We start from the raw sequence: 124,637 nt of genomic DNA on the forward strand, positions 1-124,637 counted from the left end.
GCTGGGGACATGTCTTGGGGTGCCAGAAATACCATAGAAGCTGTTTAACTCTTCCTTGAAGGCTGCATCCCAGAATGAACCCCTGCCTTCAGGAGAACGGTGCCAACCCATTATTCACTGCTGTTGAGGAAGATTGTAGCTCGTTAAGATGCAGTGAGTAATATGTTTGAGAATGTAATTAAAAAGTTTTTTGATCATTAATGGAAACTCTTTTAATGCAGAATAAAGCTTGATAATGTCTGTGATTGTACTTTGACCTGATGAAAGCTCTGAATGGAAACTTGTACAGTAGGTAATATTTATTCTGGCAGTGTGTCAGTAGGCAATGTCTACTGCTTTTATTGCTCTGTGGAATAAAAGTTTTGAATTTTGCTCTGTACTGAACCATTTATTGTCTTGAAATTGGCACCAGTAACACCCAGCTGGATGCCGGTATGTTTTGTGTTTGCGAACAGACTGATCCATGGGAAACAATCTAGCAGACAAATCAACCTCGTTATGAATTAAACAAAATCTTTACTTGGGTATGAGACATTTGAGCCTGAGGGAGCTATTATTTTGGAAAAGGCCCATAAAAGGACTTTTAAGACATGGACTTTGTGAGTCTTAAGTGTGATACTCTTAGATTGCCTTTAGTTATGCCTTGCTTTGCACAATGCAGCGGACTTTTATAAAACAAGAACTTCTATGTAAATGGTGCTGCGACCCCAAGCTCTGAGTTGAAAGTCAGAACAGAGCTTGGTGTCTTGCCAAGCCAGTGAGATGCTTAAATTCTTCTTCTTCTGCCTCCTACCTTTTTTTTCTGCCTGTCCCTGGGACAGGAACTGCCACTTCCTATCTGTACCTCTATTGCAGACCACTGAAAAATTCCTTAGTATAAGCAAAGAGAGAGGTAGAAAGTTTACCCAGAAATAACTGAGTGTTCAGTACCAAAAATAAGCATAGCATGAAGAGATAATTCTGTGTGCTTAGAGCCGGTCCTATCAACTCTCACAGTCTTGTGGATGTCATGGGATCTGATGTTTTCTTAATTCCCCGGCTGATGGTAATCAAGGAACCACATGATAACCTTGATTTCATTAACACTATGAAAAAAGTCACATGTAAATTTCTTACTTTGTGGTTGTTGAGAAAATATGAAGCCAGTCTTAAATTTCAAAGGTAAATAAAATCACCTGATGGTCATTCTGACCCTTTTTTTCACTCTTTCTCTGTTAACATGCCTAATGTTTCTAAGCTTCTTCTTAGACAGGGCCACACAAAACATTAGGTCATCATGAAATATCCTGTAACAGTCTTTGCATTCACTCCAAGTCAGTCATCTTTATGATTTTTTTTTCTCCTTCACTGGTCCAAAAGTGTGTGCTGACAATCAACCCACACCAGTATATGTTGGATATTCTCACAACTCACACATGGCTTGTTCTTGCTGTAGCTTTAACAAAGGCCTCATGTGGTCTTTTTCTTCCTAAAATGCTGTATACTCAGGCTAATACTCATTGGAAATAGTTTCCATTCTCACAGACTTCCCACATGACTTTGGGAAAGCCACCGTAACAGTTCCATTATTTTTTCTATATGAAATGAGGAAAATTGTATTTCTGTCCCTAATCTGTTTGGGACAGATCGTTTCTTAACACAGGTATGTACAGGGCAGTACCCAGCCAGGTTTTATAATTAATCTCTGTTTACTTTATAATCAATCTCTGTTTACTTTATATGTTCTTTGAAGCAGGGACTGGGATTCAACTTTCCCCCCTGTCAGGCTGGGCCAGAGGAGATGTGACAAAGGGAGGAAGCAGACCAAACTTCCCCACAGCTGTGCACAGGCCATGTGCCAGTGATCCACAGCCTGGACACTCAGAGGTGAGCAACCTTGCACTGGGTTCCATAAAACACAAATCAGAAGAGTTTAAGGTTGTTAATGCTGCTGTGAATTGAGGTGAGCATGACTAACCATCCATGGGCATTTTTAAATTCCAAAAAAACAATCAGGTTCAGTCTTTAATCCATGTCAAAGAATATGCCCTGAGCAGGACTTTTCCCAGTGATTGGGATGATACTGTTTGCTTTCTTGTTGCATAGCTTTCAGAGATGGGCAGGCAGGTTTTTGTCACGTGACTTTTTTCTGGACTATGACAAGCTTCAAAGGTAGACTAAGTTTCCTTATTCTTTCCTTGAATTCATATAGCTTTAAGATATTGCCTTTAGCCATGTTTCACAGTTTGAATGCTTGATATTTTCAGGAAGAAATGTGAGAAAGAAAGAAAAACATAATAGTTTCCGATCATCAAATATTTTGGGTGAGTCATTCGCCTGCATCGCCAGATAAATGCAACAGGACATCCTGTAACCGTTGGGCAGTTTCTTTAACTTCTCCTTTTTTATCCCTACAACATAAATAGTGAAGTAGGGAAGACAGTGGTGGTGGAGTCCTGTCCAGACACTCCCCTTTGCTTGGATTCTTTCCCAGTAGAGGGGGAAAGAATCAGTAGAGGGAAGTCAGTCACCTCTGGTGGTACTACCTACCTTGGTACTCGGATGTACAGATGTATTGTGGTTTGCTCCCAGTCGGCAGCAGGGAATTCAAAGGCAAAGCCTCCTGAGGGAGTTATGAGAAGCTGATGTTATTTTCCTGAGCATTTTGCCTTGTGGAGCAGTTTCTGCCATCAGAGGGAGAGCAAAGCTATGAGTCTTCACTGGAGCTTTCCTGGAAAAGACCTGGAAGGAGGATTTCCATGCCACCAGTCCCTTCTCTCACCCATAATCTTGAGACTAATCTCCCCCAGTCATTTTTTACCTTTTGTATGCCAGCAGAATTTCTAAGAGATTTCTCTTCTTTCTTTTGGATGCTGATAAAAGGATACAGTTGATCAGAATACCAATAAGAGTGATATAACTGAAGTCAAGCAAATGCTGCTTCCAAAACAAGAAAGAAATAAATCAGAAGACCAAAATTCTGGTCATAGACTTGACATATTTAAAGGTAACAGAGACAGAAGGAAAAGTTGAAAACCTGGCAAAATAAAATATATTTTCTTCTTTCTACTCCATCTGCAAGTACAAACAAAGCTTTGAAACTTAGACCTATCAAAAGCCAATCTGATCTTACCCAAAAGCTTTGGAAAAAAAAATCTGATCTGTGGAAGATATATATCTAGTTGGAAATCTTAGAGCAAACCTGAGAAACAGTTTGCATATGTGTGAGTATACATATATAATCACCAAAAATTAAACAGACAACTTTATGTTGACAGATCAAGTGAAAGGGAATTAGTGGAGAGATAGCAAATTAATAAAGCAAAACTTTCAGCAATAATTCTTGACAGAACTTTGGAGGCATGACTTCACATGAAATAACTGGAATCTCCTGAAACTCATCTCCATCCTCAAAATCCCTTTTCAAGACTTGTCCCTACTGTGACACTTAAAAGTGATGAAACTGGAATGGTCATGTATTACAGAGGATTTTCTTTCATTTTTCATTGTCAGTTCTTATATATTCCCTTTACTTCATGTCAGTAAATGCCTTTCTGTGTTTACAAAGCACATAGTACAGTGGTCTTCGGTTGTGGAAATGGTTTCAAGTAACCTCACTAATAAGTACCAGGAGACAATTCTGTCAATAATAAGTCTCATAACTTCATGATCTGACAGTCAAACAGGGAAGTCAATGTCCAGCTGCTATCATATGTGTTTAATTGTGGCACTCTTCTTCCCCTCTTTCCCATATGCACACAGCCTCAGCAGACAGAACAATAAAGATGAGGTTCCTTGGTTTCATTAGTTACTTACATCAGAATTTTCTTCAGGGTGAGAAGTTCCCAGTAGTTCTTTTGAACACATCTCATCTGCACTTCTCCCACTCCCTCATTCTTTGAGTCTTTTCCTGATCTGATCACAGGTACATTGGCAGCAGGCATTTTAGCTTTTGTATTGGCAATTTTTTTTTTCCCATTTTTCAATCACTGATTCTCCTGTCCTCTTCAAGTGGAAGATTCACAACAGGTTTTGTCAACAAAGCATCTTCCACTCCCTATCTGCTCTTCACATCAGATTCATGCCTGAAGTCAAGACTGGGAAGTCTGTGGGACAGGGACTGTCTCTAGGCTAGCATGTATGTATGTTTACTTATTCTCAAAAAGCCCCAGCCCCAAACCTCAGAGTCCTGTTAGAGTAACTAATATTGGTGTGGGTGAAAAAGCTTTAGTCTATTTATTCCAGGAACCACTCTAAACACTCTTTTCTGGCCTTAACCAAAAGGCAAAGGTTACTATCCACTTCTTCATTGCCCTCCTAACCCTTGAGCTCTTCTTTCAACCAGCTTCAGGCTGTTTGACAATAGTAATACAGAGCCTTTCCTTTTCTCCCCTTTTATATTGTCTTCCTGAATAATTTGGGCTTTCCCTGCTTTTTTTCAAATACTACCTAAATCATATCTACCTCTCCTAGTCATTCTTACACTATTGTTTTCTAAAACTTTTGATTTAGTTGGTTTAGTAATATATGCTATGAAAAAATGCCACAGGAAAGAAAGTGTTGCTTTGTTCTAGGTGGTATTTTTATTTCTGTAATAACTGAAAACACTTTACAATTTATCCATTAACCTGCTTTCAGTGTTTGTTGTTGTTGATTGTGGTATCCCTTTTCTTTTATGTTCTTATCACCTAGTCTGGTGTAATCACTGCAATCCTTTACTACTCTTTGTACTTCAGAGTACAACTAACACACCAGTTTAGAGTTGTTCTTATTTCCTTTATCTTTGATGACTGACACAGTTGAGTCAGTTCACAAAAATAGACTTTTCTGAGCAGTTAATTGAAATTAACAATTTGTTTAAATTGTCACAGAAAATAAATAGTGAGGGTGGGAAGGGAAAGAGAGTTTTTGTTATGCTGCTGTTAGATCTTTACATTGGTCATTGTGTGTATTTATTTTTGTAAAGCCTGTTTCAACATAACCTACATACTGGATAATGTCAAGAAGCATAACACTCACAAAGCATATGCAGCAGCGTGTTAAGAAGCAACGTGCTTGTTTTCACATGAGGTAATTCTCTGCCCACTGTCCGTATCTAGCCTGCTTCATCTGGCCAAAATACTTCTCTGTCAGAGGACTGCTGTATGGTTTATATGGAGGTCACCACTGTCCCTTTCCTTTAGTACAGCACAAACCATCCTCAGGGTTCATGTTGTTGTTTGCAGGCAATGCAGGAGAATGATAAGGGAACAAAGGAAACTGCCCTTTCATGGCTTGGCTTTGCCCCAGTCTCCTGGGGCTGGACAGGCTGGGTGACGGAGCCTGCAGCTGAAGGCAGTGGTGTCCAGAGAAGGGAATACAGTTACTTCCCAGAAGCCATGACCTGTGCCTGCAGTTGCATGAGGCTCTGGCAAATGCTGCATGACTCCTCTGCACAGGAGTTTGATCCTAGCTGATGCACTCAGCCTCGAAGGACTGTACACAGCTGCTGTCAGAGGTAGGTGTGCAGTGTGGTGGTCTTGGACAGGTGCTTCCTGACTGTCTTGGAACTGAGGCTGGATTAAACACCCCTCCTCTGCATAGCCTTCCCTTCACCCACATAGCCAGATGAACAAGAACCATAAGACTATCCTGCAGACGTCTTTGTGGCTCACAAACTTCTGCTTCTGCCTCTCTTTGCCTTCATGTCTTGCCCCAGTACAGTGTGGCAGACATATTCCCACTCACAAAGGTGACACCCAGGAAAGCTGTCCTGGGATCCTGGCTGAAGCTCACCCCCATAGCTGGGGAATCTGGTTCCCACCAGACCTTGTTGCATTCACACACTCCCTATCTGAGGGTCCACACAGTTTTGGGATCTCCTTGTCAGCTCCTTCCTGGCACATGCCAGCAAAGTGTGGCTGCTCAGTGGAGAAGTCCTCTACACTACCGAGTCCCTCTTTCCTCCATCTGTGTCATTCAACCTGACAGTTTCTTTGAGCAGTGGGAGTCCCATGGGACTCCTTCACAGAGATTTTTGGTGTTTCTCTTTTTAAAGAAGTGGCTCATGCCTGTTCCTGTTTATCTTCATTTGTGTTCTCCACTGTGCAGTTGAGGGGGAAGCCACAAGATCAAAAGTAAATGGGCTGCTTAGTCCTTGAAGATTTTATCTGCTGTGCCTGGGGGATCTGTCATGTCAATGACATTTTTAAGTGCTAAAATTAAATATTTTTATCATTCTAAGCAGTTTGTGTTCTGCGCTAATTCTTTTAGGAAACTTCAGTGAGCTAGGTTTCTTTGTGTGTTTACAATGAGTGAGCAGCCTTAACTTTGCTCTGCATGCCATGATAAAAAGTTAATACCGTTGTCGGTAATCAGAACTAGACTCTTGCCAAAACTGGTATTCATAACTTGCCTTCCAAGAAATAATATACTACTGACTGCTGCTACCATACAGTTCTCAAGCATTTGCTACTTTGATTTTTGTTTATATTTAATTAAATATTAGGCTTTTTTTATACACTTTGCCTCAGTGATAAACTTGGAACAAATGTGTCTCAATATCTCTGTTATGTTTTTATGGTTTTTCATCAGGATTTTTCTATTCCTGTCATTACAGTAAATTGGATGTTAAAAACTGTATTTCTAAATCTGGTTTTTAAATATCAAGCAGGGAAACAACTGCGCACAGTGTAAGGAAGTGCTGTCCTATGCACTCACTGGATACAGCATCAGGATGCAGTCTGGATGGGTGAGCTCAACCTCATATGCAACAAGCTGGGTGTGACTCTTTCAGCAATTTTATTTTTGTTCAACAGACTTCTTCCAGTCACTACCTGCAGAGCAGTGAAGAGACAAAAGAACTTCTTCCAGTTTAAAGACAATCAGGTATGGGAGAGCATGATAAAAAATTGCAGCCTGGAGAGTGTTTACGTGAACAAATAGCATGATCTCGCTTTGGGGCCACTGTTGCTGATGGCGACCAGGTAGAGCAGAAGGCTTGAGTGGGGTGGGTTAAAATGAAGCTTATCTGAAAACAAAGCCTTAAGAAAACAGAGATTAGCAGACCAAGATAAAACCAGAGAACAATTTATGTTGGAGTTCAACTTCTCACTAATATCAGGGCTAGCTTCAAAGTTGTATTGGGTTGATGAGGGCCCTCTCTCAGAGTTTTGAGTATCTCCAAGAATGGAGATCCTCCAGGCTCTCTGGGCACTTGTACATTTAACCACTCTCATGAAGAAAATACTTTTCCTTAGATCCATCTGGAATTTCTACTTCTGTAACTTCAGCTATTGCATCTTATCATCTCATTCTGCACACCCAAGAATCTGGCACCTTCTCTATAACATGTCTTCAACTAGCTGAAGAGTATGATTAAAACTTCACTGAGCCATCTCTTCTTCATGATGAACACAGGTCTCAGATTTTCCTCATGCATCATGTGATCCAGTTCTCTAATCTTTGTGGCCCTCTGCTGAACCAGCTCCAGTTTGCAAATTGATCCCTGATGACAAGAGTTGAAAGATAACAGGATAGGAGAAAAGGCAGAAGAATAAAGAGAACAAGGAGGGAAACCTTCAAAAACCAAAACCGAGAGCAATTAGGATGCTGCATGCAAAAGAAAATGGAAGGTAGGAAGGTAAAAAAATAGTATGAGAAAAGTGGCCATGTAGTTCCACCTGTACTCTGTAGTAGCTCTTTGGCTAGAGCATCTTAAGAATTTGTTCCAAAAAGCTTTTATTGGAGAGAGCTGTTGTTCCACTGATTCATTTCAAAGGTTAGTGTTGATGTGGGTTTCTCTCAAAAATGGCTTACTAAAAATCTAATTAATTTTGCAGTGGTGTGCATAAATTATGGAGAGTATGAAATGGAAGGTTACTCACATAAGACACTTATCCAGAAAAGTGAGTGATTCCAGGTTTTGCACTAGGCTTATTCTCTCACAGACACAGATGTCTAAGACAGACAACTCTGAGACACAGATGTAGGGGTAGCAGATAGTGATGCCCAGGCTCCAATTCCTTAATATTCTTTAACATAAAAGGCATGTCCACTCACTTGCTGTGCAGTCACATTCCCATCTGTTTTGCAACATGCTCATCTTGTGGAATCCACTCTCATAAGAGTCACTTGACAGTTTTTGCTAAAAATGGTCATTAGGGCTGTGGCTATCACTAGTAGCAAGTTCCTCTACTTATTCAGGACTTCTGTGAACCATTCCTCTGATCATGAGCTTGACGGATCAACTGGCTGTTGCTCAGTGACCCTGTCACTGTAGCTGGCAGACATGGATTTGACACATCAGGGCACGCAGCTACTTTGGAGGCCAGGTAATGTCAGTCCCTGACAATGCACTACACTCATGCAGAGGTGATGGCAAAGCAGAGCAACATTTTGAGTAATGTTACCAAGCAATGGGACAGCAGCTACTGTGGTTAAAATGTGTGCACATTTCTGTTTCTAGAGAAATCATTCAGTGTATTACTCAGTCAAGAGATATTTTACATTTTCAGCAACATCTGCAAATTAAGAAGTATCTATGTCTGCTGTGAGTGGTTTTTTTCCATTTTTAAAAATATTTCTATGACTAATCGATCTCATTAAGCATCTAGGTAGATGTCAATAGTTATCCAAAACGGTGACCTGTTCTGCAATAATAATGTTATTGATAAAGAGCATTTGAAAATTTACAGAAAGAGATGAAATCTTCATAGTTCCTCTATATACTCTTATTAAGTCTAAATGCCAAATTGAAGAGGAAATCAGAAGTCAGAGAAGTAGGACAACATGCAATGTCAGATATGGTCATCTGTGTCCCATTTTAGCCCATTTAAGAGCCTGAAAACAATGCAATTTCACAAAGAGCAAGTCCTGTCTGTCCAACCTAGTGGCCTTCTATGATTGAGTGACTACATCAGTGGACAAGGGAATGGTTACAGATATCGTTTATCTGGACCACTGTAAAACCTTTGACACAGTCTCCCACAACATCCTTCTCTCTTAATTGGAGAGAAGTGGATTTAATGAGTGGACTGTTAGATGGATAAGAAATTGATGGGACTGTTGCATTCAAGGGTAGTGGTCAGTGGCTCAGACTCTCAGTGTACATCAGTGACAAGTGGTGCCCCTCAGGGGTCTGTATTGGGACCAGTGTTATTTCCTACTTTCATTAATGACATAGATCAAGGAATCGAGTGCACCCTCAGCAAATCTGCAAATTACACCAAGTTGAGTGGTGCAGTTGACCCACCTGAAGGACAGGATACCATCCAGAGGGACCTGGAAAAGCTAGAGAATGGACCCATGGGAATCTCATGAGGTTTAACAAGACCAAGTGCAAGGTTCTCTACCTGGGTTGGGCAAACCTCCTGTATCAACATAGGCTGGTGGATGAACAGATTGAGAGCAGCCCTGCCAAGAAGGATTTGGGGTGCTGGTGGATGAGAGGCTGGATGTGAGCTGGCAATATGTGCTCGCATCCACAAAGCCAATGGTATCCTGGGCTGCACCACAAGCAGTGTGGCCAGCAGGTCAAGGGAGGTGACTCTGCCCCTCTACTCCACTCTGGTGAGACCCCACGTAGAGTGCTCTGGGGTCCCCCCAACACAGGAAGGACACTGACCTACTGGAGCAAGTCCAAAAGAGTGTCACCAAGACAATTAAAGGGATGGAGCACTTCTCCTATGAGGAAAGGCTGAAAGCATTGGGTTGGTTCAGTCTGGAAAAGAAAAGACTTGAGGGTGACCTAATTATGACCTTCTGGTACCTGAAGGTAGCCTTGAAGAAAGATGGAGAGGGACTTTTTATGAGAGCATGTAGTAACAGGACAAGGGAGAATGGATTCAAACTGAAGGAGAGTAGGTTTAGGTTAGATATTAGGAAGAAATTCTTTACTGTGAGGGTGGTAAGGCCCTGGCACAGGTTGCCCAGAGAAGTTGTGGATGCCCCATCCCTGGTAGTGTTCAAGGCTAAGCTGGATAGAGCTCTGAGAAACCTGGTCTAGTAATAGGTGTCCCTGCCCATAGCAGGGGCTTGGAACTAGATGATCTTTAAGGTCCTTTCCAACCCAAACCATTCTATAATTCTATGAATCCAAGTGAGCTCTTTTAGTGACAATATCCAAGATGCTGGGAGACCCTTAGCAGCTACACATGTTCTGGACAGTTCTGATAACCAGCACTCTCCTTGTAGTTCCCTATTTGGTGGTCTTCCTGGGAGAAAAAAGACTTGGAAAAGACATATTATCCTTTTGATTTTTCAGGTCCGAAATAAGGGGTTTTTTTTCCTATTTACTTTCAACAGCTTTATTTAACATAAGTTGTAAAGGCTGGAAAAACTGTTGCTACAGTAATTTACACATTAGAATCAGATTAGAATCTGCTCTGTATCACATAGTTAAGAATGTTAAAGATTGGGTTCATTCAGTTTATCCCTGGGCTTGCACATTTCACAAGCCCCCTCACAGCTGCACCTGAAGAAATGCTGTTATAGACACACAAATAGCAAATTAGCCATACTTATCATTAAGCAATTTGCATGCCTAATGCAATGTATGCCTCTCTGTTGGTTTGGGGAGTACACAGTGCATGTCTGCATTTCCTTTTTCGAGCAAGGTTTATTTACTGCCGAGTACCAGAGTGCCTAAATTTAATCCTTTGTGAGCAAGAGGGTCGCCTCAGTGACAGCAGCATGTGCACATGTATGGAACCTAACTGCAGGTTGCACTGATAACCTTGCTTTGGTAGCGTGAACTGTTTTATTTGTTAATGGAAGTTGTTAAATAAAATTTAATGTTACAGTATGGACCACAGAAAATAATTTGTCCATATGCTTTTCAATTTACTTCATATGAATGTTACTTCATATGAAAATTAACTTAGCTAATCTGACATCTCTTAACAGGCATGACATCTACAGTAATAGCCTAATCCCTCCAGAGCTCAGTCTGAAATTGATTTTGACATTTGAGTTGTATTTATAGTGCCACCCTTGCCTCCAAGGCTGTTGTTCAACACAACAGTAAACCTCACTTTAAATAATAGTGGACCATCACTACAGTGGCTATCTAATACAAAACACTGCCCTGATACATACAGTAGAATATTTTTATGGATTAAATTTGTATCAATTAATTTTAAGCTGGCTTTGCTGCAGTATAAACTCAGTGGCTCTCTCACAGCTAGCACCACTTCAAGAGTCTGCTCCAATGCCCTCTTGGCTCCACTCTGTTCAAAGATAACTATCCTTGGATGTAACCTGCAAACGCCTCACCTTACATGCACGGCTGTCTCTACTGGACACTCACCAGTCAGACTTCATTTTCATAGATCTTACCCTAGATTCCTGCCTTGTCTCACATCTCTTCATCAGTTCTTTTCCTTAACCCTTCTCTTTGCCTCAGCATTCTCACAGTCTGCTAATACATCATTGTCATTGACTCAGAGCCAAACTAGCTAAAGTCAAGCCATAAATCTGTGCAAGCCATAAATATAGCTGGTGTTCCTCAGAAACCACCCCTTAGGCTGCACCACACTGCAGACCTTTGTAGGCAGTATATAGCAAGATACAGTTCATTTCCCACAGATGCTTCAGTGGGGACATCAAAGGGACTTGGGAAAGTTCAGGGCAGAAGACACACCTCTGAAAAAATCTGCAAGGTGCTTAGGGGCAACAGTGGAAAGGAAAGGATGGGTGCTGACAGCTTTATGGTGTCATTATGGACCATATCCTAAGCAGGGATGTACACATACTTTCAGAGAAGAAAAGGGATTCCATGTCATAGAATATAGGTATTCTTTTGTTATACTTAAGTATACCACTCACTTTAAGGTAGAGGACAAATCTGAGCACAAAACCTGCCCACATGGAAAAGACAGTCAAGGAGAAATTAAACAGTCTCGGTAGCCAAAAGGTCAATCTATTCACAAGTGCTCCAAGAAGGCTTTATTTTTTTCTCTTTTCCTGGGTTATCTTAGCAGTTTTTAGGCATTCACTCTGGTCCCAAGTACTAAACCAACAAACTAGCACACAAGGAATGCTGCTCCCTAACTCTTGCATGCCCCTAAGTCTATGCCAGAGGTTTCTGCCTTGGTTTGTCCCAGGCTTGTGCTCTGTGGTACCTCCCCATTACTACCCAGCGTGTTCCTGACCCCCACACCACCATAGCGTGTGTCAGGTTGATTTGCATGTCATATTTCTGCAAGCCTTCCAGGTCTGTGATTGCAGTGTGTCCCAGTATTGCTCTCTAGTCCCCAGAAGCCCCCTCCCTTGGACAGTGCCACTTACCACATTTTCAAGAGTTAGTCTTGTCTGTGAAGTAGAAGAGGTGTCACCAGTGAAGCAATCTGCCTTTGCTGCCATCCACCTTTTTGCAAGTCCACACTTATTTCTGTCTCCAAGGCAGTAGATCATGCCATGCATCCTTCAGAAATGTATATGCTTCCACTCATCCTAGGAGGTCTCATTTTCCCCAAAACACCAATATAGGTTTGTCATCCCTCACTCCAACCTGCAACCCTTCACAGCTAAGGACCCATCTATCCAAAGAATATGCTCACAGAAGCTGCCAACAGCTGAGCCGATCCAGGCAGGGCAGGAGCTGCTGGTGTACACTTTCAAATAACCTTTGGAAAATTTAATGGTTTGTTTAGATAAGGAAAGAAGAAGGATTACTTTTATTTACTTGCTAACTGTGGCAAAAAAAGAACAGCAAGCACAGGGTATGCATGGTAGCCAGTAAGCTCAACAGTTCTGTGGCAGCAAATGTGTGGATGCAATAAAGATGTGATGACAAGAAAGAACAGCCTTCATCCTGGACTAAACAAAATAACCTAGAACATCCAAAGAGTGGAGCCAGGTGACAAATACATCCTCTGGTGAGATCACATGTGCTAATATAGACTCAGAATAGGTTGGTTACACCATAATTAACATTAGTAACTCCTACTTCCTCAGAATCTCCTGCTACCTCAGACTTAGCCTTCCTGACCCCTTCATATCCTATCCTAAACGCTTCCACGCCAGATAACTTAGTCGAGGCTCAGTGGCTGCTAAGGAACAACTCCTACTAGAGCAGGCACTGCCCACAGGAGACACCGTATGAGATATTTGCTACAAGCTGATCCAGGACAAGAACTCTGGTAATGCCCATCTTCCACACTCCAAGTGTGTATGAAAATAGTTTCTGTTTCCAATTTTGTTCAAGATTTGATTTTCTTTTTGCCTTTGTTTTTCAATTACTTCCTACTTTTAATTTGTTTCCAGCTGAGATCATTATTTTGGGGGTCTCACAGCAGGGCTGGGTGGCATCAAAGGTGTTCAGGGTTGAAATTTCAAACATTTCAAAGCCTGGGGCAAAGACCATTGCAGAGCTGCAATGGATGGGACAGCACAGCTGGGATTCCAAAGTCAGCAGGGCCTGGCTCCAAGAATGGGATACAAAGGGCTTCAGGGTAAAACAACAACTGGAAACAGGAAAGTCAGAGAAGTTGATTTACTGCTCGTCCAACATACGCACGATTTCAAGTTACAGCAAACAGCTGTCAACCACTCAAGAGAAAATGATTAGTCAGGTTGTCCCTGACAATGTGACCCACCCAAATTTCACAGGAAATGATCAAGTTACAGCTGGTGGAGGGACTGGCTGTAGTTCCACTTGTTACACTCCTACCCCGCCACCATCTGCTCTTTTGGCTTTCTGGGTTTTTGTGAAGGACACAGCATGCAAACGAGAGCCTGGTTCAGAAGGGAAGTTCCAGCATCCTTTTAGACATGCTGGACAGACATTTCGAAGCCTGACCCTGAGGTGGTAAACAAGAGATTCTACCAACAGCTAAGTTGCTGCTAAGTGCAAGAAGAGATAAGCAGGCTCATCCAGTATGAGGGCAATTCAGCAACTCCATTGCTCCAAATGGGCTCAGCAGCAGGCTTGGCAAGGCTGCACAGCATCAGACGGGCAGGAGACATGAAAGACTTGACTGCCATATGCCTTGCCAGACCAGCCAGCCTGAGCTGACAACAGTAAAGTATCTGTAAAAATAATCCAAGATGGATCCTCTCAACATTCCTGATGATGGAAACTTGTGCCAGGCCAGGAGATAGGGAATAAAGAGATGTTGCCATTAGAGGTAGCATAGCTGCCTAATACATCCTCCCTGTCCACAGAGGATGCAGGATGAGAACTTTATGGGTTGCAGGTGTCACCTCCTAACCTGCACAGGGAGTTGTCATATTCCTAAGCCCAGGCTGATGGGTAATGTACCAGCAAAAGTTAGATGTTTCCAGGTTTTACATAACCAAGTGTGGTGGTTTGAAACTCCCAAGAATCTAATTTTTAAGTTCAAGCCCCCCTTCCCACAGTTTGCCTCTGTGAGAGGGTTTAGTGATGGTATGGACTTCATATCTTTTTCACCTCATGTAGAGAGTTTTCAGACAAAACACAACCATTCGTTATTGGGGGGAAGGGGAAATATTTACAAAGGTTTATTTACACCCACATATATATTTACATTAAATTAAATTTCTCCTTTTCTTCAGTAAAACTCCAAGAAGAAAAGTCTTTCTGTCACTCCTCAGGCCACAGTTCCTTCATTTCAGTTTTTTGTGGCACTGGTTAGTGTCCTTCATTTTCCTGAGGCAGCAGATTTAAGTATGGTAGTCAGGACTTTTATTCTTACTTTGTGGAAATTTCAACCCTGAGCCTGAGCCTTCGGGGGATTTCCTTGTAGATCTTCACTCCTCTTGGGTTAGAACATTTAAGGCAGCTTTCAGTTCAGTCTTACCAAAGCTCTTTTGCTCTGTCTAAGCTCGACAGCTTGATAGAAACAGCAACAGCTCCTTTCTCCCTCTCTCTAGCTGCTGCTGCATTTCGGGACTCCCTAAGGGTTTGGAAGTCCTCCACCCCTCCTCTTCAGAGAGTCTCTGGTTTTTGGGAAAATAATGCAGTCTTACCCCAAACCAGCTCTGTTGAGTTTTCCTCTGTTTTGTTGCCAGCTCTCCCTCCTGCAGGAACATCTCTGCATCTTTCAGCCGGCTTCATGTTATCTCGTTGCTACTGGCTATCTTTTGGCTTTTAGCCATCGTTGTCTCTGTTCAGGACTGCTCCACTGCTGCTTTCAGTGTCTTCTGCTGCTGCTGACAGTAAGGAAACTTTTCCAGCTCTTGATTACGGGACCCGGTCCAGCTTTGACACTATACTGGGTCTCCTGTAGCCTCGGCTGGGGGCTGGGGGCCCTTGGCCCCCAGAGGGGCTCACTGGCCCCCTGCCTCCTCGTGGCTTAGATCATGGCTACCTCCCTTCTAAACTATCTTTACTACCTTCTCTTCCGTTTCTGTGGGCATGTAATTTCCGTAGGGTGCACATGGACTATTGATTGGTCCAGTGTTATCAGTGGGGCAAACCATTAGTACCTCAGAGAAAAAGTTTTTCAAACCACCACACCAAGGCAGTCTTCTTCTTGATGCCCAGAGTTGCTCCAGTGATAACTATTTTCTGTCCCAGATACGAGCTACTTCTTACAAACTCTGTGCAACAAGGGGAGGGGTTTGGTAACTTTAACTGGTATCAATTTTTTTCCCTCAGTGCTGCCAGCTTTGAATTCATTAACTCAACATCAACGTATGTTGCCTGATGTTCTTCTCCCAGAGGAAAATAAAAGCTGCATGTGCTACATGGATGCTTCCTACTGCTGCGTGTCTGTGTCCAGGAATGGGACTACCTGCCTACTGCTACTGCAGCTGTTAAAGAGCAACTTGAGCACGGCAGCAATGCTAACGAGGGTCCAGTGCCTTTCCACGAGGAAATTTTCTGTAGCAAATGCCGAATCCTGGAAAAGGAAAGCTACTCTCCCACAGCAGACCACTGTGGAAGCTACCTCCAGAAATACCATGTTGTTTCTGAACTAACAATTCGTGTGGTACAGGACAGGCAAGATGCAGGCTGGATGCCTATCCAGGCTAGCGATACTAGGTGTAATGCCCTGAGTATAAGGCAGAAAACAAACAAGTAGACCAAAATATCACCACTGTGTGATCTCACTAATTTGAAATGATCACATACCTGCTTCTGAATTGGCTCAAATATGTTTGTTCAAGTAATTCAATATTAGTGATCACAGAACTATGTACTAAATTAATTTTCAATTAAACACATTCTTTAGTAGCCTCTTCAGACCAATAAGGGTATCTGCAAATGGCCACAAATCTTTGAAAGCAGAGGGCTCCTGTAACAGCTTGTTTCCAGCTCACCCTTCTCATTGCTTATCCAAATGAGTTGTGAAGAACCATCAGTCCAGCTGCTTTTCTTGGCTCTGTAAGATGATATTCATGAGAAACACAACAATCCTTTATTTGAGCTGCCATTTCTACAGAAAGGCAATTGGGATATTCTATAAAGTCCATGTAGACCATTTGCAGCCTCCATCAGGTTACTCAGGATACTGTCCCACCAACACAATCTAGTTCATTCCAGATTGTTCTCAAATTGGTTTCCAGTGTCGGATGCATTTTGATTCACTAAATAGCAATTTTTCTGCTCAGAGTCATGAAAGAAATGGGAACAAAATGGAAAAGATTCCTATGTATAAAAACAGGTAATAGCAGGTGAATAAAATATTTAAAATCAGCGAAGACAGAAGGAGCAGCATTTATTAACTTTCAGAATTAGAGTACCTCAAGACAAGCACTTTTTCTATGTGCTGTAATATTTTGAGTTGTTCATCGGAATTGGAAGTAACAAGATGAAACAAAAAAGGCTGAATTTAGGATTTATGGTCAGAAAATATAAGTGCAATAAAATGTAAGTGGTTATGCATTAGGTGGACCACTGTCTACAGAAAAGATGCCAGCTTTCCCAGCTTTAGCCTATTGAGTATGTGTAGTGTTAGTCTGAACAACAGGTCAGTAGAGGGACCTGTGTATTATTCCTCAAAGTATTTTTAAATATTTTCCAAAATTTTAGTAATAAATTTAGTCAAGATTGTAAATTATTGTGTGATACATTTCAAATAAACACAGTGGAACTACCATTAGAAATTAAGAATGTTTTTCTTTGTTTGTTTTCATTTCTCTTAAGTGTTGCAAAACTTGTTTTCCCAGGCTCCAAACTGGAAACAAGAACAGGAACTTATGAATATCCACACATCAAAGTGCAACTTATTGCCTCATACTTGAAAGTAAAATTTATTTCCTACATTATTTTTCCTTGAACAAATAAAAGCAACCCATCTTTATCACATGAAGAGCACATTTCTTAGAATCAAATTTGTAAATATTCTTATTACATTGGTCAACATGACTTTCTCTAAAATAGTAGGAAATAAGAATACACTACAATAAGAAAGGAAATGATGAAAAAAATGAATGTCAAAACACATTGTTTTTATTTTCTGGAGATTTGGTTTTTTTTCTGTGACAATATTGGGTGAAGAATGTCTGACTTGGATTGCACTTTTTGTAATCCACTCTTCACTGCTTGTTTTAAAATTGCTACATTATTATAAAGTAGGTTGACAATTTGGATTTTAAGTACTTAATGATAATGCCTTGAGGAAGAAATAATATACAGAAAACCAATGCAAGTGGTGACCAGGTAAATGCTGGAATTTCTAGAGAAAAGACATTCTACCCTGTTAACAAATTGAGAATGAGTTTCCAAAACTCTGGCTCATACACGCCTCAGTGTTTTAGTTTTACATATGCCTTTGCTTTATCTTTGCCTCTTCTTCTATGAAGAATGTAAATCCTTGTAAACCTAATTTTATACAGTGAACTTTTCCCTGTGTTTTTGTCATTGAACAAACTCAGGTGTTCCTTGGAGTCTTTCTCAAATTGCTTTCCTGTCTGTGCCACTTATGCTTTAATGAGTGTCTATTATTTTTCTATTACTGCTTCTTTTATATTATTTTAAATTCTTTTATTATATTCTGAGTTGTGAGGGACCCACAAGGATCATCGAGTCCAACTCTTAAGTGAATGGCCCATTCAGGGATCAAACCCACGACCTTGGTGTTATTAGCACCATGCTCTGACCAACTGAGCTAAACTCAGGCTATGCCTTCAAGCATCCCATAGAAAGTACTCAGCAACAATGAGATCAAGGACTACATAAAATATAGAGTGAAGTTTGCTGTCTGCTTTCATTGTCCATGACAAAGTTTGATTTACTGTTGAGAGCCACTGTTCCCCACAGTTTGTGCAACTTCACGCTCCTGGACACAATCCAAACAGTGATCAGCAGCTACCACACACGGGTATGTAGCTGGATTGGTCTGGACCCTACAGGGCGATGTACAGGACTCTGAGTCTACTGACAAATTTCTGGACTGATCCCTGGCCCAGGCCACTTACCACTCAAAAAAATTCCCAAGGTGAGTTGGAAGTGAACATGGTGTTATGGTTTAACCCCAGCTGGCAACGGGGTTACCCCAATACCACGCAACTGCTCGCTCACTGTCCCTCCCCAATGGGATGGGGAGGAGAATTAGAAAAAAGTAAAAACTCAAGGGTTGAGAAAAGAACAGTTTAATAATTGAAACAAAATAAAATATAATAGAAGTAATTATGATAATGATAACAATATTATTATTATTATTAATAACAACAACAACTGTAATGTAAAGCAGAGAGAGAGAGAGAGGAATAAAACCCAAGAAAATACAAGTGGTTTCCAATACAGTTGCTCACCACTCACTGCTTGATGCCTAGCCCATTCCTGAGCCATTATTGGCCTCTTCCTGGGAAACTCCCCTCAGTTTAGATACTGAGCACAACATTTCGAGGTATGGAATATCCCTTCAGCTAGTTCAGATCAGCTGCCCTGGCTGTGCTCCCTCCCAGCTTGTTGTCCACCTGCCTGCTGGCAGACCATGGGAACCTGAAAAGTCCTTGACTTAGGGTAAGCACTACTGAGCAACAACTAAACTGCAGCGTGTTATCAGCATTATTCTCATACTAAATCCAAAACATCACACTGCACCAGCTAATAAGAAGAAAATAAACTCTATCCCAGCAGAAACCAGGATACATGGGCCAGTTTGGTATGGTCCTCATGTTCTTGGTGCCAAGAGCACAGACATGGACTCCTACATCGCCAGTTGGTCTCCATACTGGAGCATTGCCTTGCAGCCTTGCTTAATTCAGCAGTAGAGACATTGCCTGGGATTCAAATCTTCCCAAAGCAGAAAATCAATTGCCGAGCGTGAACACTGGCTGGCTAACGTGACTCACAGTCCTTCCTACAAGGACTTCCACTTCAGTAACAAGGTTGAAGTTCAGTTCTTACCCTGTTTTATACCACCCCCCAACTTTCTTGATCTATACACAAAGACATTTAAAACACATGAAGAATAGCTGATCTACAGATGTAAGGGAGGTTGGAATCAGCTCTTTTTCCCTTTTGATGAATATATAATGAGAGAGAGAATTACTTTTCTGCTTATGCTTTCTAAAGTAGATTTTGTACATATTCCTCTAAGCAATGGCAACAAGGATACACAAAACCACAACTTATTTCACATTATACTAACAATTTGTCTTTGTTTTTATTTCTTATGAAGCACAGTGTATTTATTCCTCTCTAACCCTTTTTTATATTACTTCTTTCAGGGCAGAACTGATGAGTTTGTGCTATGCCTCCTCAATGCACAGCAGCCTATTAGGGTAATTCAGCATCTCTTTTATTTTTCCAAATTATTCACATTATAGGCAAGTGTGTATTCTACTAGACTTCTAGACTCTATTATGCACTTATAAAACTAAATTTTATTTTCACTAATGCTTTGATAGGAGAAGGTGAGTGTTAAACTTAGTGGAATACTTGATAATGAAATGAAGAAACGAGGAGGAAAGGAGGGAGAACAAGATAGATGTGGGATCTGTACCCTATTTCTCCAAGAAGAAAGATACAATATCAAGGTACTTACCTGATAGAGAAAATGGAAACATGAGGCACTAACAGTGAACTTCCAAACAGAAATAGCTCATTTTACATAAACCTTTGGAATCCAAATCTCCTACCAAAAAAAAAAAGAATCTCCAAACCCAAGATGATGTATATTTAGTTAGATCTTTCCTTTTTGTATAAACTTGTCATTTGTCAAAAGGTTGCTATGTGGTTGTTCGGTTTTTTTGTTTTATTGTTTGTTGTTGTTGTTGTTATTATTATTACACACCTTTACATAAATTGGGGGAAGGGAGAAAACGTTTACCAACCTTTTATTAATACCAACTTTTTATTAATTATTGAGGAATTCCGTACTGTCTCACCTTATAATAGTTATACCGTGTATCTACATGAGTTTATTTTAATAACCGATGATGCAATTAAAAGAATACCAGAAACTATTGCCCACTGCATTTCAGAGATGCTGAGGGATATCTGGGACTGATTAAGAAATGTGACAGATTATGGTCTCACTGTTTCTACAGACTCTCTCTTCCACAGGATCATCAAGCCTGTGTGCTGGAGTCACAGACCAAGACAGGACTGCAGCACACGCTAGAGAGAAAGGATTGTGCCAATTGCACATCACCATGAGTGGCAGGTCTTTATATCAGCACTAAAGATCTTTAAGTCCTATTGGCAAGATTCAAGTTCTTCTCCAAAACTCAGCAGAGTGTGAGCTGCATTGAGCTATTTTCAGCTATTTATATGCCCCCTTACAAATCCCCATCAGCTCCCCAGTCAACTTCAACTTAAAATTAGACTGTATTGGTGGACCTCAGGAAAGTGCACAGAGGTACCTTTGAATATCTAGTATTTCGTATGGCTTTGACTGTTCCTCAAGCAGCATCCCCTATTGTCAACACTTTATGTGGAAAGCTTAAGTGCTTTTCTTTTGATATTTTGCCTTTGAAATCTCCGTAACCTGAACTTGCCCATGTGGTCTGGCTGCATATATATGACACCTTGACTCCACTTCTTGTAAAGCTTTTCAGCTGCATCCTCTGGCTGTTACGTCCACGCATTCATATTTCCTGTTTTGCTGACCTGTGAAATTTTTATTTCACTTTTCATCAGGCTAGTAAATCATTCTTAAAAGAAAAGAAAATTTGAAAGATAAGCTTACTTGTTCTTTGCTTCTCCCAACCCAGCCTCCAAGGGACCTTAAAAGTTCCTTGCAGTGGAATTTTGGAGTTCAAGATGTTTTTCAGACTGCTGGTGGAACAAGACAGCCTTTTCTGTTTTGTCTCTCAGACTAACGCCGTTTTAGTTAGCTGTAACTTTTAGTGGAGGGTCGCTTCCCTCACGAAGTTCGCTCTGGGGCACACAGGCGCTCGCTCCCCTGCGGCAGCGCGGGAAGGGCATATCCCGCATCCCTTGCCCCACCTCGTCCCCATCACAGCCCCCCCTCGGCGCGGCGCTCCCTTCTCCAGCCGGAGGAGCTGCGCCTGCCTCCCCGCCCGGAGCCGCCGAGCCCGGGCCGGGGCCGCCCCCCGCTCTGCCCCTCTCCGCGCTCTCCCCTCGCAGCCCCGCATGCAAATGTTCCGCGGCAGCAGGAAGTCACCCGGCGGGCCGTGAGCCAACCGCGGGCCGGGCGAGGCTCCTGCCCGGCCGTTCCCGTCTCCCGGCCGGCGGGGCAGCAGCGCCGCGCCCCGCCCGCACGCCCAGAGCAGCGCGCCGGGACCCCCCGCTCCGCGCCCCGGCGCTCACCGCGGAGTTCGCTCGCTGCCGCTCAACTTGCGCACCAGGGAAAGTAAGTGCCTTCCCCCGGGAGCGGCGAGGGGCAGCGGTGCCGGCTCTCCCCGCCTCACCCGCGGGGGTGCTGCGGGCAGGAGCGGGGGGTGCCCGCCCCGCTGCCTCCGTGCCCCCGCCCCGGCACGGCACGGGAGTACCAGGCGCTTTCCGGGAGGGTTACCCTCGCTCCTGCCCCCGCGAGGAGGTGCCGCTGCCGCCCGACCTTCCCGGTAGGACTGGATGGGGTCTTAAGGGAAATACTGCATTTGGGATAAAATAATCATTCTCAGAAGCATGGTTTATCTCATACCCCTTTGCCTGTCTTCTGCTGTGGTCTGGAGAGCTCGGGAGCTTTCGGGCTGTTTCGTGCCGGGAAGCGTGTGAAATTAGCTGATCATAGTCTGCAGTCGGCGTTTCAAGCCAAAGCGATAGCCTTGGCTGAGGTGAGGTGGTTCCTGGGTATCCCTTGTTACACTGCTTTTTTCTAGGAGAGTAATTCCTGATGTGTCTTCCAAGCTAAAGCTGCTTCCTCTTAACTGTACGTTCAAATGTGCTTCGAATTAAAGGACAGATGAGAAAATGGTACTGTGATATTTGGTGCTTGGTGTTTCTTGCAGACTACTATTGTAATGGTACTGTGTGCCTAAGGAATGATCTAGAGGAGTTTTCTCCTAGCAATTTTAGTTTAGGAACTGATGTCATACCTTCAGTAAAGCAGTAAAGAGTTGCTGTTGAAATTGCATCTTTCTAGTGTTTGCAGTGAATGCCTTAGCAAGAACTCCTTCTGTTGCCTTGCTCCCTTCTGTTGGCACTAAAGACCAAAGGGATTAACATTTAAAACTTGTTTAACCAGATCATATTCCTGTGGGTATACATAGAGAGCACAAAGCTGGTTTCATCAATATACCATCCCCTGCCTTTAGTTCCCACCTTTGAAAAAAGAGAAACAGTCTGATCGATCTTAATGTATTTTAGCACATTGTAATACAAATTGGAAATTACATTTTTTTAGCTTGATCCCATAAAGTTGCTGTAATACTTTTGTAATTTAGAAACATTAATGTTAGTTGCAAGTATCTGTAAAGTACAAGTGCCACGTTGATAAGTCTGCACTCATCATAATATCATTGTAGAGTTGCTAAACCAAAAAGCGGAAGATTTGTGTTGAGAAATTACAAAACTATGTTGGGGAAATGTAGCTCAGTTTTACCAACAGGAGAGTCAAATTGTGTTTGTGTGAATTGTTTCCCACTCAGCATTGAGGGCAGAGTACGTGTTACTTATCTTTTATGTGTCGAGACTTTTTATCTTTTTAATAGGCACTATCAACAACACTCAAAGTATGGATGAGAAAAAATTAGTAGTTTTCTCTGAAAAAGTAGCAACAGGCTAAAAATCAGTTAGATACTGTTAATAGGATGTTATGAAATCTTGGGCAATGATTGAAATTAATGAACTCTGAGATCAATAGATTTCTCATTCTATGGATCTCTTCTGAGATTTATAGCATTTTTCTTTCTCCATTTCAGCTTTGTGAGCTACAGAGTAGTTAGAAAAGAATCCTTGATTTAATAACATAAAAATCTATTTTAATTATGTGTTGTTGAGATATATTATTTTTTTAAGCATGATGATATAGAATGATCATCTTTGTACAGTAGCTGGCAGATTTGAAGCTAATCTTTTCTCTATTTTTGAGTAAATAAGGGTTTTTTCCTAAATAAATATACAGAGGACAAGGTAAAGTTTAGGCCTTTTCTTATAAGTCCCTTGACCAGTGGAGTTGTGCAATGACTCTTTCTGACAAGGCAATGAATTGTGAAACTTTCCAGTACAAAGTTAAACCCTGTTCCCTTTAAAATGTTTAGTATTCCGGGATTTAATGTTACCCTTTCAAGAGAGTTTCTATAAATGTGAAATTATTCCTTGCATGTATTTATGAATATATAAGTATTTATGAATGTGCAAGTAACTATTTCATAATACTTCCTCCTTCCGATTTATCTGTGTACTTGAAGTAACCTATCTTCCTATGGCCTTATCGACTCCTGTAAGCTTAATGGCATCATAGAACAGCAAGTGTTGCGGAAAGCAATTCCTAAAACAGGCAATGAAAAAAAGTCCAAAGTCCTCCTGGACTTGGACTTCGGTTAAGATCAGCTTAGTACCTGATCTTCAGTGGGGTATCTCAAAAGGCCAGAGACGCTACATCTGGCCCTTCTTGTGGTGCACATCAGGGAGCAACATTTGACCTCCACGTAGTTATTTGGGAAAGTTTAAGAATTGCTTTCTTTAATCTCAGATGTGATTCTATTTCTGTCACATAAAGGAGATGTTTGTGTGCCTATACGTTACTTGGAACCTTAATGGGAGTCTTTGAGGTTTTGGGATGAACACATGTTGACCATGAACCAATTTTTATTTTTGTTAAAGGGCTAGGTGATCTGGGGAGGGGATGAGATCTCTCCTCCTTTCCATATGTGCATATTCGGAGGCACTGAGCGACTTTATTTCTTCACTGTTGGGGTTTAGGGAGCCCTTTGCAAAACTAAATGAATGCAGAAGACAAGTAGATAGGGCATGAATGAATAAATAAATAAAGGCACGGGGTGGGCATTAGGTGTAGACTAGGATTTCTAGCATTCTGCTGTAGTAGCATGGCTGTACACAGAGGTGTACCTCTGCAGCAATAGGGATCCCTGAAGGATGTGAGCTGTAATGTGCTAATGCAAGGGATAGGAGGAGAATCCGTGGGCTGGGGATCCTGAGGACTGTGTGAGCTTTGTATGTGGGGGGTGATACTTCCTTTTGAAGCTATGGAGCCGAGTGTGTAAATAATTACACCAAACCATGTGGCTCTGTTAAGTAGTATTTATTATAATTTTACCCCTTTAGGATTTCCATCAGAAGAACAGCTTTATTCTGTAGAAGCAGCAGTTGCTCATCTGAGAATTGGGATTTTTCTCCTGCAGATCATATTCCTACTTCCTTTTTTTCCCATTTATTTCTCTCCCGTCTTTCATGAGAATGCAAGAGTGCTACAGATGGTATAGAGAGAAAGGCTTAGAGACTTGCTAAGCCATACCACAGGAAACTATGTAGATAAAAAATGCAAAATTACATTCGTATGAAAACAGTCTTTAGTGACGCATATATAGGGAGAAGGAGACTGCTGCCCTATAAACAGTAATGGTACATTCTCAAATAAATTAACATCTACTGATAAAAGACAAATGCAATGTAACTGTCCTTAGTGTGACTGTTCCTAGTTTAAACTTTATTGTCCTTCAGGGAAGGATGGAAAGGTCTGTGCTTTCATATTTATTTTTGCCTGATTCAAATACATTTCCTGTTGACATTGTCATTAAATGCTGTAATTTCCGAGACTGAATCACTCACATTTGTGTTCAGCATCTTTCCTGAAAAATGTGGGTTCATGGAACAAAACGCTAAGACAGGATTATTCTTGTCCTGGACGCATTTCCTCCAAATATTTATGAGATACTTGTATTTGTTGTATGCCCTAAAGAAATACTCATAGAGGTAAATAGATCAGTTATTTTTGTCAGCCAAACATCAGAAGAGAGAGGGTATTTTGGTAGTAACACTTTGCTGGGAGAGAAGGACAAGACCAGGGAAGGGTGGAGGGGGTAGTGGTTAGATCGCATTTCTCTGAAGGGAAAAAAGGGTAGATTAGTACCATTCAGGCCAGCAATTGCTCTCCCTTAGGTCAGCTTCACCTATCTTTTTCAAACTGCTGGCATCTTAAGTATCTACAATTGGTTCCTGTGTTTGCACAGTGTCCTATCTTACTTCTTCAGTTCGAAGGACTCAAATGATAAACAGTCTGAACAAAGTGTCCTTCTTCCTCTATGGTCTCTGCTGCATGAGGCACGAGGCTACTTCTTCCTGTGGCTGATATGTTGTAGAAATTGCTACTTTAATTTGCAAAGGCCAGCTGTGATAGGAAATAGTGCAGTCTTAGACTGGAAAATGTGATAGCTCACCACAGGGGCTGAAGTATGGGATGCAGCTACTCTTCTGGAATGGCAATTTTTGTAGTTTTCTCTGTTTTAGCGGGCTGCTCTAAGTATGGAAATGATAAAAGTTTGGAGGGAATGGATTCCCTCTGAGATGTGTTTTTAACTATTCCTTTGTTGGTTTAACAGAAAGCTGTTTCAGGAAGTTCATCAACAAAAACAATCTGTTAAGTCAGCTTTTTGATGTGGCATCTACAGTATATTGCTTTGCCTTTCATGTTTCCTTCATTAATTTGTATATAGGTGTATACAAACCTGTTCAATAATTTTTTTTAATTAATTACTCAGGTTTTATCTCAGATGTTAGTGCAGAAGTATATTTGTCTACTAAGCAGGTTTGTTCTTTCCACATATGACTGTACTAGGGGCTTAGAACAAAATTAATATCAAAAGCTAAAGAATATGTCTGAGTGAATTCCTGTGTAATGATAACACATTTATAAATCAGTAGGTCTGACCTATGACTAGGTTTCACTCTATTCAGACAAAGAAAATATTTCCTGGTGGTATCAACTGAGTAGGGAAAGGTCTGGATAGTACCACATCTATTGAATGTATTGAAATTGCTTGCTTGAGTATCCATTGCCAGCATTGTGAGGCTTACGTTCATTAGGTGTAGTGGAGACAAAATGGTTTTCTCCAGGGCAGCCCCAGCCTTACCAGGTGTTTTGATGGGATTTTTAAAACCCTTCAGTAAGTGCTAAATGCCCTGGGGTATCTGTGATTCAGGTCTGGGTGGACAAGAGCTGGAGGACCAGTGTTAAGTGGTTGCCAGAGATGGTGTCAGTGTCACTGAGGAAGTGAAAGTTTTTGGTAAACACACAGGAAGGGGATGGGCAGGAGAAAGAGGAAATCCTATATTGGATGTTTTATGTGCAACTTGTTCAAAATACATTGCGAGAGTCATTTGAATGTGCTGTTGTGGCGTAGCAGAATGTGCAAATGGGATTGAAAGTACATTTTTGTAACTTCAGACCTACCATTGCAAAAGATCTGCTAAACTGTGCAAAGGCTAGAGAGAAGCATAACAGACCATGAGGGATGTAGGAAAACTTGCCTTTTAAGCAATTCTTCTGCCGTATTGCTGGTGTGGCACTTTGTCTTCCTTTTTCTGTCCAGCTGTATTTGGATTGGCTTCAAGAGAGATTGCAGCCACTGTCCTGACACCAGTGGAGGAGCACCAAGCCATACTGAGGTGAACACTAAGCCCATTTCTCTTGGGATGTAGATGGCCTGATTGATAGTTTCTGCTAGGCATGCAGTAGATAGCAGTATTTCCACTAAGCCTGACAACTTGTCTCTTCTGAAAATCCCCTGCTAAATTTCCTTGGAAGCAGTTCCCATCCCTCTGCCGCAATGCTTGCCAGTGTTTCTGAAAAGGTCCTAGACCCATACTGCTTCAAATGCCTTCATCAGTAATAATGTGCTGTTTGTTTGGGGCTTTTTCTCCCCAGTTTCCCTGAAAAACCCATGTTTCAGTCTTTACCCCGCTGTAGCAGTACTCCCTACTGCTGTTTCCTTTATTGCTTCTCCCATCATTCTTTTATTTTGCCAACATAATTTTGCTGTTTCTTTCTCTCCGGCTTTGTCATCAGGACTGTCAGTGGTGTAAACTGTATGTTTCATCTCTTGGTTTAGATGTCTGTAGGAAATTTTCATTTCCCCTTCTAGTAGAGTAAGCCTCAGATCCTTTCATAATCCAATTATCATTTGTAATCCATTCATGCTACCTTATTAGGGAATATGTGCCCAGAAATATATAACCTCAGCTTCATGAAGAAGTCTGGTGGAGTGCCAACCTGGCAGTACTGACATGGTCTTCAAAGTGTTTTAAGAAGGCTGTGCCTCCGTAAAGGGCAGCTTTGTACTTCTGTAGATGGTCAACAAGAGTTGACCAACTTCTATCTAGAGTACAGTTTATGTGTAGGTACAATCTGTTCTTAGAGACTACTGCTGTTTGCACATCTGATTTAAAACAGTGACCTCAACCTGACTTGAAATGGGTTAGTTTCTGCTATGAAAATGGTCAGTGAGGATTGTCTGTTGTCCCTTTGTCTGCCCTTCTGTAATGTTGTTTGACCTTCTCTGGTCAAGTTTCATTTCTGTCGCACGCAGGTTTTTCTGTGCTGCGTAGTGGCACATGGAAAAGGTTTCTGAGCCAGCGTTGACTCTCCATGTAAACATGTCTGGTTCAGTGAAGCAGAATGTGGATTTACCAGCATGTGTGCTGGCCTGAAGAAGAAACCAAGGCTTGGCGTTGTGGGGGTGTGGTGCTAAGACAACAGCTCTTGCTCCAGGATCTTGCTGTTCTCCTTGGTGTTGGTGTGCTGAACACTGAACCCACAGAAAGTGAAACTTAAGAAACTTAGCTTTGAGAAGGCAGTGCAAGTTGCACTAGCAGAAAAGAGGTTTGGCTGGTGGAGTGAACAAGTGGGACGAATATGCTTCAAGTGAGATACTTCTGCTCTTGATGGAGCATTTAAGCAGGGTTGAGGGCATTGGATACGAGTGTAAAAAAATGGAAAGCTCAGCATTTGAGCAGTTGATTAAAATCAGAGATCAGAACAGTATTCTCTTCTGTAATGTATTTGACTAGGTTTAGATGGGTGAAAGGTCCTTTTCCTTACTCCTGCAATAAACAAAAATATCAAGATGGTTGGTATGGTACGACACAGGAAAGAAATTTCTCCCTTGAGGACAGAATACAATTTCAATGATGTGACTGTATTGTTTATTATAGGTTCTGTATCTTGTCATACTGACTGAGAATATATGCTTTCCTAGGGTATATTCTCTTCCTATTAGTTATCATCCTTTGCATTTGATTGGTTTTTCTCATTTTATCTCTCTACTTCTGCAGTCTTCTTGCTTCATTTATTTCTCAGCATTAAGCCCAATTCTGACTTCTTAGGGATTTTGGCCTCTTCTCCTGCACCTTTTATTATATGTTTTGTGTTGTCCTGAGAACTTCCTGTGCGTGTCCAAACAATGAAGGAGTCTTATTGGTTTTTTCAAGTATTTTCTTTGCACAATGCTTAATACTGTGGAATTCAAGTGTAAGTTGTGGACTCATTACTGTCCTCCTGAAACAAAATTGGATAACCATTGTGAACACTGATTTGTTCTTAGTTCTTGCTTTGAAAGTTAGCTGTGTGGACTGTGAGTGCTGAAGTCACAAATAAACATTTGGGCTTGTGCACAATCTAAGATAGTTTTTTAAAGTACAGTATAACCACATGTCCTGCCTATGAGCTATATACCTGATACGTGAAGTTACAGAGGTTATAAACTTTAATGAGCAGCCAGTATGGTTGTAATAATAGTGCTGTGAAATTCTTCCAGTCTGCAGTATGAGTGTGAAAATTATATTCATGGACCTCCAGTTTACTGTGAGTTTAAATCTGCCAAAATTATCATGCGTGCTGGCCTACTCTTTAAGGTCCGTGTCCTGCCCTTTGTGCAGACAGTCCTGATGTGAGTCTCTCGAGGTCTGTAGGGGTCATACAAGCCATGTGCTGCCACTTACAGGATCAGAACCTGGTTCAGTGGAACTGGCTATGGTTGTAACTGCTAGGTCTTCATCTGCTATCAAGTGCAAGGCTCTTGGCCATTCAGCAGGACTAGAAGCAACAGAAAATACTAAATCCTGTGCAATCCAGTAATGATATATCGTGAATACAGAAAGGTTTGTTGTTTTTAGAGGGTGGAAACAAGAAATGTCCAGACAAAGTCAAAATAGTAGCAGAGGTCAAGGTGTTAGTCTGTTTTTGAAAATGCAATAAATTGTGTTGAGAATATGCAACATGCTTCTTCAAGTCAGTTCTCTATTGAGATCTTCTATTTAGTATAGAATAACTTCTCCCAAATGTAAAAGAACTTCAATCAAGTAATACACTTGCACAGCTATTGTCCTGGTAATTTGGTGAACTATGTTCATTCTTGCCCTTGAGGGAGATCATCTGCAAAAACATACATGTGTTTAAAATCGAGGGTCTCCAGGTCTTCCTTATAAAGTTTGAAGCTGGAACCGTCAACTGAATTATCAGACCAGCTATTCACAACCCTTCCTCAAAGAGAGTTCCCAGATTCTCACTCTCACTCCTCTGTGAAAACGGAAAGAATGTAAAATATTTTAAATTTTGGTTAACTTTAGAGAAACTTCTTATTCATGCTCAGATGTGCAACAAATGTGAAAAACATGCTTAGAAAATTGGATGTGAATTCTTATTCATGTTCATTCAGTGACATATTTCCTTCAATGACATATTTCTTTTTACACTCTTACTGTCACCCCAGCTTGAACATGTAGTTTACAAGACTTTAGTTAGAGTATGATTGTGACTTTCAGACCTGAATTGATGAAAGTTTGCTGTCCCTTTGGATATGTTTGGTAGACTTCAGTGAAGTGTACCTGTATCTGTTTAAAAAAAAAACCCAATGTCAAGGACTTCAACTAAAAACATTCAAAAATTGCTTATCAAATAGTTCATTTAGTTCTATTTATCATGTTTGCAGCAAACTATTGGTTCAGATGATATCCTTTGGTGCCTCTGCATGTGTACCAAATTGCAACAGTTGCTTGAAACAGTTTACTAAGCTGGGCCAGAAATCAACTGGTACATTCCTGGTTTAGGAAGGAATATAATTAACACAGAATTTAAAATTAAGTAAAATAAACAAGTTAGGAATAGACTTTTGTGAAGAGCCAGAACCTGGAGGATGTTCTTGCACCTTTGAAGTTAGGGGAGGTTCTGCTACTTAAGATCAGTGAGAACAAGACAAGGTGGTTCCTCCCAAGGATACTTACACAGTTAGTACTGAATGTTGTTCTAGTATCCCTGTAAAGATGAAATGGCACAGAATTTCATTTCTACTAGTGTAATTTACTGGCACCAGATTTGACACTGTCTGATTTATTTTTTTTTTTCAAGAACTGTGGCAACTTCCTCTTGTGACTTAAGAAAACTTGTCCTAGGTTTGCAAACTTCCAGGAGGAAGTGAGCTCTGAGTGTTAGCTCATGTCAGCATGAAGGATTTAACCCCAAATTTTCATCTGAGCATGGAATTCATTCTTGAGTCCGTGTTACATACCCCAGTGTAATGTCCTGTGTTTCAGGAGGGTTCTTCTGTGTATATCTAGTGCTGTACGGCTAATGAAATACAATACAGTCTGCTGGAGAAGTAAGTGTATATTGGTGTTTGAAATAGTGAAAAAAAAATTCTTTCTTTTGTGAATGTCAGTGCTTTGGACGTGCTCAAGACATTAGATGATGCTATTATAGCGAATGCTATGTTTTAGTTGCAAGTTTGGTCATGAGTAGATAATCAGCATTCAAAAATGGAGGTGACAGCAGCTGAAGAAGCTCTCTGACCAATGGAGCGGGATGATAAATGCAGCACGGTGCAAAATAATATGAGTTACAAAAGGACTAGGCTATTAGGAGCCATAGTTAGGATCCATTGACACAGAAGTCATTCTGCACTGATTTAGTCATAACTGACGTAATCCATATTGAAAGCAAATTGTAGAATGCATAAAACCAGGTAGGTTTATAATAATTGATTTATTCCCTGGTTACGTAGTTACCGGAATTTGAAAAAACAAAACCTAAAATACATTGTTGTTCTGGTCCCCATTTCTCTCTTTTATTAACACACTGAAAACAGAAGATGAACCCAAAGGAGAAGTGTTATACTTTCTATGAGGCCACCCTCAAAACCTTCATCGGGGCTTGCTGTCTGTGTATTTGCTGCCATCCATCATGTTTTGATTGGCTAGTTGAGGGATTTGGACAGACTGGATCGATGGGTTGAGGCCAATTGTATGAGATTCAACAAGGCCAAATGCCGGGTGCTGCCCTTGGGTCACAACAACCCCATGCAGCACTACAGGGTGGGGGCAATGTGGCTGGAGCACTGTCTGGCAGAAAAGGACCTGGGGGTGCTGGACGACAGCTGCTGACCGTGAGCCAGCACTGTGCTCACGTGACTAAGAAGGCCAATGGCATCCTGACTTGTATCCAAAACAGTGTGGCCAGCAGGACCAGAGAAGTGATCATCCCACTGTACATGACACCAGTGAGGCTGCACCTCAGGTCCTGTGTTCAGTTCTGGGCCCCTCACTACAGGAAAGACATTGAGGTGCTGGAGTGTGTCCAGAGAAGGTCAACAAAGCTGGTTGCTCCAAAGGGATTGGAGCATAAATCTGATCAAGAGCGGCATAGGGAGCTGGGGTTGTTTAGTCTGGAGAAAGGAGGCTCAGGGGAGACCTTATCACTCTCTGTAACTACTGAAAAGGAGGTTGTATGAAGTAGGGGTGGGTCTCTTCTTCCAAACTACAAGAGGAAATTGGCTCAAGTTGTGCCAGGGGAGACTTAGATTGGATATTAGGAAAAATTTCCGAACTGAAAAAGTGGTCAGGTGTTAGAACAGGCTGCCTAGGGCAGTGTTAGACTCTCCATCCCTGGAGGCATTCAAAATACCTCTAAATGTGGCACTTGGGGACATGGTTTGGACTCAATGATGTCAGAGGTCTTTTCCAACCTTAACAGTTCTATGATTCTATGTTGTGATAATTTCAAGGTCTTCATGATCTTTGCATTCTGTTTACAGTGTAGCAGTGGGTTTGAATTACAGGCATACCTCAAAGCAAGAGAACACATCTGCAAAATACTCTTTGTTGCCAGCAGCATCTTTAACTAGTTGAAGGCCGCATTCATAAATAACCATCCTCTCCCTTTAGTCATAGTAACTATTAATATTCACTCAACAAATGTCCTGTCAATACATTTGTCCAGGCATGTGGATGTTGAGCATTATGCTCCCTTGCTTGAATGAGACAAAGGTTTCAAGTATCAGCTGCTACCTGCAAATATACCTTCCTTTTGCACCTTCTGGAGAGGGCAGACAGAGTAACAAATTTCAGCTGAAGAGCTAGTTGGAGAACAGCCTGGTGATGATTCCCCAAACTCACTGTACGTTAGCAAGTTGCTCGCTTCGTCCCTTGTTGTCTTCTGAGTCCCAGTGTAAACAAGGAGAAGCTCTTGTTTCTCTTTCATATGTCACGTGGTAAATGCAGACATGGGGTACTGCACGTGCAGGACCACTTGTTCCTTAGGGTAGTTTGTTTGTGTGGCTGTGCCTTTGGTTCAAGTACATTGATCAGTGTACTGAAATCAACACCTGAGTAAACCCACCATGGGTAGTGAACCAGGCCTTTTGGACTGATGTAGAAGCCCTTGTTGCACTCCTCTCAACTACACCTTGTTTTGAGAGGCAAAGTGTTTGTGTGTGAAGAAGGGGAGGGCAGAGAACTAGGAAAGTACCTCTGGGAGTGAAGAAGGATAGTTCCGAGATCTGCATTCTCCAAAGAAGCAGCGTGAAGCTTGTCCTATCCTTCTGTCACATCATTTGTCATGAGAATGAAGACCTTTGGGCTACTCCCGGACCTCACTCCAACCCCCTGTTGATTTAAGGGTAGTTTCATGTTTTCCTATGCCACAGTTACTGCTCTAGTTGTTAAAAAGGGAGGAGAGAAGGATCCTCATCCTGGTGGTAGACATGAACATACGTAAAGCTCAGGGCAAATACTAGACTACTGAAACTTTAGCACACTGCCACTATTGGCCAAAATGATCATTTTAAATCTGAAAAAAAATTTATGTGAGTCATAGATACACTCGGCTTGGAATGTAGACATAGTCCTTGGGGTTTGCTAGCTGGAGTGACACACTTCCTAATAGTTAGGAAAAATGTTGATCCTCTTCAGTGTAGTGGTTTGGCCAAATTCTCTTTTGGAAATGCATATTTGATTATATGGAGCTGCTGTTTGTCATTACTGAGTGTTTTTACGAGTCAAGAAAATGACATTTTTACTTATAGTTTGCATGGCACTTTTAAGTCTTTAAAGTATTTTGGGAACCTTCACTTTAAGTTGGTTAACATATTGGTACAGTTTTTCTGTTCCATGTCATATGATCCTTTCCAAGAATTTGATAGAGGTATTTATTCTGTTAGGTCAAACTAAGATGTTATTTGACCTTTTCCCCTATCTTCAAAAGATATAGTGCAGTGGAAAAAAGCTGAGGAAATGGAAGATGTGGTTGCCTGAGGGCTGGCAAAGTGAATTAATTCATTGTTGATATTGATTCAAAATTCTGGAGGATGCAGTTGAGGCAAATGATTGTAATAAAATGAAGAGAGTATTATAAGGTCAGAAAACAGATGTTAGTTTAATGTAAGACTTGTTTTAAAATTAATGCCAAAAATACTGACTACATGAATCTGAAACATTTTTATACTATATAAAGTCTATTATACAATGTTAACAAAATTACAGTCTTGTGTGAACTAACTTTCTTGTGTTTTGGTATTTTTTTTCTTAAATTGAATAAACAAGAATCAGTAATTTGTACAAATTTGGTTTCATTTCAGTGTAATGTTTTGTTTCAGAATTTTGTTTTCATCCTTCTGAAAGCATTTTCACATTATTATACCTTTTTTTTTTTAACCACTGCCATTATTCCTGCATGAAACCAAGCTTTTAACTAATCTAGACAAAACTGTAATGGATTTACAGAAAAGTAGAGGATGCTGCTTTCTTGGTCAAACTCCCCATCCCTGTTAGAGCTACCTTTCGTGTCATCAACTATGTTGATATTTATTATATGTGTTATGCTATCATTTATGAGTTCCAACAAATATTGTGTATCATTTATCTGAGCACTGAATAAGCTTATCCTCTCCCTGGACTCTTGAAGGCAAGACAGGCAAAGGTTGGAAAGTGGATTAGTGTCACTTGAATACAGAAAAATGTTTACTTTGACTGATACAGTAAGTTTTACCAAAGCACTCCTGTTACAAAGGCTGTGCAGAGAAGTACGTAATCTGTAAACCTCCCCTGACCACACCTCATTTCTATATAGCTGTATTGGATCACTTCACACTTTGAAGTTTGAGATATGATAACTTAAGTCAGTTATTTGCCGTTTAGTATAGTAATATGCCAATTAATGTTGGTTCTTGCATCACTAAAGAACCTGGTCTAGTAAGTAAAAACAAAATAAAACAAAAAGGTATAGTATAGGAGAAAAGATTTTTGTTATGATCCAGTTGTGCTGCTCAGAATGGCTCTGCCTATCCCAGAAACACATCAATACAGCATGAGTACAGCAAATCCAGATATCTTATCTGACCAAAAGTTTCCTTATGTTCTTTTGTCAACTGTTCTTGCATCAACTGTTGGGGGATTTCTGCTGAATGACCTCTCCTGTGAAGACAGGCTGAGGTGGGGTTGTTCAGCCTAGAGAAGAGAAGGCTCCCGGGAGACCTTGGAGCAGCCTTCCAGTATCTAAAGGGAGACTACAAGAGAGCTGGAGAGGGACTTTTTACAAGAGCATGTAGTAACAGGACAAGGGGAAATGGATTCAAACTGAAAGAGAGTAGGTTTAGATTAGATATTAGGAAGAAATGTGAGAGTGGTGAGGCACTGGACCGGGTTGCCCAGTGAAGCTGTGGATGCCCCATCCCTGGAAGTGTTCTAGTCCAGGTTGGACAGGGCTCCAAGTAACCTGGTCTTGTGGAAGGTATCCTTGCTCACAGCAGGGGGCTTGGAACTAGATGATCTTTAAGGTCCTTTCCAACCCAAACCATTCTATGATTCTAATGCACAGTCCACTTCCACTATCGTTGTATGGCAGCACACCTTTTTGCCCTGTTGTAACTTGAATTCTTATTTTAGAAGTATTTAAGTTGGGAAATGGACTTGAATTATGAATGTTGCAGAGTCCTAACTCCTGATTTCAAAATGAAGGCAAATGTTGGAAAGGAAAACAGGTCACCAAAGGGTGGAGGACGTGGTGATGAGAATTTCAATGAGAACAGTAGTCAGCTTGGTAATTGATTCAAGAAAGATGTCTGCTAACCCAGTTTGGTTTAGTTGGACTGAGATATTTGTGCATTAATGTGAATCAGGGCTCTGAAGAGGAGGAGAAGAAATACTGGTGCAGGGCTTAAAATTGAGTGTTGCAGAGGAAGTAGAAATGTGATGGATTTATAACTGTAGTAGGAATGCAAGTGTTTGGGAGCATGAAGGTGATAGGATGATACTTTCTGTGACTGCTATAGGAAAGCATAAAAATTAATCTGAGATAGCATGGCCAAAGTAGAATTTGTCTTGGTCACAATTGCTAAGGAAGAAATTATGAAAGGACCTCAACAGGGTTGTGGTTCCTGTCTGCTGCACTTCCCCAAACTCTTGGCAGGACCACTGTCTGTTGCCTGTTACATTAGCATTACACTGAGACTTTTCTAAAATACTTTCATTTGCAATGAAAAAATAAGGGTCCCCTTGTGATATTAAGAGGCATTAGAAACACACAGGTGGCTGAGAATATTGTGCAGAACAAATAGTCTGGCAAAATAATGGGGAGAAATTTAATATCAGAGTGTAAGGTAATGCCACTGGAGATATGAAAGTCTGCTGTGACAACAGTTCGCCATTATGAAAAATGAGACAAACCTGAATGTCTTATTGGATCACCAAATGTTTATAAAAGGCTAGTGTGATGAAAGTGTGAAAATAATAAAGTAATTTCTGGAATATATATGCATCTTGGTAATGTATTTCTGCAGATGGAAGAAGTAATAATACTATTTGCTTCAAGGCATTGCTGAAAGTCATCTTGGAACACCTGGCCAGCTCCAGCCTCTTGTTCTTAGAGGAATGAGTTCAAAGTGGAACAGATGTAGAGAAGGGCTGCTAGGATAATCAGTGGAAGTGGAAAAGTCTGAGAGGGTTTGGTCTTTAAAGCCTAGAGAAGAAGCTGAAAAAGATGTGACTTCTTCTCAATCTCCCAAGAGGATGAAGGGCTAAATGCCGTTATTGTCCCCAAAATGTGCTTAAGACTGGGAATGATGAGACAGCTTCTAAGCCAAGTGGAATGAGATTCTGAAACCTTTCAGCAATAATATTTTGTTCTTCTGCACCATCACCCATTAACCTCTCTAAAAACGGAGCGTGGTAAACTCGCTTCTGAGCTTGTATGATGTGATTGCATTGCTCAGAACAGGTCTGCCTTTCCCAGAAAGTAATTTTTGGCCCTTTGCTCTGATCATGGGTCATAAATCTTGCTCTGATATATGTGCACCTTTGCAGTATTTGACTTAAATGAGACTAAGTTTGAGGAAATTCTACAGTAACATGCTTGTTGCAGACTTTTCCACTACAGTAGTGTTGGTTACACTACTTATTTCTCTTATTTGCCTGTTTATATAGATATGTATGTCAAAATATTATTTTAGCTTTGTCTCACCTTTTCCACAAAAAAAGATTGAAGTAGTTAAAAGAATTCCTCATTATTATTCCTTTTTTAAAAATGCTGTCACCTGGACTAGTGCTCCTCACATCACAGGAGCAATGACAGTCCACCCAGGACAAGTCTGTCCTAGTTAAACACTGAGTAGGTTCAGGTTATCCATGCTCCTTTTTATATGCATTGCAGGGAGCACGTGGTGATTTGTGCCCATGTCTCTGTGTGTGTGTGTCTGTGTATGCCATGTATATGTGTATCATATAAGGGCTAAATTCTGTTTGGGAGACATAGAGATGATATGATCCAGACCTATAGAAAATAAGCTAAAATTAAAAAGATATTAAAATACACAAGGCAAGGATTGAATGAGACGCAGATAACCATTTAGCAGAAAGGCAAGAGAAGAACAAACTGTTTAAGTTCCCCTAGCTGGTCTCAAGTGCCAAAACAAGATGTGGGAAGTGAAACATGCCCAAAATGAAAGCTGACCCGGGATTTCTGTATTTGCATGAGTCTAGTTAGATGAAAGTTACCAGACAATCAGGTCTTACAGTAAAATTTAAATGTGTACCTATAGATAATACTGTATTGTATTATTAAATAAATATATATATACACACATATTTTATATATATATGTGGTGAATTGCAGGTAAAAGAATAAAACCGAACAGAGGCAAAACTAATAATTTTTGAGACATGTAATAGGAATAGGAATCTACTTCAGTTCAGTTACTCTCCATTTTGGTTCTTTCACTTTACTGCCAACCACAGATAATTTATTTTTCTCGCTCTTATTCTCACTCTGGTCTAGTAGCAAATCTTCACTGGCGCAAATATGTGTAGAGCAGTACTGATCAGCCTTTTCTGAGCTCTACCACCTCAAGTTAAACTCCTCTGTTGGCAACTTGGCAGTTGCTTTGCCATGTGATGATAGGTCAAAATTAACCCAGGTTTCACAGGCCACTCAGAGATAGTCCTTCTCATAGTCCAGTAACAGAGGTATAGAAGATTGTGCAACACTTGGGTGCTACAGATGGTGTGGAAGAAGATCAATATAAAGTGGAGGTCAGCAGTAACAGGGAAGATAAATGAATTCCTTAAATTTAAGATTTTTCCCATTTTTTTCATGGAATAGTAAACTTGAGCAGTTGATTAAGTGATGTAGAAAGTTGGATGGGCTTCTGAGAAAGCAGGTTTTTGTGTCCCTGAGCAGAGTGGGCTTATGATTCTTCCTCCCAAGCAGTTTTAATCTAAGTTGATCACTCTGACTTTGAGACACTTCTGCTTTGACCTTGAGGGAAATGCAGAGGAGTTTCATATGCTCAGTTGTTTAGATCTGATGAAGGCATCACTATGTTACCTCTGACTTTATAACTTGTTAAGTAGCAGAAAACTAACTGGCATTAAAGGCCAGAATGAAACATCTAAAACAAAGGAGAGCAAATATATTATTTTCAATTTTTGAAAAAGGTGCTAAAAATAAAACTGTTTACACCTTTGCTCTCTAAACTGCTTTAAAGCTCCATGTGTGTTAACAGTTTTTTATATATATAGGTGTAAACGATTGCTTCCTGTTCTTTGGTTCAGAAGTTTAAATATAGAGCAACATTCAAGACTCAGAGTAAGTTGGGGGTCTTGATTAATTTTTTTCTTGTTCCTGTGCATAAGAAATTTGTGGTTTAAATGAAGAGTTTAGTCTTCATATTCAGTTGAATACAAATCTATGTACCTGTTAAAATACACATGTATATAGCCGATAAAAGCCTAAGCCATGCAGAGAATTCATGTTTAGATACATGATTATTCACCTTTTCAACAGATGTTTATTTGATAAATAGAGTTCCTTGTATACTCAGTGTTGTAGTTCTAATTATTTTAAAAGTTACTTTATTATTGGAAAAGCCAAAGTATGATCTGTGAGGATTTGAGAATCATTTTAATGAAGACATGATTTCAATCAAGAAAAGGCCAGACATGTCAGGTAGATTTTTAGGAAACTATTTCTAATGTACAACATATATACTATATATGTAACAGAATCACAAGGAAGAGAATGGCTGTGACCATAAACAAAACAAAAAATGAGATCACCTTTGTAGATGATGTAAAGGGTAACTGCCGGGAGGAAATGAAACCTCAAATGCTGCTGATGGTAGATGGACAGGGGATGGTCACATGAACCTTGACTACTTGCAGTAGAAAGTATTGTGGCTTTAGACACATTACATGGTGCTAATGTAGAAAAAGGTGGTAAAACAATAATATTCTGGAGACAGACAGCAGCTTTTAACCCTGGAAAAATGTTTAACTTCTGACTTCTGCTCCCTGTGATCCATTTTGGAAATATGACTCGTGTTGCTGTAGCAAGATGAAATAGGGCATTCAGAGGGAAAATTGAAGGTAAATGTCTCGTAGACATCAAAATCGATGTCTGTGGAACAACCTGCTGCAGAGGCTCTGTATGATGGTGCTTATGGATACCCCTGGGGCTTTTTGAAGTGTACCTCAACTTAGATACTTGTTGCCATGCTGCAGCTCTTGACCCAAGTACTTGTCTTTACCTTTTAGCCATGAAATACAGTATGCTCTTTGTTAGAAGAGAAGCTGTTACTTTTTTAGATATCTGTTTATAAAGATTAGCAGCTGTGTTAAGTAGAGTTTCTTTTAATTCAGTGTTTATCTTTCATGTCTAGTTGTGTGGACAGGGCAATAAATGAAAAGCAGGGATGAAAAGTAGTGTCTCCTGTATTGCAAAAGTGTTGGAATGGGAAACATCTGAGTAGGGACTGACAGCATTTTCTCTGTTGTCCAAATTATTTTTGTCTCTGACGAACAATAATGTACTTTTATTTGTGATGATGCTGTGCTGTCTGTATTGCTCTTTGCTTACTGTATTCTCTGTCTCTTTATATATCTGCACAAAACACTTCCTTGATACTCCTTGTGATATGGCAACAGAGCGCTATGCAAATGAACATTTTACACCTAGTGAAATATTTTATTTATGCATGAATGTACTCCCCCCCTTCAGATTTTTCTTATGACTACTGTATAAGCTAAGATAGATGTACACTGCAAACAGATTTTATATTTCAGGGTTTCTTTTTTTGTATGGGTAATTTGCTAGGGTAGAATGTTTAGAAAGATAACTTTGGCAATGATATAATATTCTGAATTTTGAATATTTACAGTGGGTGTTGACTGAAACCCTCCGATCAGTGTCTGCTCTTCATAGTAGCCCTATGAATCTTTACATTGATACCACTCTCAAAAACCTGGAAAAGGCCCAGATCAGTTTTCAGTATAAAAATCTATCATACTGTGCTGGAAACAAATACATCTGTCACTGCAGGTGAACTGGGCAGTGAAGCTTTTGAAACCAGTACAGTTACATTTCTTCACTGAACAGAAGCTTTTGAAACCAGTACAGTTACATTTGCTTTGGGTGTAGGACTAATGTAACAGAATTTTGGATGTGCAGTCTGGAACCCGGTGCACCTAGCTTTACAAAGGTCTAGCATGTACAGAAATATAAAATCCTGTGGCCTTTGAAGAGTTCAAAAGTGTTTCGTTTCACACTATCAAAAGAACGTGTCCTCATTGATCCAGTTTTGACTGCTTAGAAACTATTTTTCAACTCTATTTGTGCTTTGTCTCCATTGCCTGCCTATACTTGTTTAGAACGGGACTGCTTTAGGAGGTTACCTTTAGGTAAACCCTTGATATCAACTTGCTCCTACTTAATGTTCAGTCCTTGGGACTGTACTATAGTAAGGGTACAGTCAGCCCCATTGAACCAGCTGTGGGCTTCAGCATTAACTGTTGGGGCTATTTGCTAATGCAGAACTAGCTAAATTCTCTGAGGACTGTGGAGTTTCATCTCTATGAGGAAAAGAAGCCATTAAAAACAGTGCTTCATGATGAGGCTCAGGATCTTCTCTTTGTTGGAAGCCATCACATATGTTATCTCACATACTGTATTTGTGTGATTTCACGTGACATTAAGTAGACTTCTGTGTGCTTATGAAGCACCTGCACATAGGCATGACAGATCTGTTATTGTTACTCTCATGAACAAATGATAACCTTGAGCTTATCAGCACAGCCTCACAGCAGTCTTAAGTTTGTGTGCTTTAAGCTGCAGAAAAAAAATCTGAGTAAAAATACTCCTCTCTGGGTCTACACCAGCACTGAGCACAATGCAGTCTTTAAAGATATGTTCAGCTTTCTTACAGGAATAGAAAGGACTTTTGGAAAGGACTTTTTGGCTGACAACTTAGATCAAATTACCTTATGTCCTCCACTTTAGCTGTTCTGTAGAAGCAGAACTATTCAAGAGCAAAAAGGTTAGCCTTTAGGTGGATAAATACCTGATCTTGCAGATACAGCAGGTAATTAAACACTGGGCTTCCTGATATCTAGGGTGAGCTTGCAAACACCAGTCTGCCTCTGGGTGTACAGAAATTTCCTATGAACCATTAACAACAGAACAAGAGTCATCAATATACTTACAGTTATAAATAAATAAAATAAATAAAAAATCCTTCTCAGTGTTTCAAAACAACCCATGTGGAGCTGAGAATTTGGAAAACTCTCCCAATGGGTGTTTTCACAAACTAAAATTAAGCATTAAAGATACTTGCTTCTAAGGGAAGATTCTGGCTGAAGATGCCCCCCCATGTCTTTAGATAAGTATGGTAACACTGAAGTGCTAACAGTCAAGAAGAGGAAACTGTATTCTCTGCCTGGTCAGTGCCTATTGATTTTCTGAAGGATTCCTTTTATTTTTATTTCAAGTGAAGATGAGAAGGGGTGCAGTGGGTTCTAATGGTGTTTTTAAACCAATATCACAGTTCACTGCATCACTGCTGAAACCTTATCCACCAAATCCAGGGTTTGTGGGCAATAGGTGACAGATAATTTGCAGAAATGGTAGGAAAGGAAGTACCTTCCTCTCATGTTTAGAGGAAAACGTTCTCTGGATATGTCAGTGCATCTGTCATTATGTGGTGCTTCCTCAATTGAAGGATGGGAGATTGAATAAAGGTGATATGGGAAGCTGAGACTTGCCATTTGGGACTGCTTGTTGCCTTGGTTTATTGGTATAGTCAGTTAGGATTGTGATTATCATCAATATTGTTACAAAAGCACAAGTCTTAATAAGAACTCACACCAATCTAGTTAATGTTCCTACTTGCAGGATGTGTAAGGCACCATCCCATTGAAACAGTTGTATCTGCAAGTGGGTACCTATACTACTACTTTACCTGTTTTTCTATATTTTTTATCTGAGAGATGAAGGTAAAAGTGAGATGTAATGTAGGGTGTTACAATCTGCTTTAACTTCTCCAGCTGTGTTTTAGTCACTGTTTGTTTACTTGAGCCCATATTTGCACTGAGCTCTTATTTTAAGTTTTATGTTGTTCTTCAAAGAACTGGCTTTAAAGATTAATTAGGGCAAGGGGGAGTATGACTGTGTGCCTGCAAGGGAAAATGTGACTGTGAACCTAGCATTAGAGCAGTGACCTGAAAGGAGGGAGAGAGGAAGGAAGAAGAGGTTTGAAAAGCATTCGTAGTGGATTCTTTGAAGAGTAAGTATAATTACTCTCCTCTGAGGGAGGAATGTAGAAATAATGTTGTATATATGCTTGATGAAGTACTATGTAATTACATCATGGGATCAGGAATCGGGTTCCAGTCATGCAGATGCTAACAGCTGTATCTCATCTGATTTAGCATGGATGCAGATCCTGAGAGAAGGATTATCCTTCTAAATTGTATTGGAAAAGAAATACTTGTGATTTGCCATCACTGATATACACATCGACTATTTCAGACTGCTGTAACTGGCGTGTGTGAACAAGGAGATTCATTACTGAATGTCACAATATCAGTTTGTCTGCCATGGAGCTGGGACTGCACAAGTCATCAGCTTCATGTGAGAGTGGGGATTTGAAACAAACAGAGCTCCCTGCTAGACTGGCGTCTGCAAAATGAAGTGGGGAGATACAAGCGTTGCTAGATCCAGCTGCAGTGTTCATAATTTGGATTGGAATTTCTTCCTATGTTTTCCAAAGCAGTCTTTTCTTTAAAACATACAGATAAAAGTTACCACTACAGTAATTGTGTTTTTGTTCTATCTGTTCCAAAACTCAGAGAAGTATCAGAAAGATACAATGGGTTTTGTCAGGGGAGGGTAGATTGGAGAGAAAATACAATAAAACTGAAAATGTGGAAATGGTAAATAACTATTTACTTCATATGTGGATTGAGACAAGAAGTAATTTCTTTCCTTTGCAACTGAAAAGCGCTTTCAGCATGTGTGCCTAACCTTCAGTTGTTCTTCCCATGAACTATTGTGTATGAGAAGGAAGCATGTTTTTGCTATGTAGCCCAAATGATTTCATGGGAAAGGGCTTGGTTTATGGCATAATGATTTTGTTTAATGCCTTTTTTATTCCAACAGGAAATATGGGATGTATAAAATCAAAAAGGAAAGAGAATCTGCATGGAGATGGGCTAGATTTGAAGAATCAACCAGTACGTAAAACTGAACGAACTATTTATGTGAGGGATCCAACGTCCAATAAACAGCAAAGGCCAGTAAGTAGATAGTCTCAGGGGAGAATTCCTGTAGCAAGATCAAAGCATGACTGGCATAACTTAAATTTCAATCCAAAACATGTGCATGGAAAAATTCAAATGATCATTAATCCACAATTGGGCTTTTGGAGTTCTGCAGTTCACCCTCGATGAATAAGTACTTAGGGAAATAAAAATTAAAACTTGATGATTTGCTACTTTATGTTTGTCATATTTTCTCCATGAAAACAGTAATCCTTGGCAATAGTTATATAGTTATAACTATATAACTATATAACTATAGTTATAACTATATAACTATAGTTATATAGATATAACTATGACTGTAGAAGACTGCTAGATGAATGTAAAAAAACTGCAGTAGTTTAGAACCATTTTAAAAAGCATCAGTATTGGGATTTTAATAGCTGTGGGATCCAGGTGCTGATTATTATACTTAGAGGCTGAAGTAATCATGGGCAATTCTCTACCACCTCTAGTTAACTTTCCTTTTACTCGCTGAAGGCCACTACTTGACCTTGCGTGAGGTGTGTAGGTAAGGATGGGAGGAGAGGGTGCAGTGGTGAAGGGAGCAGAGCTGTGCTGTGGGAGGAACAGGATAAGGGTACCTTCATGTGTGCTGGTATTGGAAAAGAAGGGTGCTGGGATGGGGAATAACACTGGGTACCAAGTGGTTTGCTAATTTTCAGATTGACTGGTACCTATTTTTCCCCACCTTCTCTACCGTGCTGAGGAAACTGTGTCTCCTGACTGCCCTTGTTAAGGGACCATAGTCTCTTCAGGTGTGAATGGCACCCTTCTCTCCTCTCTCACCAGCTGACACAGTGAACTCAGCATGCTCTCAGTCGATGTACACACAATACAAACTACCATTATTTTTTTTTTGATTACCCTTTTTTTTTCTTGCACACTTCCAGTGACATAACCATGCTTGTAGTTCTCTAGCATGACAGCTACGTGGTAATAACTGTCTTGTTAAAGTGCCCTACCTAAAGCCTCTTCAGCAGAAGTCTCGAAGCTGTGAACTTCATCTCCACAGCTCGTGGCCCATCTTCATGAGGTCTGAGCTGCTCAATTTAAAATCTAGTGGCGACTTACTATACTTTATATTGTAATTTGCTTTTGAAGAATGGTGGGGAAATACTGGAGCATTTCCTCTTAATTTAAGATGTGTAAGATGATACCAAAGCAACTGAATACTATGTAATTTAAGATCATCATAAAGATCTAAAACTGCTTAATTAAAGACATATTTTGTTGTAGGCAAATGCAGAAGCACAGCTATTGCCAGGACAGAGGTTTGTCAGTGAAGGTACGTTTTTATAGAAATCTTACAACTGCATGCTATGCCCATGTCAGCCTGCAAAATGATGTGAACGTTCCTTTGTCTTTCTACTTTTCTAGACACAGAGGAGCATGGAGTCATTGTAGTAGCTTTGTATCCCTATGATGGCATTCATGAAGAGGACTTGTCCTTCAAAAAAGGAGAAAAATTGAAAGTTATTGAGGAGTAAGTGTGACAGTACTGGTTGTATTGTAGATTTTCTTTGGGTTTACCTAATTCCCTCTATAATGTCTTGCTATCCTACTCATAACATAGGTCTATGAATGGTAAATGAGCTCCCTTATATATGATAATACAAATGCATGTGGAGTTGTGCCAAGTTGAATGGGACTTTGAGCAACCTGCTGTAGTGGAAGGTGTCCCTGCCCATTTCAGGGGAGTTGCAACCAGAGGATCTTAAAGGTCCCCTCCATCCCAGACTGTTCTATGGGTCTGTAATTCTCTGACTTGACAGCTGCCCTCAGTAACAGCGACCAACACTGATCCAGTGGAGCCAATGGCTTCTCAGACAGCTTGAGTTTACAGGAAAGATTATGCTTCTCTCTCCAGCACGGGCAGAGCTCTCAATACACTTTAACCTAAATAACAATATATCTTATTTTTCATTGTGAACACTACTACTGTTTCTGTTTTTCAGGCTGGGAGAATGGTGGAGAGCAAAATCTCTCACGACAAGGAAAGAAGGCTTCATTCCCAGTAACTATGTGGCTAAAGTAAACACCCTGGAAACAGAAGAGTAAGTTCTCCCAGGCTCTAAATACTGGCTAACTTCTTCACCCTGGTGGTGTATCCTTTGTGGTTGGGGAGAGAAATGGTTGTAACTCTTTGAAATACTTTTCAGATGGTTCTTCAAAGACATAACCCGAAAAGATGCTGAAAGATTACTCCTGGCTCCTGGAAATGGTCCTGGAGCTTTCCTTATCAGAGAAAGTGAAACGTTAAAAGGTAGGCTTTGGGGTGGGTTACTTTGGAATTGATATAGAGTTAAAAACACACAGTCAGTCTTCACAAAAAATGGCATCAAGTGGTGCTGGAAGTCACACTGTGTCCTATTGCGTGAATTTTCTGCAGTTCTGTAGGAGTGAGAAGGATGAGAAAACCACCAGGAAGGTAGAGAAGAGAATAACACCCAAAGCTGAGATAGGGGGGGGGAAAAATGTGATTACAGTGACAAGAAGCAGGAATGGATGAAGTGCCATCTTTTCTTGACTTAATGTTTATAACTCCTTTATTGAAAGACTCTTTACTGTACTAGTGGTTGCTGCATTCTATAGTCTTCCAGTCTGCATCCATTGCTGCAAGTTTAAATTATAGTTACTGCATAATGAAGGTTTTCACTTCTATGGTGCAGTGTGATTCTGTCCAAAAAGCTTTTAGGTAAAGTTTTGTGCTGTAGGCAGAGTGCTTTGTGCTGAAAAGCTGAGTGAATTTTCCAGGCTCTTCAGCTGGGACTTTGGAAAGAACATAGGAAGTTCTACCGCAGCCTCTGGACTCTCACAGCAGTCTGACTGGATGTTCCAACTGAGTGCTGTAACACTGCATCCTCCAGAGAAAGACGCATGAAGCCCTTCAGCAGATCATGTGTCTGCCCACTCCACAGGGTAGCTTTTTTGGCCCCCATACTGCAGGTTCTTGATTAGGTGTAGCTCTGTAATGGGCTATGTCATTGTTTCTGTGCTCTCAGATGAAGACTCCTAAATGAAGTTTTCAAAGGAAGACTCCTAAATTCTACTTAAAGCGAGGCAAAGTACCCCCACTGTCACTGGATCTGTGTGTGAGGAGAGATAAAGGGGTGAAGTGGTTTCTTATCCTTTGAAAATGAACAAGAATTGTGCGAGTAGAAGAAAGGAAGAGCGCTGTAGCTAAGGGTAGATGCTCTCCTGCCCCAGCTTAAATCCCAGCTGATGTTAGACTCCCAAGGACTAACAGATATGCTCTTCCTCTTGTATGCCTCAAGCCATCTCCAAACTATCCTTTTGTTAGTTGGCCCACAACAACCAGGGTGTTCCTTTTTTGAAATGCTGATCTCTGATTTTCAGCTTCTCTCTGAGTAGTGTGACAGCCCCGGTCTTGATTTCCCAGCCAAGCTGGGGGACTTTCTGCAAAACTGGGCATTGAATGTGGAATATAAAACTCCTGAGTTTGTTGAGTAAGATTGAAAAAGAAAGTGTCACTCTAAGCATTTTGGTGACCGGTTCAGGACTGGCTATGGGCTAACCTCCTCCTGTTGATTGCAAAATGCTTTTTGAGGAAATAAGGGAGTAAAAAGGAAAACAGACAAAATGGTGATTTTGTTAAGCTCAACCGTATGTGTGTGGGCACTGTAGACTTTTCTATCTGTTAATGATAATTTCTTCTTTATCCACAGGCAGCTATTCTCTCTCCATAAGAGACTATGATCCACAGCATGGCGATGTTATTAAGCACTACAAAATCAGGAGTCTAGACAATGGAGGATTTTACATCTCTCCAAGAATAACTTTTCCCAACATCCATGATATGATCAAACATTATCAAAGTAAGTTAAAACAATTAATTAATTACTCAATAGAATGCAGCCATTACTTCCTGGGATGGAAAATAAATGCTTTCTTCTTTTGTTTCAAAGCTTTTCATCTTTTTTTTTTTTTATTTTTTCTAAATAACTCAGGCATGCATGTTATCAAAGATAAAGTAAAACTGATTGGAACCCAAGTAATGTTGTTATCATAATCAGACCTAATGCTGTTTGTCCTGTGGCATACCATTGTGAAATAAAGACTAGTTTTATAAAACATCTCATCAAAGTTATAATGATGTGAAGCTGTAGTAAGAATTGCCTTCAATTTAAGTAAATTAATTCTGCATTTAAGAGTAAATTCTTATTGACAATTAGCAGAAATACATATAGATTTGTGAATGTCATCTTGTACCTAGTGTTGAGTGTGAAATCGTTTTTATTTTTCCTATAAATGTATTTTTTTAATCATTTTTAATGGCATTTTGAAGGAAGTAAAATTCCATAGACTTCAAAGAAAGAAAATTACACCCACACAGAATGTATACATTTATTAAAAAAAGAGGGGGGAGAGGAAGGGACAAGTTTCTACCTATGTTTTCCTGCAAAACTGGCTTTTAATTCTGCATGATCTCCTAGTGGATAGCTCCAAAATACAGGTTTTTTTTGTCTTGTAATTGGGAAGACAGAAAAGAAAAAAAAATAGGACATAAAATTACATAGTTATTTTTCAAAACCATTCTGAGGACTTGGCCATGAAATTTTTCAGAGTTGTTAGATATGTGTGCTAGTTCTTTGGCACAGCTGGAAAACCTGAGAATTATTCAACATTTATATAAAAGTTATAGCTGGTCAGTGTCTGGAGAAAAAATAAGGTTGACCTACTTAGGCTTGCATGCACATCTGTCTGAAACCATGTTGCAAGAAAATTTAATGACAAATTCAGAATACAGGTCCCAAGCCTGACTCCAGTGTGGATCTTAATCAACATACTGTTAGTAATCAGATCTGATATTGTATTTATTTGGTACCAGTTGTACTAAAACCTCTTAATAATCTGCCAGTAACCAGATGCATGTGATATTTCTTTATTAAATTTGTCTCTGAAAACCAAATTTCAGATCAGAGGCACTTAAAGTTATGTGAAAGCACCAGGAAGGCTACATTCTAATCACAGCATCCGATTATTTTGGCATTATTTGAGGTAGTGCACACCTATAATTAAGAGATGTTTGTCTCAAGTCATGACTCACAGAAGTGTAATGTATTTTGTATTTTCTTTTTTTTTCTTTGAAAACCAGAGCAATCAGATGGTTTATGTAGAAAGCTGGAAAAAGCTTGTATTAGTCCCAAACCTCAAAAACCATGGGATAAAGATGCGTGGGAAATTCCACGGGAATCGATTAAATTAGTGAAGAAACTTGGAGCTGGTCAGTTTGGAGAAGTCTGGATGGGTAAGTTTATTCTTTTGAAATAAGTATTAAACTCTGAAAGAAGTGTCATTTCGGAGTCATTCAAAAATGTAGTGGACATGAACCTGGTCCGATATACTTGTAAAACAGCCAAATTAGGTCCAGAATATGTCTTCTTGTGAGGAGAGAGGGTTTGTAAAAGAGGGTAGATACCTGACAAATAAGTGGAATAAATCCTTTTGGAGTCTTTTAAAGGGAAAAAACTAGTGAGTGAGCACTGTAATTTAGAAGGTTAAAGACAATAAGGTTTTTTTGGTAGGGTTTTGTGGGGGAAATAGAAGGTTATAGTAAGATGTGGCTCCCAAGTCTCAAAATCGATGGGTCTCTCAGAACTTTGCTTCAAATCAGAAAGTGTTAAAGAACATGAAATAAAAAGAAACAATGTCTTTTAGTGAATTGCCTATTGAGATTTCATTGTATCTTCATAAAGAAGATACTGTAATGTAGTGCATGGGGCTGCCAGACTGGGTGAAAAAAGAGAGCAGACTTGACCCAAGCGTGTTGTCTGCTAGTGTCTGCTTAGAAAGTAGGTGACTTATGTAGTAAGAAGACTAGAGATTGAACACCCTCCACCTTGAATTATCATGCAAGTTCCCAATAATAAAACTGTCATAAGACTTACAAGTTGTAAGTGTTAATATATACACAGCAAAAAATGATAGCATTAATTATTATCACCTAAATAATTATCTTTGTTGGCTTACAAGCAATATTTTCTCAGCCTTGATGACTTCCTTTGGCAAGGGCCTATGTCCAGTGTCACATAGGCATAGTGAAAATGGTTTAATCATCTTGCTTTTGAAATGCTGCCTCTTCTGACATCTGAGTATTCTTTTGGCTTCTCTATTGCATGTTCTGTGTGCTATTCATTACTTACACACTTCTTACCAGTTACCGTCTTGTTTGGGGTAAACTATACCTTCCTCCCGAAGTCTTCATTAGGATGTTTTTTAAGGCCAAATCATTCTCAGTCATTGGCCTTTCCTTGAATCTCTTTTTTGGATGTTCTGTTTAAATTGGAATAAAATTGTTACAGTTATAATAGTAATAGATCAGATGAAGGTGATAATGATTATTATTAATTTTAAGGTGTAAGATTCTATAGGTAAAGTATTTCTGAGCAACTTAAGAGTGTATGCCAAAGCTTGCTGGAAGACACAAAGCTATGAAAGGGTCTCTGATGACCCATAAGAGTGGGTCAGTCTGGCAGGAATGTCACTGCTTTGAAGAGATGCTCTCATTTAGAAAAGCAAAGCACAGATTGGTGCTGTTTGAGTAGCAAATTATACACACAACTACAGTCTCGTTCAGAAAGCTCTAGTTCAGTCATAGGTGTATTTTTTTGGTATAAATCATATAAAAATGCAGGCAACACATCACTGTAGAATAATATAACCAAATTCAGCCTTTTATCTGCCTTCATGAGAAAAGGCTTAAGAAACCCTCTAGCTACGATGTACATGAATGACAGTTTAGATATTAGTCAGGACAAGTGTCAGTCATTGTGCAGTTATTTCTGTTTAATAAATCAGGACCAGAAATGTTCAACTGACACTGAAATACTGTGGAAGACTTTTTGGTAGGAGGTAATCAACTACTTGAAGACATAGATCATTTTGGGAAGTGACTAATTCTGCACAAAGGAATAAAACTTTAAAAGGGTGTTTCTGGTTCAAGATGTTTCCTCTTGTTTGTGTCATTATTTTAACATCTAAATTGGACCTAACCCCTGTGTCTGAAATGCTGCACTGTGAGAAAAATTAATGTACTGTAAAAGCGATCACTGTGTTTCCTCTTCTCTGCTTCCTTTCTGAAGCAAAAGAAGATGATTTGCATGGCACAAGTCTACTCAAATCAGGAGCATGGTTAATACTAGAACCAAGGAAGTTCAAACTGGAAAGCGAATATTAGGTCAGCTGTGTGGTGCAGGGTGTCAGCAAACACTGTGTATTGTAATGATCAACCAGGGACATTGGGAGGTATGTAAAGGTACTGAGAAACAACCTAGTTGTTACGCTGTCCTGACTAGAGAGCTGGTTGTTATGCTACCACCTCACATACAGCAAAATTATTTTTCAGCTGTAGTGTGAATTAAAGAGCAATACTATCCCATGGTTTAATTACTAAATAAATTTCTCCTTGATAAAGGGTACTTAGAATTGTGGTTTCAGAGGGAACACTGTCCCACTCAGAGGAACTGTGCTTCCTAGAAAAGAAAGATGTAGAGCTACTAGACCTTTGTGGCAAAGGCTCACAAAGATTATGAAAGGACTGGAGCACCTCTCTCTTGAGGAAAGGCTGAGAGACCTGAGACTATTCAGCCTTGAAAAGGCTTGGGGATCTTATCAATGTGTGTAAATAGCTGAAGGAGGTACGCAGAGAGGACCGAGCCAGGCTCTTCTCAGTGGTGCCCAGTGACAAGACCAGAAGCAAAGGGCACAAACTGAAACACAGGAGACTCCCTTTGAACATCAGGAAACCCTTTTTCATTGAGTGACCAAGCACTGGCATAGGTTGCCCAGAGAGGCTGTGGTGTCTCCATCCTTGAAGAGAATCAAAAGCCAACTTGCCACAGTCCTGGACAAACAGCTTGATTGGGTGTGTTAGACCCTGGTACCTTCCAGAGGCCTCTTCCAACCTGAACCCTTCTGTGATTCTGTGAGACACGGGAATATAGAGATAAACTGTTACTGCAATGTGAAGATGGGAAAGCATATCTTTTATAGTATTTTCTTTTTAGTATGTCCATAAGTACTTTCTGGGCTTCCACGTTGATATCTTCTTCGTGAACATTTTGGAGCTTATACTGTGGGACGACTAAGAAAACTCTAGGAACAAAAAACAAGCCCAAAGCACTTGGCTGTGTTCCTGTATGACCCGTGCAGAGAATCTTTGTCACCTATGGAGTGGGCAGCTGAATCTCCTCCAATTCTGAAGAGTTCCTTTTACACTGAGAAAACTTGCTACCAATGTCTCATATTGTTTATCACTGCAAGTGCAATTTCTTCATTACAGTTATGTGCAATTTTATGCATTTTATAAAGACTTTCTGTTTTTAGGCTATCAAGTTGGTGTTTAAGTGTGCAATTTGGGCATCAGCTGTGCTGACACAATAGATGAAACCAACATGGCAGAATTGTGCTCACATTTTACGCACTGCACCATGGAAGTGGTTAGAAAGCTTCAGCCTCCGCTCTATGCCTTCCTATTCAATGGGCTGTATGGAGATGAGCAAGAGATGGAGCTACTGTTGTTGTGTTGTTCTGTCCTTCAGCTGTGTGATGGCTGTAGTTGGTGAAGAAGTGAAGTGCTGACCTGCAATAGGATGCAGAGAAACTGCTGTTCTCAGTCTCTTCCCCGGTCTCCCCTGCAACAGTAACTGCCTGAGATATAATCTTTCTTTTAATATGTCATACTTCTGTAGCCCAAACAAGTTGTTTCCAGTATATGCTGCAGGGAATTACTGCAAAAGCAGAGGAAGGAGAAAACTGCGTGTTGTAGGCTTGTTCACAAAGTTGTTCATCTTTAGACCTAGAGATCTGGTCAGAAATGGTAGGCTCAACTTCGTTATTGTCTGTTCACAGCTAGGCCTGATTAATCTTGTGCAAGAATCTGAGGACAACCTGGGTGTCCAAGATACTTCTCTGTTAAAATAATAGTAATCAGCTCGAAGATAGATACCTGAAACACTAAATTTTTTTGAGGATTCTATTCTAAGATGCAGAGAAGAACATTGATACTGCTTGCTTCACATTTGATTTTTAACAGAAGCTGAAACTGCAGAGAAACTCACTTCCTGCCATGGTATGAAAGGTTTTTAGACCATGGAGTTCAGTGCATCTGGGCAGCTACTTTGGTGATGTGACGAAACAGAGCAGCACTGCAAGAGCAGGGTCTATGTTTTATGCATTTTTGTTCCTAGTGTGCACTGATATGAAGTGAATCATGATGCTCTGTGGCATCAATAATCCATGAAGAGAATTCTCAAGCAGGGCTAAGAGGAAAGTTAACAAGGCAAATGCAGCCATTATAGTGTATTTTATTAATGAGGCACATCTTGCTTGCATTTCAGGTGTAAAAGATTCTCTTATTCAATAACCTCTGAATTAGAATATTAGTAGTATTTGTTTTGAAGGTGGATTTTCTTTTGCAGCTGTTAGAAAAAAACAGAGCAAATAGTATCACAGAAATCCTTTTGTTACAATGAAAGACATCTAAAATGAACAAAGAAAATTTACTGGTACATCTCATTAGTATTAGAAAAGAAATTTGACAACACATAGATGAGCTGAATGTTAGTTGCAAAAAATCTGAATTTTGTGTCAGATGTTCTAGATCTAAGCAAGAATTTCATTGCTTATCTATCTTCTTGAATTCACATTTAGGTAGCAGTCCTAAGTTCATTCAGCAGACCACAGTTCATTCATATGATATGGCAAGCAATACTGTGACACAGCAAGCACTGGGTCTACACCCAGAGTCGGGCTCAGTTCAGCCAAGGCAGGTGTTAGTGAATAGTTCAGAGCCCCAGGCACTGTAGGAAGCTGGGGGACGATGCCATAGTCACCCCTTCCCACAGCTCCCGGCACATTACTGGAATCCTTCTGTGATGCAGATTAAACCTTAAATTTGCTGTCACTAAAGCTCTTTGAGGTCATCAGTTTTCTCTCCACCTGAACAAAGGCTGCAGTTCCTTACCTGAACAGTAAGAGTCTGCCTGCAAAGCAGATTATCTTTTGGGGCACTACCAGAGATGTTCTCATAGCAGTGATAGGTGACCTGGCATGAGGACTAGGACTTTGTTGGGCTGGGGTGGTACAGATGCATACTAAGAAGATGCTACCTGCTCCAGGTCCAGCCCAAACAAAGCTAACACTGGTTTTGCTGATAATGTGAGTGGGAAAGGTGACAAATTCCAGTTTTGCCAAGCTCTTAAGGTCCACTTTTTTGTGTGTGCTCTTAGAGTTCATGACCGCCTTTCCTCAGGGTTTTGGTGTCCCATCCCTGCCAATACCTGATTTAATAAACGAACATAGAAGTAATCAAGATCAATTATCTCTAGTGCTCCCACCAGCTGTTTGCTTTGTGTATTATGACCAGAGGGTCAGAGTAGACTTTTTTACATCAGAAAACCTCAGTGTCACTGAGGCATTGCAATAAAGCCAAGTTTCTGTAAGTAAGACCCTAGTTTGATAGATTTCTGTAGTGAATGTAAAATATTGTTACATAGCTAATGGTGTGTTGCTCATAATTGCTTCACAGAAATAATGATATTGATTAGTATGTTCAGTAGAGACTTCAACAAATTGGGGGTGGAAATCATGATCTGTTTTAGAGTACGGGGTGGAATAGTAGAAATGATAGAAATAAACTTTCTGATTCTTAAGCAGAAAGAAATATATTTTATATCTTTTTCTCTAATAGATATAAATATATGCCTGAGCTTTAACAGCATATTTGACCTGTAGCTGTAATTTTTTACTGTTAGGTAATTTAGAGAAATGTCTATGTTATGCTTTGACCTGACCATGTTTGGAAAAATGGATTTAATAATTGTGCAGGTGAATATTTTGTGATTGACATAGTGGCTTTTTTCAGGTGATGATTCTTCTTCAAAAAAAGAAGATGCAGTGGTTAGGGCAATCACTTAAGATCTGGGAACTAGGTCCTTGCTTTGCCACTGATTTCTTTTGTTAGGATGATAGTATAAGGAGCAGTAGATTCCAGTTTGGAGGTGGTGATAGTCTGCATTGTTGCTGCATAAGGCAATGAGTCTATATCATTGAGTCATGAAAGTTTTACCTCTTCTGAGAAATATTTCTGCAATGTTGCAATGGGTATGACGGGGTACAAAAGTTACATTTATATCCCTATCTCTTTCTTTCTCTCTATTTCTTTTATTTTTCAAATTAAATGACTTCATGAGATAAACTTTAGTATCAGTGCCTGCTACTCTATTTTTAGTACTATTTTAACATTTATTTAATGTTTGGGAAAATCAGAAAATTATTCTCTCTACTTTTTTTGTAACTAGACTATTACATTAGAAGGTTTGATAAACAAAGAAATGAACCACAGCCACAGTCTCCTTCACTTTTGGCATGAGCTATGTGATAAGAAGTTATCACGTTTTAAATCTTGTGCTGAACACTGCAGGATTGCAGTCCTGGCAGCGTATCCTTGTTGGTCACAAGAACACTTGTTTGATTGCACTTTCCCGTAATGCTCCATTTTGAGCACGGAGGGTTACGGAAAGGATTAGAAGCATGAGACTGGCATGCATAAAATAGCAAAAAGTCATGGGATTTAAAGATACTCCAGAATCTTGCAGTCAGTCCTTGGACGCTATTGGATTCTGAGAAAATTTAAGTGGACTCTCATTAAAACATGTCTTGACAAGTTTTTATGTGCTACTTGTGAATGAAAACTTGGTATGAAGTCAGATCACTTGCTTGCTTTATTTTTTTTTTTTTGAGATAACTGATTTCTAAATATAAGGAATGTATCATTTTTCACTGCAATGTTGTATCAGTTGCAAAATAAAAAGGAATTCTAGCATTTGTGCTACATCTGGCACTTGCTTTCAGACTCCTAGCTATTCCTGGAATCAAACATCACCTGCTTTACAAATTCCTGCTAGTCGGGGTGCTGTGTGGTGCAGAGTGACTTCAAGTGCACTGATTGTATTCCCTCTTTGTAGGTTACTATCACAATAGTACGAAAGTAGCTGTGAAGACCTTGAAGCCTGGAACAATGTCTGTGCAAGCCTTCCTGGAAGAAGCCAATCTTATGAAAACACTTCAGCATGATAAGCTCGTTAGGCTTTATGCTGTAGTGACCAAAGAAGAGCCTATTTATATTATAACAGAATTCATGGCAAAAGGTGAGAAAAACATTGGATCTGCAAGCAGTGTTTTAGGTGAACTCTTCTGCTTCTCCTAAATTAGTCCCCTTTCTTTAAAAAGGAAGGAATGATGGAGTTATTTTTTGAGTGTTTAGGTATTAATTGAAGAAGAACCTATCCTTAAGATGGGCTGAGGCTTTAATTTTGTGATCTATTGCTGCATTTGTGAATCTGAATTTACAGTTTTCTTAAATGCGGCATTTTTAATTGTTTCTAAATCAGAGGATAACCCCAAAATAGCCCTGGTTCCTTTGGACTCCCTACCTAACTTTTGTTTCTGGTATCATAGCAAGGCAATTAAAATATACCTTAGAAATTGCCTTATGTGGCCCTTGAATTGATAAAGGTGTGTGTAATAAGGTGAATGAGGTGTGGTCTTGCAAGGATGGCTGAACTACTAGAAAAGGACAACCTTTATAGAGCATTATTGCAAAAAATATGCAAGGTTTCCTTCTCAGATTGTCTTGGGTGATAGTTTTTCTTGCTTTGTTCTGTTTTCAAGCAATTTTGTGTTGAGGTATTTGTTCTTCATGACTTGGAAAGGACTGATGTGAGTACTTCTACTAGACAGTTCCTCATGGTCCATAGACTAGCATGCTTACCAAACTCAACACCACTAAACTGGGATGTGGTCTGATGGGAGTTTTCTACACCCAGGAAAATGGCTAAACTCAGATATCTGACATGCAGACTTGGATGTTACAGTTCCTAAATCATGCGAAGAGACTGTCTTATTATGGTCAACTTGAAAATACATCAAAACACTTCACTGCATCAATTTTGTGATCCATAACATTGGGGACTGCTGTGACCTTTCTTTTGGTAATAAGCTGCACTGACTTAATCTTTCTCTGTTGTAACAGGAAGTTTGCTGGATTTCCTGAAGAGTGATGAAGGAAGTAAATTGTTGCTTCCAAAGCTAATTGACTTCTCTGCTCAGGTAAAGTTTAGGAAATATGCTCAAAATTAGTGGGGTTTTATTTTTTTCAGAGTCTGAAACTCATGCTGGGCAACTTTATCTTCAGGGGTTTTTGCATAAAAAATTGATTTTCAAATAAATTTTGAGTAAATAAGGTTATTTGAAAGGAGGAAATACATAAAAGAGGTTTCGAAGGGAATGTGTGAGGTCACTGCTGGTAACTGACCTAGATGTCAGTGAAACCCTGATTAGATGGCAGCAGTACACATCTGCTTTCCTTTGTGGAAAGGCTGCTTTCAATTTGAGCAGCTATGTGTTGAAAGTGTAAGTACAAGTTTGTGATTTTGTGCTTAGGAGATTCCTTAAATGTTAATAAATGTGTCATTTTTTTACTTCTTAAGTTAGGTTAATTGGTCAAACGTCTCTTAACCTCAATTGACTCTACTTGGTTTCAAATTCTTATGTAAGTAATTATGAAATGATGTTTCAGTATACTAGTATATGATTCATGAACCAGGATGATTGTTTCAAAATATACAAGTTATCCCATGTCATAAATGAAACCTGGAGAGAGAGACCCCAGAGTGATTTGTGTTTCACAGCCTGGATCAGAGGTGCCCAGAGCCCAATTTTTTGTCTTCGACAGTTACCAGCACTAGATGTCCAGGGAGGCATGTAACAAAAATAGAGTAATAATTGTGGTTTTGTGAGTTGTAGTTCATGTTACTAATAGGTAATGAAGGCATTTCTATTAGGTTATTGCTAATCAATCTTTTAGGGTTTTTATTATGCATTGGAGTTTACAGATATTTGTACCCTATTACAGTAACTTGTTGTAACTCACGAAGAAAGATGGGAAAACTTTAAAAGGTATGGCAAAACATTCAGGATTTATACCAAAAATTCACAATAAGAATATTATATAAACATTTTATATAACCATTGATATACAGATAAATATAAGATTAGAAATACTTCTTTACCAAGAGGGTTGTCAAACAGTAAAATAGGTTTCCTAGAGAGGCAATCAATGCCCCAAACCTGTCATTGTTTAAGAGGCATTTGGACATGCCCTTAATAACATGTTTTTAACTTTTGGTTAAAATGGCCTGAAGTGGTCAAGCAGTTGGACCAGATGATCATTGGAGGTCCTTTCCAAATAGAATTATTCTATCCTATAGTATATTACATATCACTTGTTATGTAGATGTTCAATATATCAAATACAGATTTTTATTTAATATAGATCCAATGCAGGAGCAATTTTGTTATAATTATTGGTTTCATGTAGCTATAGGCTTTCTAAGTTTTATGAATTCTTTGAGTAATTTGTCCTTGAGAATTTAGTGGGATAAAAGCTTTGTACATGTAGAAAACCTGCTGGATCCCAGGTCATGGCCTGAAGAGATGAATAACAGTGGGCAGAAAAGAAGGAAAAAAAGGGAGCTTTGAAAATAGTGTGTAAAATTCAAGGGAGAGAAGAACATCTGTGAGAACATATGAAAGGAGACCTGAGATGTAAAGAGAAAAGCACATGTAGTTTCACAGCAGTGGAGTTAGGGATGTTGTGTTCATTTTAAATATTGTGTTTACAGAAATTTAAGGCTTAAAAAGTGCAAATAACTAGAGCAGAACTCTAACTGTGTACAACTTGGGTAAATCACTTCAAGATAACAGGGGTCAGAGATTGTCATTTACAAAACTTTGAAGGTCAGGTCATTTGAAATGAACATCACTTGTCACCGTGATCTGACAGCAACCTCTCAGAGCCAATTCCTGCACTTGGCCTCAGAGGCCAGGACCTTGTGCTGCACAGGTGATGTGAGAAATCCCTCTTGTCACCTCTTTAAAAAGAAATTCCTGAGAGCGAGCTGTGCATTTGCTTGGAGCGATCCTGAAGGGGTTTTCAGGAATGCCTCCCTGAGCATTTCTGGCTGCAGCCCAAACAAAACTTTGGAACAGAGATAGCAGGATTTTTCTTGTGGAAAGAATCTGTAGAGTTTTTGAGCACATTTGTAAAGAGCCCTTAGTGCCATTGGGTAATAACAGGACTGTGTAGAATAGACCTGCAGGCTGCATGTGTGTGGTTCCAGACTAGAGATTTCCCTCTGACCAACACCAATGTTCCACTGGTCTTCTCTGTCTCTGACAGTCTGAATGTTAATTGATGGGTCTTTAGGGTAAAAGATGGGACAAAAATATTTTCAGACCTTTGCTAAGGTAGTGGCAATTTTACTGCAGACCTGTGGATCACACTTTTCCAGAATGTAGGCTATATATAAAGGAGAACACAAAATGTATGTAGCGTTTTTGGTATGCCTCTAGTTCGTACAAATGGAGCACTAATTTACTCTTACAGCAATGATGTTAACCTCTCTGTAGAGCTAAGGGGAATGAAATCTGGAGAGATGTGTTTCAGAAGAGGTTGAAAATAATATGGAAGGAAGCTTGTGGTGAAGTTCTTAACATCAGGTTGGTTTTTTTCCCTTGGTGGACACAGTCATTACTGTCTAATCACACCGTTCTGGCAAGGCAGTTTCCCAGACTGTCCCAGCTTCTCACCAATGCTGGAAATGCAAGAAATTGTAGCTGAGCATTATTTTTCCCCTCATACATCTGTGATATTACATGACACAGGAGGGACTGAGAATGGGAGAAAGAGAGATGTGGATGAGATGTGGAGAATGGGATGTGGTCTGTGTACTATTAGAGGGCTGAAGAATATAGTGCAGGTAGATGTACAGGAACCCTCAGCTGATTTTCCAAGTGTTATTGGAGAGCAACAACAGCTGTGAGTTTGCATTGCCAGGCTGTCTTTTAGTGCTCCACTTGCTGGCCTCCACTTGCAAACCTTGAACAGTCTTGAAAAAAATATGTTTACAAGAGGTGAAACATTCTGATTTTGAAAATGAGGACTGCTGTCCTAGGTGAAATAACACCTTTTAAAAAGTAAGCCTTTTTCAAGCAACATAATCAAGTATATAATCAAATATACTCCTGCTCTGCTAAACTGATTTTGCTGCTTAGTTAGATGAACACACTCACTGATGGCCATTTTTGACAGATAGCTGTTACTTGGTTACACTTACATCTAGTGCCTACTTTAACTTACAGCTGTGGATTCTGGATTTTGATGGTTTTCTCTTTGTACTAATGGTCATGATTTATGAAATTAAGCTTGTAGAAAAGATGGCAAAAAAATGCTTGCTAGGAAGGTGGTCCAACTCAGATTCTAAAGCAGCCTGCCCTCTGACAGAGCTGAAGGTATCTCTTGTGTTTTAATTAGTGCATATGAGCAGGGGCAGGGGGAATCTAGTGTTAGCTGTGCCCTGGCAAAGACAATTTTATTCACTGGAGATGAACATTAGATGTCTCTGAAATGAGCATGTTTTAAAGGAAGCTGAGATTTGCAAACAAATCTCCAGGCACGTACTATCTGCTTTAGTACAGAGCAGAGCTGTGGCATCTCCCATAGAAGTCAGCAGAATTCTCAGTATGTTGGACATGCCAGAAACAGCCAGGAATATGGAAAAAACAAAACCTGAGCCTGCCTCCCTGCCTGCATGGCCACTGTTTGTGCATGGGTCAGCAGCATGGCAACATCTTCGGCTGCTCTCACGGCTGCCTCGCATCTGGCAGGCATTACCTGGCACAGGTGATGAGTGGTTCCCAGTGGTTCCCCTTGCTGGGCTCTGCCTGCCAGCTCAGCCAGCAGACTCGGGGAATCCAAAGCTGTTGATTCCTGGTTGCAAGTCGGAGTGTAAGCGAATTTCATTGCTTTGTCCATGGTCTATTGCCAGATCTTGCTAATGCAGCGGGCCAAGGCGGTCCACATGGACAGTGCCCAAATTCCTCTTAGTCATTTACAGGCAACAGCGTGGCTCCTTCAGCACTTAAGCAACTGGCAAACTCTGGATTTTACTAGTTGTTTTCCATCTTGCCTTAGAGGAAATTTACCCAAAGAGCCTCCGGTTCTTTGTTTCACAGTTCTTGAATTCGTACTTGCTTCTGTTTGATGAGATCTGCTGAAAACGTATGATGGGAATTCAGAGAACCTTTTGTATGTGTAAACTCTTCCTGCTTCTTATGCAAATCCATTACCTTCCTTGTAGCACACACATGCATAGTGGCTGTGGTTAGGAAAATGATTTTTTTACTGTTTTTACTGAACATACTCATGGTATAACTTTTGAGCTGGTCAAAGCTTTGTCCTAAAAACAGTCTTTTTCTTTCCCATGCAGTGCCGATACTTTCATTAGTTCTTCTATGACCTACAGCTTCACTGGCAACTACTTTCTGCCTTCTAAGGCTACAGTGTCATTGAAATAATAGTAAACTTAGAATAAAATTAATAGAGATTTTTAATGCAGTGTTTTAATCCCTCCCGCCCCTCTCTTTTAAGGTCATAGGGAAAAGTCCTAGATTACAATTAATTTTAAGTCTTATTTGGCATTGTGACATTTCTGCTGCATATTCCTTTTCAAGCTTCTTTGATTTTTAATGATACCCTCTAATGTTCTAGTGCATAATTATATACATTACTTTAATAATACCTTTTTTCCCCGTGGGTCTGCTTTGACTACATAGCTGCTTGACTGGATCAAGAGGAATATGATTTTGTAACCTTTCCTGACTTCACCTTTAGGATAAGCACTGCTGCAAACTGAAAATTGTTATTCCACCGATAAATCACTTGAAGATATGTGTCTTTTACAATAGTTCTTCACAGACAAAGAGTCACATGAGGATGAACTCTCTTTTTGAAAACTCTGTGATCAAGAAGTGTGTTTTATTTTATTATGCGTTTGGACATTATTGAAAGGTACCTGAAAGGTACCATTATTGAAAGGTTAATCCTAGACCAAAGACAGCTCTGTCCAGATGAACAACACATCTGCTTCAAACCTTTCAAAACTGCAGACTGCTTTTAGTGAGGCTTTTCCCTAGGAACTGAGAGAATTACCAAATTTAAGACAATGTGAAACTCGGGGTTATCGTCTGCTTAAAATGCACCAACAAGATGCTTGTGTCCACCTAAGAGTTTGGCACTCATTTCCAGTCGGGTTTTTGGGATGCTCTGATTCACCACCAGCTATGGGCCTGAGCAACCCATGTGGGCAGCTGAGAGCAGCTCTAAGGCCACTGTCCCACACCTGCCATGACTTTTAGCTGAAGCTTTACAGTTACAGAGGCTGTCTTGTGGAATGATTTATTTCTCCCAGAAGACCTTTCTCCCATTCTTACCCTGCGTGCATAGTTCCTAGTATGTAGGAACTGTTTGGTTGGTTGGTTGATTGATTTGTTGGTTGGTTGTTTTTAAAAGGATTTAATTTGGATATTTCTAAAAGTGTGTCAATAGTTCATTAAAGGTGATGGGGAACTGCTCCTTTCTTGGCAGTAACACTTGTGCAGTGTAGGCAGAATCCTCTCTTAAAGGCCACAAAACATATTTGTGAAGTTCAAATTAGCTTCCCCATCCTGCCTCCTGAATAGAAGTTCCATGTAACCGAACAGTCTTGACAGGTACCAATGATCATTAGAAGACAGGGGAAAAAGGCTTTAATTTTTCTTTTGTTCACGTGAATTTCTCTACCATTAACATATCATTTGGCAATGAAAACCCAACAATTACCATTAGAAGTTATCACTTGGGCTCTGGCACCCATTCCCTTGATCAAAAAAATTTAATTTTTTTCTTTCTTCTTTTTCCACAAGCAAAGATTTAACATGACTAGACATGTGAATTCAGTTGTCCAGTTGCTGTGTTTCCCCTCCTCCCATTCAAAATTCCTTGTTCATTATTCTTTTCCTACTTTGGAATTTTTTGCATGCCCAAGTACTTGAATATGCATGGCTTCTTTGAATTTTTCTGATTCAATGCAGTCAAAACCATTGTCCTGGAATTTTACAGAAATATAGTTTGTATTTGCTGAAAACGTAATGAATAATTTGTTTTCACATTCTTATTTGTGACTAATCAGATGATGACTTTGGTGAATCTGGCAAAAATAAGAGAAAATAAAATGGTCTTTCCAATGGCTTTTCATGGTTGGACTTAGGAATTAAATATCACCATCACAAATGTCTCTTTTATGAAGTGGTTCTTCACTCCCTAGCCAGCAGTTTGCCCAAATATTAAATTTGTGCAGGGAAGAAGGAGAAAAGTTGATTCCTCTGTGATATTTGATGTATTTTTGGTGATATTAGTGTCTGCATTTTGAGTGTATCTGCCAAGCTGGCTTGTCCAGCCTCAGCACTGATCTTACACCAAAACCTTTCTTTTCATCTCTCCTTCTCCCCAAACAGAAGTAATGGCATAGGGAGGAGAGAGAGGCAGAGCAAGCTCTGAATTAAATACTGCTCTTCTATTGTGAAGCAATTATTGTGTGTCTAGTAAGACTCTCTGTGGCAATTATTCACTAGTAGCTGCTTCTTTCATTATAAAACATCTTACTTATTTCTAGAAAATGTGAAATGCAGGTGTTCTTCATTCTCTTAATTGTCGGAGTTTCTTTCTGGTTTGATGTGAGAACCCTCCCTGCATTGTATAAGGGCAATATCACACTGCTCTGAAGAATATATTGGTTTGTAATAAGAGGTTTGCAGTGGAAGGAGGTGGGAGGGCAAGTGGCTCTATTTTTCCATTGCTTAAACCGAAAAAGAGGAACAAAGACCATGTGGTTTTGTGTTGTAAGTGTGTGCCTTTGCAGAACCCCTCAGGGACTTTTTAGAAACGGATAAGCAGAAGTGATGTTAATGCTTTCTTAAAATTTGGTCAAGTGCTCCTGCCTGCTTTGCTGCACAGCAGAAATTAGCACCTCTGGTGCTGAGAAGGGATCTGTCTATATGTCTTCTCCTGAGGTGGAGAGGAAAGAGCCTGTGAGGAGGGCGCTGGGGGCTGGCACTGGCAAAGGACTCTTACTGCTGCTTCACTGGCAAATCTGAGAGTTTGTGTGTTCCTCAAACCATGTGGGCAAGAGTGAGTGGTCTGTCACCCACCCACAGTCATCCCGGAGAGGTACTTGTGGCACAGGTTGGACTGTGGCTCTTGCCTGGGAATGGCCCATCAGCAGTCTCACAAGAAAGATAAAATCTGACAGCTCACAAGAACAGGTTTTACTTCTGTTTTTTTCTTAGCTTCTCCTAAACTTTTGGACAGAATAATCTACACATCAGTTTATTTCTCTGAGTTTAGAAACTATTATTTCAGTTTGGATTTTTTTTCTGAAAAGTAAAATGTTTTTCTTTAGGAAAAAAAAGGCAATCTGGACAAATACTAAAACAATCATCCCTAGTGCCTATTTTGAGGACATTAATCCTCTTTAACTTGGTTTGGAAATCAGTTTGGGCTGCTGAAATACAGTTATATTTCCTTATGATAGTATCTGAAAACTGGCTTTTGCTAAACGCTCCTTGTGTATGAACAGGTACATGTTGTTGTAGAATAAAATAAAGTTGTTTGCCCTATATTAGTAATTGTTTCCTGATTGCCCAGGCCTTTACTGAGTAAATAGAAAGCTGTTGGTTTTGGTGGTTTTTTTTAACACTCTCTGCTCTGTTGCTTCATCAGGCCTTAAATGGAACATCTGTATCTTAACTTATTCATTCCTTCCATTTTCCTAGTACTTGGAAAATAAACCAGTTAGTAGTTCGGGAAAGAGAATATTTTAATAGAAATCTTAGGAACATTTTAATAAAGATTTTGTTTCAGGAAATGTCTTTCATACATGTCTAATCCTGCTAGTTGTTATTCACCCAAACAATTCTTTCAGATCTGTTACTACTGTAAGCATAGTTTTACAGGACTGGATCTGCACATAGGTTTTCCATGGCAACCCCCTTTTCCTTGCTTCCATGTAAAAAATGCTCCAAAGACACCAATAATGAATAAATGGATGCGGCTTTGCTGATACCTTGGAAAAACAGACAGGTCAGAGCTGCTAATGGAGTTGTGTGGTGTCAAAATATCAAAATAGCTGTTCTTTTGCTTACAGATTGCAGAAGGGATGGCATACATAGAAAGAAAAAATTACATCCATCGAGATTTGAGAGCAGCGAATGTCCTGGTTTCAGACTTACTGATGTGCAAAATTGCTGATTTTGGACTAGCGAGAGTCATTGAAGACAACGAATACACAGCAAGGGAAGGTATGTCTTTTCATTTTTGTCTTTAAAACTTCAGCCTCTGGGAGGCAGTGAGGCTGTATTTAACAGTAACATGGTCACCAAGGACAGAAAGTCCTGTAAAGACTTCCTAGAAGCAGCATTCTAATGCCAACAACTTCTAAAAAGAATAAGGAAACAAATAACCTCTCTGCACTCTCTGGGCTTTTTGATGAGTTTATTTTAAATAGATTTGAAAAACAGAGAAAAATGAGAGTACTTAATTGCACACGGGTTTTTTTAATTGAAGAAATTTATTACACAGCCACAGCTTCCATCTCACAGAATCAAATGCCAAGAAAATATGATCTTTTATTCTCTTCACAGCCTTAATTCCTAATTTCAGATAGGGAAAGGAAGGAGCCCTAGCAGGTGTAGTTGCTGGTAACAAGAAAAGCTTTAGCAGGACTGGTTCCCTTTTAAAGCTGCTTTGGGAGCTGCAACATTAATTTGCATGTTCAGCAGCACTGCTGCTACTTGTAGGGACACTGGAAGACTGGGTCATGTCCCTGTTCAGCACAGGGATGGAAGCTAAGAGTGCAACAGGGTCAGGAATGGCAAGAGGAAAAACATGCTGTTAAAGATACATGTTTGGGGTTTGCCAGGTGTGTTTTGCTAATGTTGTCAAGGATCCTTTCAGGAAGTGCACAGCCAATTCGTTGTAGTGAATAGTCTTTATTTATGCTTCCATGCACAGATTGCATAAGGGTAACTTTTCAGAGTGAGTTTGTTGGCTGGCTTTCCCCTTCTCGTTTCAAAGACACTATGTCAGGTTTTCACACAGTCTGGATGGAAACTGGTAATGCAGGACAAGGGGGGAAGAACTAAGGTATGAGGAAGAAAGAGAACAATGCGCTACAGTTGAGATTAAAGGAAGATGAGCTATTCAGCAGTCACTGAATTACAGTAATTCAATATATCAGAGCAAAGGGTCTGATTAAGCAGTTTTCAGAGGTACAGACCCATATGTGTGTGTTTTAGCTATCTCTGAACGTTGTGTATTGATTAAATTAACTTTTCACATTATACATTTTTTATGTTGAGTTTCTTTGATGTGTTTTCTGCCATTCAGAAAAGTTTTCTAGTGTAAGAATGACAGAGCAGGCTAAAAAGGGCTTAGAGACAATCTGCTTATATTGCTTCTCATTGTCAAAAGAACTAATGTATTCCCAACAAATGCTGCCTGAACATTTTTCATTTAACTGGAAGGATTTTGCTTTTATTTGGCAGTTTCTGGAATCAGTTAGTTATATATGAAGGACAGTAACCTAAGATATGATTTTTTTAAGGTATGTCTTGCTACTGCTTTTGCATCTATGGCTGAATGTGAAATGCATTCAAGTGTATGTTCAAGCCAGACTGACGTTATTTAAAATAGGGAAAGTTAGTTAAAATCTTGTGAAGTTCCAGGTGATGGGAATTGTAAGATTGTTGCCTGACCACTGGACAGAAGGGAAAACAGTGACTATAATTTTAGCAACAATTCACCATACCTAGGGATCAGAAGGTGCTATGTAACTTCCAGTATCTTATTTGCCCCTCTGACACAGGACATGCAGTGTGGCAATGTGCATCCTGCGGCACATCTCTGCTGATAACTCCTGTATAGAAGGAATTTTGGTAATTTTGCTAACTTAGGTGTATCAAAGGCGAGTCATTTATGACCTTTTACTGACTTGATATTGAGTGTTTAAATTCGCCTTTGACTGTTTGTGACTGTACTTCTTTTTTAGGTGCAAAATTCCCTATTAAATGGACAGCACCAGAGGCAATTAACTATGGATCTTTCACTATCAAATCTGATGTTTGGTCATTTGGGATTCTCCTGTATGAAATTGTTACATATGGAAAGATTCCTTATCCAGGTATGGGCCTGGGTTTTTACTCTGTATTTATATTTTGGTGTTAAAAAGCAAAGAAAATACATAGAGAAAGAGCTGGCATCTGACAGTAAGTGACCCCAGTGATATTTGAAAAATATCTTACAGGTAATCTTACTGCTTTGAGAACTTACAGTCACTGTACATGTAAACCACATGCCTCACTGGGGTGAATTTTAGCTAGGAGACTAAAGGCACCATGAACACATAACTGTTTTTATACTTTCCAAAGGTGTTACATTTGCAGCAAATGCTGCATTGTCACAGATCTCTGCTTTATGAACAGAAGCACCGTCCCACTGTGAGGATGCAGTGCTGCAAGTTCTAACGGTGCTGTGTGCTGTTGGGGTTTTTTATAGGGTAATATGTGAAAGTACTTAGAAAGCATGTTTTCACAAACAAATAGGCTGTAATAATTTGTCAGTGCTGGCTAATCTAAACAAATATGAAAGCAGACCCTAAGGCAGTGTTGATTTACCGCTAGGAATATTTACTATTCGTTGTTCCATATAGCTCAGGTATGAGGCTGCAGAGGTGTACACATCAATTGTAGCTGCATTTAGGTAGCTGTGAGGTGGTTATGTGCTTCATGTTTCATTTTTCATTGTTAAACACAATATGTATGAATGTTTCCAGCACACAGACACTGCTTGTATGAAGGGGTTTTTTAATGCACATGAAATGGTGACATCTCAGGCATAGATGATTAATTCTGGGCAACAGACTGCATTCATTTAAGCTTACTGAGGTTATGGAAAATTGACCTAAATTCTCTTCTCTTGTGGGCAAATGGGGAAAGTACAGCCTTGCTCACCTGTACTGCACATATCATAAGATGGAGTAACTTCTGAGAAGAACCCTTGGGATCTTGACAGGAAAGGGAGAACAGACACTTCATCAAAGCAAAACTTTCCCGGTGCTTCCAGTGCTGCAGCTCTTGCTGTTTAAACAGTGAAAATATTTTCACTACCACTTCATGAGCAGCTGGAATTCTGCATCCTGAACTGCCAGAGATGGTTAAGAGGCAGACCCATGTCCCTTAAATGACTGAACACTTCTGGCCACAGGGAGATGGAACCTCCCATGAGACTCAGGCAGGAAAGGGGTGATGGCAGCCAACTTTACACTATGTTATGGAAGAACATATCGACCTTCCATACAAGAGGTAGAGCCAAACCAGACATTCTCATTGCACTGTAAGGTTCTAGTCCAGGAAAACACTTAAGCTCAGGACTAGCCCCCTTAAACTTCAAGAGGTGATAGGGCTGCACTTAGCACAGCTAAGTGTTTAAACATATGCTCTGGGTTGGTTTGTAAGTAAGGGCTATAAAATATGTGATTGCATAGCAGGTCCTCCCAAAGCTACTCTAAAAAGTGCTCCTGTCCTCAGAAAGGATCAGACAGGAGTTGTATGCAGCCAAGTTAACAAACATTTCTTCCCACAGTCAAGATATCTTTTTTTTCCCGTTAGCACATGCCTATGTATCCAGACAGTTGTCTGTGCTGAGCTAGGCTCACAAGGTTATTTCTGGATGCCTTGAAAATTGTCCTTCCCTGAGCAAACCTACACACTCACCTGGAAACCAGCACTAAAAAATACAAAACCCAACCCAATACTTAATCCTGCAGCTAAGTCTGCTTTCTCTTTACCTCCATAAACCATATCATATTTTTATTTTAGGAACAAAGTCAATCTGTACAGCAGACACTGTACAGCTGTAGTACTGTGGGAAAATATCTCTTCTAGGGCAAGTCTGGGCAATATTTTTTTTTAAACCTGGGATCATTTTTATGAGCACCATAAATAGTCCATGCACTGTGGATTTATTTGTCAACCAGCAATTAGAAGTAGAAGGCTCTTGACTGCGTATTGGAAGATTTTAATAGTTTGCAGGTATTGCATGCATTAAAAAGGAAGAGGTATATATATCCATTTTAAATAGAAGTATAAATTGAAATAGCCTCTTTGACTGAAAGTTGATACTGAGAATCAGAATCACAGGAAAATAAATGGGTGACCCATTTACTTTACATGAAGAAATATGACAGATTTGGGCAAATCACCCCAGCATGGCAATAGTAACCTGATGATAGGTTGTAACCAGCAGCCACTGGAAAGAGTAAACTGATTATTCACTTCTAATTGGAATGCTTCAAATTATTATTTTCAATTATTAACCAGTTCTAGCAACCAGAGACATTCAGCATAAAGCTGCATATGAAATGGTTTGAGTTGAAACTGGCAAGTAGTTAATACCTGTGAGGAGAATCTAGGTAAGCAACTTTGTAGGAATCCTGTCTAATCAAGAAACTTGGAGCTTTTGTGATCTTTGTTCTTAAATTCCAAAAGCTGTTTCTCTTCCTATGAAACTCAAAGCAGTTAGTGGGACTATAGGTTCAGGAACTACCTCTGAAATATGAAACAAGTTTTAAGATTCTCTTAAAACTAATTTGTGGGTGATTATATAGTATGTCAAATACTGGCAGCATCCACACTTGCATTCCAGTTGTGTCTGCTGCTCTTCACAAGGTATGACCCTTTCTGTACAGTGGGACTCTTCCTTCGTACCACTGTGTTCACAACATTTGCCAGGCTCTAACATAAGCAAATATGTCTTTGAGAAGCCTAACAGGTACTGCAGCATAAATTAACAGACATGTACTAAAACTTTAGAGCTAATGTCCCTTACTATAGCATTCAAGAGGGTGTAAGTGTAATAAATATGCATGTGGGATAGATTTCTTTTACTAATTAGGATGTAGTTATGATGAGACAGCCAATTCTGTAGGCACAAAAAAAAAAAAAGAAAAGGAAAAGTTAAACAAGTAGCTATTTTGAGAATATTGCATGGACTGTGGGTAAGCATTTTTCTTTTAAATAAAACCCCAAACACGTGTAAATACATACATGACGTATTTACTATGGGATACTGATGAAAGTATTTTAATTTTGTGCTTCTGAGTAGTTATTTAACAGCATTACTGGGTGAAGGTCTTTAAAGTGAAGTAAATAAAATGGAGATAATTTCATAAAATCTTTCTTTTTTTTTTTTCTTTTTGTTAAAGGTATGAGCAATTCAGATGTGATGGTTGCTCTTCAGCGTGGGTACCGAATGCCACGCATGGAAACCTGTCCAGCTGAGCTTTACGATATCATGAAAACATGCTGGAAAGACAAAGCAGAAGAGAGGCCAACATTTGATTATCTACAGAGTGTGCTTGATGACTTCTACACAGCAACAGAAGGGCAGTATCAACAGCAGCCATAGAACAAAGAACACTTTTTCTATGGACATGGATCATTGGCACAGACTATCATTTGGAGAGACTGCTCAAAACCAATTACTTCATGAGTTCAGATGTCTTAACTGAGTGTGGAAGCTGAAACACTGAAGGAAAGAGTAATTCTGCAGAGAAATAATAATGTTTTTATTTGTTTAAACCAGTTCCTCTAAAACTTGAATTTCTCCTTAAATGTTCTGTGTTTTGCAGCTGTAGAAACATCTTAAAGCAAACAGGCTTTTTGGGGCAGGGAAGGAGAAGGAGGGAAAGCCATCAGGCCCTGGTACAGCTTGACAGTGCCTTCTTAGGTTCTAAGTCATGCAAATATGTTACAAGGAGACCTTTATAAAGCGGTGAGAGGATCCAGGAACAGCTGTTTTCAAAAAAACAAGTCACGAAGAAGAACTTACAGATTTAAGACATGCTGATGTTCTTAAATAATCTTTTTTGAAATACAGCATATTGTGAAAATTATTTTTATATACTTGTTTCACATTAGTATCTGGCATACTGTCACCTCTTGTAAGACTTTCTAAACAGATTTCCTTTGAGGAAGAGTTATGTATATAAGTCTTTACACAGAAAATAGTTCTGTTTTACTGCTGCATTACTCATACTAAGTTTAAAATCATTTTCAAAGCATCACAGATGCAGAAGTACAAGATGAACACCCGTGACAGCAGAAGAAGCAGCACACCTGGCTCTGTGTTCAACTTTCAGCTTCCCATAAGGCCAAAGTCATCACCTGAAGTCCATGGGAAAGCACAGGATTGTGAAGGAAGTTAACACTTTCATTGCAGTTGCTGAAACTGTTACCAGTGAAAATATTTTAATCTTCATTTTTAATCCTCTGTGATTATTCGTGAATATTCCTTATATTTTTGCTGCTTTAATCAACTAACCTCAAATCTGTTTTAAAGCTAAAACTAGCTCTAGCACTATCAAAACCAATTTGTGGAAATATACAATAGGATATCAAGTTACATTGCAGTGACACTGTAGTTTGTTGCTCCATATGCAAATCTAATTCTTAAAGTGAATGCAATTTGCTAAGCTCTGTATATTGAATTGTTCTATCAAATTACTTACCAAAACAGATGAACTAGTGCAATTGCAATGTAACCACTTTTTGTTTTTCAAAGTGACACTGGTTCTTTCAACTGAAACCCAGTACACACCTTTGCCACCCTTCAGCCCAATTATTTAGGCAAATGGTACTTTGCAGAAGCTTAAAACCTTTCTGATAAAGCTTCAGTGTGCCTGCAGTTGAAGTTCAGCAGCAGAAATATTCATAGCTTTTCTTTTCCATTGGCTTCCTTCAGTCAAACTGTGCAGTTTAAGCAGACTATCAGTTAAATATGTAAATAGTTTCTATTGTATGGTGATTTTTAATTTTAATAAACACACTTAATCTGAAGCAAGTTGTGTGGTAGTAATTTGAGATAAAACAAATGGCTGATGTTGTATCCACAGTGGTAGCTTCATGTGGAACAGGGAAACATCTGTTCATCACCACTAACAAGATTAATGGACTCTGGTTTCCTTACAGCCATTCAGCCTTGAGAAGCTGTAAAGGACCAAGCTAACCATTTTTGCATCCTTCTTGTGGCTTCTTTTTGACCTGGAGGGCATGAAGAGAGGAAGCCAGTCCTCAGGTATCCTTTAAAACAGCTTCTCAAAATCCTTTAATTTAATAGCAACACAGTCCTTTAGCAACTGTTTGGAAAACATTACAGTTAAGTACAGGCTAATACTTCAATACAGGCTTCATTTTATTTTAAGACAAAAAAAAAGGCATAAGAGCAGTGGCTCTGGGAACAAGAGGTAAGTGTTGGTAACATACACTCTAAGACAAGAATATAGTCAAGGTATAGCACTAGATAGTTTGAAATGCTATTATGAAAAGTTTCCAGTATTAGCCTGTTCTGATGATTTTTTAACTTCTGTTTGAATATTGCTGTTCCTAAAGCAATTTGTACATAACAGCTTTCTTACTCAGGGGATCAACAGTCAGTGTCTGGTATAACTACACCAAAATATTTTTTAATAGTTGGAATGGTTTGTGTGGGAGTAGAATAATATTTTATAAATTCTACCTTGCAGGGATTATAGGCCTTTACAACTACTGAAGCCAGATAACCCTGTTCAACAGAAACAGTTCAAAACACGAGAGAAGTTAGTGGCTGAAGTGCAACATCTACAGCCTGGTTAAAGAGGTGTCAGAGTGGTTCCTGATACCAGCATTTGCATAGACCAACCCAAAACTCTAAAGACCTGGCAAGAACAGTCATACCAGAGAAGGACTGTCCTCAGTGTCACACAAGAAGGTTGCACCACCTAGTGTCTCCCCAGGGAGGGTGAGGTTCTTGCTCTGAACTTGGTCCCCTTTCCACTATGAAAAACCACCATTACAGGGACTGATCCATCCAATTTACTTATAGATTCTACAGCAAGCCTCCAGCACTTGCAGGCATGGTACTTTCACAGAAGTTAGAAAAAAGCTCCCCCCTCACTGACTGAAAAGGCTCTAAGAAGTCTATTTCAAATTTTATCATATTCCAGTCTTCCAGCCTTAAGTTACTAGATAACAGCTAAGTAATATAATCAGGGCTGTGATTCTTTCAACTCAAGATCATCCTATATCAATCACTATGATCATTTGGCCTCTAATTTTATTATCTTTCTTTATCTTGATTTTACTGCTTTATAAAATGAACAGCAACTTAATTTAGCAATAGAAAATTTTATTAAGTAGATTTTTCAAAGTTTAATGTATATTCTTAGTGGAAATTCAAATTATATTAAAACAAGTTTCTTTACAAAGCCAAGTTAGCTGAAAAATAGCAAGGAGCCAGATAAGATCTCATTTTATTGCCTCTTTTAGCAGTTTGCTTAGTTTGGTCCCAGAAAGGCAATCTCCAGGTCAAAGCCAGAATATTAACTGAAGAATCAAGCTATTTTAGCTACTTGAGGTTAAGTTTATGAGCCATCTGATTTCTACAAATCAACAATGAAATAAAATCATTTAAAAACATAATTAGCAGCAGATTAGAATCATCCCACTTTGCATGAACCACACATTTATCAGTATAGAAGACCATGATAGCAGTTACTCAAGAATTAAAATATATATTTGTCAAATCACACCCCTATATCAACAGTAAAAGCACAGGTTTAGACCTAAACTTACATAGCTCTAAATTCAAACCCAACTCAATTGAAAAAGTTCTGTATTAAACATTTTGCTGTCAGTTAACATGACAGTGAAGATGGTAGCTAAGAGTGAGAAAGAGCTATCAGCAGTTTAATACTGATAAAGAAGCTCAGAAATTGTACACTTTGATTTATGGAATATTATTCTTTTGCTTTGTGAGGCAACAGTACTTTATTTCTTGAATAGGGTGAAGCCTCTTCATACTTCCCCCGGCCTTTACCAAGAGGTGTACAAGCAGTGGTTGCTACTGGGGATTTCAGGCTGGCCAGCAAACCTCTCCCGGGTTTCTGTTGTTTTGGTTTCTCTACAAAGAAATGTTTTTTCCGTTCTTCAAGTTCTTTTTGCAGGGAAGACACTGTTTCTTCAAGTTCGAAAACACATTTAGCCCAGATCTGAAGACTGCTTATTTCTTGATCCTATGAGGATAAGGCTGCGTTAGGTAAGTGAACACTCCAAGGTCTTTCTAATGTAGTTAATTTTCTGGTTCAGATTATTCTACTGTACCCATGAACACCCTTTATTACTATGCCAAATGGCTATTCAGTACCCATTTCCTCTAAATTACATTAAAGTAATTAAAAAAAACAGCAAACTATAGGGCTGCCAAATCTAATTAGAGACAAAGTCTGACTAAAAAGCTGATGCTAAAATGCTTAGCCACACTTTGCAAATAATTCATGTTGTTCTAGGAACCAAATAAAGGTGGTTTTCCTGTCTTGCAATATCTGAAAGCAAAATTGGTCAAATCAAAACTCTTATCATGTCATAAATCTGCTAACCAGGACTGAATAAATGCTTTGAGTGGGCAAAATAGAGTATTAAATATGCTCTCTAACCTTTGTAGTTAACAAAAAGTCACCTTCTGATTAAGAATGAACAGGAAGATGACTTCCAATTAAGAAGGTCAAGTCAAATAATTTTCAGTCTCAGACTAAAAAGTATGCAGAAAATAATTTAATGCTCAAAGAAAACATCACTAATGAGTATTATAGCCACCTTGCTTCACTTGCAGATTACAAGTGAGTCATAGACTAAAAATGTCAAGAGTTCAAAATTTGCCTTTTTTTTTTTTTCTAGGAATCTAGTTGATATCTGAGGTCAGATGCTGTAAACTTTAGGAAGTCCCTGCTTTTGAAGGAAAGACTTCTATTTCTGTATTAAACAGTTTACCTGCCCATATCTCTTATCCAGCTTGGCCACCCCGGCAGGACTGTCAGTGTAGCTTTAAAGCCATAAATACTTAGGCCTCATTGCACTAACATTTGTGCACTGACACCTTGCTTGCCTCAGCAACACACTTCATGACTAGAATTCTAAATAGTATTTTCTTTGCTTGACAATAATTTGTGGTATCTTTAGATTAGCAAGATTTGTCAGCAGAGAGTTACCCACTTGATCAAGTCTATGCCTTAAGCTGAAAAATGAGCCAAAAAAGATTCAAAGTCAAGGAGTGAAAACACAAGGGCTTTGAATTCACGATTCAGGAAGTTAGGAGCAGAAAGAAGTGCTAACATCCAAAGAAATTGCTAATCTGAAATGTATAAAGATGCAAAAGCATCCAGTACAACTATAGATACAAGCCATATTAAAGTTGCTTTTAAAATTGTTGACAAACCTTAAGCACGATTGTGTGTTTCAGTTGACTGTTTTCTTCTGCCATTTTTCTGTAGCCTTCATTAGTTTCTAGCAGGGTTTCATTTAGTTTCTGTATTTTAAACTTCAGAGACTTTATAAGCTGAAAATAAAGTTCATGACAGCATGTTTTACATTAATTTTGCTTATGACTAGAACAGTGCAAACTGCAAGATCAAAACAAGGAAGATGAAGTCTGCTTCTCTCAACCTCTAATGTCCCAACTCATCGTTTTGGGTGATAAAATACAGTTGGAGCATTCAAAGGCTATTGTGCTGAAGCTACTAGATTTGCATAGACTTGTCAATCACAGAACAGCAGCACAGACTCAGCTACTTCTGGAACAGCCTGCTCCATGTCAGTAAGGGTATTTAAAAGAACAGTTTTGTCTCATTAACACCATTCATATAAAGAATTGGATCACAGTTACCACAGAAGACCTCACCTTTCTGATGAGAATATTAATGGATTAAGTCCCAAGAGGCAAAAGAAACTCTTAAGCAGAAACATTAATGTTATAATTAATTTACTTCTACAAGGTTGGAAGGAAAATATAGAGATTGCTAAAAAAACCCACACCCTTTGCCCACGTTTAATGGCTGAATGGGAAGAAAAAAGTGGTGAATTACTCATCACACATGCACTGATATGTGAGGCAAAGCAGCAGAAGGGCACTGATGGAACCAGCTGTTTTAAACTGTTGTCACATCAGTTACTGCCAGGCAATCTCACCACTCTAACACTTTGTAGCCACATGAAACAACCAATAACTGTATACCCATGTCAAGTGTAAAAGCCAAACTTTCACCCCAATTTGAAAAATAACATAGGAAAATCATGTAGAGAGCTACACCTTCATCAAGAATAGGAGTAGAAAACGAGTGCCAGGGCCATTACCTGAGACATTAAAATTGGCAAGGCCAAACTTATTTTTGGAGTACTCTTTCTCAATAGAAAGGGATTTAAGTTCACTTTCCATTTACATGTTTTATTAGACCCAGTTGGAAACTATTTCTCCAGTCCCTACTCTTATTTGTTATTAGTGAAAGGAGCAAGGCTTGTCTCTCCCCTTCTTCCCACCCTCTTTAAACATGGGAAACTAACTGTAGCCTTACAAGAAGATCACTCAAGGTATACATTAAAAATGCATACCTAAAAAAAAAAAAAAAAAAAAAAAGGTAATGTTTTCCATAACAGAGCCTGAAGCTCATAATTCCCACCTCTATATGCTATTCAGAACACAGGGATCTTGTTTGAAGAACAGAGGCATTACTCTTCACTTAAGTTTAAGGGGATAGTGGAGTTTAGTACTTCCAGAAAGGACTAATTTAAGGCACGGTTTTGGCTCTAGATCAAAACTATTACCAGATTCTGTAACTGTTCCCCTGTGCAGGAGCAGGCAGCATTTCAGGAAGGAAAACACTGAGGCCATGGCAGCAGTGTTTACAATAAATTCCAACACAAGGCTACGCTTCCAACTTACTCCATGTTCACAATACTTGTTACAGTAGTAGATTGCTTTACAAACTAAAGTCAAGTCAGAACACAGACTAGCTCTGGCAAAAGTCATCCACAACTGGGCAAGGGCTTTCTTGTAAACTTGATGCCCATTTGCAGGAATATTCATGCTTTTGTCTACAGTGAAGATTTTTAAGCATTGAACCATGACAGAGCTTACAACTGTTATCCCCAAATTTGTTACATACTAAGCAAGAGCTACCTCGTCCTTCTCTTCGCATTGTTTCTGTAATCCTTCATTGGCTCTCTTCATTGTCCTGTCCATAAGATCTATAGGCAAAAGAGAAGTTTCCTTGTTTATATTCATTACCAAAAGTAATTTGAACTTTGAATACCCAGATTAGATTCCTACCTCGTTCCATGTTATTTTCAGTAATCAGCACATCTGAGTTCAGACTACCCAGAGCCAGTAGCTTCCCTGACTGTTCATCAAGTTGCCTTTCCAATTGCTGTATTTTCCTCTCTCTATCCTGAAAAAATAAGGGAATATGGTAGAATTTGTCTATATTTCTACTTGATCTGATGCACTACTGCACATCCTTCAATTACATCACACATGTATATATAATTTTAAATAATTTCACAGGTAGAAGGTGCAATGGTTATGGTTAGGAAACCACAGTAAAGAATAACACTCAGATCAGAAGACCTTCTAGGAAGAAGTTACTTTACACAGGAGTCAACTCTTCCAGTCTGAAGATTTCCAAACTGTACTAGAAGTAATCATATGGCAGAAAGGAAACTTTAGTGCATCTGTGTTAAATACTGTTGCCAATTAGTTTGCTAAATAAGGAAGAACATATTTCATACATTTTAATCTCAATCTCTTTTTCAGTACCTGTCAGATTGCTAGGATGGTATCTCAGAGTGAGAAATTAAACAAGTGCCACCATAAAGAAAAGTTATTCATCTGATTCTGGTTCTCTGAAGCTGCCTGCTCAGATTTCACGTTATGCTCTCCTATGTGAACTAACACTTCTACATCTTAGGGATTTCATTAGTTTCTTATCTGACTTGCTACTAAATCCATCTTGTCCTTTGAATCTTCCCTCATGCAGCCTTTTGGCCACTGTAAGATGCAGATATAAATACAGAGAGCACCACTGAACTATTGAACTCTTCTCCGCCACCCCAACATGGTGCATAGGTAGCATTTAAGTGAACATAAGAACAATCTAAGTGAGGTAAAAAAGACAAATGTGAAGGAGCTAGAAAAAGAGATGCCATTACATAATACAGTGTTGCTTGTCAGCACCTGAATGGAAAGCAGTAAAAGCAGAAGTGTTTTTATATCACAATCTACAACAGAAACCCAGTTCTCTCATGTCTGAAAGGAATCTGCAATGTCTTACCAGTTCCAGAACAGGAGACTGCAGTGAGAAAGCCCCTCTGGTGTACACCACAGTTCTATTCTTCCACTACATATCTTCTGAAAAGAGCGAGACCCACAGGTCTCATCTGCTGCCTGGATACACTGAACCATCTATGCAGAGGTTAGAAAACCGAGTTGCTCATGGCTAACGTGGCTGAGTTGCAAAAGGAACAACAACTTACTGATGCCAACTCTGAGCATTTCTACATTTAAATACATCCAGAAGATTCAGTTCTCTCCTGCACAAAGTTTGATTTCTGATTAGTTTGTCCCATAATCCTGCCCCTGTCACCTTCAGAGCAGAGATCCATTATAATTAAAATAGCTACCCTGTACCAAATTCCTCACTGCCCTTTCAGACTAGCATTTTACTCTACTCAAAGATCTCCAGAAAGCCAGACTGCTGTATACACCATTCCTCTAGGTGATCCAATCATTGCACTGCAGAGATAAAGATCACTTGGATTTAATTGAACTGTGGCCTCAAAGTTCAAGAAGTTCAGATATGCACTAGGTAGTGCAGTAGATATGCACTAGATAGTGTCAGACAGATGACATCTGTATCCTTATGGTTAGTGCTGAACACCAGAAGAGCAAGGCTGAACAACTGCTAGTTATTCTGACTGCTCAGTGTTATATTTAGAAATTCAGAATGATTCTGTTACAGAAAAGCAAAATTTACAGTTAAAAGGCTAGTACACATTTTTTAGTGGCAGTCAAGTCATACCTCAACTTTCTCTTGTTCAGCTAGAAATTCTTCTACGGGAACATAATGGTCTTCAATTTGTTCCATTGCACACATATATGCATGTTTCTTAATGGCCTCTTTATACATTTCAAATTTGCTCTCCAGTTTTTCTTCATAACTGTCTTTCATATCTTCCAAGCGGTTGCTGAGGAGAACATATTAGTTTTATTTAATATTTTTGCATTCCAGCTATTATATTTGGCTACCTGTATTCAACTGGCAATATCAAAGTTATTTGTGTAATTGTAAACAGTGAAGTTAGGAGATCAAGAAGTATTATTCTCCTTTTTAATCTCAATGATCCTACGGACTTTACCCAAAGCATAACTTCTAGTTGGCATATACCAAAAAAAGTGCTATAGAAGAAGATATATTTAATGTCTGTCAAACAAAAAGTTTTATAAAAAAAAAAAATCTACCAACATAGAGCAATAGAAATGATTATGCCCATTTAGATGTGATATTTGAAGCATATTTCCAGGGGGTATCTTTCACTTTGGGTTTCAGATGTGGGGTTTTTTCCATTAAAGATAAATGCCGAATTCATTTTCATAGAATTATAGAATGGCCTGGATTGGAACTGACCTTAAAGATCATCTAGTTCTAACCTCCCTGTGATGGGCAGTGACACCTCTCACTAGACCAAGTTGCTCAGAGCTCCATCCAACCTGTCCTTAAACACTTCCAGGAATGGGGCATCCATAGCTTCTCTGGGCAACCTTTACTGTGAGGCCTCACCAGCCTCACAGTAAAGAATTTTTTCCTAATATCTAAATTAAACCTGCACTCTTTCAGTTTGAATCCACTCCCCCTTGTCCTGTCACTACATGCTCTTGTGTAAAGTCCCTCTCCATCTATTATTTCAATACATTACACATTACTCCTGCCACAATTTAAAAACATGCCCCATCAGTGACACGGAACATCACCTCAGAGGAAAAACATCAATGTTGTTTCATGTGTTTGGCCAAAGGCAACCAAACAATTCTAAAGTCAGTGCAGGTGTTAAACCATAGTGTGCTCAACTAGCAGCTTGGTGTTATTCTCTGTTAACAACTCAAACAGCAGGAAACTGATTTAAAGAAGAGTTAAGAGGAAGTGAATTCAGTTTGAGCAATCTGGACACACTTATGAAAAATCCCCAAGTTAGTAACATCAGTGTAGGCAGGCATGTAATTTCTAAGACAGTAAACTAACAGTGGCTCGTAAGTCACGCAGAAGAGCTCACAAGAGAGATACAATTCAAGCTACCTTAAGCACATGCATGCAATGTGTATGTTTTGGCACAATCATAAGCCTCAGTGGGGTACCTGTAAAAATCTTGCACATCTGCTAAATAGTAATAACATGTCAGGACAAGCTCCAGTAATTACAAATGAAACAGAGAAAAGTTCAACAGAACGCAGCATTACTTTTTCATTGTACGTGGGAAGAGTCTGATCTGTACAAGTTTAATATTCTTTCTCCCCTTTCCATCAGAGATTTTGAAACTGTCCAGCCCTAACTTCTCTAAGTAACATGAGTATGCATATACATATATATGTATATATGTAAATAGGCATGCATTTACATATGTGGAATCCTTTCAGTCTCAGAGAAGACTGAAACACGACTTGCCTCCAGGCTTCTTCTGTTTCCAGCAGCTGTCGAAACATTGCTTCTGCCATCTCTTTACGTATCTTCACCTCCAGAAGGAGCTTACTTTGCCTTTCTGCAACTAGCTTCTCCTTTAAGTTCTCTGTAGTTTTCAAGAGGTCCTAAATTTAACATATTTCAGTTCAGAAAACAAGCTAGAAACACATATTGATATGCATGTCAAACAAAATATTCATACAGGCCACAGAGGGTATGTTTAAAAGTGTGTGTTTTCAAGGTGACTGCACCAAAGGTTAAGTATTTTCAAACATGAATTTCTACTGCAAAGACAACCTTTGTCCTTCTTCATGGTTTCTGCTATCAAAAGTTTCACTGCTGTTTTGGCATTTTAGTACTAATTTCTACAACAGTTTAGCATAAAGCCTACTTGACTTTTACAGTTTATTACTATTAGATGGTGTTGCTTTGCTTTTAAAATGTTGCATCTTAACTCATTCCTGCTGTCTCCAAGAAAGCACAAGCAACTAAATAATGTTATTTTAAACATACATGCTGCTTCCTTACTCTTCTTGTTGAGCAGTCGGTTGAATTCCAAATTTAGCACTTGATCTAACTAGAAAGCCACAGGCATCCTTCCACAACTACACCGAACTAGGCCACTTTGAAGTCTAGGTCTGTCTGACACTAAGCATAAGCTTAAACTTCCCATTTGATGCAGCTCCCAGCACAAATCCTATGGTGAAAGATTATATTAGATATTTATCTAATATAGATTATATTAGATATTATAACTAATAGCAATTGCTTTCTTGGGTTCAATTTTAAGTAGATGTATATCTACCTCATGACTCAGAATGGTGATGTCCACTTCCTCTTCTGCAGAGGTTTCAGTACTGTCAGGAAAGTCATCTACAGATGTGTTAGCATCAAAGTGCATGATAGGTTTGCCATCACCTCCAACGAGCTTGGGTGAAAAATAACCAAAACTTTTGGGTAGGATTGTCTGGATAACCTGGAAAATCCAGAGTTGATTTATCAATGCTGTCGGTATTGCAGAATACCAGGAAGAAGTGGCACGAGTGCATTGTTGTATTTACACAATATTTAACAATTACAAGAACATTAATGAATTTTTATATGTCTTTTAACAGAAAAAAAAATAAATCAATATGAATATAAGACTTTAATACTCAAAAAAAAAAAAAAAAGAAAAATGGAAAGATCATCTACCAGTAAACTTATTATGCTTGTCTAGAAAGGCAGTTTCTCTCCCACTAAAATAAAAGGGGTTTAGTATAGTTTCCTGCAAAGGTAATGAAAAGCAGCAAATCCCTAAAACATTTGCTCCTTCCTGAAATACCATGACCAGAATTCAGCAACTCATGGTAGTTACATAAAGATTTTAACCATCTATGTTTTAAGACAACATACCAGAGAAGTTTATCTCTACAGTGCACACTCATGATGAAAGTTGCAGCTGAAGAAAATTAGACAAATCATCCTCTCTGAGATCATATTAGACATGCTATTACAGACTTGTAACATGTCAGAACTAATCCATGGCCCCAGACTAAAAAATTATTATTTCTGTCATGAAATACAGCATAGCCCACTGTCGATAGAGGCCCACTCCCTGCAAACAGCAGCTTCCAGGGAACCTGAATGAAATTAAGGCCAAACATCAACACCAAGTCCTGAATTTAATGGGAGATTGACAAACAGAGGTAGCAGAAAAAAAGAGGGCATGCAAGTCAAGAGGACAAGGATATCATGAGGTTAAGCAGGAAAAAAATGGAATATAAACCCAACTAGAATTAAATCTGGCTCCTGTCATGAAAGACAACAAAAATGTTTTTTACAAACACATCAGCAATAAAAGGAGGGCTAAGAATAATCACCATCCTTTATTGGATGCAGACAGAAATATAGTGACAAAGGACGACGAAAAGGCTGAGGTACTTAATGGCTTCTTTGCCTCAGTCTTTAATAGTTGTCCTCTGGGTACTCAGCCCTCTGAGCTGGAAGACAGAGACAGGGAGCAGAATGAAGCCCCCATAAACCAGGAGGAAATGGTCAGTGACCTGCTACAACACTTAGACACATGCAAGTCTGTGGGGCCAGATGGGATCCACCCAAGGGTGTCCAGGGACCTGGAGGAAGGGCTTATTAAGCTGCTTTGTTATTAATTACTTGCACTTAGCTAAACAGGAGAAATGCAAGTGCAAAAGATCTCAGGCAGCAGATAAGAAAGCAGTTACTCCTTTTACTACCAACTGTCCAAGAAGTTGTGAATAACTGTCATCTTGTGCAACAGATGTTTAACTGCACACAAGTTAAATAATTCATCAAAAGTTTGAACTGAAAGCTTGAATCTGTTCAGATATATGGTATAATCAGTCATATCTGAAAGTGCTCTGACTACTTTTTTTTTTTAACACAGAACATGGGTGGTATAAAACTGAACAGCCAGCCAGCTACAGTTACTTTAATTTCTTACCACCAAAATAGTTTTGAGGATGGGCAAGACTACTAGAAGCCTTTTAGAGGGATGCCACATGCAGAAGAATTGATATGATGCATCAGAAGTCAGAATCCCACTCAAATCCATACAACTTGATCATTTCACAAACCAATAGTGATTAAAAAAATGCAGAATAGCAGAGAAAATAGATGCACTCTTACCTGTCTGGCTATAGCTGAAAATTTCATTACATGTAATGTTTCATCATATGTGGAAGCATGTTGATTGATGTTTACAATCATACAAGCTTTGCCTTTCCCACAAAAAAATGGCTGAAACAGACGAGTCAGTTTGCTTTCTCTGAATGGAATATAGCTTGGCTTCATCCTCACGGAGAAAAAAAAAAATGTGAAACGAAATTTTTAAAACTGTGGGATATTGTAGCTTACCTCAATTCTGTTTCTCTCTTTCAGGAAAGAGATCCTGTAGCATGCTCGTATTTAACCTAAGCTATTTCACATCAAAGAGCAAGGTCTTTGCTGGATCTCAAAGCTCTCCAACAAGCTGAACTATTTAAAAGTAATCTAGTGTCTGCATTGCAGTTCCCTAGTGTTACAAAGCAGACAGTGGAACAAGCCAAAAGCTAAATACAGGACATCTGTCAGCTGCCTGATGAATCTACCTGTATAAGTTGGAGGTGGAAGGGAAGAGGACAAAATGAGAGTTCTGTACACAAAGTACATTGTTTATACGCACAAATGCACCAAAAAAAAAAATCATAGTAGTTCTCTGCAAATTGCCTTTTTTAGTTCTCCACAAACAACAGTTTTAGGGCAAGAATGTTCTTTTCAGGTGTTCCAGTGACATCTGTAATAAAGAAGGCTTACAAAATTTTCTAGATTTCCATTTTTCTGACTCTGCAAACTACTTGCAGAAACGTAAAGGGATACTTAGGGTTTCAACCTAAAACTTGGCATGTTGTAAACAACTTGACACTTACTTTGGATTTTGATTTTGCTTCAATGCTGCAATGCATTTTCCAAGGATATGAAGAGAATTGTTAATATTTCCTGCTTCTTTAAGTCTATCTCCAAAGACATGTGTTTTATTACACCTCTCTGATCCAGCCAAGTCACAGAAAGACAACCTGCACAAAAGTTATCCAGAACACGCATATGAACTTATTTCTAAGTAGTATGAAAATAGAACATCACAACTTCTTATTTAGTGTGTCTGAAGCACAAATGAGTGATTTTTTTTCAGCCTGCCTAGATCACAGAATTAGTTGTACTTCAATGTCGAGCTGTTGTCCAGAAGGCACTACACACAGTATTCAGCACTAACTTATCTATCTTCCCATTGTATATAAAGATCCTTAAACAAAATTGCTGATCCTAAGGATAGTCTACTAAGCACAAAGTAGTCTGCTTGTAGCATTCATCTAAAACTTCGTAGGCATCCTAACACAGAATTCAGTTTAGAAGCCCATATTTTGTTGTAATTCTAAAGTAAGTACTCTCAGACAGGATGAGATGAATTTCTGAAACAGTTTTGCACAGTGAGGCTCTTTGGCAATCACCTTAACCAATTCAAGTGCTGAGAGGACTGCAGGATAGTAGTGAGCTTCAGTGCACTGCAGTCTGCCTGTTTGGGATACAGAACCACCTGTTCCCTTTTGCAAACAGGCCAGAAGTCCTTCCCAGCTCACCTTAGAGCTGGTTTGCTTGGCTATAGCAATGTGTGCTACTTAATTCAGACCACTGAACTGTCTCTGATAGCCAAGGAATTTAATCAATTTTAGTTCATACTAGGACAGTCCTTGAAATACAGGAAGCTCAGAAAGTTGGGTAATTTATGTGACCAAACCATTACTCACTTATCCATAAATCTATTTAAATAAAATAATGCCTTTGTAAAGACCATAACCTTTCACACAGCTGAAGTGAGTTCTGTATATATTATTAAGGCACATATTTCAACTGTGTGAAAGGGTATGGTCTTATGTTCTTTATCTGTTTCAGTACAAGATGAAAAGATTTTTTCTTTCTTAAGCAATATACAAACTCTGTCATTCACCTAACAGCTGCTACAAGCTTTGCCAGGGTAATACAGCAAAAAGCACAGATGCAGTCATTTTCTCAAGTTATCTTTTCTTAAGAGTATTTATCACTGTAGCATCTGACATTAGAAGGTGTTAACTCACAGTGAGGTATATTTATTACCATCTCTGCTTAGCAGAGAAAAAGAGAGAAATCAGTAGGATCTAGGACTGAACTAAAACATTCTGGTATAGGCTGTCTTCATGTTTCCATATAAAGCTAAATGGACAATTCATCAGAAGGAAAAAAAAACCACCACCCCAAAAAAGCTCTCTTAATGGCTTCAAGACAAAATATTAGTCTGCTTCCTCTAAATCACAAAAACCCAGACTTAAGCATAAGGACTTAATGCTGCTCTCAGTGTGCACCTACATTAGCATTTTAGATTAGGAGAATGGTTTAAGCAAATCACTTGATGATTCCCCTGCTACTGTAGAGTGGGCTGTGGAGCAGTCTCAGAGCATGTCACCTGCATTCCTTTTGGATGATAGACTTTAATTTGAATTCTAGGAACACATCAAATATGTTGCCACAAACATTCAACTGATAAACTCTAATCTGGTCCCAAAATAGAAAGATTATATACTGGCATAGTTTGCACCTTGAGTCTTCAGCACTAACTGCTGCACCCCAGCTTTAGAGATCAGCTTCTATCAGCCAGCCACCTGAATTCTGCTTACCAGAACATATAGTGGTGTGTTATATAGTACTACTCTATCACCACCTCCCCATTATGTAAGACAATATCCATATTTCCCTCAATTTATGTACTACTGACAGTTCTAACAGGTTACCTCCAGCCAAACCTTAACAGAATAAGAGACAGGAAGACACTTCTACACCTGTCCCTCTTGGGCTTCCAGTAAGTTTTATGTGGCCAGTCCTGATTTCTGTCTCAGCTCTCAGAGAATTTATTTCTTAACAGAAAGTTCACCAGTTTACTATGTTTACACCTTATCAACTTTTCCAAAATATTTACATTCTGGTAATCATGTGAAGCATTCACTTACTCTGAAACTCCAAGAACACGTGGCTGTTGCTCGTCAGTTAGCTTTAGCAGCCTGATGGAAAATATACTGTGACTGGAATGGAACAAAGTCCTTTTAATAATCACAGTTATGAAAATTAAGCAGTCACTGAAGCAAAGTAAAATTTGTGTGCTACAGAAGGCTCAGTGCTCAAGAAAGCAAGAATTAATTAATTACTTTACATTAGTTACCTCTGCAATGCATTCATTCAGTAGCAAAAAGCAGCAACAAAAGCTGTATTTTGTGACTTTCTATTTCTTTACATACAGGAAAAGGAAAAATATCACATGAAGCCTACAAACTGTCTTGGAGAAAAAAAACAAGCCATTTCACTTAAGTCTGCTCTTCAAAAGAAGAGTACTCATGTAGCCACTTTGCATAGAAATTTTAGGCAGTATCTAAATTCGGTATATCTGAGGAATCAATTTAGAAATAAATGGTGGAGGGAAGGGACTAAGCTAAAGTTAAACAGTTCTATAATTTTGCCTACTTCAATATGCACAGTTATTTCTTCAGTTTTGAAATAATTCTGTTTTCTAGAAAGGTTGAATGTGTAACACTCGAAATGCAGTTACTCTCGTTTTGTCATCAAGCTAGAAAAGCAGCGGACATGCTGTCTGAAACCAAACAGAAAAGTCACAGAAGCAGAAGTGCCCTGTTCCCAGTTTATCTGATAAGTCAGGAAACACAAAAGACAAACTTCTCCAGTATATGCCTAAAGCAGTAGGCATTCTAAACACAAAACTCTTTCAGAAAAGCATGAAATTTAACAGCAACTGTCTTTGGCTAATACAGAATAATATAACTCTTGCTTTTTAGCCAAAAAAAAAGCAGGCTTACTAACACTATGATTATATAAGCTAAAAATACAAGATGGCCCTTCCACATTTAAAGTACAAATTAGTAAGAGGTCATTAAAATCAAGAAAGGCAACATTTTCAATAGAAATTATTCCACCTTCTCTATTTTCTCCCACTCCATCAAAAGCTAGGTTCTCCCTGGTCCCTCTCCAGAGCTGGGTAAAAGCTAGGAGTTCAATTCTTAAGGTAGCAAGTAAGCTCATCCTGAACACAGCAATCTAAAAGCATCTAGATAATCTAGCAGCAATGCAAGATACTGCATGACTTGCTCCTTCCTACATACCCTAGTGACAGGCTCAAGGTTTACAAGAATTATACTGCCAGTAATGAAGAATTAATCAGCTTTTCCTTCAACATCCTCACACAGCCATTCTCACTCAGCACCCATTAGCATTTGCCAAGATGTATAGCCCTGTTGGCACTCAAAAATTAGTGTGATTTGATATTTTTGGTTGTACAAAGATACGAATAGCAACCCAAGTCCAGCTATTAATAAAGTCATAGAGTCTCTCCTAGTTTTCTTTCAGAGAGAAATTCATAGCAAAACTATAATAAGTCAAGGAAAGTATTAAACTACTATTGGAGGGTGGTTCATTTCAAACATATTCTAAAGTCCCCTCTTTCCCCTCCTCCTTTAGAATATGCTTATAATTAGAGGAACAAACCTTCTACTTGATTGCTCATTCATTCTAGTACAAGCAAAGCTTCGGTTCTTGTTTCCTATTTTTAGTATTTTGCAGGCTTCTTCAGTGCTTTGAACATTAATCCACTTTAAATCTGTGGAAAAAGAAAAAAAGAGGCCTTTTATATACACTTCTGATCGTTAGAGTAATTCTGTGAAACTGCCTAGGTCACAAAACAGCATTATTACCTTTAATATAAGAATTTCCTTCTTGATCCTCACAAATTCTTAAAACTCTGCGCCTTTGAGACTTCGTAGATAACACATTTAATAGGTCATACACATATTCATTATAAATTTCACAAAAGGAAATCCACACGGATGCTTGTGTTCTTTGGTGCATATTAGTCCTATGAATGTCAAGTGGAACAAAGTTCTTCTCTGCTAACCCAAAACAGAAAAAAGTTCAAAGACCATCCACTAATAAATCTTCATTCAGTATATAGAACCTTCTAAGAGGAGAAGGCTTGGATACACCTGTGTTATACAATTACATAAACAGTACTGTGTAACTCGGACTTTACCCAAGAATGTTCAAACTTCTCAGCAGTCATCTGTACCCAGAACATGCCCAAGTTCTAAGCTATTGCCCCCACTTTACCACAAGCTTCCAGCAGTTTATACATTATCTTTGCAGAACTAAGTCTGCCTCTTCCCAAAAGGACCAAAACTATTGAAATATTTTTACAGTTGCGTCTTCTTCAGAGCTGAGACATTAAAATTTGGTCAAAAAGTATATATATCTACCTTGTAGTATAATACAGAGATTTTTTTAATCCACCATAGTTACCCTCTTATATTTCTTAGTTTCTATTATTTTTTCCCCCCGCACAAAAGTTTTCCGCTTTACCTAGTGAATTAGAAGGATGACTGTTTGAAGTACAGCTGGAAGGCTCTGACTTCACATCACAGATATTTGTCACAGTATTTAAGATGTTCTCTGTCTCCTTGAGAAAATAAGAGACCATTATATCCACATGGACAGACTATGAGGACAGCAGAAGTTAAAAATTATAGTAATTCCAGTATTTAAGATTTAAATATTGAAGTAGTTTTAAGTGCTATACCACCCTTACCTGGCTTCAGGTGAAATATTTTTAACAACAATGAACCATCATCAATAAACACTCTTTCCTTCACAAGAATTATTGCTCACTGCTACTTCCAGCAACCTGTTTTGGTGGCCAGTTGCTGCTAACATCAGAGACTTAACTTCACAGTCCTGAGAGAAACAAGATTCTGTCAGACTGTAGCAGCCCAGAATGCCTTTATGACCAACTGGACAAATCTGAACAGTGCTTCAGTCAACCAAAAGTACTGGAGAAGTAGGTTTCCCCTAGGAGTTATTGACAGGGTGGTAGACAATGGACAAACCAAAACAGAGATTACTAATTTGTCTGCTTGTTGCAAATCAGTGGCTTGTACCAGATCTGTGAAAGTATGAGTCAAACTTACTTTAAGAGTGGAATAATAGCTTCATAAAGGACTTAAAGATCTGAAAAACCAACAGTCTAGGTTGGTTTAATTCAGACTGAATTAAAAGGCCATTAAAAATAGATAAAAGCACAGTTTCTTTAAGCACACACATTTGCTGAATTTCTTCACATGAGCAAAGTTATTTAGAACCTGCACAGATTCACCAAAGCACAGGCTTCAAATTACCTCTGGAAAAACTAGTGTATCAAAGTAGCAACTCCCACTATTTAGAGATTCCAACATCTCTACATACTACCTCCCTGTATTTTATAGCCCCACATAATTCAGGACATTCACTCTAATTTCCCGAAACGCACTACTGATAGAGGGTCATCCTACAGTAGAAGGGAACAGACTGAGAGAAGCAAACCTTTATGTCTTAGCTGTTCAAATGCAGCACTAAGTTGGTTATGGATTGACTACTGACACCAGTGTTACCCACTTGGCATAGCCAAACTAGATTTCTTACAAACAGAGAAGCATGAAGCTGTACTGTCAGATCTTCCATTTTAAAGATAAATAGCATAAAATAAATTACAAAGTCATACAAGTGATCATTTTGCAAAGACTGTACTGTCTATATAGTTGTGTTTCTTGAGCAGTTAGAATTATAAGCACAGCATGGATTCTATTCATTGTTTGTGAAGTACAAAGCAGAACTCTAAAGCCATAAAGGGTATGGGACTGATACAGATGGTATCCCATCTATTCATGTCAAAAATGTAACAGTAGGAAACCCAGTAACCACAGTGCTTGTGTGCATGGTAAGATCTTTTAAAGGTATTGCAACAAAAGTGAGTGAATTAGCTACACTGCTACACTGTTCTTCAAATCATAATACCAAATGCAGAAAAGAGCAGGAAAATGCCTGAAAACAAGTGGGAACAGGAACTGACATGGCTAACAACAGAAGATGACATTAATAGAAAATACAAGGACAGGTGGGAATAGGAACGCAAATGACTTTTAATCCAGTAAAAAACAGTATTTCATCCCATGAATGGAACCAAGAAAGGGAAGGAAAGAGAGTGTGAACCATGCTAAGCAAGAGCTTTTGCAACAGTACTGTATATGGAACACAAACAGTAGAACAGTAAGCACTGCAGTAACTCCAGGCAGTTAAAACAGAGAATGAAAGGAACAGCAAGCTCTTTCTGCATGACATGTAAACTGAGCCTGGGAAATGAGCCTACAGAAATCCATGTAAACTAAAACCAAGCCCACTAAACCATATCTCTTCTCAGATTACAAACTTGAGTGAGTATCCAAACAGTGATGCTATTCATTCACAAACTATCAAGAAGCACAGCTTCAGAACTGGGGATTGCTGAGTTATCAACTATGAAGAATTGTACCACACAAACAAGGTCTTGCCACGTAATAGCTTCCGGATGCATTTTTACCTTTCCTTCCTGATAGTGGAGGGTTGCTTGCTTTTCACAGCAGGGCATCAGCATCTAGATCACCTACTGCAACATTCAGTAACTAAGCCATTAATAAGTCAGACTGATTTAACAGAAGGGAATATTTCTACAGAGTAATCTTCAAAATAAGATATTTGACTTCCTGTTCCAGACATTGAGCTCCTGCTTCTTCCTTTTTCCAAAGCTGTAGTTTCCATAAAGTTTTGAAAAATATTTACCTACTATCCTGCTGATCATCTCAATTTTTCTTTAAGATCCTCCTCCCTGTACATGCACATACAGACACTTTCAAAATAAATATGCAATCTTTAGCATCTTTTTGGGGGTTTGTCCAAGATATTTCCTTAAGAGTTAACCAGACTCAGACTAAACAAAGTTTTGGTTTGCAGAGCTTAAATTAAGCAACAGAATTCAGAGTGGAACTTTACATATGAATTTGATTCATAGAAGGATATTCTTTCAGGGTTAACTGGAGTACTTTAACAATGTTAGTATTAAAGACCACAGAAAAAAGAAAATCCAGTCAGTCATTACTTCTATAATTCCCAGAATTCGTTCAGAGCTGCCTTGAACATTAATCAGCTGAGCTTTCTGGGATTAAATTCACAAAATCACAGTTCAGGTTAAAAATGTTCTGAACAAAAGGAAACAAGCCAGACATCTTGTGACAAGTTGCAACTGGGCTTAGAAGTGTAGAATAGCCACACGAGGATGCCCATTTTCTGGTGAGATTGGTTTCTTACACTGGAAACAGAAATTACTATATAATAAGAACAGGAGGCTGCTACCATAAAGACTTCTCTATTCTATCTACAATCTTCAAAGACCAGAGTTAAAAGACAACATACTATCCCTTAAAGCAGACTGGAATCCTTTCAGGATATTCCTTTTGTGGCATCTCACTTCACTTGCTGAATCAGAAACTTTTCTTATGAAGGTACATAAAACACAGGTTTATAAACTTTTTAATCTGCCTTAAGACTGTCTTCCACCAAAAGGGATTCTTCTTGCCATCATCTCTCCTGAGCTAGTAATGTCACTTGAATGACTGCACCAAGGTTCAGCCTGGGAACCTGACCTACAAGAAAAATCACTTAACAAAAAGCAGGTTTTAGATAGGTCCTATAACTCTCAGACTTTTCAAGGGCAAGTGTCACCACAGTGTCAGAATTGCTCTTCTATAGAGGAAACTTTTTCTATAGAAATTCAGATTTGGCTTTGCAATGGTTTTTGGTTTGAACTGTGTGCTGCAGAAGTTCTTCCAGTTTACCCCGAGCTCCAAAAACAGCCAGTTCTCTTATACAAAGGTTCAACAAGTATCCATACTGTAGATTTATATAAATCTAAAGAATCAATAGTGGAATAGAAATTTTAAAAACTTCCTGTCTTACAGAAGAGCTTTAGGGAGCTTCATTCAGTAACAAGGAAGTATTTGGTCACTGACCTCTTTCAGTGATGCAAGAATAGCAGTTTTTAAGGCTTCTTCTTGTTTAACTTGTGCATCTTCTAGTTTCTTCACATCATTGCTCAAATATGGTTTGAAGTTCATCTTCAGATAATGTCTTTCCTTTATGTGGTTAAAAATCACATCAAGTGAGCGAGGTAAAATACCAAGATCTTTTGAAGTCCCTTAAAAATATTAAAAGATTAAGTGTAGACATTCATATAAGCTTGGTTTTTATAGGTGTACTTTTCTACATGCAAATATTTTATACCTTGGATAGTGAATGTCTTGCCTGCATTTGTAACCCCATAAGTAAACACCAGTCCATTCACTCCATTAACATACGCTCTTACTATTTCTTTCATTGAGCTTTCAAAAAATTCACTCTGAGTAGTTTCTGGTCCAAAAACCTTGGAGAGAAGGGGAGAAAGGAAAAAAAGGAGTGACAAATGGCACAAAGAAGTTTAATAAATCAAAATATTGAGCGCTCATTAACAGTGACTAGTTTTTCAGAGCAAGCTGGGTAGGAGATACCAGCTTAGTTTTCTGTCTTGCCTGAACCTCTTCTGATTCAACGTTTTCTCTTGGGTTCTCACAGGATGCCTGCTTAATTCTGAGAGGCACTCAGGCTTGCACTCATTTTTGAATATTTTCCTACTCCTAATATAAACTGCTCAGAATGCTACTGAGCACATGCTGTGGATATTTTCAAGAGCTCTGCTGGTGATGTAAAGCTCCCTTCTCACTCAGCACCAGTTACCCACAATTGATGAGAAAAATCAGCATTACAACAGTCTAAATGATTCAATCCCTGGAGCTGTTTATCTTTTGATACGGTAAGAACAGGATCTCTTGCAGTAGGCAGAGTTAAGAAATTTACCTTCAGTATAGAAGGCTTAAATAGTCAGGCTGCTATTCTTTCAAAAGTAAGTTCATAAATACATGCTTACAAACTTAAGATTTCCTGTACCACTTCCCAGATGACAGCATCTGCAGGAACAGCAGAGTAAGTTTGTGCCTACAAGAAGCTTCTGCAGCATCTAATCAAAGAAAACCACAGAACTGCCAAAGAAGCTTCCTTGTCTCATCTAATAGGCATCTCCACTGTAACACAGCTTTCTTGACAGCTTATTAGTAATTAACAAGCAGTCTTTTTTTTAAAGGCAAGTACCACCACATGTAATTAAAAGAAGAAAAATTAAATTGCATGATATGGTACAAAATTCAGGTTTCACTACAGTGAAAAAAAACAAAACCAAAAATTTGAAACAAGTTTGCCTACCTGAGAAAATGTGAACCTGTGCACAGCATGACCAATCCCTCTTTCACTGTTTTTCATTGCAGAAGACTCTTTGGGTGCATTAAGAATTACTGTCTGGGCATCTTCAATAGTTACACAACCCTAAAAAAAAAAAAAAAAAAACAAGACAAGGTAAACCAAAACACCACACAAAATTATTCAGGAACAAAGCTATCTGAACAAAACAAAAAACAAACAACACCCCCCCAAAAAAAAATCCGAAACACACAGTCAAAAAGCCTATTGGCTTCACCTATTTACTAGACCTATAAAGAGTTGCCCAATTTGCATATATCATCTTGAGGCACATAACTACAAAGATATCCACTTCACATGAGAGCCAGAGTGTATGTAGAAAAAGTTAAGGCGATCCTCTGGGGTTTTCTAAGAGGTAAAAACTTTTTCTAGTGTTTCTTCCAGCAACTTCTTTTTTTCTTGGAAACACTTTCTAAAGGCTGGTATTTTTTGACAGTGACTTACACAAACAAAGCTATACCGAGATCTACTGGTTTTCCACATCAATCATTTTCAATGTGAAACAGACTATGAGCAGTATTAATAAAGTAAAATAAGTCTAAATCATTATCCTTTGATTGATAGATGGTCTTACCAGTAATGAAGGAAATTGAATTAGTTTCAAGTAATTTGATTGTCATTTCTCAATTAAATAAAGATGAAATACAATTACCCAGAACTCACTAACTAGATAAATGTAGGATGCAGTGTCAAAGGAAAATTTATTTTACACCAGACTGGCTACCAAAAATGCAAACTGAACTACCAGTATATCTTAACAATGTCTTGATGCATCAGCTGCAAGGATTGATTGTAGCTAAATCTGACATTTATATTCAGACACTGGCCAGAGCTGTTAAGACTAATAATCCATATGTAGCATGTACATAGGAAGTACTGCTCTTCCTAGGAACCTCAATCAACAAGTATGTTTATTAGCTGCTATAGACCTCGTAGCTGTCTACAACTTGCTCATTGGGGAAGAGGGGCAGGCACTGATCTTTTCTCTCAGGTGACCACTGACAGGACCTGAGGGAATGGCAGGAAGCTGTATCAGGGGAGGTTTAGGTTGGACATTACAAAAAGGTTCTTCGCTCAGAGGGTGGTTGTGCCTCCCAGGTTGTGCTACCAGGGAAGTGGTCACAGCACCAAGCCTGTCCGAGTTCAAGAAGCATTTGGACAATGCTCTCAGGCACGTGGTGTGACTCTTGGGGTTGTTCTGTGCAGGGTCAGGAGCTGGATTTTGACGAGCCTTGTCAGTCCCTTCTAACTGAGAATATTCTGATTCTGAGAAGATCTAAGAAGCTGCTTTCTGAACTTTGACCAACCACTTACTCACTGTGCCAGGCTCTAAACTTAGTCTTTAACATTCTTTCCACACCACCGGGACAGGAATGCAGGTCAGATGTACCAAACCCTAGGGAGCTACCAAATAATCCAAGATCTGCAGCATGTGCCATCAGCTGCCACTGGCCTCATAGAAATTTGTGAATAGAGGCCTTGAAGTAGTCAGATCTGCAAATATGGGAGCCAGTTGGTAGCATGTCACTCTGCTTGTCACCTCCAGCTAATCCCACAGCTGAAGTGGCAAGAGCTAGGCCACTTCTGGCACTATGCACATTGTTTATATCCAAAACCCAAAACTTCCTGCTCTCCTGCAAGTGACTCTGGAGAATTACTGATTGTATCAAGAGTATAGCATTTCTTCCAGAGGTCTTAAGCTTTACTTGCAGAAATCAATGTCGCTGTAAGCAACAACAGATGAGTTAATCTGTTGATTGTCTCTTTTTAAAGCATCAGTATGCAGCTATAAAAAATAGGGTTTGGGTTCTACTTTTGTCTTTTCTTGCCACATATTTGGAACAAAAATGCTTTCCTGAAAATTATGCATGGTAGGGAGGAAAAAAAAAAGGTAAAAATAAAATTAATCTGATTGATTAAAGAGGTAGGAAGGGAGGATTACTTGATTGTTTTGTGGGGTGTGTGTTTTTTTTCATTTGTCACCAAGCATTCTCCTCTTGGATTCAGGTGATAGTAAAGAAAATAGAAAACACTGAAGATGTTGAAGATCTTTCAATCACTCCATTTTTGGACAGTGAGAAAAAAAGTCTTAATCCCATGCAAAACAGGTTATACAGCTAATATTTTGGAAGTTCAACTATTTTAGCATGAACTACATGAAGACAAGAGCTTTAGAAAAATCTAGTACAAACTTCAATGATCACTTTTCCTCCCTGTTTCTAAGAATAAATAGTTTCTCTAATGGTCAGGAGGTCAGAAATGTCAAACCCCAAAGAGCAATGAGACAAACAACTCATAAACCAGTCTGATTTTGCAAATGAATTCACACTTAGAGCCAGTTCAGACTGTGGAATTTACCATATTGGAAGCACGAGGGCAGTACACACTATTCATTAAGAGCTGCCTAAGGAAAGGTGAATGGAAGTTGAGGGCAGGGAGGGAGCTGGTATGTGAGGATAATCCAAATAAAAACAATACAAAGGGTTCCAGCTCTTGTAGATCAAATGCAAGAATGCATTTTTTAAAACCAATTTAGAAAACATAGATCAGAACTAATATTAAATCCTTTGAACAAGTCAGGAACTAGAGGTCTATCAGAGACCCTGCAAAGACAAGGGTTGAGAGATACACTGCAGGGACCTTGTCCTCCAAAGACAGCTAAAGGAATTCTTTGCATCAGTGATCACGATGGAGGGGAGTATTTCTGCATGTTTGTGTGTAAAACACTGAAACATCTGAATCTGACAGTATAAATGGTACAGGTTATAGAACATTTTGACAGGATGAGCAGCAGGTAACCAGGATGAGGTAGAAAACTACTCAAGCATTTCAAAGAAGCTCGAGGGTCAGATATCCAAATTACTCCTAGAATTGCATAATCTCTTCTATGAAATCCCTTTGTTTCTTGAGCACTGTACAGAGTTAAGAGTCACATCAATTTTTAAACAGCCTACCCAGTGGAATTTTGCAGAGCTATAGGTGTGCATGTAAAAAAGTTCCACCTTACAATATTGCATGTTCTTTGGGAGAGAAGAACTTATTTCTTAATTCTACAAAACTAACCTGAGATTCATGGCTTTCAAGCTCTGCTATAGAAAAGGGCCTCACTCTCAAGAAGACTTTCAGAGGTTGGTATACCTATTCAATAAAAAAAGGCACAAAACACAGTTACAGTTGCCACTTTTTAAGCAGAACAGCCCCAAATCACTCATATCAGCACACATATCTGATGCAGTATTTCCCATTTGATCTTAATGCCTCACTTTTTCCTTCCTTGTGAAGTTCAGACTCTAACCTTCCATTTGCTTCTTTATCTTTTACTGTCCTTAAGTAACACCTTTTTTGTGTGCCACCCCTTCTTAGCATTCTTTCATGACAAAGCTAGTACTTTGATTTTAAAAGAGCACACTATCCCAGGCATAAACTGCACTGCTTCCACCTTCTGGTCTCCCTCTGTATTGAATTCAAGCTGTGTTTTCTAACACCTGCTAAAACAGTACTGCACTTCCATTTTGTATGGAGCATGTTCAATTAATAGATTGACACATTCTTAGCCTCAATTCCTTACCATCATCCAGACACCAGCCACTCATCTTCCTCACAGTAACACCCATGAAACAGTTCTCAGCTGCTAAGAAGGGCTTTTCCATCCCTCTACCGTTACACAATGGTCTCCCCACACAGGTAAAACAATAATAGTAGGGAGCTTTTCAGAGGGATTCTAGCATTTCTTCCTTTCTCACAGAGCTTCAAAGTCTTTACTTAGGCAACTTTTCATTCAGCAGATGGATTTACTCCAGCTGTCCCATGACCAGCACTCCACTAATCATACAAAATTAGATCACCTGAGGAAAAGTCAGCCAGGAAACTTACCACTCCAAAAAGGAGAGATTGCTATACTATCTTCACCTCAAGTGCAGAGCACAGCATTATAGATTTTATTTCCAAGCACCTAACAAGTTTTAAACACAGGTTCGTATGCTTTTTCATCTTACTAAAAAGAACAGCACAGTCTCATTACATTCAAAGTGTAATTACTGAAGTCCCTAATTTTTTTTTTTTCAAAAGCTTAGCACATGACATAGCATTGACCACGTGTATTTGATACTGGCTATGACCTGTGTGTAAGCAATGAGAAATAAGCAGGAGAGTCAAACACATCTTAGGGGTAGAGAAGCAGAGTAGTTCTTATGAAAGAAATATTTGTCAGAATTAAAGCTTTTTTTAAAAAAAAACCCCAAACAATAACAAAAAATACACAAAACCCAAAAACAAAACCCCAGACAAACAAAAAACCCCCAGCATCGCCAGAAAACATCTTGTAAAACCAATCCACACCTGCTGTTCCTCCATATTAGGCAATACTGTTGACTCCAAGGGTGAAGGTTTACCCTCAACATTCAGAAAAGAAATTGATTCCAACACATCAGACATTTCTGCAGAAACATAGTTTTTCCCCTCATCATCCATTGTTCCGCGTAAAGGAACTTGTAAGGAAAAAAAAAGAGAAAAAAAAGCCCATCATTTTCTCAGAGAACAGACAAAAACACAGGCGGAACAAAACAAAGATGAGGGCAGCTTGTATATAAACAAGCACTTCTGAGGAAGATAAGGCCACCTGGAGAAGTTTGGGAGTATGAAGGAATCTTAAAAAAACAACTGGCAGGTTATCCTGGGAAAGAAACACACAAGGGAAAACAAGCTAACAGCCTCACTGGGCACTGCTCTCATCCAGCTGCAAGTGTCGCCACCCCCACCCCGCAAGGCTCAACACTCCCCCGTCCCCAGGGTCCGACCCATCCCCACTCCCGAGGCTCCCGGGCCCCTCCTCAGGGAGCGCGCGGGCAGCGCCGCTACCTTGGCGCGCGCGGGAACCCGCGAGCCGAGCGCGCGCAGGGGGAGCGTTTTGGGCTGGGGGAGGCGGGCGCTGATTGGCCGAGCGCAAGAGGGGGGGGCGGGGCGGGAGGTGACGGACTGGCCGCGCGCGGGCACGGGCACCGCCCCCTCTGCCCGGCAGGGGGCGCTGCTTCCCAGCGCAAGGGCAGCGGCGCCGCCGTAGCTATGGGAGCTGTGGGAGCTGTGGGAGCTGTGGGAGCTGTGGGAGCTGTGGGAGCTGTTGGGAGCTGTGGGAGCTGTGGGAGCCGCCGCCGGCCCGGTAGGGAGGGCGGGGACGGAGCGGAGCGGGACGGAGCTGCTCGTGCTCGTGATGCAGCGTTTGTATATCGTCCTTAATAAGGCAGGGCGGTAAAGAAGAGGTTTGAACGGACAGCGGCCGTTCCAGCGAGGAACGAGGATTGTACTGCCCGACAAAACCGTGCCGGGGGTTGAGGGGGGAGACGCGGGTACCAAAATGTTTCCGTCCAAACGAGTTACATAAACTTATTGTGGGTGTTACGTAAAACATTTCGACACTCCCTCGGTGTTGTCGTAAATCAAGCAGAAAACAAATAAATCCCGAAGCGTTCGGGTCACGCAGAAGCCGTAAGTGGGACAGGTCAGGAACTGCGTGCCGCAGGGAGCGAGAGATGAGCCGCGCTCCGGGACGGGACCTGCTCCCGGCTGAAGGAACCATCACCTTCCACAGGCAAGCGGTCTGCTTTCCCGGTAACCCGTGGAAAGCCTGTCCCTTCATACAGTAGGCAGGCAGCAGTACCTCTGCACGGCACAAGCCCCAGATGCAAAGGTGAAGTTGCATTTAAGTTGGAGACAGCTGAAAAGAAAGATACGCACTCAAAAGACCGCAGAAAACTGTGGTCTGTGAAGTGCCATAGCTGCTCAAAGAACCTAGATGGGGCTTTAGGTCATTTAGGTATGTTTAAGAGGCACCACCCAAGTCAGAGGTACAGCGGGCTGTAACCCAATAGAAAGCTATTTCATACAAAAGGTTTTGACCAACAGGAAAGACCAAAGACAGAACTGATGTTAAAGCCTGCCAGCTCTCCCTAGATCCACTGAAGTGCCTCCAGAGGGCTAAAGTTAAGCAAAGGGAAGACTACTTAGGTGAAAGTTAGCAGCTAATTGTACACAAAGGTCAGTGGGCTTCAGCAGTAACACTTCTCATCTGCTACTTGTTTGCTCATTTATCCCCATAGAGGACTCCATATAAACACAGATAATTTTAAAACTACAGCTAGAAGTATTTGTCAGGAAACTCGTATTTGTAGCGTATTACCAGAAATGGACTTCTAGGAAAACACAGGTGTTTTGGTTTTGTTTTTTTTTTTTTTCCCTCTGCTCATGCAGTTCTTCAGGACGTTTCCCAAGGAAGCTGGCTTGATGCAATCCTGTACACATTAACTCAGTTTCTCACCTCTTCCTACTACCAAAGCTCTCAAGCCTGCTAATTAAATAGTTAGAATCTTTCCGAGGCTTTACATTTAATGAAATCGAAAGACCTGAATCCCTTGAGTAAGGAGGTTCAAGCTTTGGCCACTGTTTTAGGTCTTAGAAAATGTAAATAGGAGCTGAAACTACACATTTCCTCTAAATTCATTTGAATGCAAATTCTTTCCTATGCTTGGAAGCAGAAACAGCAATCTTATCTTAAATGGATTAAATGAAACTGTTCTCTTTTATTCAGCTCTGGGATTTCTTTGCCTTGTTGGTTTAAGAATTAATCATACTTCCTTTACTTGAGAGCCCTAAGCAGCAGCACTGAAAATGGCTGTTTTGCTGCTTTACATATAAACCTTACCTTTAACATTAATAATCATACCTATGGAAATCTAAACCTGAAAAGACAACTAGAGAGTTTCACAGCTTAGTTTTGTGACTCTACATGCAAGTCTAAAGAATGAACTTGCTAAATTCAATGTATTCACCATAAATGATGAAGTTTTATGAGTAGTGTCCTAAGGATCCTTCAACTGTGACATGCTTGGAAAAAAACAAAGCCAAGTAAGCTTAGTGTTAGTTCTGTCTTGCACAGCAAGAACCAAGAACTGAAAACTTAGTAATTTACCTAAACATCAATTTTAATGCTACTGCTTGTTTGGGTATAGACTAAGATTTCAGCCAAAGTTAAACCCTTCATGAAAAATATATTTTTAATGTGCTGCATGACCATACAGTCACCAACCTCCATAAAACCATGACGCCCACGTTTCATTTTCCTGATGTTTACAGATACCATATTCTTCTTTAAATATCACACAGCATTTTGATTATGATCTCTGTTGTCCTTCATGAAAATCCCAGAGCTACTTTTCTACACACGTATGAAAACAAACACTGATGAAAATTTGTAAATCAATTTTATTCAACAACGATGATCATTTAGGCATCGGCGATAGTAACTTCAACTTCTACACCTGGTTCAATGCTGATGGAAGTGATCTGCTTCACGATCTCAGAAGGGCTGTGTAAATCAATGAGCCGCTTATGGATACGCATTTGGAAACGATCCCAGGTCTTGGAACCTTCACCACAAGGTGTCTTCCTGGTAGTGATCCGCAGGGTCTGAAAAGTCAAACATGAGGTATTTAGCTGATGCAGAGAGAGGAGTAATCTAGAATCACATAAAATACGATCACCTGAATCATCTAAAAATACTGTATGGTATCTATGACTTTAGAAAGTTACCTCTTAAGTTATAGTTAACTGATGTTAGCACTCCTTCCCCGTGTATATAATTTCATTTAAAAAAAAATTCATGATGAAAATAAATTGAACAGAAAAGCCCCTTCCACATTAAACATGTTTTGCACTAAACAGTTACCCTTAAGCATCAAAGCAACTTGTGAAATCGCTATCTGTTCACACTGGATCAACACTCAGCTTAGTAGTACTGCTTTTCATCTCACCTTGTTTTTTTTTTTTTTTTGGAAAAAGATGTTTCTGCATAGTTGCAGGAAAAACCCCAACTTTTAACACAAGAAAAACGTTAAGTACCTTGGTGGGCATGCGAACAGGTCCCTTCACCTTAAGGTTTTTCTCCTTAGCACCTCTAATCAAGTCAGCACAGACTGGAAAAAGACAAAATAGCTCAGGTTTGTGACTTATTTTACTTGCTTGTTTCCTTAAGTGAGTATTTCAAACAAGATGTTGGCTCAGAATAGCGTATTAACTGATCACTGCCATTCATTTTAAGCATTATCCTCATAGCCAACACATACAAGTGGAAGTGTTATGCCCGGGTGAGCAAAATCAGGTTACAACAGTAGGCAAAAGCCATTACTACAAGTTTAAACTGTATTTAAGCTGTTATCAGCCTGAAGATCCTGCAAACAGTGATTCTACAACATTTACATGATTAAACTTTGGCAAAGCCAGTTCCTAAACAAGAATAAATAATTTCTTAAAAGAATGTTATACTAAACTCTTCATAACATGAGTGACAAAATATCGGGAAACTGGTGCCTTTCAGTTCTTATAAATTCAAAGAATAACAACTATTTGAAAATCCCCCATGAGAACTAAAGCAAAGAAGCTGCACTCTCTTACATTGGTCATTATGACATAAGTTTTCAGCAGGATAAAACCCCCCAAAACACTAGCTTTCATTAAGAATTAAATCCGAATTTACTTGTCAGTGTATGAAGCGCTTTGGGTTGACTCAGTGAGCCAAGCAGGCAAACGCTAACAGCTTTAATTACAACTGTTTTCAATACATTTATTTTGCAATGCGTTACATGACATATTCATTACTTGACAAGCTACCCAAGTAAACAAAAAAAGTACTACTCACCCTTCTCCAGTGATTTTACATTGCGACTTGTCAAAGTAATTCTAATACGATGAATTGCTACCTCTTGTTCCACAGGTGCTTTGCCAGTATCTTTAAACGCCTAAAACATTGAAGTTACAAATATCAGACACTACAGTGAACACCAACACTGTCTACAGCCTCTTAAAAACAGACTTCAAGAGTGTAAAGAACAATTTCGCCATGGGACTACATTGTTCTACTCAGTAGAAGAGATATCTGAAGGGTACGGTGGCATGGAATAAGAATGATGGTGGGAAGAGAACGAAAGAGCAAAGTTGTAACTCTAAGGAAAAGCTATTTTTTAGTGACTAACTGCATCTCATGGTGGGAAGCTGCAAGCAAATCCCTCCCTGGTTTGCCTATATACAGCTAGCACAAACACTCCTTGTCCTCAAAAATACATTTGAGGCTTCATGTATCTTACCATTTAACCTCGCCATGAATTAAGTAGCAAAGACTTGATCAACAAAACTGCAACTCACACTGCAAGAACAAAAAGGGGCACCTGGCCAGAAAGACGAATTCAGCCACTCAGGAAACTGATTTGAGAAGCTTATGCAATTAAGCTCTTGCAAATAATTGGGCATGAATGCAGGCTAAGTGAGCTGATGAAAATAGAAATAAAAATATGGAGGAAGAAAGATCTTGAAAAAACATGGATGATATACAGATAAATATATACATGTAAAACTACAAATATGAATAGTTAAAGGGGGGTTGCCCAGAGGATGGAGTCAGGCTCTTTCTCGGTGGTGCCAAGCAATAAGACAAGAGACAACGGGCAGAAACTGATGCACAGGAAGTTCCATCTGAATATGAGGAAGAAACTTCTTTACTGTGCGGGTGACCGTGCACTGGAACAGACTGCCCAGAGAGGTTGCGGAGACTCCCTCGCTGGAGATACTCAACAACCGTCAGGATGCAACCCTGTACAATGTGCTCTAGGACGTCCCTGCTTAAGCAGGAAGGTTGGACCTGATGTACCACTGTGGTCCCTTCCAACCTGACCGAGTCTGAAACATGGATATCACACACCGATGAAGAGGCACGACCTGCCGCATTACTGACGCACACCCCCTCAACATGAGCTGACTCTGAGGGCACAGACACGAGGCCGTGTCAGCTCCGCTCCCGCCGCCTCCCCGGGGTGCCGCTCCCGACAGGAGTTCACGTGGCAGCTCCCGAAGCGAAAGGCACTCTCGGGCTCCCAGGCCGCCCTCCCTGCATGCCGGCGTGGGGTGGGCTCCGGGAGCCACCCCAGCAGCCGGGGCCGTTCAGGCGCAGCGCCCGACGCGCAGCTCTTTCCCCGGGCCGAGGGCCGGCACGGCCCGGGCGGGCGCGGCGGCCACGCGGCGCTGCCGGAGCGGCGGCCCCTCTTCCTCTCCTTCTCCTTCCCCCTGTCCCCGACGCTCCTCCGCCTCACCATGGCGGCAGCGGAGCCTTCCTGACCGACTTATTCCCGGGCTCGGGGCGGCGCGGGGCCCAGCGAACAGCGGTGAGCCAGGAGGCGGCGGCGGGCGGCGCGGTGAGAGGCGGGCGCGGCGGCGGCGGGCGCTTATATAGCGGAGCGGCGCCGCCTCCATCCGGGCGCCGCGGGACCTTTCACCCGCCCACCGGGCACGGAAGCGCCGGGGCGGGGAGACGGGGATGGCTCGGCTTCCTGCGCCGATGGTCGCCCCGTGGTCTCGGCTGATGGCGCGTCGAGAGGCAGAGGGGCCCGGCGGCTGCAGTGCCCCCCACACTGTGCTCGGCCGCGCCCAGCGGGGCACAGCGCCCTCCCCGCTCGGGCCCCGTGAGCATCTTGTAATAGCCAATAAAGACCAAAGGAGAGATAATTTGCTTATCAAATTATATTTGCAACATTGTAATTACGAGTGCGATAAACAAAGTCCCAAGTTTCTATAAGTTCCAAATAATAATTTCATTTGGTGTTTGTCTTGACTACCTCATGCATATTGATTGTATCATATACCTGTATATTCTGTGAGTTTTTGGCAAAATGTTTAATGAGAAGTTTTCTCATAACTGAAGCTGAGAGTTATCTCTACAACTAGTCATAGTTCATGTATTCTTAGATGAACAGGCGCCTAAAGATTTAAAGTTCCATTATATTTACAGCTAAGGTTAAAAGAGCTATCTCTGCAGCCAGTCCTAATTCATGTACTCTTGGACGAGTAGGCGCCTAAAGACTTAAAGTTGTACTATATTTCATCCTTAGGATAGTGAGAAGGTTTAGGCCTTTTGACCTTGAGAGGGTCTGTTTTGTTTCATTGTGGGGGTGTAGTTAAGTTTTAGAATCTATTTAGTCTGTTTTTAATGTAGTCACCCATTTGCTTCACGAATCACAATTATTTATATATATCACACAAACCATAATGTTATGTTACCATAATTAGTGATATTTTGTTATGTTATGTAAGAAGAAAAAGAACTGAAAAAGAGAACAGAACTCTCTTCCAGTGGTAAGACAGCACATGCGCAGAAAAAGCTGACTACATCAAAAGGATGAAGTGAACAGAGCCGAGCTTGTCTCCTAGCAACAAGATACGCATGCGTAAAGCCTCTTGGCAACAAGAACAGAGCCTGCGCAGATAAACCTGATGAACAAAGGAGGGGATTTTAAAGGAGATAAGCAGCTCCAAACCTATAAAAGGCAGACTGAAAATTATTGAAGTGTGCCTTAGATGAGCAAGGAAAGCTCACTAAGACACCCAGCGCTGTTTTGCTTATTTGATTTTTATATAAATCTATAATAAAACTTTTTACTACGATATTTGAGCCTAGTGCCGATTTTACTTATAACAATTTTGGTGCCGTGACTCGGATCAGGGTTCCTGGGCGGCGGAACTGCTACCCGGGACGGGTACCCCCGTCCTTGTTTTTTGGACGGTCCTGGGGAGAGGTTCCGCAGCACAGACTCTGAAATTCCGACCGAGAAGATTTAGAAAAAGCAAATAAGCAAATAAAATTACTGCAGTTCCCTGTAATTCTTATGCATAAGCCCGGGCGAAGACTAACTCCAGGAAAAAGTGAGTAGTGAAACCTCTTCAGTCGGGAGGGACCGTTCGACAAGAGTTCAACGGAGACTTACTCCGGGGGGAGTAAGTGTTTTACTCCAAGAGAGAGTAAAAGTACCAGGTGCCGCTCGGTTTGGGAAGGGACCGTCCAGCGAGGAGTTGGATGAAGACTTATCCAGGAGAGGTAAGTATTTGCGTACCCCTCTCGGTGGGGAGGGAATCCCGGAGTGCGAGGGATTGAGAAGTCCAGCAGGACAAGTGATTGAGACCTCCCGGTAGTGCAGTTCTGGTATTTCCAGAAGAGACAAATCACGAAAGGAGGGAAGCGACTGAGGTGAATTTGTGTGTGAAAGCATTCTGGAAGATGGGACAGAAGAAAAGTAAATCTTCTACTCCCATGGGTGGCTGTGAATTAGTGCAGGACAGCCCTAAGAGTGAAGAAAAACCCAAAGGGAGGGGTGAAATGGGGGATCATAAGGAGAAGCTGCAAGATACCCCACAGGAGAAGAAAAAACTAGAGAATGAGTTTGTGGTGGGGTTACCAACTATACCCCCGGATAGTCCTTTAGGAGTTATGATCAAGTATTGGAATGATTATCCCTCTAGAGAAGGAAAATCGAGGGAGAAGATGGTGCATTATTGTATGGAAGTATGGGGAGGAAAGCAAATCAGACAGGATTATTTGTTTTGGCCGGTGTATGGTTCATTTGAAGATTGGATATGTCAGGCTTTGAATTTGTATGTGAATGGCAAAAGACCATTTTGTGCAGAGGAATGTGAGTATGCTAGCCTATGGATAGAAGTGGATACTAGAATCTCTCTCTCCCCGTTAAGTGAAGAGAAAGGACAGAAGACGGCTTATGACCTAAAAGAGTTTCAAAAAATACCCCCCCCATATGTCCTGCCTTGGCCTATGCCCAGGGGGTCACCTCCGTATGGTGCTGTAATTCAGAATGATCACAAGAGTGTATTCACTCCCACAGCTCCAGCAAAATCATCCCTCTCCCCTATTGAAACTGAGGGAGCCACCCTGTCAGTGGCTGCTGGAGTGAGAAATCAGCAAACACCCTATCCACCCCCCCCTCAGGAAGCGCAGCAGTCAGCAGCTCCTGAAACACAGAGTCCTAACATAATATCCCCAATGACTCCACAGTCCATGCAAACAGAGCATTGTTCTTCAGGAATAGTCTCTTTATCCACGAACACGTCACAGTTGTACCCCTTAAGAGAGACTACAATGGGGGGAGGAAGAAATCAAGGGGATAGGATAGGGTTTATATCAGTTCCCTTGAATTCAGGAGATGTTAGAGCATTTAAGAAAGAGATGGGAAATCTCTTAGAGGATCCTTTGGGAGTGGCTGAGAGGTTTGACCAGTTTTTAGGTCCTAATATATATACTTGGGAGGAAATACAGTCAATTTTAGGAATATTATTTACTGTGGAAGAACGGGGAATGATTAGAAAAGCGGGAATGAAAGGTTGGGATCAAAGGCACCGGCAGGGTCCAGCTGCAGATGTTAAATGGCCTTTAGAAAACCCTAATTGGAACCATAATGAGCCAAATCATAGAAGAAATATGAATGATCTGAGAGAAATAATTGTCGAGGGGATAAAGGAATCTGTCCCTAGAGGGCAGAATGTTACAAAGGCTTTCAGTGAATATCAAAGGAAAGAGGAAAGCCCAACTGAATGGTTAGAGAGACTTAGAAGGACTTTTCAGCTTTATTCTGGTATGGATCCAGGTGATGGAATGGGACAGCAAGTGCTTAAGATGCGGTTTGTGAGTGGAGCATGGGCAGATATTAAAAAGAAGCTGGAAGACATAGATGATTGGCAGTGTAAGGAAATGGATGAATTGTTGAGGATTGCGCAGAAAGTATATGTGCGGAGGGAGGAAGAGAGTCAAAAGGAACGAGAGGAGAGACAGGAAAAATTACAGAAGAGAGAGGAAGAAAGGCAGAAAAGACAAGAAGAAATGCAGAGGAAGCAGACAAGAATTTTAGTGGCAGCTATAAAAGGAGGACAAAGAGGGGATAGAGAACGGAGACGGAAGACCCCTTGTGGACCTAATAAACGTGAACCCTTTAGAGAACGTGTGCAGTTAGACTTAAGTGAAATAGAGTGTTACTACTGTGGGCAGAAAGGACACATAAAAAGAAATTGCAGGAAGAGATTGCAAGATGAACAGATTTACCAAGAGGAATAGGGGAGTCAGGGGCTCTATTTGCTGGGGACCCAGAAGAATACAGAGCCCTTGATAAAACTTAAAATAGGTCCCCAGCAACAAGAACTTGAGTTCCTAGTGGATTCAGGGGCAGAAAGATCGACAGTTCAAAAGTTACCTTGGGGTTGCACGACTTCCTCAGACACAATCCAAGTTGTAGGGGCCAAGGGAGAACCATTTAAGGTGCCCCTCATAAAAGATGTGGAAATAGAAGCCCAGAATAAATATGCATTAGGAACATTTCTATTAGTTCCTGAGGCTGAGTATAATCTGTTAGGGAGAGATTTAATAATAGAATTGGGAATAAATTTAGAAGTGAAAGATCAAAAATTACAAGTCCAAATATATGCCCTTACGGCGGAGGACGAAAAAAAAATAAATCCTGAGGTGTGGTTTACTCCTGATTCTGTGGGAAAGCTAGATATAAAACCATTTGAGGTCTCAATTCGAAATCCAGAAGAACCAATAAGAGTGAAACAATATCCCATCCCATATAAAGGAAGAGTTGGACTTAAACCGACCATAGAAAGACTTTTAACACAAGGATTATTAGAACCATGTAAGTCACCTCATAATACTCCCATTTTGCCGGTAAGGAAATCTGACGGATCATATCGTCTGGTGCAGGATTTAAGGGAAGTAAACAAACGGACAATTACCCGGTACCCTGTAGTCGCTAATCCTTATACTTTACTAAACCAACTCTCACCTGACCATAAGTGGTATAGTGTGATCGACCTGAAAGATGCATTTTGGACTTGTCCTCTGAAAGAAGAGAGTAGAGACTATTTTGCTTTTGAATGGGAAGATCCTGACTCACATAGGAAACAACAACTTAGATGGACTGTTCTACCTCAGGGATTTACAGAATCCCCTAATTTGTTTGGACAAGCCTTAGGACAATTATTAGAGTCTTTTGAACCTCGCCAGGGTACGGTTTTGATTCAATATGTTGATGATTTGTTAGTTGCCGGAGAAAAGTTAGAAGATGTCAGAGATGAAAGCATTAGACTTCTGAATTTCTTAAGTTTAAAAGGTTTGAAAGTGTCAAAGTCCAAATTGCAATTTACAGAGGAAGAAGTTAAGTATTTAGGACATTGGTTGAGCAAGGGACATAAGAAATTAGATCCTGATCGAGTAAATGGAATTCTGTCACTATCTGTACCCAGGAGCAAAAGACAGGTTAGACAACTTCTGGGCCTATTTGGGTATTGTAGGCAATGGATTGAAAATTACAGTAGTAAAGTCAAATTTTTGTATGAAAAATTAACCAAGGAGGGGCTAGTAAAGTGGAGTGATGAGGATGAACAGCACTTAGAAAAATTGAAGGAGGATTTAGTAAATGCACCTGTGTTAAGTCTGCCAGACAATCGGAAACCTTTTTATCTATTTGTAAATACAGAAAATGGTACAGCATATGGAGTCCTAACCCAGACCTGGGCCGGACAGAGGAAACCGGTAGGGTACTATTCAAAATTGCTGGATCCAGTAAGTAGAGGTTGGCCCACCTGTTTGCAATGTGTAGTTGCTACAGCTCTGTTAGTTGAAGAAGCTATAAAGGTGACTTTTGGAGGAAAATTAAAAGTATTTACTCCCCATAATATAAGAGGAGTATTACAACAGAGGGCTGAGAAATGGTTGACTGATAGTCGACTATTAAAATATGAAAGTATCCTATTGCACTCCCCGGATCTGGAGTTAGAGATGACACATGTGCAAAATCCAGCTCAATTTTTATATGGAGAACCTAAAGAAGATCTAGGACATGACTGTTTACAGGTAATAAATCTTCAAACAAAGATTAGGGAGGATTTAGAAGAAGAAGAACTGAGTTCGGGAGAGAAAATATACATCGATGGTTCTTCTAGGGTGGTTAATGGGAATCGAAAGTCAGGATATGCAGTGATAGATGGAGAAAATTTTCAGGTCAGAGAATCTGGACCCTTAGATAAGACATGGTCAGCCCAAGCTTGTGAGTTATATGCACTGTTGAGAGCGTTACAATTATTAGATGGAAAAGCAGGCACTATCTTCACAGACTCTAAGTATGCATTTGGAGTAGTTCACACCTTCGGCAAGATATGGGAAGAGAGAGGATTGATTAATACCCAGGGTAAAGGACTTGTTCATGAAACTCTAATACGAGAAATCTTAAAAGCTTTGAGAAAGCCAAAGCAGATTGCAATAGTACATATTAAAGGGCATCAGAAAGGGTTAAAAGCTACTGTTAGGGGCAACAATTTAGCAGATGAGGAAGCAAAGAAAGCAGCTTTATTAGTAATGGCAAGTTCAGAACCAGAAGATAGAAATGTCCTGAAAAGTTTTAGTGATCAAGAGAAAAAGAAACTGCAGCAATCTGGAGCGAAAGAAGAAAATAATAAATGGTTATTAGCAGATGGTCGAGAAGTACTTCCAAAAGGGCTTGCTCAGAGAATAATGAAGAAATTACATGAGACAACCCACTGGGGAATACAGGCATTAGTGGATCAGTTTGAAAACAAGTTTGCCTGTGTGGGAGTTTATGGAATAGCAAAGAAAATTTTAGAAGGGTGTTTAACCTGTCAGAGGGTAAACAAAAGGCAATTGAGAGAACGAGTACAAGGGGGACGAGAAATAGCTAAGAGACCTTTTGAGAAAGTACAGACAGATTTTACTGAATTACCTAAAGTAGGCAGGTATCGCCACCTACTGGTGTTAGTGGACCATCTCACCCACTTTGTAGAAGCCTTTCCGGTAGCCCGATGTACAGCCAAAACAGTGATTAAGATTTTATTAGAAGAAATTATTCCAAGGTATGGTGCTGTGGCAATAGTAGATTCGGACAGGGGACCACACTTTACTTCTAAAATAATTAAAGAAACAACAGAACTTTTTGGAACCAAATGGGAGTACCATACTCCTTGGCATCCACAGAGCTCTGGTAAAGTAGAAAGAATGAATGGAGAAATAAAGAAGCAATTGACTAAATTAATGATAGAAACTAAAATGAATTGGGTAAAGTGTTTGCCATTGGCCTTATTATATATACGGACCCAACCACGTACCGACACAGGAATCTCACCATTTGAAATGCTGTATGGGATGCCATATGATTTTGGAATCCCGATTGAAAATCCCAAGGTGGAAGATACCCTCTTGAGGGAATATATAATTGAGTTAATGAAAAGGAGACAGGAATTGAGGAAAAAAGGATTAGTAACTCAGAGACCCCCGTTGGATATGGCAATACACAGAATTCAACCTGGAGACAGGGTATTAATTAAAACATGGAAAGAGTCTTCATTAACGCCTCGTTGGGAAGGACCCTTTGTTGTTCTTCTTACCACAGATACAGCCATTCGTACCGCTGAAAGAGGATGGACTCACGCATCTCGGGTTAAGGGGCCAGTCAACACTCCTGAATGGACTGTAACTCCTCAGCCTGGGAATCTCCGAATGACGTTCAGAAAAACTGGACTGGTAAATGAATAACCCTGAACGAGACTGGGACCCAGCCCAGCCTATACTCCTGGTCTGAAGTACCTCGAGACCTAACCTTAATAAGGGTTCGGTATAGACATTGATAAGTGGGCTAATCCTCTACCAGGCTGGGGAAAGTGGATATACCAAATTGCTGAAAAAGGTAAAACTTTTCCTCATTGTTGTGATCTTGAGACTGAAATTACTTTGCCAGAAAGACCTGCACAGAAGATACCCTGTATAAAACACCCAGTTTCAAGACCCCGGAGCTGGGTCAGTTGTAAATGTACATTATATGGTATAGAGTGATATTGTACAGCAGTAGGCAGGACACCCATCGTACGAATTGCCGAGAGTTCTTTGTTGCTTCTGATGAGAAACTGAATGTTTAGAAATTGATAAGTTATTCTGTAGATAGGAGTAGTTGGTACCAGAGAACTGGGAAGTCCATGATAAAATATTTTCTAATTTTGGTACAAAACTCTAGAACAGTGTGCCGTTAAAATTGCCTAGAAAACAGAGTTCACAACCAACCAACTTTTAGAAAACATATGGATCTAGAGAAATAAAGGAAAAGGTCACAAGAACCTATCAAGAGCCCATATTCTCCTGAAGAATATTGACTGCTGCCGAGAAGATATAGAACCCCGTTGCTCCCAGCAAAGGAGTAGACGGAGGAGGCAGAGCAATAATACAGTGGAGAACAGATATGGGAAATTATATATGGATTGTAGTATTTTTGTGGCAGCTTTCCCCAAGCAGGGAAAGCCCACATCGGCCGTACAAGTGGACTCTGAACAGATGGAGTGATCTAAAAACAGTTAGGACTAATCTTACTGTAGGATCTCCCAGTTTCTCTGCTACACTGTGTCAAATAGCTCCTGTACCACATTGTTCAAATTTGAAACCTTATTATCTCTGTCCTGCATCTAATCCAGGGAAAGGATATTGTAACTACCCTGATCAATATTATTGTGCACACTGGGACTGTGCCACTATTGCTTCCGCCTGGACCCCTAATTCTCAAGATAAATATCTAACGACAACATGGGGACCACCTGGCTGTAAACCTTCACAATTTGTTTTGTCTAGAGGATCGAAGAGGTATAGCGATTGTAAGTATATTACCATCCAGGTACTGCAACCAGAAGACCCAGGATGGTTGATAGGAAGAACTTGGGGAATCAGATACTGGGAAGCTGGCACAGACAGGGGAGGGCTAATATTCATAAAAAAACAAGAAATCACCCACCGCCCTCTGGCAGTAGGACCCAATAAAGTAATAAAGAGAAAAGAGGATAATTTGAATCAGAAAGAGAGTAGAAAAAGACACACCTCCACAGTTTCAACTGCCCCGACTGTAAGTTTTAATGACTCTAGTAGAATCTCAACCTACACTAAGGTACATGAGAAAACAGAACCGTTGTTAAAATTGATGCAAGCGGCCTATAACACACTTAACCACACCGACTCTAACTTAACTAACTCCTGTTGGTTGTGTTATGACATCAAACCTCCATTCTATGAGGGGATAGCTCTGAACACCTCAGTTACGATATCCAATCAGGGCAACCCTACGCAATGTAATTGGGGGGAAAAACAAATAGGAATCACTCTCCAGCAGGTGAGAGGACAAGGAGTGTGCATAGGAAATGTACCTCCAACGAAAAGAAACTTATGCAGCTATACCCTCAAGAAACTTGATAAAACCAAGAAATGGGTTATACCTAGCAAAGAAGGATGGTGGATATGCTCCAAGACGGGGGTCACTCCCTGCTTGTCTTTACGAATATTTAATGAAAATAAAGACTTTTGTGTTCAAATAACAATAATACCCCGAATTCTTTATCATTCGAAGGAATTGGTTCTTGACCAATGGGATGATAATAAACACAGGATACAAAAGAGGGAACCATTTACTGCCATAACTATCGCCATGCTCCTTGGGCTGGGAGCGGCGGGAACGGCAACAGGAATTGCATCCCTCATTGAACAAAATAAAGGGATTACATCTCTAAGAGCAGCAGTTGATGAAGACTTAGTGAGAATCGAAAAATCAATATCATACTTAGAGAAGTCTCTTACTTCACTTTCTGAAGTAGTCCTACAGAATAGGAGAGGATTAGACTTATTATTCTTACAACAAGGGGGGCTATGTGTTGCATTAGGAGAAGAATGTTGCTTTTATGCAGATCATTCAGGGGTAGTTCGTGAATCTATGACTAAATTACGTGAAGGAATTCTTCAAAGGAAAAGAGAAAGAGAGACTCAACAAAACTGGTTTGAATCATGGTTTCACAAATCACCCTGGTTAACTACTTTAATTTCTACCCTAATAGGCCCCCTAATAATGTTGTTAATTACTTTGACATTTGGTCCTTGTATTTTGAATAAATTTGTAACTTTTGTTAAAGGTAGGATTGAAACAGTACAACTTATGGTAATGAGACAGCCATATTCCGAATCGAGCGAAGAAACATCTAAAGCTGAACCATTTCCTACCTTGAGTGCAGCCCGAGAAGCTGTAATAAGGTTTGATAAGCAAATTAATGATAAATAGAAGAGGGGGAAATTGTAATAGCCAATAAAGACCAAAGGAGAGATAATTTGCTTATCAAATTATATTTGCAACATTGTAATTACGAGTGCGATAAACAAAGTCCCAAGTTTCTATAAGTTCCAAATAATAATTTCATTTGGTGTTTGTCTTGACTACCTCATGCATATTGATTGTATCATATACCTGTATATTCTGTGAGTTTTTGGCAAAATGTTTAATGAGAAGTTTTCTCATAACTGAAGCTGAGAGTTATCTCTACAACTAGTCATAGTTCATGTATTCTTAGATGAACAGGCGCCTAAAGATTTAAAGTTCCATTATATTTACAGCTAAGGTTAAAAGAGCTATCTCTGCAGCCAGTCCTAATTCATGTACTCTTGGACGAGTAGGCGCCTAAAGACTTAAAGTTGTACTATATTTCATCCTTAGGATAGTGAGAAGGTTTAGGCCTTTTGACCTTGAGAGGGTCTGTTTTGTTTCATTGTGGGGGTGTAGTTAAGTTTTAGAATCTATTTAGTCTGTTTTTAATGTAGTCACCCATTTGCTTCACGAATCACAATTATTTATATATATCACACAAACCATAATGTTATGTTACCATAATTAGTGATATTTTGTTATGTTATGTAAGAAGAAAAAGAACTGAAAAAGAGAACAGAACTCTCTTCCAGTGGTAAGACAGCACATGCGCAGAAAAAGCTGACTACATCAAAAGGATGAAGTGAACAGAGCCGAGCTTGTCTCCTAGCAACAAGATACGCATGCGTAAAGCCTCTTGGCAACAAGAACAGAGCCTGCGCAGATAAACCTGATGAACAAAGGAGGGGATTTTAAAGGAGATAAGCAGCTCCAAACCTATAAAAGGCAGACTGAAAATTATTGAAGTGTGCCTTAGATGAGCAAGGAAAGCTCACTAAGACACCCAGCGCTGTTTTGCTTATTTGATTTTTATATAAATCTATAATAAAACTTTTTACTACGATATTTGAGCCTAGTGCCGATTTTACTTATAACAATCTTGCGCTCCTGCCTCTTACAGTGGATCTCGGCGTTCTGCTGGGGCAGCACCGGGAGTTGGCGCACAAGCGAGGCCTTATCGCTTCCGGGGATAGCGAGCACGCTCCCGTCTGAGCCTTTGGGTCTCGTTATTTTCGTTCATTACTGAAAGCGACAGCACGAGAGGACACAGTCATAAGCAGCGCCAGGGGAGGTTTAGGTTAGACATCAGGAATTTCTTCATAGAAAGGATGACTAGACATTGGAATGGACTGCCCTGGGAGGTGGTAGAATCACCGTCCCTGGAGGTATTTAAGAGGAGACTGGACGTGGCACTCAGTGCCATGGTCTAGTTGACATGATGGTGTTCGGTCATAGGTTGGAGTCAGTGATCTTGGAGGCGTTTTCCAATCCAGCTGATTCTATGATTCAGTGACTCGGTGAAGTGGAGCTGTGAGAGCAGAAGCTTTAAGTAAAAGTGATGGTTTTATTCATGCTTACATTTAAGGACTTAAATAAATTTATTTATGAAAGTTCCATTATTTATTGAGATTGGGCGTTGGAGGGATGTTTTTTTACTGAGCAGAGTCACTGATTTGGCCTGGACAGTGGTAACTGTCAGTCCCAAACCAAGTGTTTTGCTGATAATATGTCTCTTTCTAGTTACATCACTGGTGAACCGGAGAAACAGATATTATGAAATTATGGCCTATAGTAAGGTCAGTGGTCACTGTGATTGTCTTTTAAAATTAACACTTTAATTCTAGTTTGGGATTTAGTCCAGGAATCATAGACATGGATAATGTAAGCAAAACTACTGCCACCTCTGGAAGCTCAGTGATTACTAGAGTTATTCAAAAAAACTTGCTTGGTGTTTTAATATGAATTAATTTCAGTGATCACACTATTCTTAGTATATATTTTTCCCCTAGCAAATGCATTATAGGTCTTCATATTGTCCTTAAACCTCAGGTGATGGAGTTAACTTTTATATGCCAGCTATTCCATTGTGATGCTCAATTTTTAGGCTTGTTTGCACTCAGATTGTTTGTACTTGCTCTTTGAAATCTCTAGTTAACTAATAGCTTCTTTGAAAGGACTAGAGGCTATATTCTGATAAAGCAGTTCCAATAAACATGGATACAGAAGTTGTCATCCTGTTGCTGCTTTCTGAAATGGAGCGATATCTTTTGCCAATGGAGATCAGTACTTGAAAAATGTTTTGATGATAGTCACGTTTCTTTAGTCTCTTCCTCCCTGCAATGAAAACAGCATTTGGTTCCTGTGGTTTGTTTTCTGAGCCATTTAACAATAATGTATATACTATTTTTGAACTCATGCATAAGGAACCCATGTTTACTCTGTTACCAGCTATTCCAATTACTTCCTGAGGAAGTTTTCCATCTATAAGTGTTTTATATCCATCACTCTTAAATACACGACCTCACACTGATCATGCTGAAACACTTAATTTTCCAGCAACCTAGATGGTTCCCAACCAGCAGTCTTGCTACACTATTTTCTTAGAGCTTTTATGAATGTTCTTAGTAAACTTTATTTCCAGATAAAATACTGAGTAGGTTGCTGCCAAGAACTAATTCCTGGGGGATTCAATTAGAAATATGTCTGACTGTGTCCTCACTGGTGACACAGACCTGTAACTTTAGTTTTAATTTGCTTACTACAAGCTATATGTCCACAACTGTGCCAGTTTCCCTGTGTTCTACTGAACAAGTCAATGTGCAAATGTGTTACATCAACACTTTTCTGTTATTTACCAAATGTATGCTGTAATTGCATGAGGACAAAAATTCATTCCAAAAAGATACATTTTCCATACATTTAAGCTATGTAATTTAAGTAAAATTTGCTCATTTATTTCTTGTTCCTGGATCAAGAAATTGGTTTATTGTTTGGAGTTTTTTTTTCTGGAATTAAGGCGAGGTTGACCGTAAGTTCCTGAATTTGTTCCTTTCTTACTTATTTTTCTAGTATTGGCACAACCTCAGCTTGCTTTGAGATTTTTCTTTTTTCCTGAGCTTCCCCAGATTTCTCAGAGCTTATGGAAAATCCACATTAACAGCACACAAGTCTCCTTTGCCAGCTCTTAAAATTCTTGGATGCAAGCTATATAGAGCTGCTGATTTAAAAACCGCCTTACTTCTATTCCTATGTTTAAGGCTTTCCATGGCTATTGTTAGACTTTTCTGATATATGTTGTTTTTCTCCACAAATGTAGAACAGAAATTTATCTGAACATCCTGTTTTCTCTGAAATATGTGCTCCTTCATGCTATTCACATGAGTAAATAGCCATTCTAAATACAACTTTTTGCTTATCTTCTGAGTATTTTGCCATTCTTAGCTTCTGATTCATATTTTGTATTATGCCTGGTTTTCCTTTGGTTACATTCTGGTTTTAATGTAGGTTTTTCTCCCCAGCCAATGATAACTTTAGTAATGAGATTGTGATTCTGTGACTTATCCTGTTGGCCTGTGCTTTTTAGATGAAGCTTCCAGGAGTGTTTCCCTCGTGTCAAGTAATTAAGAGGATAAAAGATTAAGAAGCAATACATGCTTTTAACATGATTTAGTAGTCTGTAGGAGAAACAATTTAATACCTAATTTAATTTTATCATGCAGATTATCGTGCCATGTGCATTCATTATACTTTCTGACTTTTATTTTGGGTTCTACAGATTACTAGGGCTTTTTTTCTCCCTTCTTTTGACTAGTTTGTCCTTCAGAAGACCAGATCCTGGGATGAACCTATCTATGTGACAGAAGAGTTACCTGAGGGAACATGTGCCTATTGTCACTCAGCATCTTCTAAAGTATTGTAATAACTTAGTGACATGAAGGCTTGTGTTGTCTTCTGGTGAATGTTGAACTGATGCATCTTTGGCTGGGTCAAAGGACAGGTGTGTTCCTCAGGCTTTGCCACTTGGTTTGTGAACACCATTTATTCTTTTGAGTAGATTTATTGTACTTATTTCAAATAGGTAGCCCAGTCAGGAGAAATACAATGAAAGCTATTTTCAAACCTTTTAAGAAAGGCTACAGTATCTGCTTGGTCTCAATTGTAGGTATCTGCTGATTATCTTGTTTTAAGTTTTTCAGTTGTATCATGTCACAGAACTCTCCTCCAAGTTCTTTCCTGAGCACTTAGCTTTATCTATAGATAAAGCCTACTGGAACTTCATAAAACCCACTGAACTAAAAATACTCCCTTTTAAAAGACTGATTTGTGTAGATGGGTTGCTAATTGGCAGTAGTCTTTGCAGGTAGCAGGTGGATGGAGTGCACAGTGCATGAGCACCAGTCTGCAGCTGGAGTTCTCATATTGCACTTAGCCTGTCCATTTTACATTTTCTAAATTTTCATGCCAATTCTGGCATAAAGCTCAGCATATAAAAATGCAGCCTGCCCTTGAAATACTAGGCTCTCTTTACCTTAAAAGTTTCCCATGTAAGCATGGAAAACATGAACTAGGTCCATGACTTGGAAAAAGAGCAATTGTGCTTTGATGGAGTTCTTTACTGTTGACAAATGTTGCTGAAAATATTGATCATTAGGAGTCTTTTTTTTCAAGTGGCCAACTTGAACTTCACAGTTATAATCACAAGGTCTTTCCTTCTAAATATGTACTTTATGCCTGACAGATAATACATGTGGCTTCTAATATCATTGATGTGGTTAGAGCAAAACTTCTCCTTTGTCAGCCTGTTTTGCCTTGTTTTTCTGACACAAATCAGTGGCAAACATACATAGCTGCTGATATGCTACAGCATTGTAGTGTCACCAAATCTGTGATACATCACTACAATATGTCTTCAAACCCTTGAGATTGAAACAGGATTGTCCATCTGTGCTGCTTTCAGGAGGAAATTTTTTTAATTTGTCTTGCTCTGGTTCAGTCTTAAGATTTTTATTTTTTTTTCAAATTGATGATTTATGTCTTCCCTCCTTGTCTGGAAGAATGTTTGTTTCCTCTCCACTCCTTGCTCTGCAGATGTGATGCTTCTGTCAAATTTGTAATAATGAAAAATCTTTTTGCAGAGAATAACTGTGCAACTCACATAGTCTTGACAGCAGCCAAGGTCGTTTATTGATTAGCAACATGTAATTTGCTGATAATCAGTGAACTATGCATGGTGGATCATTATCAGCAATGCAACAGAAATCACATTACAAGAGGCTTACAAACTACTAGTAAACACCTACAAATTTCTTACCTATCCTCCTACAACTGACCCCACTTACATATGCACACATTTCTATATGCACTTCCGTGCAAGAAGTGTGGGTTACAAATGCACACTCCCACTCTGGGGAGCCTGTGCAGCTACTCCACATGGCAGCAAAAGCATACTCTATGAGTTTCCATATGCACTCCTGAAAGGTGGGTCCCCACTGCTCTGCCTCATCCTGTCAGCCCCCCAGCCTGTACTGGGAGTGGCATGGCAGATACCATGTCCAATGGGGAGGATCTTAGAAGTGTTCACACCTGCTGCTCTGGTACTGCTCTCCCACCCCAAAGTTTCTGCCACTAACCACAGATTCTTGTGCTGCTTTTCAAGCTAACTTTTCTTTTTTTTTTTTTTTTTCTTCTCTCAAAAGGCTCTCAGTTATCTAATTCTCTGGTTACTGTTTAATCTGGGTCCTCATTGTCTTAAGCAAGCTTTGTTACTGCTAATTTCCTCTTAGTGTTATCAGATTTTGGGCAAACATCCTCTCAAAACATGCCAGTTTTGGGTACTCGGTTCACACACACTATTTACACTTGCATTCCTACCATGTCATCTGTTGTTATCCAGGCCAGGTTACCAAAAGGGGGCATGCAATTCCAGTACAAAAAAACCCCAGCATCAGCCCAGCGAAAGCAAAACTAGTGGACATGCAAATAGAACTGTGTTTTTGCATCCAGTTTTCATTTTGGAAATCAATTCAGAAGACTTCATGTGTGGAAAGGTTAATCAAGTATAAAAAAAAATGAACTCTAAACTACACAATTCTCTCCAGATTTGTCCACTTGAGGCAGCACTGCTTGGCACTGTTTGTTGTAATCTCTTTGAAAAAACAGACAGTTCAGGAAAACTGCAATAGTCTGTAGAATATGTTGAAGACTTGCTGCTACTCAGATAATATCCATGAGACTTGTTGAACATAGGAAGCTGTGTTAACAACAGAATTGGAAATGGCTTCCAGGACACAGGTTTGTTAGCTATTCTTACCTCATTGGCTTCTTTATGGATGCTTTGTATTCGTAGTGTTTAGGAACTAGTGGTGTATGCTGGTGCATACAAACTCTCACAGCACTGTGCCAATAAAAACTTTGGAGTTGTCTTTTTTCCTTATGTCTGCCTACTGCAAAGACTTCGTGGGAAGCTGCCAGCAGCTGGATATTAGCATGTTTGGATGTTTGTCCTTGAGGAAGAAAATGTTGTTTAACTTTACAGCAGTTCTGTTTACCAGTATATGTAGCCCACATATATGTTTGCCCGTGCCCTCTGTCTGCTGTTTTAGAGCCCAGTCATGAAGTCACTGATCGTGCTTTTTGCATCCAAAGACCAGTTTAATATAATCTAATTCTTTGGCGAGACAGAGTAGTAGGGAATTGTTTCATGGTGCTTGTGCTGCTTCTCTATCACGGAGCAGGGATAATTTGAGGAATGGTCCTGACCTCACACTGCCTTATGACTAGAGGAAAAATTTCTCTTGATATGGAATGCATCACTGCATCATGTGTAGGTTTTTTGTTCCTGAGAAGTTTTTCCTCATCTTTTTAAGATTAGTGTCCATTTCCTGATCCAACTGGTTTTCAGATGATGAAAGTTTGCAAGCACAAAATTTAGCAAATGCTTGCCACAGATGGTGATGAGACTTAAAGCAAGAGTTGATCACCATCTTCATGTTACAGTACAATTAGAGCAAGATATTAGTTGCAAGTCACAATTTTATCTAGATTACATCCAGGTGTTGGACTTCTGTGGGACTTGTGAAAAGGTGCCCTTCCCAACCCTGGCATCAGTAAAGAAAGATTAAAGCCAATTCAGTAATGCTTCTGTTGTGATCTGACCCTCTATGACCCAGGCAAGTTAAATTACTCAAAGCCTGACAGAAACAGGAATAACAACATAGAACTTAGGACCTGGAACTAAAGGAGATACTGTGGTGTTAAAGATGTGCTTTAGAAACAGGAGTTAGCCACTGAGGAAATTGTTACACTGTGATTGCTCAGAACAGCTGGTCAGATCCACACTGTAACATGAAAATGATCCAAGAGGCATCAAATATGAAGAAGTTTTGGTTTCAAAGGGTTTGCTAACTTCTCTAAAAGGCTAACATGGCAAAGTGGCAGCTGTGGCTTACTGCATAGGAGTTCTGAGGTTGTGGTAGGGGGGCAGGAGCAACAACACTAGAGTCTGTAATGTCATCTCATGGAAGACCCAGAAGTTTTATTTAAGAGAGCAACTTACTAGGAGAGTACAGCAAGTCTATTAAACTTGTCTTTCAACTAAATATATGTCAGAAGTTCCTACTGGTAATGAAAACTGGGCTTGTACATGTCCTTTCACACCAGACTGTAAAACATCATTGTAAATGTGGAATAGGTTTTGGAAATTATATAAAACAGAAGTCTTTTTCCCTTGCCACAATCACTTAAATGATGTAACAGCAATTATATGTAAATGCACACAATTGCACTTCTAACACTCCTACCTCTGTGCACAGTGAAAACCCTAGCAACAGGTTTTCCAGATGCAGATCAAGGGAAGCAGTATTGTCCACAGGCTTAAAACCAAGGAAAAAATAATATTAGCGTTTAAGAGGGTTATGTTCAAGCATTCAGTTTTTAGGCAAATAAAAATAAGTATCGTGGTATACACAGAACGTGGGTTTGAGTATGGTAGCCATGCCTTTTGAAAAAAATCCAGAAATATCAATACTTGTAATTTTTTTCAGTATTATGGCCTCATGTTTTTCTTTTAAATACAAAACACACATGTTAAAAAAAATTCTTTCATTATGTGAATGACTGTTGGAAGATGTTTCTGAGAGCACCCAGCAGGTACTTCATCCTATCAATAACCCCTTACCACATCAGAGCAGGTATATTTCCTTTTTGAGAGTCCCTTATGTATTCAGAGGAACAACTGATTCTCATACACTCTTGTTCCTGGTGTAAGGTAGAACCAATAACTTTGTTCTGGCAGGCACAAATGCTTATGCTAATACCTAGGGATTGATTCTCATCTTTCCTAAACACAAACAAACAAAACCAAACCAACAATACACCTTTGATAAAGGAAGTGTAGCTTTTTACTCTTAAAATCTTCTGTATATAAAGGAAATTTCTTTTCCAGCGAAGAAATCTACTTTGCTAAGTCATTGGTGCTACTAAAGAGTAGCACTCTCAGGCAGTTTGGGGACAGGTAATGGTTTGCAGAACATTTAATTTAGACAGTTTTTCAAGAGCACTTGGGTTTTGGGAGGGCTGGGGCTAAGAGTGGAAGGTTATGCTTCTTTTAACTAAATGGGACTACTATGAGCTGGCGGTAATGGGTGACCACTCTGAACTGAATCAGTGGCCTCGGCTAATTTTAAGCACTAGTTCAAGACCTTAGTTTAAGTCATACAGGGTTCTGACAGCCCAGTGGGCAGGTATCTCTAGCATACAACACACAAAGTCATGTGCCAGAATAAAGTTATTTTTCAGTGAGAGCTTCACTGATTCACAGGCTTGTAGCAAGTAGGTTTGGGATTTGGGGTGTCTCCCCTCTCCCTGTTTCTTGCTTGACTCCTTTCCTTCTCCAGCCACCTCCCTTGTTGCCCTGTGCAAATGGCCCTTTTTCTATGATTGGTCAGGTAATGCTAATTTTTATGATCAGGACACTTTTTCAAATGCTGTTTGCAATTCAGTATACAACTTTTTAAACAAACTATGCAAGCACGAAAACATTTTTTAAAAAAACTAACATTTATTTCCTCTGAAAGTCAGCTTTTGGCAAAAAAGATTAATTAAACTTTATCCTTTCTTCCCCTTTAAATCAGAAAACATCTACTAGCAATCATTTCAGTCTCAAAAGCTATACAAGGATTGATAACTTTAAGGGAAGTCTGGAGTTCTGTCACTTTCTTAACAAAGAGAAATCTGGGTGACATTCATCTACTGGCATGTCAGTGCAACAATACATTCCTTCAAAAGTTTTGCATGTGGCTTTTGTGTTATCTGTAAAACATTTTATTAGAACTGTTAGATAAGAGAAAAACAAGGATGTGGAAAAAGTATATGATATCTCCCTAAACTTCTTGTATTATATCATGTATAGAATTAACTGCTATTAAAAAAAAAAACAGCTTCCCCAGCCTATCACTTCCCTTATTTACATTTATCTTTTTTACAATCTCTGTTCAGGTGCAACTTTCTTTACTTGTCTCTGGGACCAGCTTCATTTGTGCCATATCTGAATCAAAATCCTTTCCCCATTTTCCCAGTAAGTGGTTGAGAAAAATACATGGCTTGAAAATAAAACTGATTTTCCTTCCACCCTTGTGGGGGGAGTAACTTGAAAAGAGCTAGACATTTACGTTTCCAATTTGCAGCCTACTTTGCTCTTTGTAGCCTGGCACATGTGCAGTAGAATATTTATTAAGTTATGAATTACCCTATTATCCCAGGTGCCCTGCAAAGGCAAATGCAATCACCTCCCTGCTCTGCTGAACACTTGAGCTATTGAACTTCAGGCGGGGTTGAGAGCAAAACTCAGCCTCACGCTTGGAGAAGTCCAGGGGCGGATGGTGGTTCCTCTACTGCCAAACTGTCCTATGGCATCCTTAGCTGATGGCAGACTGGGATAGATGCCAGTAGACTTTTTTGTTCCATTTTCCTTCTTTAACTGGTTTTAAGGCTTTTCATTTGACAGGCAGACAAATATTTGGCAGCTGGGTTAACTGAAGCATAGAAAGAGGCTCTTTGAGTGCTTCATGAAGGTATTTGCAGCAGATAAATGGCTAAAATAAACAATACATAAAATTTTCCACATACAGTTAATTTTGAAAATAACCATTCATTTTCTGTCCCTGTTTTCATCTTTGTTCTAGTGGATGAATTCATGAACACAAATGCTAATGCTGCAAAAGTTGATATACAAGTTAAATAATAAGCATCCACGTGACTCCCATTGCATTTACAAATATTTGTGTTATATTGTGTAAAACACTCTTTGTTTTCTTTGCTGCGGTATATCTTACCACGGAATACGGAGGCAACCCATACATCTTCACACTTATGTTTTTGTGCTTCCCGTCCTAATTCTGTATTGAGGACCTGCTCACCTACAAGTCATATAGTATTTTTATTATTTGAAGATAGTGATGTTGTTACCGCTTTCTTCCTGGGTTGAGATAAAGCATAATACTGAAAAAAAAAAAAAAAAAAAGAAGCCTTCAAGGAAAGAGGAACAAACAACAGAACAAGCCAGGACCAGGGTTACAGAAGCTTCTGGTTGATGGGAAGCCAGAAGCTCTGTAAAAGAGAAACAGATAAAGGTTCCCCACTTAATTATCAAATATGTTTACCTGCAATACTCCACCCCACCTCCAAATAAAGAGAGTAGCATGATAATTGTAGCTTATGCTTCTTTTTTCAAAACCTATTTTGAAATGTCTGTTGATATTTCTAGTTGGGAACCAAAGACACTAAACCTTAAGTAAGAGCATGAAGATTAAGACAGAAGATAAAATTCCTGTAATCAACTTAATGGCCCTTTGCTGCACTCCTGGTCCAGTACAGCCATGACTTTCTTGTTCTGGCAGAGTCCTGAGCTGACCAGAGAGCTCCACGTGTCTCACCAGGGCTGAGTGAACAGCGGGGAATAACCTCTTGTAGCAGCGCTCCAGAAGAGCTGGCACCACCCTTTGGAATGCACCACAGATGCTGTTGGCCGCCTTTGCCACAAGGGCGCATTGCTTGCTCATGTTCAACCTGGTGTCTGCCAGCAGCTCCAGGTCCCTGCAAAGCTTCTTTCCAAGCGGTTGGCCCCCAGCCCCCGGCATCGGTTCCCATCAGCTGATTTCTCCAGCTTGGTAAGATCTCTCTGAACACCAGCACAACCATCCAAGGTATTGACTGCTCCATCCAATTCTGTATCAACTGCAAACTTGCAGAGGGTGCACCATCCCATCATCCAAGGCTTTAATGGAGGTGTTAACCTGCACAGTGTTCAGTATTGATCTCTGGGATACACCACTAGTGACTGGTCTCCCACTGGACTTCATGCCATTGATCACAACACTCTGAGCCCAGCGGCTCAGCTGATTTTCAGTTTCCACTATCTAGTCAGTGCTTCATCAGTTTCTTTATGAGAATGTAATGGGAAACAGCATCAAAACCACCACTGAAGTCAAGATAAGCAACCACCACTGCTCTCCAGCAGCCAGTAATCTCACTGCAGAAGGCTCCTAAGTTGATCAAACATGATTTCCTCTTGACAAACCCCCTACAATCCCCCAAACACCGTTTTGTCCTTCATTTATTTGGCAATGATTTCCAGAATGGTGCATTCCACCAGTTTCCCAGGGATTTAGGTGAGGCTGACTGGCTTGTAATTTTCTACATCCTCCTTTTTGGCCATCTTGCAGACATGAGTTAGATTTGTTTTCTTCCAGACCTCAGGAATCTCTCCTGACCACATGACCTTTCAAAGGTAGTCAAGAGTTGCCCCACAAT

The 124,637-nt window shown here is 39.7% G+C and overlaps 3 protein-coding genes and 1 non-coding gene across 8 annotated transcripts; 1 reads left to right on the plus strand and 3 right to left on the minus strand.

The window, feature by feature from the left end:
- The first annotated feature begins 21,479 nt into the window (after positions 1-21,479).
- Positions 21,480-71,470, plus strand: LYN (LYN proto-oncogene, Src family tyrosine kinase). Of its 5 annotated transcripts, none has more exons than XM_051771900.1 (13): positions 21,480-21,653; positions 43,455-43,591; positions 44,855-44,903; positions 44,996-45,101; positions 45,574-45,672; positions 45,778-45,881; positions 47,305-47,454; positions 48,735-48,887; positions 55,606-55,788; positions 56,673-56,749; positions 64,723-64,876; positions 66,625-66,756; positions 69,838-71,470. In XM_051771900.1, the coding sequence occupies exons 2-13, from the start codon at positions 43,460-43,462 to the stop codon at positions 70,038-70,040; spliced, it is 1,542 nt and encodes a 513-aa protein (XP_051627860.1). In that variant the 5' UTR covers positions 21,480-21,653; positions 43,455-43,459; the 3' UTR covers positions 70,041-71,470. The 5 variants fall into 5 exon arrangements, with proteins under 5 accessions (XP_051627860.1, XP_051627837.1, XP_051627854.1 ...); XM_051771877.1 differs by having other exon boundaries at positions 21,537-21,653; positions 43,455-43,528; XM_051771894.1 differs by lacking the exon at positions 21,480-21,653 and adding an exon at positions 21,696-21,864.
- A 1,303-nt stretch (positions 71,471-72,773) lies between these two features.
- On the minus strand, positions 72,774-97,443 carry LOC127463243 (kinesin-like protein KIF20A). The gene is made up of 18 exons (XM_051772469.1): positions 97,282-97,443; positions 96,007-96,081; positions 92,890-93,009; positions 91,879-92,017; positions 91,608-91,792; positions 88,114-88,210; positions 87,453-87,647; positions 87,247-87,358; positions 85,704-85,775; positions 83,595-83,741; positions 82,816-82,981; positions 80,975-81,145; positions 80,155-80,294; positions 78,517-78,682; positions 76,770-76,887; positions 76,620-76,687; positions 74,883-75,002; positions 72,774-73,683 (listed from the first exon to the last, which is right to left on the minus strand). Exons 1-18 carry the CDS (start codon positions 97,411-97,413, stop codon positions 73,408-73,410), a joined length of 2,499 nt encoding a protein of 832 aa, XP_051628429.1. The 5' UTR covers positions 97,414-97,443; the 3' UTR covers positions 72,774-73,407.
- Positions 97,444-100,177: 2,734 nt separating this feature from the next.
- On the minus strand, positions 100,178-103,237 carry RPS20 (ribosomal protein S20). The gene is made up of 4 exons (XM_051772412.1): positions 103,074-103,237; positions 101,630-101,729; positions 100,834-100,907; positions 100,178-100,401 (listed from the first exon to the last, which is right to left on the minus strand). Exons 1-4 carry the CDS (start codon positions 103,074-103,076, stop codon positions 100,219-100,221), a joined length of 360 nt encoding a protein of 119 aa, XP_051628372.1. The 5' UTR covers positions 103,077-103,237; the 3' UTR covers positions 100,178-100,218.
- Positions 100,985-101,049, minus strand: LOC127465520 (small nucleolar RNA U54). The gene has a single exon (XR_007902247.1). It is a non-coding gene; the product is annotated as a small nucleolar RNA U54 (small nucleolar RNA).
- Positions 103,238-124,637: the final 21,400 nt, after the last annotated feature.

Source organism: Manacus candei, unplaced genomic scaffold (genome assembly GCF_025592945.1).
Source record: "Manacus candei isolate 608988 ecotype Guabito, Panama unplaced genomic scaffold, ASM2559294v1 h1tg000008l, whole genome shotgun sequence".
Taxonomy (NCBI): Eukaryota; Metazoa; Chordata; class Aves; order Passeriformes; family Pipridae; genus Manacus; species Manacus candei.

Excerpts from the sequence above, each read along its gene's own strand:
- LYN (XM_051771900.1), top strand. The coding sequence starts at position 43,460 with ATGGGATGTATAAAATCAAAAAGGAAAGAGAATCTGCATGGAGATGGG. Across the intron at positions 56,750-64,722 it reads TAATTGACTTCTCTGCTCAG|ATTGCAGAAGGGATGGCATA; the intron begins GTAAAGTTTAGG and ends TTTTGCTTACAG. Across the intron at positions 64,877-66,624 it reads CGAATACACAGCAAGGGAAG|GTGCAAAATTCCCTATTAAA; the intron begins GTATGTCTTTTC and ends CTTCTTTTTTAG.
- LOC127463243 (XM_051772469.1), bottom strand. The coding sequence starts at position 97,413 with ATGGATGATGAGGGGAAAAACTATGTTTCTGCAGAAATGTCTGATGTG. Across the intron at positions 96,082-97,281 it reads CTAATATGGAGGAACAGCAG|GTATACCAACCTCTGAAAGT; the intron begins GTGTGGATTGGT and ends TTTATTGAATAG. Across the intron at positions 82,982-83,594 it reads AAGCAAAATCAAAATCCAAA|GATGAAGCCAAGCTATATTC; the intron begins GTAAGTGTCAAG and ends TTTCTCCGTGAG.
- RPS20 (XM_051772412.1), bottom strand. Across the intron at positions 100,908-101,629 it reads TGTAAAATCACTGGAGAAGG|TCTGTGCTGACTTGATTAGA; the intron begins GTGAGTAGTACT and ends GTCTTTTTCCAG. Across the intron at positions 100,402-100,833 it reads CTGTTCGCATGCCCACCAAG|ACCCTGCGGATCACTACCAG; the intron begins GTACTTAACGTT and ends TTGACTTTTCAG.